General features: G+C 48.7%; 3 protein-coding genes across 6 annotated transcripts in view; all 3 read right to left on the reverse strand.

Moving 5' to 3' along the window:
* LOC120941591 (alanine aminotransferase 2-like) overlaps positions 1-6,185 on the reverse strand; it is a 50,329-nt gene extending 44,144 nt beyond the window's left edge. Inside the window, exons 1-2 of one of the 3 annotated variants that reach the window (XM_040355095.1) lie at positions 6,057-6,185; positions 4,219-4,346 (exon numbers count right to left, since the gene is read on the reverse strand). In XM_040355095.1, coding sequence (XP_040211029.1) covers positions 4,219-4,341 — 123 coding nt within the window. In that variant the 5' untranslated portion in view covers positions 4,342-4,346; positions 6,057-6,185. The other 2 variants (XM_040355096.1, XM_040355094.1) reach the window with 2 other exon arrangements.
* A 5,708-nt stretch (positions 6,186-11,893) lies between these two features.
* On the reverse strand, positions 11,894-72,134 carry LOC120941589 (alanine aminotransferase 2-like). 2 transcript variants are annotated; one of them, XM_040355092.1, is made up of 12 exons: positions 72,059-72,134; positions 69,606-69,733; positions 62,266-62,355; positions 56,434-56,542; positions 54,249-54,382; positions 51,855-52,098; positions 51,097-51,176; positions 43,025-43,161; positions 18,316-18,487; positions 17,727-17,882; positions 16,632-16,744; positions 11,894-12,108 (listed from the first exon to the last, which is right to left on the reverse strand). In XM_040355092.1, exons 2-12 carry the CDS (start codon positions 69,726-69,728, stop codon positions 12,018-12,020), a joined length of 1,449 nt encoding a protein of 482 aa, XP_040211026.1. In that variant the 5' UTR covers positions 69,729-69,733; positions 72,059-72,134; the 3' UTR covers positions 11,894-12,017. The 2 variants fall into 2 exon arrangements, with proteins under 2 accessions (XP_040211026.1, XP_040211027.1); XM_040355093.1 differs by lacking the exon at positions 72,059-72,134 and adding an exon at positions 71,958-72,002.
* A 55,727-nt stretch (positions 72,135-127,861) lies between these two features.
* On the reverse strand, positions 127,862-129,559 carry LOC120941357 (mucin-2-like). Its single transcript, XM_040354694.1, has one exon. It carries the CDS (start codon positions 129,557-129,559, stop codon positions 127,862-127,864), a length of 1,698 nt encoding a protein of 565 aa, XP_040210628.1.
* Between the last annotated feature and the right edge of the window lie 14,620 nt (positions 129,560-144,179).

The following is a 144,179-nucleotide window of genomic DNA, read 5'->3' on the forward strand; positions in this document are numbered from 1 at the left end:
TATTTAAAAAAATATATAAGAATGAGGAGCGATTTAATCGCATGAGAAGAGGAGCCGCTTCATGCATGGAGGATGGGGAAGCCAGCGAGGAGATGCAGGTGCAGGCACCTCTGACATTCGCTGAGCCCTCTGCCCCCTTCACACCCCAGCAATGTGGCACATCTCAGGAGGGTGAAGGTCCTGCCATGCTGGATTTCATAACCAAGTTGGAATCCCCTCCAGATGCGGCTTCCTCGGATGGTGATGTCAAGATGGACACCGTTTCTAGTCCTGTGGAGAGAGCAAGATCCACCATGGAGTCTGCAGCAGCTGAGGGAAGCTCTGATCCCAGCCATAAAGTCGCACAGGTGACAACCCAGCAAGCAGGTACAGTGTGTGTGCAAGATGGTGGTGGGAACTTTATTAATGACAATAAGCTTGCTGAGGGTTGTAGTGCTGCAGGCAGTCAGCCCATAGACAATGTACAGCATACACCTGATAAAAACTGCCAGTCTGCAGAAAGGTCCATGGACAATACAGGGACTTTGCCTGGACCAGGCACAGCGGCTGTACCTGCGAATGATGGAGGTGATGCTGGGTGCAGTAGTGCCACAACTCTGCAGAAGTCTGCATTGGACAGGACTGGAGCTGTGTGTACAGAGCGGGGGGAGGGGGTGGGTCCTGCCTCTGCTAATACAATCCCAGCTAAATCAGACGCTTTGCCGGCAGGTGTGACTGTGTCTAGGGACAGGACTGCAAGTACTGGGGGTGGAAGGAAATCCTATGCTGGTGTTGCTGCTGCAGGATCTGGGAAGGGGGAACAAGCAGGGAAGGAGCATGGGAATGGGTTGTCTTCCTCCCTGTTTAAAAGGAGGAATGTTGTGCAGCTGAGGTGGGAAGGCGGTGGAATCCCCCCACACAGGAGGGCGGTGGTGGATAAGATTCTGCAGATGGGGTTCACGCCCGCAGATATCTTCGCCCTGATCAGTCCGGCAGGTTCCTATGAGTATGATTTGTCCTTTCTCCGCCCGGAGTCTTTGGACATTTTTTGGGAGAAATATGAACACGTGTGTAGGGGCCTGCCGGACTGGAAGGGGCTCATGCCCAAACTTGTCTCCCGCCAGCCACTCATTAAAGTGGTCACGATTCTGGTCCGCAATGAGTCCATATCACCGGGGGATTTATGTATATGGCTGAGGAGGTATGGAGACGTCCTGGGCCCCCTAAAGAAGATTCTGGATGACCGGGGAATATGGACGGGGGGATGGTCTGCTCAGTTGAAACTAAAAGTCATTGACCATGTCGTCCAGCATCTGCCATCATCAGCTTTCCTGGGGAGGGACAGGCTGACCATATTTTATCCGGGCCAGCCAAAGCTCTGCAATAAATGTGGAGACAAAAGTCACCTTGCGTCCTCCTGTCCAGTGATGAAGTGCTCTCTGTGCCAGGGTATAGGACATCTGGCTAAGGATTGTAACATCATAAGGTGCAATCTGTGCAATGCGGTGGGACATCCTTATAGTCAGTGTCCTGAGGCAATGCACAATAAGCCTGAGCTCATGAGGGAGTTCTTCCGCCTGGACATGGAGGATGCTCGGAGCTCAACAGCTGGTGGGCCTGTGAGTCCATCTGAGTCTGTGCCAATTCCCAATGTGTCCGTGGTGCCCCAGACTGTGCCAATTCCCAATGTGTCCGTGGTGCCCCAGACTGTGCCAATTCCCAATGTGTCAGTGTCTTCCCAGTCTGTAAGTAAGGTGTCAGTTGCAGAGAATGTGTCCAATCCTTCTGTGTCTTCTAAAATTGCAGAGGCAGCAAGAGGTGCTGGTGCATCAGGTGCGGTGCCAGTCCCCCTCCCTCGATGCTGCAGGGTTCCTGTTAAGGATCGTGGGGTGCAGAGGAGTGGGGAGGATGGTGAAGAGGCTGGCCTGGGGGTAGATAAGGGAAGGGAGTATGGGGAGGGGGGTGAAGGGTGTGGGGAGGCTGCTGACTCCGGGTTGTCCAAGGATGATATGGAGTGGTTGGAGGATAAAAGGAGGAGAGGCAAAAAGAAGGGGAAAAAAGGAGGTACAGTTACCTTAAGTCCTGAGGTTTTGCCTTTGGCGAATAAATTTAAGGTGCTGTCTGATGATGACTATGAATGGGACTCGTTCAGTTCTGCATCCTCTATGGATGAAGAGTGCCAGGGTGCAACGAAGCGCGCTGGTTCTCCAGGGAGAGGGAGTAGCCAGGCTGGGAAACAGCCTCAGCCACCTTAATGGCAGTTCCCACTCACTTTATATAAAAGGTGACATGCATGGTGATGCTCTTTAGTCTGGCTCTCCCGTAGGGATTATGTTGTGCGCAATTTGGTTTGCACCGTTTATTATGTTCTTGTGTTTGTTTCTGTTTTGTATAGTCATATTCAATTATTTTGTAAATATGTTTTATTTATTATGGTTTTATTGTATATAAGTTGTTGTTTGTAAGATTTTTTCAATAAACAAAATTAACCCTCTTGATGGGCAAACCAGGCATGCAGATTTGGTATGCAGAATTGTGGATGGTAGGAACCCTGCACAATAGGTACAGCAGATACACAGACCCATAAACTCAAAGCAAGGATGGTGGGAACTCCTTGCATTCTGAATTAAAATATATAAACTGTTGGTGAGGTGCTTTGGTCTGTTTGATCACTTTTAAGATTGAAGGATGGATAAAAGTAGAGGACATTGCTATAAAATTGTCCCATGTATATCTAGCTATAGCATACAAACCATCTGTCCCAGATTTGCTGTTTATGTTGGGTGGAGCCTTTACTGAGCCTATACGGGAAAATCCCCATTGGAAGAGCCTTTGTGCTGACTGGAGCCATTACAAAGCCTGTACAGGATAGATCCTCATGGGAGGGCCTTTATGCTGGGTGGGTGGAGCCATTACAAAGCCTATACAGGATAAATCTTCATAGGAGGAGCCTTTATTTTGGGTGGAGCCATTACAAAACCTGTACAGGATAGATCCTTATAGGGGGGCCTTTATGCTTGTTGGGTGGAGCCATTACAAAGCCTATACAGCATAAATCCTCAGAGAACGAGCCTTTATGTTGGGTGGAGCCATTACAAAATCTATACAGGATAGATCCTTATAGGGGGGCCTTTATTGTTGAGTGGAGCCATTACAAAGCCTATACAGCATAAATCCTCAGAGAACGAGCCTTTATGTTGGGTGGAGCCATTACAAAACCTGTACAGGATGGATCCTTATATGAGGGCCTTTATGCTTGTTGGGTGGAGCCATTACAAAGCCTATACAGGATAAATCCTCAGAGAAGGAGCCTTTATGCTGGGTGGAGACATTACAAAACCTGTACAGGATAGATCCTTATAGGGGGCCTTTATGCTGGGTGGTAGGAGCCATTACAAAGCCTATACAGGATAAATCCTCACAGGAGGAGCCTTTATGTTGGGTGGAGCCATTACAAAACCTGCACAGGATAAATTATTATGGGGGGGCTTTCTGCTGGGTGAGTGGAGTCATTAGAAAACCTGTATAGGATAAATACTTATAGGGGGAGCTTTATGCTTGTTGGGTGGAGCCATTACAAAGCCTATACAGGATAAATACTCAGAGAACGAGCCTTTATGTTGGGTGGAGCCATTACAAAACCTGTACAGGATAGATCCTTATAGGGGGCCTTTTTTCTGGGTGGGTGGAGCCATTACAAAGCCTATACAGGATAAATACTCATAGGAGGATCCTTTATGTTGGGTGGAGCCATTACAAACCTGTACAGGATAAATCCTTATGGGGGGGCTTTATGCTGGGTGGAGCCATATATACAGGATAAATCCCCATTGGAAGAGGCTTCATGCTAACCGGAGCCATTACAAAGCATGTACAGGATAGATCCTCATATGAGGGCCTATATGCTGGGTGGGTGGAGCCATTACAAAGCCTATACAGGATAAATCCTCATATGAGGAGAATTTATGTTGGGTGGAGCCACTACTGAGCCTATACATAATAAATCCTTATTGAAGGAAACATTACTGAGTCTATGCAAAATAAATCCTCAAAGAAGGAGCCATAAAGTTGGGTGGAGCCATTACTGAGCCTGCAAAGGAGAAATCCGTATAGGAAGAGTTTTTATGTTGGGTGGAGCCATGAACAATTACTGAGACTGGGTGTGTCCTGAAATTCATGGATTCAATTCATATTTTTAACCTTACCCCAGGCAATCATCTCACCCGTCCGTTGTCATACCTGATTGATCTCCTTCTGCATCTCCACCGCTCGGGCTGACACTGACCCCTGAACTGGGACCCTCACATGGAGGACTGCCTGGTTCATGGTCTCCAGGTTCAGGAGTCGCTTCCCAGGCGCCATTTTTCCTGCAGTCAAAAATAGGAAGGCCACATGTTAGAAAATATACAGTGCCTTGAAGAAGTATTCATACCCCTTGATTCCGATAAGCCCCCCGCCCGCAGACCCGACAACCAAAGGCCAGGGTTGTTGGCAAGAGGCCCTATCCTCATCAACATGGGGACAGGGTGCTTTGGGGTCGGGGGCCGCCCATGTTGAGGGCATGCAGCCTGGTATGGTTCAGGAGGGGGGGCGCTTGTTCGTCCCCACCTCCTTTCCTGACTGGCCGGGCTGCGTGCTCGGATAAGGGTCTGGTATGGATTTTGGGGGACCCTCACATGTTTTTTTTATTTAAAATTTGGCGTAGGGGTTCCGGTCAAAATCCATACCAGACCTAAGGGCCTGGTATGCTCATGGAGGGGAACCCATGCCGTTTTTTTTTTTTAAATTTGGCGTGGAGTTCCCCCTCATGATAACAGCGGCGAGACTTCCCTCCCCTCTCCAAGGTCATCAAATCCTCAGCTAAAACAAACGGATCTGCTGAACAGCTGATTGAGAACTTGGCAAAGAAAACGCAACGCACTAGTGTGAATCCGGCGTTAGGGGGAGAGGCAATGGGTGTGTCCTAGCCTGCATACTTTTGCTGATAGGTGTCCCTCATTCCTATCCAAAAAAAGTTGAAGCATAGAAAACACAGTGATCTGTCATAAAAAGAAGAGGCCGGTAAATTACATATTTACAAGCACCTTCCTTGGTCTCCATCCTGAACTATCCCCCTGTGTGCCCGCAGCAACAGCCAGTGGGAGAAGAGAGGGGAAAAGCCTGCAGTGCTGTGGGGAGGAGGGTGTGTGGACACAGGGGTAGGGAGTCCGGGCAGCAGGGGGAATCTGCACCACACGGGGGGATTAGGGTGTGCCCAGGCACACCCGGCACATCTCGTATGCACACCTATGCGTATGGCCACCTTTAAATGGCAGCAAAATTTGCTCTGCATTATCAGAACCTGCCTGAACAATCTGCTTCATGTACAGCCAATCGGTTCTGCCTGTTTGGCAATTTTAAGAACTAAGAAGGAATATAAAAAATAAAAAAACAAAAGGACACTACACACCAAAATGAGTAAACTACAAATTTATTGAGCAATGGGCTCAAGATCAACAGCATAAATACCCTAACATTTCCCATATTATCCTAACAACCAGAGCCGATCCGCCCTATCTACCCCCCCCCCCCCCCGCTTCTAAATTTCAGGTGGTTCTCTGCTCCAGGAGGCCCATGCCTAATGGCGGCCCTGCTCACCTGTAGTTCAGCAGTGACACCGCTATGACTATGCATATAGCTCAGCAGTCAATCCATTATAATCTCACCTTTAGATTAGTAGTGACATCACTATGACTGTACATGTAGTTCAGTGTCAGTCCGGTATGATCTCACCTGTATCTCAGCAGTCACCCCGCTATGTCTGTACATGTAGTTCAGCAGTCAGTCCGGTATGATCTCACCTGTATCTCAGCAGTCACCCCGCTATGTCTGTACATGTAGTTCAGCAGTCACCCCGCTATGTCTGTACATGTAGTTCAGCAGTCAGTCCAGTATGATCTCACCTGTATCTCAGCAGTCACCCCGCTATGTCTGTACATGTAGTTCAGCAGTCACCCCGCTATGTCTGTACATGTAGTTCAGCAGTCACCCCGCTATGACTGTACATGTAGTTCAGCGTCAGTCCGGTATGATCTCACCTGTAACTCAGCAGTCACCCCGCTATGACCGTACATGTAGTTTGGTGGAAAGGTAATAAATATCAGTGAAGCATTAAATGCTAAGATAAGTCTTGTGTGTGTCGGTCGGGTTATTGTATAATCCAGAGAAAAGACACCTATTAACTGACGGAGTCGGGATCATCGTATATGTTCAGCACATAAATTCCACATTCCATGTATGGCCGTCCTGACCTCTTCTAATGGTGTCAGATCTGTAAAGCAAATGTGATGGAGGTGGACTAAAAAAACAATAGAATAGAGAATGTAAACTTTACAACATGAATATTAGTAGATATGGTAGCCATGTGTTCAGATTGAATGCCCAATCCTGTACTAGAAATTAAATACGTTTACTCCCCCGGAATACGGGAGCTCATGTGACCTCTACGTCTCTGGAATTGCGGGAGATCATGTGACCTCTACATCTCTGGAATACGGGAGATCATGTGACCTCTATGTCTCTGGAATAAGGGAGATCATGTGACCTCTACATCTCTGGAATACGGGAGATCATGTGACCGCTACATCTCTGGAATACGGGAGATCATGTGACCTCTACGTCTCTGGAATACGGGAGATCATGTGGCCTCTACGTCTCTGGAATACGGGAGATCATGTGACCTCTACGTCTCTGGAATACGGGGGAAATCATGTGACCTCTATACGTCTCCAGATTATGGAAGTTAATGTGAGCTCTACGCTTCCGGAATAGAGAGATCATGTGACCTCTAGGTCTCTGGAATACAGGAGATCATATGACCTCTACTCCCCCGGAGAACGGGAGATCATGTGACCTCTACATCTCTGGAATACGGGAGATCATGTGACCTCTACATCTCTGGAATACGGGAGATCATGTGACCTCTACATCTCTGGAATACGGGAGATCATGTGACCTCTACATCTCTGGAATACGGGAGATCATGTGACCTCTACGTCTCTGGAATACGGGAGATCATGTGACCTCTATGTCTCTGGAATACGGGAGATCATGTGACCTCTACATCTCTGGAATACGGAAGATCATGTGACCGCTACGTCTCTGGAATACGGGAGATCATGTGACCTCTACGTCTCTGGAATACGGGAGATCATGTGGCCTCTACGTCTCTGGAATACGGGAGATCATGTGACCTCTACATCTCTGGAATACGGGGGAAATCATGTGACCTCTATACGTCTCCAGATTATGGAAGTTAATGTGAGCTCTACGCTTCCGGAATAGGGAGATCATGTGACCTCTAGGTCTCTGGAATACAGGAGATCATATGACCTCTACTCCCCCGGAATACGGGAGATCATGTGACCTCTACACCTCCAAAATATGGGAGATCATGTGACCTCTACGCCTCCAGGAATATGGGATATCATGTGACCTCTACGCCTCTGGAATAGGGAGATCATGTGACCTCTACGCCTCTGGCATACGGGAGATCATGTGACCTCTACGCCTCCAGAATACGGGAGATCATGAGACCTCTATGCCTCCAGTATATGGGAGATCATGTGACCTCTATGCCCCCAGAATACAGGCGATCATGTAATCTCTACACCTCCAGAATATGGAAGATCACGAGACCTCTACACCTCCAGAATACGGGGGATCATGTGACCTCCACGCCTCCCGGAATACGGGAGATCATGTGGCCTCCGGAATACAGGAGATCATGTGACCTCTACATCTCTGAAATATGGGAGATCATGTGACCCCTACGTCTCTGGAATACGGGAGATCATGTGACCTCTACGTCTCTGGAATACAGGAGATCATGTGACCTCTACGCCTCCCGAATAAGGGCGATCATGAAACCTCTACACCTCCGGAATACGGAAGATCATGTGACCTCTACACCTCCAGTATACGGGAGATCATGAGGCCTCTATGCCTCCAGTATATGGGAGATCATGAGACCTCTACACCTCCGGTATATGGGAGATCATGTGACCTCTACTCCTCCAGAATAAGGACGATCGTGTGACCTCTACTCTACTCCTCCAGAATAAGGACGATCGTGTGACCTCTACTCTACTCCTCCAGAATAAGGACGATCGTGTGACCTCTATGCCTCCAGAATAAGGGTGATCATGTGACCTTTACGCCTCTGGAATTGGGGAGATGATGAGACCTCTACGCCTCCAGGATACAGGAGATCATGTGACCTCTTCTTTGATGCGCAAACCCTGAGCTGTATTATTCCACATGTGCATGCTCTGCTGCTTGGATAGGCTGGGTTGTGCACACATTTCCAGACTCGGTCACTGAATAGAGGATGACCTCTACCGATGTGCCCTCTATTGCCCCGTATTTATTACACAGCTTGTGTGATATTCCTTAGGTAATATTTACCTAAAAATCTATTTTCAGATAAAATTCACGGTATAGCTGGCTTGTCTTAGATATATATGACAATCATGGGAGTCAGGGGCATAAGTCCAATTCATAGGGGCCCCATAGCAAAATGTTGATGGGGTACACCCGGCAATGTCGCAGCATAATCCTGAGTATCTGAGACATCAGGCAACCTCTCCAAATGGGGCCCTTTTCCACCCTCATGCCCCATAGCAGTCACATGGGCTACTATGGCTATAATTACACCATTGCTGTAAGTAAAGGATCCCTGGGGGATAAACTCATGCCTCCCAACTTTGTGTGATAGGAAAGAGGCACACCAATAAGCAAAAGTATGTAGACATAGAAGACACACCCTGCCACGCCTCCTCAAAATTATATTAGAGCCCTTTTACACTGGGGATGCCCATGCGTTCGCGGTAAAGCGCCACTCGTTTTAGTGCCACTGTTTAAGCTGCACTTTTTCACCACTTTTTGGGCGCTAGCGGGGTTCTTTTAACCCCAAAAAAAGGGGGAAAAAAACTCCTGCGTTGCAGCGCTTCCGCTTTTCAGGTGCTTCGGCAGCACGTTTTGAAAGTGCTGTTTACAGCGCTCCCAAAGCGCTCCAAAGATGCTGCTTGCAGGATTTTTTCAAATGTACCGGAATCGCACTGCCCCAGTGTGAAAGCACCCAAATGAATGGGAGGCAGTTTTTTATGCATTTTGCAGGCACTATTTCTAGCGCTAAAACACCTGAAAACTTTCTCAGTGTGAAAGGGGTCCTAGGTAAACCCACAAGCGCTTTTTTTTTTTTTTTACCATTACTTTTCCTGTATATTGGCTTTATGCATAATAATGCAGCAATTTAGAATTTGGGTGAAAGGTTTTGCAATGGGAAACACTATTTGAAAGATAAAAAGTGCATTTTATATACAACTATATAGATCCAGAGCTGGTGCATGGATTCTTGACACCCAAACCTCATTTTGACGCCCTCCTGACTCCACCCCCTTTGCCCTGCCATTGTATAGCCCACCTTTCTAATGAAGCACCTGTCAAATGCAGCCTCACCAGCGCCCATCAAATGCAGCCTCACCAGCGCCCATCAAATACAGCCTCACCAGCGCCCATCAAATGCAGCCTCACCAGCGCCCATCGAATGCAGCCCACCTGGAGCCATCAAATGCAGCCTCACCAGCGCCCATCAAATGCAGCTTCACCAGTGCCCATCAAATGCAGCCTACCAGCACCCATCAATGCAGCCCACCAGTGCCCATCAATGCAGCCTCACCAGCGCCCATCAATGCAGCTTACCAGTGCCCATCAATGAATGTTTGCCCTCCGCCAGTGCTGGGCCTCTGACACTATTAGCCAGATTCACAGAAAGTTATTCTGGAAACCAGATACGCTTAAATTAGGCTAAGATACGAGCGGCGTAAGTCTCCTACACCGTTGTATCTTAGGGTGCAATTTTTCCGCTGGCTGCTAGGTGGCGCTTCCGTTGAGTTTAGCGTAGAATATGTAAATGACTAGATACGCCGATCCACGAACGTACGTGCGCCCATCGCAGTAAAGATATGCCGTTTACGTAAGGCGATTCCCGGCGTAAAGTTAGTCGAACAAATAGCTGGCCTAGTCAATGTTAAGTATGGCTGTCGTTCCCGCGTAGAAATTTGAAAATTTTACGTCGTTTGCGTAAGTCGTCCGTGAATGGGGCTGGACGTAATTTACGTTCACGTCGAAACCAATACGTCCTTGCAGCGTAATTTGGAGCAATGCACACTGGGATATGTACACGGACGGCGCATGCGCCGTTCGTAAAAAACCTCAATCACGTCGGGTCACCAATCATTTACATAAAACACGCCCCCCTCATCCTCATTTGAATTAGGCACGCTTACGCCGGCCCCATTTACGCTACGCCGCCGTAACTTAGGAGGCAAGTGCTTTGTGAATACAGCACTTGCCTCTCTGACTTACGGCGGCGTAGCGTAAATACCATACGCTACGCCGCCGGAAAGATGCGCCGCCGTACCTGAATCTGGCTATTAGTTGCTTGCTGCAGAGAGAAGAGAGTAGGAACACCAGTGGTCAGGCGCCTTGGGCAGCAGTGCACCCTAGGCGGCTGCCTAGCTTGCCTAGTGGTAGCACCGGCCCTGTATAGATCAGACCAAAATGGGAAGAAAAGAGAGACTTTGTTCCAAATCAGGGACAGTTGGGAGCTACAGTGGGTAAAGAAAAGAATCAACCCATTTAAAATAATCACATTTTGTTCTGTTGGGATATGTCTCTACAAACTTTGGACATCTAGGACTTTGCAACATTTGCTCGCTCTTCTTTGCGGAACTGCTCAAGTTCAGTTCAATTTGATGACCGTTTATGGACTGCAGTCTTCAAATCATTCCACAGATTTTCAATGGAGTCTTATGACACGATCGGACATTCTGACAAGAAAACGCGTTTTTTTTTTCCGACGGAATGTCGGCTCAAACTTGTGTTGCATACACACGGTCACACAAATGTTGTCGGAAATTTTCAAACGTCAAAAACGCGGTGACGAACAACACTACCACGAGCCGCGAAAAATGAAGTTCAATGATGCTGAGAATGCGTTGAATTGATATCGAGCATGCGTAGGTTTTTTGTGCGTCGGAATTGCATACAGACGTTCGGACAAGAACTTTTGTTGTCGGAAAAATTGAGAACCAGCTCTCAAACATTTGTTGTCGGAAATTCCGACAGCAAATGTCCGATGGAGCCTACTACACGGTCGGAATATCCGACCAAAATCTCACATCGAACATTTGTTGTCGGAAATTCCGACCGTGTGTAGGCGGCATTACCCTACATTCACACACCTATGTGCTTTTTGGTGCGTTTTGCATTTTGCACAGATGCATTACAGTCCATTTAACATGGTCTCCTGTGGCAGCCCTCAAATTTTGCGAGTGGAAAATGAGGGCTAGCGAGTGTCGGCTGCCTGGGTATGGGGGGGGGGGGGCTGAGCACCACCGTCAGGCTTGGTTGACTGGGAGCCCTTCTCCTAGAGATCGCCGAGAGAGCCAGCCGCATCGCCAGCTATCATCCTGACCCAATGTCTTCAATACCCTCTCATGGGCCTACAACGCTTATGCAGATCAGAAAAGGAATTTAGGAGTCCCTACCTGACGATCTGTTCCAGTCCAGTTTCTTGGCATGGAAGTGGAAGGTTCAGCATGACAGCTGGGTAATGCCGTTATGGTAGGACAGCCTCTTTGGTTGTCATGAAAGATTTACGTTTAGTAGTTACTGTATCTACAGTTATATTTTGCATTGGACATTGTGCAAGGCCTAATGACAGGTCCTCTTTAATTTCCAGAATATGCCACTAGGAGAGGTTTTTTGGTTTAGTTTTGGGTGAACAGACCAAATGCCTATTTCTCATTTTGGTCATGTGATAGAATTCCCGGCATTGACACCGGATGTAGGAGTGATGTACAACACATTGTTGCAGATATACCATAGTTTCCATTTATTGTAGAGTGTGTGCTGATTTGTGGATGGAGTGACTGGGCAAAGTGCTAGTAAATCATCATGACTATTAGTACTGGGACTTTCCATGTGAGGGCGGCTCAGGAATATTCCCGGAGAAATTCTCCATGGAATTCTACGATCTTTTCCAGGATGGATTTCAGTTCCTCCAGAGGGTGGAGCAGCGAGATCCTGAAACACACAATGAACATGAGAGGAATGTCACCAAATTATCATATATATTCACTAAATTCATCTTAGGACACCCCCAGACTATAGTATTATAGGACGGAGGGTGCACCTGGGGGGCTCTCAATCAACCCTGGGAGTGAGGGGGGCTTCTGTCACATAAACAACTCCCCTGTCCCTGGTCTATATTACCCCAGAAGAAAGCAGGGAGCCTTTGTCACATATAGAACACCCCACCTCCGCATCCCCAGTCTATAATACCCGAGGAGGGAGGCGAAGCCTTTGTAACATATAGAACACCACCCATCCACAGTCTATATTACCCCAGAAATGATGGGGGAGCCTTTGTCACATCTAGAACACCCCCACCCCGAACCTATATTACCCCCGGAGCAGTGGTGTATTTAGGTTTTGTGTTGCCCTAGGTCTGACTAAACTCGTGCACCCCCTAATTTAAATATGACCCACCCCTTCCCACCCTTTCCTGTCAAGGCCACATGCCCATTTTCCAGTGGGGACACTTGTTCCGAGGGCCTTGGAATCTGTCTCTCTCTAGCTGAGAACTCAGATGAGAGGTCCACTGTTATGATATTACAGTCAAAACTAGAAGCAACGCAAAGCCCCCCCACAGTTGCGGAATGCCGGACACCCACACAACAACTCATTCGTTGGGGTCTGCCACCCTAGCCTCCTCCATGTGTATGGGCTGCCCCCCCTGATGGTGGCCCTGCCAGTATTATTATACCAGCAGTAGTGCGGCTGCTTTATGGGGGCACTAGACTGATTTGCCTCCCGGGTCCAGTATGCCCAAGACTGGTGCTACACTAAAAAAGTGTAGCGTAAGCCACAGGGACTCTTTTCATGCTGCCCCCCTGCAAAGTGCTGCCCTAGGCCTGGGCCTTGTCGGCCTAGGCCAAGATACAGCGTTGCCCCGGAGTGAGGGGTGAGCATTTGTCACATATAGAACAACCTCCACCCCCCAGTCTATATTACCCCAGAAACGAGGGGGGAGTCTTTGTCACATATAGAACACCCCCACCCGAGACTATATTACACAGGAATGAGAGGGGGGGGGGTTGTCACATATAGAACACCCCCACCCCGAGACCATTTTACCCCAGGGATGAGGGGGAAACCTTTATAACATATAGAAGAACCCCCATCCCCAGCCTATATTACCCAGGAGGGAGGGGGGAGCATTTTTTACATATAAAACACCCCCATCCCCAGCCTATATTACCCAGGAGGGAGGGGGGAGCATTTTTTACATATAAAACACCCCCATCCCCAGCCTATATTACCTAGGCATGTGCAAAAGGGAAAATTTTGTTTCGTTTAGTTTTAATTCGTTATTTAATTAATTTAGTTAAGTTAGGTTCGTTACATGTGTTAAATTCGTTTTCGGAACTCGTTCGTTTTCGACCGAATTTCGAAAAATCCAGTCGAATTCGAAAATATTTCGACCGTTCTCGGAATTCGTTCGTTTTCGACCGAATTTCGAAAAATCCGGTCGAATTCGAAAGTATTTCAACCGGATTCGACAACAAATAGTCTCTTTTCGAATATAATTTCGAAATTCGATCGGAATTCGAAAAAAAAAAAAAAAAAAGAAATTTTGAATTCCAAATCGAAAACCCGCGGACGAAATTCGATCGGAATTCCCAAAAAAAAAAAAATTTTTTTTTTCGAATTCCAAATCGAAAACCCGCGGACGAAATTCGATCGGAATTCGAAAAAAAAAAAAAAAAATTCGAATTTCGTCCGCGGGTTTTCGATTCGGAATCGAAAACGTTCGTTCGGATTCGGTAAATTCATTAATATTGCAATTCGGGAATTCGTATGCATCCGAATGTCCGAATAATGAAAAATTCGTCCGAATTTCGATTCGGAACGAAACGAAATGCACATGCCTAATATTACCCCACGAGGGAGGGGGGGACTATTTGTTACATATAAAACACCCCTTCCATCCCCAGCCTATATTACCCCAGGAATGAGGGGGGAGCCTCTGTCTCATAGGACACCCCCAGACTATAGTTTTACAAGGAGGGGGTTCACCTGGGGGGCTCTCAACCAATTTAACCCCAGGAGGGAGGGGGGCCTCTCTCACATATAGAACACCCCCAGCCTACATTACCCCAGGAGGGAGGGGGGTCTCTATCACATATAGAACACCCCCAGCCTACATTACCCCAGGAGGGAGGGGGGTCTCTATCACATATAGAACACCCCTATTCCAAGCCTATGGTATCCCCAGGAAAGGAGTCTTTGTAGCACAGTCCTGGAATGGACTCTGTTACACATATAACACAGTGACACCTCCCATCACCAGTCTCTATTACCCCAGGAGAGTGGAGGGGGGGCACTCTTAAACACAAAATACAGCAAAACCCCTATCTCCAGCTTATATTACCCTGGAAGGGAAGGGGGGATGGGGGGGTTCTGTCATAAATAGAACACAGTGATACCTCCATCACCAGCCTATTTTACCCATCAGTATTTTTACTGGCAGCCAGTAGAAAACCTGCACTTTTCTCCTGCCAGTAAATGCCAATGACAGGAAAAAGGTTGCCAGTAAAAAATATGGCTGTGGCTGCTACAGTGTGTTAGGGTGGCGCCGGCAGGGGGCAGGTCTGGCGAAGGTGGTGCCTGAGTGTGTCAAGTGTGTCATTGTGCAAGGGAACTGAGCGGATTGAGAACTGGCCAATCGAGTCTCAGGACCCTCTTCCTGATTGGCCTGGAGAAGCATCAGGAAGACAATAGCGAATACTAATTCTCTATTGTCACACAACTGAGCGGGCTCAGGGTGCAGTGATCTGCGCCCCCCCGAGACCACCTCTTTTTTAAGCCAATTAGAGCCTCAGGGTCTGTAACGGAATGGCCCGTGATACCCAGAGACTTTTGAAGGATGTGGGGTACTCCTGTGTCAGCTTCATCAATGACTCTTATGTCTAGGGTCATCCTTTGTCCAATAGGGGCATAGGATGACTGAGAAATGATATCTCAGATTACATGAGATGGGACAGTAATGATAATTCATGTATTGCAGGAGATCTTGAAATATTACAGGTGGTTAATTCTGACCCCAACAGGTCAATAGCAGAGTGACTCATTCATGTGGGGACACATAGACTGTTGAGGTGCTAATTAAGTCTACCTGGCTGTAATGATAAAAGCTTGCTGTGTTTGCGTTCTATTGTCTAATGTGTTAATTAAGTCTGGCTCCTAAGATATTTCATTGTGCTATGCTAACTAACCCTGTATTGTGTGAAAGTTCTATTGATGCTAATATGTGTTGTGAGTTAACACACTCTAAAAGTCATGATGTCTGCCATGTCAGCTATAGTAATTGATTCATGTCGAGTCGGTGCCAGAAAGTCTGTCTAAGACCCCATACACACGAGAGGATTTATCCGCGAATACGGTCCAGCGGACCGTTTCCGCGGATAAATCCTCTCGAGGATTTGTGCGGATTTCCATGCGATGGAGTGTACTCACCATCGCATTGAAATCCGCGCCGAAATCCTCTGGCGATGACGTGTCGCGCCGTCGCCGCGATTATGACGCCGCGACGTGCGCGAGGCTGTCATATAAGGAATTCCACGCATGCGTCGAATCATTACGACGCATACGGGGGATCCCTTCGGACGGATGGATCCGGTGAGTCTGTACAGACCAGCGGATCCATCCGTTGGGATGGATTCCAGCGGATAGATTTGTTTATCATGTCAGCAAATATTTATCTGCTGGAATCCATCCCAGGGGATAAATATCCGCGGAAACAGATCCGCTGGAGTGTACACACCATAGGATCTATCCGCTGAAACCCATTCGCTGGGATTTTTCAGCGGATGGATTCTATCGTGTGTATGGGGCTTAAGATGTGGATTGAGGGGGACTCGTTAAGCACCCATTGTGTGATGTTGTGGGTGGAGTTGAGTCATTGTCCAGATTTGGTTTCTAACTGTATATAACCAGCTGAGTTTACCATTAAAGTATTCATTCTGTTTGGAACCAGAGAACAGAGCTGTGTGTCTCGTTATTCTGGGGGAAAATCCATATGGATCCATATGGATATGGATCGTGTCTGCTGGATTGTGGCGTGTCGGATAAGCTGTCTTGGGTTAGTGGAATGGAATATCGTAAACGGTGTTAACCCCTGACCGTTACAGGGTCTAATCACGTGCTTAAAAAAAAAAAAAAAACATTGAAATCCATATGTCCAGCGCCTTGCATGTAGATTAGGAACTGGGCACATGGATTAGGGGATCTGTGCCCCCCATACCCCATATGGATGGGCTGCCACTGCCTACTACAGTATGCATATTGCGCTTGTTTGTTGCCAATAAAAACTAAATTTTAGGTGTCGTGTCAGTAAATTTCAATCTGGTTGGTTGGCAGCACTACTTTCCATGTGTTCAGGTTCAATGACCAATCAGCAGCAAATGATTACATTGTATATGGTACACTGAGTATAGTTTATTCATATTTATTTGCATCACATTTTCTAAGAGGTAAACACTCACCTAAAGTGGTAAGTTCCTTTTTCTTGGCCAAAGCTGGTCCCGTCCACCAAGACGATGCCGGTCTCCTCCAGGAGACGGTGGCAGAAGAATACATCGGGCGCCTGTCCCCGTTCCTGAGAATGAACACATTCGTCACTCGCATACCTCCCAACATTTAATAAATCCAATGCGGGACATCTTGTTGAGCGGGGGGGGGGGGGGCGTCAGCGCCATCCACCTGCAGCACCCCCTTCCACCTGCTCCACCATGGTCCGTATTTCCCGCATTGTGATGATTGGGCGTATAGCGATCATGTGCGAAGGCGGGACTTCTAGACATTCGCAAACAGGCCAACCCCCACGACGCACGTGACGCCAATACGCCCAATCACAGGCCAGGCACCGGACACCAAACATGGCGGGGGAAACCAAACATGGAGGCACGGAATGTTGCCCCCTGTAATGTCGCGCCCGGGGCCCTGTTTTCCGGGAATCTAGTCTAGTCCGCGGGACCCCGGGACACACTTAGAATTCCGGGTGGACCCCGCTGAATCCGGCACGGTTGGGGGGTATGGTCACTCGTACCGGCCTGATCGTGCCGCTAATCTGCTGTACCGAAGGCAATGGACCCACCAGGTCCTCCAGAGAGCCAAATATTCGGGGGGATGAAGTGACTAGCCAAATAAAAATTCATTTTTATTTTTTTTAATAGTAAACCTGTATGCACTTGGCATATAATCAGTTCTTCTTTGGAATATTTTCTCTAATTTCCTGTTGGGATGCCAGTGGTCACTAGAACAGGAAGTAAGGGAAATTTTTCCAACCTATAAGAGATAATTGCCGGCAACCTGGAATATTCCAAATCCCAAATTCTTTATTAAGCTACATGTAAATACAGCAGAGTACAGCTAACGCGTTTCGAATTGAACCCTTCCCTGCTCCATCCAATGACACTTTCAGGCCAGGGTTCCGCCTTCCACCTACAAATTAGCATGTGGCTCAGCAGATGACCAACAAAGAGTGCATTATACCAGGTAATGACAGGTTCCCTGCAGGAACTAATATTTGCCCCCAGAGGGGCAGTGTTTGGGGTGTGGTCTGTACAACTGTGAGGTACCTGTGCCAGCATGATGGCTCTCTCTGGGATCTGGATACGGGGAAAAGCATAGAGGGCCCCCTGTATGGGGCTGCAGCAGATTCCTGGGGCCCGGTTTAGTATTTCCTCTGCCAGTCGGACCTTCTCCAGCTGAGAGCTCAGACGATTCTGTGTCTCCTGCAGAATTAGATGGAAGCAAAAGGTAAGTAGCCTCATATGTAGCTCCTCCCCCCACTCACCTTCAGGTCATCTGACTTTAAAGCTTTCCCAATCACTTTCACAGCTCCATTTATAAAGACTGATGAAATATTATTATTATTATTGGCCATGAACAACAACATAACCGGGAGCCCCTTCTCCACCTCTCCCTCCATAGATAGGGATGGATTACACCCAATATAGGGTGGCGTCCATTATCACTGATGGGGAACGGTCAGACGAAAATTTTTCCCTATTTTAGGCGTCAGTGGCAGAATTTATGCCTTATTGTTGGTGTCAGTGGCAGGAATAATGTCTCAAGGGCAGAAGACAGGCAAGCAAAGGGCCGCAGTTTGGAGACCACTGCTATATATCGTCCCCAGGCATTACATGTCCTACTTGCAACACTCACCGCTTGGAACGTCTCATACGAGAGGTCTCCAGGCTGTGGGGGGTCCAACAGAACCTCCAGGGCCAGCACAGCAATGATGGAGGGAATGTCAAAGGATTTCAAAATATCGAAGTGCCCAAACACGACTTGCTCCACGTTAACAAACTCAATGTAGCCGCAGCGGAGGCCGCACCTTGGGGGAGGGGAGAATAAGCATTTATTTCAGATGTTTTTATATAAAAACCACGTAAACATCTAATAACAATTGTTACTACATGTTAATAATTTTGATGATATAATAATGTAGCGCTACCCCCTCAGAGGCCGCTGATTGATTTGGGATCGGCGTATTAAGTTACCTCTATGTAGTGTCTAGGGGTGAAGGTAGTGAGTAGAGCAGTAATCGAATGTCCAATCTGTAGATGAAGTTTTCTGAATGCTTTATTTCTTGGTCCAACACGACCAACACATCAACTTGAGGTAGACAGGAAAGGCTGATGAAAATAAAATAACTTTGCAGTATCAGGCTTTGGATAAAGAAAGCAGTCCTGCCTTCTGTAGTTGCGTCAGTACGTCGCCACTCTAGCCAGAGTGGGTGAAGTGCCCCTGGACAGACCACTGCCACAGGCCTGGCAGCCAGAGCGTCACTCAAGGTTTCTGGGAGGAACAAGTCTCTGCCACAGACTTGGCTCTGATTGAATGTTGAGACCTCTGCCACAGGCCTAGTGCAAGGTTAAGTTGAATGATAGAGCGAATCCTCCCAGTAAATCACGATAGGGTCACTGGCTGACAGTGTGAGTGTACCTGTCAATGTCCGGTCACCAGATCCCCGATGGTTCGTTCAAGCTCTTTTGGATAACCTGCCTCCGGGTTCTCCTCAAGCCGATCCCCCACCGAACAGCACACAGCCTGGGATCTTCTCAATAGAAGTGGGGACCCAGCAAGTCACTGGGGCCCCTTGGTAGCATCAGTTGCTCCAGGCCAGGAGGGCCCATAGTTGGGAACTCCGCATAGCACGTGACCCCAGGCCAGGAAGGCCATAGTGATGGGGCCCGTGATGTGCGCACACCCTAAAGGTGGGTGCTGCACCCGGAACCAGGAACCCGCGAAAAACCCAGAACAACGCCCTCCGCCACAGAAATACCCCTCCCCAGCATGCCCCGCGAGGGGAAAACTCCTCCAATTGGCTGCTGGGAAGAAGCTGCTCCGCCTGAACCCCTCTGTCACCGCCTGTCACCCAGAGATGAAACTACATCCCTGGAATGCAGACTGGCCCACAGAACAATCCAGATTTGGCGACAGCCGAATTTAACAAAATCAAGAATGAGAGCAAGCTAACTCTCGCATTCCCCCACTAAATTTAACATAGCGTCCTTTCTGAAAGTAAAGGGGCGCTACACACTCCCCCCACCTGAAATGACACTGTCCCCAGTGTCCTAAGGCATTCAAGCCTGAATGCCAGCCTGATATCTGCTAAACAGTAAAGGAAAGTAGGAAAAGAGAGAAACATAAGGGTAAACATTGGATTACAAATCTTAGTGCCTTTAAATATGACATGACATTACAATAACATACACAACCCTATCTATCTATGCTGCCCATTCTCCGCAGTGTTGATAGTAGGTGGGTTCAATAACCTGCATAGGAAATATAAAAGAGAACATACACAAAAATATACATCCTGATATATTAATAACTTATCTATGTACAAATCTCCAAAGTCATAAGTGAGAATGCACCCTCGGGCACGAGCATGAAATCTCCCTTCCTCCCAGAGAGATCAATCTAAGTGCCGAGCATTACTTTTATCCTGTTTCAAGAAATAGAAAAAAAAAGAAACCATATATACATTTCAGTTCTGCAATAAAACGTTGCAGAACACTGCCCCTAGCGGTCAGTGCGCTGGTTCTACGGCAGTCCAAGTTCAGTAGAAAGAAATAGCAGCAAACGGGAAGTAAAAAAATGAAACATTTCTTTCGCTGAATCTTCTTCCAATGCTGTTGAGAAGTTGGCAAGGTCCCACTCTAACTGACTGAACCCAACCCCCCAGAAGTTCTTCACATAGGCCGCAATGTGGATGCGGAGAGGCCAGGGGGAAAAGAAAAAAGGAGAAAAAACAACTTGAGTGGGGGCGAGAACCCTTGTCCAGTACTTCTTAAAAAGAAAATAGGTCAAGCAAACCAGGCATATGACCTATTTATAAAAGCGCGGGTCAGGCAAAATAACAATGTCACCCTCTGCAGTGGTCGTGGTGACCTGAAAATACCTGGTCTTCTCTCCCAGGAGTCTTCAGCACAACCCGGTCACTATATATGTGCCGGTCCCAGCTTCACTCTTGGTGACAGCGTTCAAACCGGGGGTTCAGATAGGCCATGTTAAAGTCCGCGCCCGTAATGATTCGAGGGACCTTAAGGTGAGCCCAAATAGCTTCCTGGCACCATGCCTCCCGCTCTTGGTCCACTTGATGTAGGAGAGGGGATGGCACATAGGGGTACTCGTATCCATAGCTAGCAGCCACCTTTCTTATCACTAGGCGCTGTAGTCTGGCTAAATTGTGCAGGGTGCGTGGGTCTCCGCGTCCCGGCAGCACTATAGCGTCCGGTGCCCTTTTCAGAGTGGGCACGGCAAGGGGCATGGGGGCGGTGAGAGAAATAACAGGAACAGACTCACCGTCTCCCCAGGTCAGCTGTGGGACGTCCATAGACGAAACTCCGGACCCATGCGGTGCGCTGCGGCCGGAGCGTTTCTTCCTCCGAGTAGCGTAGGGGGCACGGAATCCTCCGAACCCCTGTGACTCCGGAAACCTCGGTTCAAAAAGGCTCTCTAGGGGCTCCTCATCATCCGTCAAAGAAACAAAATCAGAGGAGTTCAGTTCCTCCGCAGGCGGGTAACCGCAGGCCTTTACGGATGGGTCCCTAGGGCAGTACGGCAAAGAGGGACGGGCAGGTAGGCCTCGACCGCGGCTGCGGGAGGCTGGAGCAGGCCCTTCTCCTACAGAGGCACGCCATACGGAGACCGCTGTGGAAGTGGTGGTCTCCGATGTGGTCTCGGCCTGTGTGCTGGTCACGATAGTCACGCTGGACGGGTCGTCACCCTGTTCTGGTTTGTCCATAGGGCTTACCTCCGGTGCGCAAGATGGCGAGGTAGCTGTTTGGAGAGTCAGGGTTGATGAGACCGAGATTATCTCAGGGTTCGGAACCTCTGGTTCCACGATCTCCACCGTCGGGGATGGCTCTGGCCATATGGCTTCCTCCTCCGTGGTGATGACTCCGGTGACATAGTTCACCCGATACTCCCAAGGAGCTTTAGTGGGTGACTTCATAACAAATAAGTAGGCCCGGAACTTCTGGCACCGGGCGAACGGCTGGATCCGCATGGACAACTCCTCGCAACGAGGGCAGGACAGTCCCAGAATCTCCGATCCTCCGCTCGACAGAAGCACAAACTGTCCCTCGGTGGACATTTGGATACCCGTGTCAGTCACTGGCACTCCAGGTGGAGCGAACATGTTGGAGACTTCCGGTGTGGTTGTGGGGGGCCTCAATCGCTGGGTAGCAGCGCCCGATAGCAAGGAAGCGGACAAAACGCACATGGTCTCTCCTTCACTCTCTGGTAGGTGTTGGTCTGCTGAATTGGCGCGAAGACTCTGCTATACGTCTCACGCAGGGGTGGGTGGCTCCTCCCACCTGAAGTACTTGTCCGGACACGTTTCAGGCGTGTGCTCTGTTGCACAAAAAATAAAAACCGCAGAGGTGATCAAATACCACCAAAAGAAAGCTCTATTTGTGGGGAAATAAGGACGTCAATTTTACATGGCGCGGTCAGCAAGCGGTTAAAAACAAATCAGCAGGATAAACTGGTAACATCAAATAGGTAGCATTAGTGAAACACCAAGCACTGTACAAATAAGCGCATTGAACTGGTTCGATACGCTTATTTGTATAGTTTTTGTCTGAGAATATGGATCGGTTTATAGAAGAGGACCTCACCGATACCACAATGTGGAGGAGCCCTCAAAAAGAGCTTTGGAAGCTCTGATAGATCACAAGAATCTATTGTAATGGCCTCCTCGCCTCCAGAGTGGAGTGGTGGAGATCCCAATAGTTGGAGGACTTGATCTTCCGATGGAAAGTTTTGTCTGAGAATATGGATCGGCTTATAGAAGAGGACCTCACTGATACCACAACATGGAGGATCCTTCAGAAAGATTTTTAGATATTCTGATAGATCACAAGAACCTATTGTAATGGTGATCTCCCCACCTCCAGAGTGTAAAGGTGGAGATCCCAGTAGTTGGAGGATTTGATCTTTTGATGGTGTCAGGTCTGCCAGGAGACTTTATCCCTCACTCCGGTTTCCTGACTTGTTATCCCTGTATCAGGTGGAGGGACAGTTGAGATCCGGCAGCAAGATTAGGGAACCACAATAGATGGTGCAAACAGCCTAACTAGGATAGGGTGACCAGACATCCCCAGTTTCAGGGAACAGTCCCCTGATTAAAGACACTGTCCCCGGACCAAGTCTGTTCCTGGTTTTGTCCCCAGATTGGATTTTATAGGGGGCAGGGGCAATTTCAAAGACAATCAGTGCAGAATTAAAATAAAAAAATTAGAATTACACCCCCCCGCTCCGCCGTGCCTTCAAGCATAAGGGGGGGGGGGGTGTATTTTTCCCATTATCTGCGCCCCTTTCGGATGATCATGTGCTGGTCGGAGCGGAGGGAATATTTCTTCAGTTTCGGGCGCATGCCCATTCAGCTTCGCTTGCATGTTCTTCTGCCTTGACTCAAATCCTGGCCAGCCACCTGCCTATCTCCTTGCCTTCCCTGGAGGAGTGATCTTCATCTGCTCCCCACCCAGTGGTAGCCGGGGGCCGAAGAGTTATGCCGCGTACACACCATCACTTTATGTGATGAAAAAAAATGACGTTTTTAAAAACGTCACTTTAATTGACTGTGTGTGGGGGAAAACGTCGTTTTATGTCTTGTAAAAAACGACCAAAAAAAATTGAAGCATGCTTCAATTTTATGTGTCGTTTTTCAAAAGTGCACTTTTTACTTCACAGAAATTGACCGTGTGTAGCAAAAAACGTCGTTTTCTAAGACGTTTTTTCATCCACGCATGCCCAGAAGCTACTTATGAAGCAAGCTTCAATGGTAAAACGTGGTGGAACGTAACCTCACTTTGCAAGATCATTGTGAGAAAACGATGGTGTGTAGGCAACTTCGTCTTTGAAAATTGAAGTTTCAAAAACGTCATTTTTTACTTCACAGAAAGTGTCGTTTTTTTTCATCACATAAAGTGATGGTGTGTACGGGGCATAAGACTTGACAGGCTGTGAGGGGAGCGGCGACGGGCAGAGAGTCGCTGATTGTTGCCATTACTGGTAAAGAACAAATATGTCCCCGGATTTCATTTGAAAAATCTGGTCACCTTAAACTAGGAACCACCAGCAAACAACTCATGGTTAGTAGAGGCCAAAGACAGGAACCAGGTGGGAGAAAGGACAATCCTAAACAATCCAAGTAGCGGACCAAGGCAGAAGTATACAGGGGTCAACCAGAAGGCGGCGTCGGGAACAGGCAGGGTCGGCAACAAGATCAGCGTAAATCCAAGGGGTAATCCAAGAGGCGGAGTCAGGAACAAACAAAACCAGCACCCAGAAACACATAAACAGGAAGCTATACTAGGGCAAAGACAGGAAGTGGAAGTGATGATTTATAGGGTCACTGATCAGGTGACTACCAACAGCTGGTCCCAGGGTGGAGCCAACATCCAAACTCAAGAAGCAGAACATAACAAGGATTCTACCTTAAAGATAGTTCCCTGGTGGTTCAGGCAATAGGAAACCGTCCACAGAATACCGTGTCCCGGACATGGCGAGACAGGTGGGACGTTGTGTCTGAGAATATTGAACAGCTTTTTAGAAAAATTTATGAAATATCTCTCAGAAAGAGTTTTAGATGTTCTGACAGATCACAGGAATCTATTGCAATGGTGATCTCCTCTTCTCCAGAGTGCAATGATGGAGATTGCAATAGTTGGAAGACTTGATCTTCTGATAGGATGTTTTTCATATTTGATCAGGCCCGGACTGGGACAAAAAATAGGCCCAGGCATTTTCTTTGCAGCAGCGGTTAATGATGGGATGTGAGGTTCCAGCACCCTGCACCTCTGGACCCCTTTACATTACACAGCACCCTGCACCTCTGAGCCCCTTTACATTACACAGCACCCTGCACCTCTGGGCCCCTTTACATTACACAGCACCCTGCACCTGTGGGCCCCTTTACATTACACAGCACCCTCCACCTCTGGGTCCCTTTACATTACACAGCACCCTGCACCTGAGCCCCTTTACATTACACAGCACCCTGCACCTCTGAGCCCCTTTACATTACACAGCACCCTGCACCTCTGGGCCCCTTTACATTACACAGCACCCTGCACCTCTGGGCCCCTTTACATTACACAGCACCCTGCACCTGTGGGCCCCTTTACATTACACAGCACCCTGCACCTCTGAACCCCTTTTCATTACACAGCACCCTGCACCTGAGCCCCTTTACCTTACACAGCACCCTGCACCTCTGAGCCCCTTTACATTACACAGCTTCCTGGACCTCTGGGCCCCTTTACATTACACAGCACCCTGCACCCCTTTACATTACACAGCACCCTGCACCTCTGAGCCCCTTTACATTACACAGCACCCTGCACCTCTGGGCCCCTTTACATTACACAGCACCCTGCACCTGTGGGCCCCTTTACATTACACAGCACCCTGCACCTCTGGACCCCTTTACATTACACAGCACCCTGCACCTCTGAGCCCCTTTACATTACACAGCACCATGCACCTCTGGACCCCTTTACGTTACACAGCACCCTGGACCCCTTTACATTACACAGCACCCTGGACCCCTTTAAATTACACAGCACCGCACCTCTGGACCCTTTTACATTACACAGCACCCTGCACCTCTGGGCCCCTTTACATTAAACAGAACCTTGCACCTCTGGGCCCCTTTACATTACACAGCACCCTGCACCTCTGGGCCCCTTTACATTACACAGCACCCTGCACCTCTGGGCCCCTTTACATTACACAGCACCCTGCACCTCTGGGCCCCTTTACATTACACAGCACCTTGCACCTCTGGACCCCTTTACATTACACAGCCCCACACAGTTTGTTACACAGACACCCCCCTAACAGTGCTGGACCCCCTGCATGCTACACTGGGGGAGGGGGGGGGCAATGCGGCCCGCGGGCCACCGGCATATGCCCGGTATGCCCTATAGCCAGTCCGGGCCTGCATTTAATGAATATAAAAATTGACTTTGTACTCTCTTCGGAGAGTAGCATTGAGCATTTTAACCATTTTAGATTTTTCTACACTGGCACTCTGAATAGTATTTGATTAGATTTCCCTGTATGTTCAGCTTACAGAGAAGCAGATTTCATATATGGATTTGAAAATGCATTGTCATTGATTGAAACAAAACTTAAAAGCCTAAGCTGGCCATAGATGGATAACATTTTGGATGAAAAGTCTTAGGAAAATCCTCAGAACATTCCTTTGTCGTTCAAAAGATTTAGTTTGCCTTTAACATTTGATTTTTGGAATGAATGGACCAAATGGAAACCACATACACTGCTAGAAATTCGTTCACTCTCGAAAAATTTACCATCCTGATCCATTAAATTTACTCATCACTACGGTCGAAGGCGAATGTCGATTTGACTCACTAATGAACCTTTTTTTCCTAAGAATTTTCATTTGATATTCTACCCCTATCTATGGCCAGCTATAGTCAGTGCAATGTCTGTTTTAATGTCAGTAAAGGAAACTCCTGAAATGTCACCTCATGTAACTGTCTTATAGCTGCTGAAGGGAGGCCCGGAGCAAAAGCCAGCAAGACTAGCAGAGGGCCGGGCATGACAGAGTGTCTAGTGACACAGGCAAAGGGTTAAGCTAAGGGGGTAGGAGGTAGGAAGAGCATGACTATGGTATAAATACATTAACCCCTTATCTGCTAAGCCCCCCACATTTTTACTCAACCTTTACCTTAATAAATAACTGACACCACTACTGTAATCTTTGGAGTAAAAACTGGCCGTAGCAGCCTCCATTTATTTTTAAATAACCTTTTAAATATTAAATAACATTAAATAACATTTTCACACATAAACCTTTATTAGACCTGAGATACCACTTTTAACCCTGCTGGTGCTGGACTTTGCAGGCACATTAACACACTTGTAACCATTCTAAAAAGTTTTATGAGCACTGCAGTACCTAACTCTGGTCTTAGGCCTCAAGCCGAAACTGACTCAAAGACGACCAACTGACCGCAGTACCCCCATTAACCACTTGCCAGCTACACCTTGGTAGACTGGACTAACAGCCCCTTCAGAACCCATACCACCTCTGGGTAATGGCATCCACTTCAGGGTAATTTCTTCTCCTGCAAAGTCCAAAACACCCGCCGCCGCCACGACATCCTAAGTTCGTACCTGTGTGGAAAAAACAAAAACCAGAAAAGCACCCAAAACCGCCAACACCGTATCACATACCATGACCTCCCACTACACCAATGACCCCCTTTAAAATGCCCAACAAAGGGAGGGTGGGTGGGAAACTTCTCCCCACGTGTTAACCGGGAAGCGTGGGAGGGGAAATATATAACCTCCCTCCCATCGCTCTCCTTCCTCACTGACCCCTCCCTCCGACCATGGCAGGGCTTTTCCTTTAACCCCGTCATGGCCGGCCCTGCGCTGATGTCTTGTTGTTTTGCTCCGGGCCTCTCTTGACTATGGTATAAATACATTAACCCCTTATCTGCTAAGCCCCCCACATTTTTACTCAACCTTTACCTTAATAAATAACTGACACCACTACTGTAATCTTTGGAGTAAAAACTGGCCGTAGCAGCCTCCATTTATTTTTAAATAACCTTTTAAATATTAAATAACATTAAATAACATTTTCACACATAAACCTTTATTAGACCTGAGATACCACTTTTAACCCTGCTGGTGCTGGACTTTGCAGGCACATTAACACACTTGTAACCATTCTAAAAAGTTTTATGAGCACTGCAGTACCTAACTCTGGTCTTAGGCCTCAAGCCGAAACTGACTCAAAGACGACCAACTGACCGCAGTACCCCCATTAACCACTTGCCAGCTACACCTTGGTAGACTGGACTAACAGCCCCTTCAGAACCCATACCACCTCTGGGTAATGGCATCCACTTCAGGGTAATTTCTTCTCCTGCAAAGTCCAAAACACCCGCCACCAGCACCCAAAGGTAACTCCTTACCTTTGGGCGCACCTCCACACCCTCAATGCTCGCTGTATCCCGTCCTGTAGGCCCAACACCCACATGTCAATCCCCACGTCGGTCAAATGAACTCCATCTTTCAGCTGATACCTCCACGTATCCACCTCCAACTCAGGGTGTTTAACCACCAACCCGCCGTTCCGGATCACAAATTTAGCAACGTCCCGATTAATTTTTTTTCTGGCCCTGTTCACACCTTCCCACGATCTAGCCATCCGCCATGAAGACCTGCCCACAATGTCAGACCATATCACTACCGTATCCGGGTAGGACATGCGAATCCTCAAGAAATCAAACTTGATGTCTCGTGCGACATCCAACATAGAACGCACCCCCAAGTCGTTTCCCCCCGCATGGATCAACAAAACGTCCGGCGGTCGGTCCAAGCGTGCAAACTTGTGCACTTCCGGCACCACCCTGCTCCACAACATCCCCGGGAATCCCAACCACCGCACCATCGCTTCCTGTCTGGGGACCCCCAGCTGGCGACCGTTCGGCCGCATATCCGCTCTCGCAGCCCCCCTACGAACGAAGGAGTGGCCTATTATCCATACCAGTCCCTGTCCCGCACCTGAAAGACAGCAAGTAAGAAATCCATCACCACAAGCCCATCGGGAGACGCTCCCCTCCCGACTCCCAACATGTTCCCTTAACCAAACAAAAACAAAACCCCGATACACTCCCCATCCCCCTTGGAGGTGGCCTGACATGAACTTTACCTGGCCATCTATTGTTTTGCACCCCCGCTCCCCCCTAGTTCTACCATGAGCTGAGGTCTGACATATAATCGAAATCTCCTTGACTCCCATCTACCAATCCTTTTCACCAATTCATCGTCCAAGCCACAACGTACTGCTTCTGTCGCGGCACCAATCCGAAAGGAATGCGCCGAGAACTCCTGAGCCACCAGGCCCAATGCCCCCAAACACCGTCTGAACACTGTCACGAACTGATACCGTGACAACGCCGTCCCATCCTCGTGCAGCAAGAATGAGCCACTTAACTCTGGCCGTACATCCAAAAATTCCCGCACTACCCTAACCGGGCATAATTCCGACCCTTCAATAGGGAAGACTCGCACCACTTTACCCCTCCCTTTCTGGTCCGTCTTGGACCGGCGTAGCAACAAAGCGACCCCGTCTTGATTCCACACCACATCATCAGCCAACATGCCACCCTGCACCTTCTTCGAGGGGCTAACCAACTCCCCCACCCTAAAAGCTCCAAAGAACGCCAAAGCGAACGCCGCGCGAAACAATAACACTTCAAACCGGGATGAACACAATGTCCCCAACTTTTCCATAATACCCCTCAATATTGCAAACGACACAGGGCGACGGGAATCCGCCTGACACCCCTGCTTCCTGTAACCCTTTAGAGCCTGCCGGACACAAAATTCCTTAGTAAAGTCCGGGCGCCCTTGCCACTTAAACAGGAAAGCCAATCCAGCCAATTTTTTGTCCATCATGGACGGAGAAACCCCGGCCTCCATGTTCCTGCCCAAGAAATACAGCACCAAACCCCTGACCTCGGGACCGGCCGGGTCCACCTCGGCCTCCCTAACCAGAGCCTGCCATTCCGCCCACACCTTCTCATACGCCCTCCAGGTGTTCACACTTACCGACCTTCTGATCCAATCGGAGACGATTCCAACGGAATCCTCCAAAGCCACTCTGGACAGGGGACACCTTGCTCCTCTGCCTCCGGCACCAGCTCCCGGAACCTGTCCCACTGAAAGCGAGACAGAGCATCAGCTACTACATTCTCCACCCCCGGTAGATGCACCGCATATACAAATATGTTCAACTGCAAACAGCGCAGCACCAGGTGCCGTAACAGCCGAATAACTGGAGGAGAAGACGCCGTAACTCTGTTGATCACCTGGACCACCCCCATATTGTCACCATGGAACCGCACCTTCCGATCCCGGAAGGCCGCACCCCACAATTCTACTGCCAGCACCACCGGAAACAATTCCAACAGCACCAAGTTCTTTGTGAACCCCGCCTCCAACCAGGCCTGAGGCCATGAGCCCGCACTCCATTGCCCTTGAAAATATGCCCCAAAACCTGCGCCTCCAGCCGCATCTGTGAACAACTCCATGTCAAAGTTGCTAACCGGACCGGACATCCACAAGGCCCTGCCGTTGAAGGAGTCCAAAAAGGAGTGCCATACCAACAAATCCTCCCTATGTTCCTTCCCCAGGCGCACATAGTGCCTGGGCGACCTGACACCCGCTGTAGCCGCTGAAAGGCGCCTGCAAAAGACCCTCCCCATGGGGAGAATGCGGCAAGCAAAATTTAGCTTCCCCAGGAGCGACTGAAGCGCTCGGAGTTGCACCTTCCGCAAGCCCACCATCTCCTGAATCTCGGCCTTGAGGCCCACCAACTTGTCCAGCGGTAACCTACATTCCATCCTCTCTGAATCGATCACGATGCCCAAGAATTGGATGACCGATCTCGGTCCTTCCGTTTTCTCGGGCGCCAGCGGCACACCAAATCGCTCCGCAATGTGCTCCAAAGTGGCCAACAGCACTGCGCAAATCTGCGACCCCGCCGGCCCAATACAGAGAAAGTCGTCCAGATAGTGGATCACGGAGCTTACGCCTGACACATCCCGAACCACCCACTCCAGGAACGAACTAAACCGTTCAAACAGCGCGCAGGAAATGGAACAGCCCATCGGCAGACATTTGTCTACGTAGAACTCCCCACCCCACTGGCAGCCCAAGAGCCTGAAACTATCTGGGTGGACAGGCAGGAGCCGAAACGCAGCCTCAATGTCCGACTTGGCCATCAAGGCCCCCCGGCCATACCGCCTGACCCAGCCCACCGCAGCATCAAAAGAGGTGTAACTCACCGTACACTCCTCCATGCTGATGGCGTCGTTCACCGACCCCCCCTTCGGAAACGACAAATGATGAATAAGCCGAAATTTGTTCGGCTCCTTCTTAGGCACCACCCCCAACGGGGAAACCACCAAGTCGTCCAAGGGAGGCGAGACGAATGGGCCCCCCATACGGCCCAATGCCACTTCCTTCTGCAGTTTCTCTGAAACCACATCCGGGTGTTGTAACGCTGAACGTAAATTCTTAGCCACCGGGGGGACCACGGACAAAGAGCACGGAATGTTAAAACCCACCGAGAAACCCCTTTCCAACGACAGGGCGGCCGCCCTATCAGGATATCTACCGAGAAACGGTCGCATCCTTTCCACCATCACCGGAGTCCTCCCTCTTACTTGAAGAATCTCCGGGACGTCCCTTGCCTTGCTTAAAACACCGGGAAGAGGGGTGATTGCCACCACAGCCGGAGCACTCGTGCTTGAACCGGCAAGACCCTCCGAACCTGCAGTTTCCTTCGTTAAACTGCCAGCAGACCCCCTTCTTCTTTCCGGCCGACTGTCCTGGGGAAGAGGTTCCACCGCCCCCCCCCCTGAAAAAACGGCGTGGACGTCCGTGGGGCCGACATAAGCCGCATCCAAAGGCCAATGTCCTTAGTGTCCCACCTAATATCCGGCCTGATAGCCCGGCGTTGCCGGAACTGCTCATCATACCGGAGCCACCCCGTGCCCCCGTAACACCGGTAGGCCTCGCTAATCGCCTCCTGGTAACTGAAAAGCGCCGAACAATGTTCGGGGTTTTTCTCACCGATCACGCTCGCCATGATCGAATAGGCCTGCGACCAATTCGCAAAAGTCCTAGGTATAAGCCTATACCTCCTCTTCTCCTCGTCCTCTTTCTTGGACTCTTCCGGCTTAACCCTATCAAGGTTAAACTTTTCCAGCGGTAACAACGCAAATATCTCTACATATTCACTCTTCCAAATCTTTTCCCGCACCTCCGGCTTCAAATGCGAACCCAGCGGTGCCTCCCAGCACGTGTAAACCTCCCCTTTAGCCGCGTCCGCCAACCGGACCAACTCTCTCTTCTTCGCGGAATCGACCCCCGCATCCCCCTTTTCCGTAGGCGGCACCACGGCACCTGCCGCCACAGCCCCTACCTCTTGTCCCTTGTCCACAGGCACCACAGCCCCCGGCACGGCGACCGCTAATGCAGGTGCCGTAACCCCGGATCCCCCCGCCGTTCCCCATGCTGCCGCCGGGCTAACGGCGGGGCTGACCCCACCCTTCAGCTGGCTAACCAACGTCTCCAAACCCGCCAGGAACCGGTGCAAACCGGCATCCTCTCTCGACCGTTCCCCCAGTGTACCCGAATCACCACTACTCACCCCTGCGGGCACCCCCCCACGACTACGGGGACCCCCCCCCTGTCCCCCCGCTAACACCCCCACATTTTGTAAAATAGAAGGCAAAGCCAAAAACGACTCACCGGGCTGTCTGGAAGCAATCCCACCAGCCGTCCGGCTTGGCTCCCGCGCTGCGACCTCCGTCCTGGGCACCACTTCCTCCTCCGACAGCTCCCCTTCCGATCGATCTCCATGCCGACCCTCCTCACCAGATGAAAGCCCTCCAGGCGACTCGGGCCTGGGAGCCGCGGGCCCAGAGCTGGACTCACTCTCGCTGCGCGCCCTGGACCCGTGCACCGACTTCCGCATAGCTTTTCTCGGCGCCTCGGACACTCTGCCGTCTTCCCCTCCCCCTCGCTCCCTCACCACGGGGCTGGATTGGAGGTGGCTAGCCGCGGATGCTGAAGAGCTAGCCACCGCAGGGACAGATGTGCTTCGCCGAGGCTCTCGGCCCACCGGTGCACAACCGGGGTTGGAGCCCGCATCCCTCCGATCTTCTCGCCGAGCGGACCTGGCCGCCGCCTTGGAGCCCCCTGGCCGCCCCCTCCCCGTTCCCCGCTGCCGATCGGTGTCCTCCTGGCGCCCCCCGCCGCCGCCGCTGTCCGTTTTGCGGGTGGGCCCGAGGAGGCCCGGATGGGGCTGCCCCCTCTCCTGTGGGACCGGGTGGACGGTCCCGGGGAATAGCGTGCCGGAGGCCGGGACACCCTGGATCGCGGGGTGTCCTCCTCCCCCCCCCCGGACGGGTGGATTGCTGGCTACATCCTGGGTGGCAGTATGAGCCCCCCCCGCTCGCGGGGTGCCCCCCCCGCCCCCCCGGCCGGGTGAATCGTTCCCCGTGTCCCCGTGCGGGAGGAGCGGCCCCAGCATGGACTGCAGCCACCCCTCACCGCGGCGATCCGCCTCCTGCCTGAGCTGGGCGATCATGGCCTCGACCCCAGCCATGGTACAGGCCGCTGGATGAGCTTAAAATTGAGTCCCCGGCTGCGGCCTAGCGGCGCTGGTTTTTTTTTTTTTTTTTTTTCAGGGCCTAGCTTCCCCCCAGCAGCGCTGACCTAAAACGCCGAAAAAACGGTAAAAATAGCACCCGATCGCGGCCTACCTCACCCCTTTACGTTTCTGGCAGAGCAGCAAGTCCCCAGCAGGCACAGAAACTTCTCCCCACGTGTTAACCGGGAAGCGTGGGAGGGGAAATATATAACCTCCCTCCCATCGCTCTCCTTCCTCACTGACCCCTCCCTCCGACCATGGCAGGGCTTTTCCTTTAACCCCGTCATGGCCGGCCCTGCGCTGATGTCTTGTTGTTTTGCTCCGGGCCTCTCTGGATTGGTTTAGAGAGGGGCGGGGGAGTTAGAAGTATCAGGTTCAGAGGAGGAGCAGGATTGGCTGATAGTGGCAGGGGAGTTACCCTAAAAAAGGGTGGGGCGGGGCCAAGGCGGTCACTTGCAGTCAGGAGAGCACCGAGGAAACAGCTTTTCCTCCTGCTCTCAGAAAACAAGATGGCGTCCGTCGACCTCGTGCTTGCGCGCTTGCGGGCCGAGGCAGCACATCGGGGCACAGAGTGGCTGGAGAGGCGCGCTGCGGAGTGGGTCGCGGAACAGGCGGGCGGATCGGGAGTATCGGGCGGCGGTGAGTTGACCCCACGCGGGCGGAGGTCGCGGCCTCCGGCCCGCTATTCTCCGGGGCCCTCATCCAGGACTGCAAGGGGGGCTCGGAGCCCTCCGGGGGGGCGGTCGGCCCCCCCGCCGAAGCGGGTGACCAGAAGTGAGGCAGGGGGGACGGAAGAGGACACACGCCGCCGACCTCCGTCGGTGGGCGGGGCCACGGGCCGTGTCGGCGCCGCTTCCTCACATGCGGGCGGTGGGGGGGGGACTCCTTCTCCTTCTGCTGCGGGAACGGGGGCTGCACGGGGAAAAAAGAAGGCCTCAGACCCACCTGGCACGGCTGCGGGGCCCTCTACACGTGGGGCCGGCGGTTCCGCAGGTGGGCGGGGCTCGGAGCGGAGGACATCGGGCAGCGGTGATCGGCTGGGGGTTAGCACAGAATCAACGTCGGGTGGTCTGCCTGCTGCAACAACGCGGGGCAGAGGAGCAGCAAAAGGCCGGCCGGACCGGAGGGGGGACTCCGGGGCCTCCAGGTCATCTTCTCCTGAGGGGCTGTCGGCCGCACCGATCCCAGTCGGGGAGGACAGGTCGGAGGGTGTGCCATCGGAAGACGAGGATGGGGAGCCGGACAGAGGGTCAGCGGTGGAGGTCCAGTCTACGGCGGCGGGGGTGTCCCCCGGCAGGCCTGGTAAGTCCACTACATTACATGTATCCTCTTTAGCTGACGCATTGTGTGAATTGTTGGGAGTGGGGAGGGGGGGGGTGTCGGCACCTCCGCCGCCAGTGGCGGTGGCAGCACCGGTGGTGGCGGGCGTTGCGCCTGCCGCCTCTGGGTCTGACGCCTTGTTGACTGAATTGGTGGGGGGCCTCAAGGAACTTTTGGGCCGGGTGGCTGCGGTACAGGGCCCTTCGCCACAGGTGGCTCCGTGGACACCTGTGGCTGCGGGCACGGTTGGGGGGGATGCCCCGGCCGGAGGGGGGGTTGCGTCTTCGCAGCTTCCCCCAGTGGCCCCAGTGGCGGGACAGGTGGTGACGGTGAAGGACAAGTCAGGGGGGGCCCCGGAGGTGGTGACTCGTTCCGATCTGGTACGTATTGCGGATGCGGCGAGGGGCGAGGTTTATATCTGCTACGAGTGTCCGCTAGGGGGTCATTTAAAGCAGGAGGTAAAGGAAAAAATTTACAAAAGTGAATATGTAGAGATATTCTCCCTGTTGCCGTTGGAGAAATTCAACCTCGATAGGGTGAAGCCGGATGATTCTAAAAAGGAGGATGAGGAGAAGAGGCGTTATAGGTTGATTCCGCGCACTTTCGTGAATTGGCTCCAGGCGTTCGCCATTATGGCTAGCGTCGTCGGCGAGAAAAACCCCGAACATTGCTCGGCGTTGTTCGGGTACATGGATTCAATTGGGGAGGCGCATCGGGTGTACGGGGGGTCGGCTTGGCTCAGGTACGATGAGCAGTTCCGGCAGCGGCGGGCGGTGAGGCCCTCTCTTCGCTGGGATCAGAAGGATATCAGCCTCTGGATGCGGCTCATGGCGGCGGCTAAGGCCCCGGCGCAGTCTTTTCACGGTGGGGCCGGGGGTGCGACCTCCTCAGGACCGTCGGCCGGTAAGAAGTGGGGAGTTTGCTGGCAGTTCAATGAGAACGCCTGCAAATTCGGAGGATCGTGTAAATTCAAACACGAGTGCTCAGGGTGTGGGGGCTCCCATCCCGCGGCCAAGTTTTTAAAAAGGGAAAGCGTGCCGGGGACGCTGCTCAGAAAAGGGACGACTCCGGTGAAGGGGGAAAGGATGCAGCCTTTCCTAAGTAGGTACCCGGACAAGGCAGCGGCAGAACTATTGTCCTCGGGGTTCAGGGACGGTTTCAAAATACCGTGTTCGCTGGTGGTAGTGCCGCCGGTGGCACGAAATTTGAAATCGGCTCTCCTTAATCCGGGGGTGGTGGGGGAAAAGTTGGGCAAGGAGGTGGCACTAGGCCGGATGGGCGGGCCGTTTGCGGCCCCGCCCTTGCCGGAGCTGGTGGTGTCTCCGTTGGGGGTGGTGCCTAAGAAGGAACCGAACAAATTCCGTCTTATTCACCACCTGTCATTCCCAAAAGGGGGTTCGGTCAACGACTTTATCGATCCGGACGCTTGCACGGTGTCTTACACGTCGTTTGATGCGGCGGTCCGGTGGGTGCGGCGGTACGGACGTGGGGCCTTAATGGCCAAGGCGGACATCGAATCTGCCTTTCGGTTGTTGCCGGTGCATCCCGACTGTTTTAGGCTGTTGGGATGTTGCTGGCAGGGCCAATATTATGTTGACCAGTGCCTACCCATGGGCTGCTCCATCTCCTGCGCGCTGTTCGAGACCTTCAGTTCCTTCTTGGAATGGGTGGTCAGGGATGTGTCGGGTCTGGACTCGATCATTCACTATCTTGATGACTACCTTTGCGTGGGGCCGCCTTCCTCTGGTGTGTGTGCGACTCTACTGTCAACGTTGCAGCACATTGCGGGACGTTCTGGCGTGCCATTGGCGGCCGACAAAACGGAAGGCCCCACGACGGAGATTAGTTTTCTGGGTATAGTGATCGATTCAGAAGTAATGGAGTGCCGCCTTCCCAGGGATAAGCTCGAGGCCTTGAAGGCGGAAGTTAGAGAGTTTCAGGGATTGCGGAAGGTGCAGTTGAGGACTTTGCAGTCACTGTTGGGAAAACTTAATTTCGCCTGTAGGATCATTCCCATGGGCAGGATATTTTGCCGACGGCTGTCGGCGGCTACGGCGGGGGCTAAGGCCCCCAATCATTTCATTCGTTTGGCTAAGGAGCATCGGGAGGACTTGAAGGTATGGGATGAGTTCCTGACATCCTACAATGGTAGGTCGATGTGGCTGTCCAGTCCGGTGAGTAACTTCGACGTGGAACTGGTGACGGATGCGGCGGGGTCCACGGGCTATGGGGCTTTCTTCAAGGGGCAGTGGAGCGCAGAGCCTTGGCCGAGGTCTTGGGTGGAGGCAGGTTTTATCCGGAACCTAGTGCTGCTGGAACTGTTTCCAGTGGTGTTGGCCATTGAGCTTTGGGGGGAGGCCGGCAGCAACCTAAAACTCCGGCTGAATTGTGACAACATGGGAGTGGTCCAAGTAGTGAACCGCATGTCCGTGTCGTCACAACCGGTCATTCGGCTCATGCGGCATTTAGTGTTGAGGTGTTTGCAACTGAACATTTTCATTTATGCCGTGCATATCCCGGGGGTCGAGAACACGCTGGCTGACTCATTGTCTCGTTTTCAGTGGGACAAGTTCAGAGAGCTGGCCCCGGCCGCGGAGGCTGTCGGGGTCCCGTGCCCGGGCTGGATTTGGGAGCTGGCGCTGGAATAGCCGCCTCGTGGATTAAGCAGTCCGTTAGCACGGCCACATGGTCGGCCTACGCCAAGGTATGGAAAGAATGGTTGGAGTTGGGTGCCGAAGCTGGGGTTGTGAGCGGGGGGCCGGAGGAGCGTTTGCAGGTAATTTATTTTGTAGCCAGGAACATGGAGCGAGGTGTGTCCGTTTCCTCCATCGAAAAAAAGTTGGCGGGTTTAGCGTTCTTTTTTAAGCTGGTGGGGGGGGTGGATTGGACTAAGGACTTTTGGGTTAAACAGGCAGTGAAGGGCTACAGGAAAGGTCGGAAGGTGCAGGATGCCAGGAGGCCGGTCTCTTTTGCCAATTTGGTAAGTATCAGGGGGGCCTTGGACGGGGTGTGCACGGGGCGGTATGAATGCCTGTTATTCGCGGCGGCTTTCTCGCTGGCCTTTTACGGGGCGTTCCGCATTAGCGAATTGGTTAGCCCTTCCCGCCTGAGGGCCGGGGGGCTGATGAAGGAAGATGTGTGGATATCGGAGGACAAGGTGGGTATTCGGTTGCGCAGATCAAAAACCGACCAGAGGGGCAGAGGGGTGGACGTGGTTCTTTTTTCCTTGCCGGGGGCCAGAGTGTGTCCGGTGGCAGCCGTGAAGGCATTTTTGGGGGTTAGGCCGGAAGGGGGCGGGCCGTTGCTTAGGCACGAGGATGGGTCTTTCTTGTCAAAGTTCCAATTTGTGGCTGTTTTTCGCAGGTGCTTGCAAGAGTTGGGCTTGGACAGTTCCGAGTTTTCGTCTCACTCCTTCCGTATCGGGGCGGCTACCGAAGCTGCCAGGTGCGGGATGAACGAGGCGGCAGTACGTAAGATCGGCAGGTGGGAATCTCGGAGGTTCCGGTTGTACGTGCGCCCACAGTTGGTAGTTGGTTAAAGGGGAGGGGAGTGATGCCAGGGGGGGGGCTTTTTAGGCATGGTTTAACGGGTTGGCGTTCTTTGGTGAGCATTGTGGATTGTTTATTTCATTTCAGATGGAGGGACTACACGCCTCGTCTGGATTTTCGGACATTCGTATGTTTGCTGGGGGGCGAGAAGGGCTGATGAGAAGCCGGAAGGCAGGCAGCTGGGTATTTCCAGGAAGGAAGCGGTGTTGAGGTGGCTGGGGATACCTGGGATGATGTGGGGTAGGGTGCTACCAGAGGTCGAGAGGTACGCCCGACTGGACAGGCCCCCCGATGTTCTGGTTATTCACGCGGGGGGGAATGATTTTGGTGTCCGTAAAATCAGGGCTCTGATTACGGACATCAAAGCGGATTTTGAGCGGCTGCGAGCGGCCTTTCCGGGGACGGTGCTGGTGTGGTCGGAAATTGTCGCCCGCACACAGTGGCGCAAGGCTCGGTCAGTGACCAGGCTCAACAGAGCCAGGACTCGGGTTAACCGGGTGGTAGGTAAATTTTTGGCACGCCTTGGGGGGCTGGTGGTACGGCACCAGGAATTGGAGACCAACGTAGGCATGTATCTGAGGAGGGACGGGGTTCATCTGACGGATGTGGGGATTGCGCTTTGGTCAATGGGGATACAGGAAGGGATTCAGAGAGCGCTGAGGTTGGGTGGGGGGCCCTTAAAGGTGGAGGTGTCATCCTTTCGGGCTGTGGCGGTTATTTCTGTTGGTCCTTTATGGTGGCAGTAGAAAACGTGTGAAAACAGGGGTGGGGGGCTCATCAGTATTATGGGCCCCTTAGGTGTATTCCAGCGAAAGGTTAGTTGGTATACGGTAATGTTTGCACTGCGGGCGGGGGTTGTCTCCGAGCGTACTACACGGACTGGAGGCCTAAGGTTAATGTTTGCTCGCAGTGCACTGTTCATCTGGTATATGGTAAAATGGTGGAGAATGGGTGGGCTGCCAGAAAGGACCAACAGAGTGGGGTTTATTGTATGTCATTGATATGTTGGATATTTACTGTTTCATTTAAGTTGGAGTTTTTTATTGCGATTATGTTTTAATAAAATAGGCTGTTGTGGCCAGTTTACTCCAAAGCAAAGGTGTGGTCTCTTTACTCTATAGTAAGTGGGGGACAATTAAGGGGTGGAGTACTTGGGGTCGCAACGGTCAAAGGTTATTGGGTCACATCTGGACTACACTAGTCAAGGTTTATGATGGATTTTAAATATTCATGATATATGAATTAATAATGAATTAATTATTAAGATGATTTGATAGCTTTAGTTATAATAGGGTATTATAGGAATACTCTGATCCAAGATCCCCTTTTTGGGGTCAGTAAGGAACCCCCCTACCAATCCCCAGTTAAGAAAGGTTTGGCAATAGTTGCCTTAACCTCCCTGGCGGTATGATTCTGTCTGAAATTACGTACCAAAAGCGGTACAATTATTTGCAAGGAAATTTGACGTTTTATACTGTAGGCCTGCAATTCTTAGGAATAACTCATTTAAATCTGACCAAACAAGAGTCTAGTAGGCATCCCGGGTATGACATTTTTTTAAAAACAAAATTATAAATTATAATATAATAAATAATTATAAATAATTAAAACAAATAATAATATAATTATAATAAAAATTATTCAATAATGTAATCAACTCAAAATCACTGAAATTTGCTCAGTTACAGAATTGTCGCACAATTCTGCAAGTGATTATAATTTATTATCGCTGTTTTCTAGCTGCTCTAAAACCATTTTTGACATAAAGGGACACTTTTTGGTTGCTATGGACAATCTACAGTTTGCAGGCAGAAATAAAAAAATGTATTATATAAAAGTGCATGTAGGGCACTGGGCAGACCACTAGGGACAAGGGGGGTGTGTATTTTTTACATACAGTACTGTAATCTATAAGATTACAGTATACTGTATGTATTGTGTTTGTTTACCTTTTTGAATTTGGTGCCGTTCTCCGCCCCCGTGCGTCGTAACGTCGCAGGGAACGGAGATCGGCAGCATACGGGGACACTGTGAATCGAGCGAGGAAGACCCGCTCGCTCACACAGCGGGGTGGCATCGCTGGATCCAGGGACAAGGTAAGTAAACCAAGCCTGTGGATTCAGCGAGAAGGTAAGCCACGCCGCTGCACGCTCTGCACATCTACCCCGAGCGTGACTCGGGATACCGATCCTGGCATGAAAAAACCACCCCCCGAGTCACGCTCGGGGATACCGCCAAGGAGGTTAAAGGGGTTGTAAAGGTAAAAAAAAAAAAATCCCTAAATAGCTTCCTTTGGCTTAGTGCAGTCCTCCTTCACTTACCTCATCCTTCCATTTTGCTTTTAACCCCTTCAATACGGGGCTTTTATACACACCTCAATACCGGGCCTATTCTGGCACTTCTCCCCTACATGTACAAATCATCATTATTTTGCTAGAAAATTACGCAGAACCCCCAAACATTATATATGTTTTTTTAGGTTCAATAAGTATTTATTAGAATTTTTTTGACAGATATAATACAAAACAGAAGACATAAGATCAGGAATCCGACAAAGGGTAATGCCCTGTACACACGATCACTTTTTGTGATGAAATAAAATGACATGTTTAAAAATGTCATTTAAAATGATCGTGTGTGGGCAAAATATCATTTTATGTCTTCTGAAAAATGACAAAAAAAAAATTTGAACATGCTTCAATTTTTTATGTCATTTTTTAAAATGTAATTTTTTGTGTCATAAAAAATGATCGTGTGTGGGCAAAAATGATGTTTTAAACCCGCACATGCCCAGAAGCAAGTTTTGAGACGGGAGGTAAAACTACCATTCATAATGGAGTAAGCACATTGATCACGCTGTAACAGACAAAAAATCACGAATCGTCTTTTACTAACAAGTAACCAGCTAAAGGCAGCCTCAAGGCGAATAGAACTTCCCCTTTAGAGTGCCGTCACTTTGTTCATCATTTTTCAAAAATGATGGTGTGTGGGCAACATCATTTTTAATGATGAAGTTGGAAAAATTTCATTTTTTTTCATGATAAAAAATTACATTTTTTTTCATCACAAAAAGTGATCGTGTGTACAGGGCATTACGCGACCGGTACAGTATATATGTTTTTTTAGCAGACACCCTAGGGAATAAAATGGCGGTCATTGCAACGTTTTATCTTGCACGGTATTTGCGCAATAATTTTTTAAACACCTTTTTTTTGTAAAAAAATTGTTTCATGAATTAAAAAAATAACAAAACAGTAAAGTTAGCCCAATTTTTTGGTAAAATATGAAAGATAACGTTACATGAGTAAATAGATACCTAACATGTCACGCTTTAAAATTGCGCACACTCCTTTTTCTGTTAAAAAAAAATAAAAATTGCGCACACTCATGGAATGGCACTTTGGTTAACTTTGGTACTTAAAAATCTCCATAGGCAACGCTTTGAAAGTTTTTACAGGTTACCAGTTTAGATTTACAGAGGAGATCTAGTGCTAATTGTTGCTGGCACTCTGATGCCGCGTACACACGGTCGTTTTTTGTGATGAAAAAAAAACGACATTTTTAAAAACGTCATCTAAAATGACCGTGTGTGGGGAAAACGTAATTTTATGTCTTCTGAAAAACGACAAAAAAAAAATTCGAGCATGTTTCAATTTTTTATGTCGTTTTTCAAAACGTCGTTTTTTGTGTCATAAAAAATGACTGTGTGTAGGCTAAAACGACGTTTAAAACAACGTTTTTAAACCCGCGCATGCTCAGAAGCAAGTTATGACGCGAGCTTGAATGGAACAGAGTGCCTCCGTACGTGCTGAACGTAACATGAAATCGGTGAAAAAAATTTAGCCGATCTCATGATCAGTGTTGCTCACTAGCCGCAATCGCGTCTTTGCTTACTTCCGGGTACCCGGGCATGACATCATCACATCGCACCCGGGCCTCCGACGGTCATAGAGATGACTGGTGACCATCTGGTTATCGGTCATCTCTATGCTTCCTGCCTGCGCCGGACGATTCATTCTCCGGGCCCCCGATGGCACGGGAGAGCCAGGAGAAGCACCGTATGGCGGCGGGAGGGGGGATGTCCCCTCCCGCCGCCTATAAGAACGATCAAGCGGCGGAACTGCCGCTATGATCATTCTTATGGTGCACAAGATCGCCGGCTGAAGACATGGATATCTGAATGATGCCTCTAGCTGCAGGCATCATTCAGATATCCCCCCGCAAAGTCCAGGACGTAATATGACGTCCACCCAGGATGGGAGATCCCATCTGTGGACGTCATATGACGATGGGCTGGTATTGAAGTGGTTAAATGTCCTTATTTCTTCTGAAAAATCCTCACTTCCTGTTCTTCTGTCTGTAACTCCACACAGTAATGCGAGACTTTCTCCCTGGTGTGGAGTGTCGTGCTCGTCCCCTCCCTTGGACTACAGGAGAGCAGGGGCGGACTGACAAATCATGGGGCCCCCCCCAGGCAATAGAAGATTATGGGGCCCCCGGGCTTACAGATGGCCACCACGCCAGGAGGCAGGGCAGCTAAAATCTCAGGATTTTCACATCAAAAGAATGTTGGTTTCGGACATATCAGGGAAAAAAGTAAAAAAAAACAAAAAAAACAAAAACACAGATTTTTACATACTGTCCCTGGTTTTATTGAGCCTGGCAACACTGATGGGGCCCCCTAGATGCATGGGGCCCTCGGGCAGTGCCAAGAGCCCCAATGGCCAGTCCGCCCCTGCAGGAGAGTCACAACGCCCACTAACGCACAGCTTCTTTCCTTAGCTTCAATGTAGAGAGCATCCTGACTCTCCTTTAGTCCAAGGGAGGGGGCGAGCACGACACTCCACACCAGGGAGAAAGCCTTGCATTACTGTGTGGAGTTCCAGACAGAAGAACAGGAAGTGAGGATTTCTCAGAAGAAATAAGGACATTTAAAAGCAAAATGGAAGGATGAAGTAAGTGAAGGAGGACTGCACTAAGGGAAAGGAAGCTATTTAGGAAAACAAAATTTGTACCTTTACAACCCCTTTTTAGGAAGGAGTTATTTGTCCAAGCTTCACATTAAAGTGTAAGTAAAACCCCCCATCGTCTTCAGCCAAGGAAGCTGCCATCTTGGCCTCTATTTAATCTACAACTGCCATGATGCTGAACATGTGATCAGTTATGACACAAGCCATTGGGTGGTTGAGAACACAGGGCATGTGCCGGAAAGGTAACTGGTTTATGGACGGAGTTACTTCCGCTTTAAGCCCGCTTTGGATGGATATGTGACACTTACTCTCCGCTGATCCCCTTGGAGATGGAGTAGATGGACACCAGCTGAACCCGATCGGAATACTCCGGCCCCATTTCAAACAGAACTTTCTTAAGGGAATGAAAAACAGATCCTGGGGCGAAGACGTTCTCCTGATAGACCTGGGGGAGAGGAGAGAGTGGGCTGAGAAAACACAGTGTGACCGGACAGGAGGATGACCTATGAAAGATAGAGAGAGAACAGCAATACAATCCTCGAACCTGACATCATACACCGCCTCTGAACATAGCAAAGAGAACCAGTCACTGGGTCAGATTAATGGTGTATATGGTGCCAAGTGCACAAAAAAAATAGAGAGAAACGAGCAAAGGTCTTCAGATCTCCTGAGGGAAACACAATGCTCTACATACAGTGAAAACTAATGTCTGGGTTTGTCTCATGAATCTTGGTCAAAGTTCAAAGTTTGTAAACTTTTCTGCGAATCCCATCAAAGTCTACGGAGGGGTGATTCTTGTTATTTAATTTTTGCAATTTGTAGGGTTAATAAGCAAGATTATTAAGCAAGCTATTGTAGAACAACAAAAAGGATATCGGGCAGAGAAGGGCAACCAAACTGATAGGAGGCATGGAGGAGCTCAGCTTGTCTCCTGGTTTTGCTGGACCTAAGCGCAGCCTTTGACACGGTAGACCATAAACTGTTACTGACGCGACTGGCTGAAGTAGCCAGAGTCGCAGAAGGTGATTTACCATGGTTTTCCTCCTTTCTAGAAAACTGATCACAAACAGTGAAACTGGGATCTTTCACGTCTGGAAAGCGCACGGTGTCATGTGGAGTCCCCCAAGGGTCCCCCCTGTCACCGGTGCTTTTCAACATCTATCTTCGTCCTCTCTTTGAAATCATCAGTAGCCAAGAACTACTTTATCACTCATATGCAGACGATACGCAATTGTATTTTCGCATCTGCAACAAAAAGGATCATCATCTCAGTTTAGAGAAATGTCTCTCTTCGATAGAAAACTGGATGACTAAGAGTTATCTTAAACTTAATAGCTCTAAAACAGAACTTCTCATGTTACACGCCAGCCGCAAGAGTCAACCGGCACCAACCTGGACACCCCCGCCCATTCTGGGCCAAATCATCACCCCTAGCTCCAAAGTCAAAAGTCTCGGGGTCTTCGACACCTTCATGACAATGGATGCACAAATAGGGTCAGTAGTCAGCGGAGCGCACCATCTGTTGCGCCTACTACGCAGACTTATTTCATTTATTCCCAAAGAAGACGTAGCAGTTGTGGTGGGAACAATTGTGAATTCCAGACTGGACTATGCAAATGCCCTTTACCTTGGACTCCCGAAGTACCAAATCTCCCGTCTGCAAGTCGTTCAAAATACGGCCGCCAGACTGGTGACTGGGAAAAAACCATGGGAATCAATCTCACCTTCGTTGAGAACCCTTTACTGGTTGCCAGTAAAAGACAGAATTGCATTTAAAGCACTCTGCCTGACACATAAGTGCATCCATGGGAAGGCTCTGCAATATCTTTGCGACAAGATAGAACTCCATAATTCCAATCGCGTTCTGCGATCCACCGACCAAAATCTGGTCAAGGTACCCAAAGCAAGATACAAGTCCAAAGGAGAAAGAAGGTTTGCTTTCCAAGGTCCGAGACTATGGAACGCTTTACCAACCAGCATTCGGTTGGAGGAAAACCACCTGACCTTCAGAAGACAGATCAAAACTCTGCTCTTCTGATGTCAAGAGACACGAACAACTAGCGCCCAGAAGCGATTCAGTTCATTCATTCATTCATTCAGGAAAGATCAGAGGATCTGAATTTATTCACTCTTGAGAAGAGGAGAATTAGGGGGGATATGATCAACATGTACAAATAAATAAGGGGTCCATATAGTGAACTTGGTGATGAGCAGTGGCGGTTCGTCCATTGAGAGCGCTGGAGCGCTGTCCCCTCTGGCTCTCGCCCGCCACTGAGTCTAATAACATACATTCATGCATTGCATGAATGTATATTATTGTTGCCAGCTGCCGCTGGTCTATTCAGATGGCCGGAACTTGAGCGCCGACCACCTGAATAACGGCAGCTGGTTGGCTGTGCGGAAGTGCCTATCAGAGCCAGCGGCTCTGATAGGCTTTCCGAGTACAGCCCTTGGCTCCCGGATGTCTTATCCTCGGAACGTATGGGGGGTGCGTTCCTTGGATAAGACTGACGGCCGTCTCAGCCAATCAGGTTCCCCGATTCTGGTTATCCGTAACCTGATTGGCTGAAGCGTCACCAAGGCAGGAGAGGACATCGAGGGACGTGGAAAGAGTAAGGTAAGTGCATTTTACAGGGCACAGCGGCGACAATGGGCACAGAGGCAACAAAGGCACAGTGGTGACAAAGGGCACAGTGGCATCAATGGGCACAGTGGTGACAAAGGGCACAGTGGCAACAATAAAAGGGCACAGTGACATGCACAGTGGCAACAATGGGCACAGTGGTGACAATTGGCACAGTGGCGACAATTGGCACAGTGGCGACAATTGGCACAGTGGCTGCGTTTGATGGCATGGCACAGTGACGACAATTGATGGCACAGTGGCTGCGTTTGATGGCATGGCACAGTGGCTGCGTTTGATGGCATGGCACACTGACTGCATTTAAAGGGCAAAGTGAGGCTGCAATTTTTTTCTTTTTTCGTTTGCGCCCCCCCCCCCAAAAAATGTTGAGCACCAGCCACCACTGGTGTTGAGTTATTCACTCTAAGGTCATCACAGAGGACAAGGGGGCACTCTTTACATCTAGAGGAAAAAATATTTAATCTCCAAATACGAAAAGGATTCTTCACAGTAAGAGCTGTGAAAATTTGGAACAGACTCCCTCCAGAGGTGGTTCTGGCCAGCTGAGTAGATTGCTTCACGAACGGCCTGGATTCTTTCCTAAATGTACATAATATAACTGGGTACTAACATAGGAGAGAGGGAGTAGCCGCTCCAGATGGGAACCCAAATGAAGATCCACCGTAACAGATAACTCAGGTGCAGGCAATGCACTCGGCAAGGCAGGAACAAAAGATGTCTCTGGACAGCCGCACTCTGAACAAATTGTAGCCTTTATTAATCCAGACGACGTCCGTGGCGACGAAACGCGTAGGTGTGACTTGCAGATTCGATGTCTTCACGCCGTTCCAGACGAGGAAGCACGGAGTACACACAGGCAGGAGAAGGAGGTGAAGCTGCCGCACCTCCATTACAATTGGATCTGTTTACATCGCTATTCGATTTCCATGGTCTTGTAAGTGCATAGCTTTTGGTCTTTTCTTCTCTTCTTTGATCATTCAAGATAAACGGACATCGAAGGTCCGGAGGGAGACCTAAGATCCCCACACTTGCTGAGACCACTGTAATAGTGGTCACATTAATAGGGTAAGGAGACTGCAATACTACTGCTGGGTGCCTTTTTCTGGTGGATGAAGTTCGCTCTATCCTTCTACCTATCTTTTGGATGACCATTTGGTTTCACTCCTTAACCACTTCCTTACTGGGCACTTAAACCCCCTTCCTGCCCAGAGGACTTTTTGCGATTCGGCACTGCATCGCTTTAACTGACAATTGCGCGGTCGTGCGACGTGGCTCCCAAACAAAATTGACGTCCTTTTTTTCCCACAAATAGAGCTTTCTTTTGGTGGTATTTGATCACCTCTGCGGTTTTTATTTTTTGCGCTATAAACAAAAATAGAGCGACAATTTTGAAAAAAAAAAATTTTTTTACTTGTTGCTATAATAAATAGCTCAATTTTTTTTTAACATTTTTTTTTATCCTCAGTCTAGGCTGATACGTATTCTACACATTTTTAGTAAAAAAAAAAAAAAAAAAAATCGCAATAAGCGACTGGTTTGCGCAAAAGTTAGAGCGCCTACAAAATAAGGGACAGAATTATTATTTTTTATTATTTATTTTTTTACTAGTAATGGCGGCGATCTGCGATTTTTATTGCGACTGCGACATTATGGCGGACACTTTTGACATATTTTTGGCACCATTCACATTTATACTGCAATCAGTGCTATAAATATGCACTAATTACTGTATAAATGTGACTGGCATTAAAGGGGTTAACACTAGGGGGTGAGGGAGGGGTTAAATGTGTATACTGCTTAGTGTTCTAACTGTGGGGGGAGGGGGGTAACTGGGGAGGTGACCGATCTGTGTCCCTATGTACAAGAGACACAGATCGGTCTCCTCTCTCCCTGACAGCACCGCTGTCTGTGAGAGCCGGCAATGAGAAATGATCCCCTATGTAAACATATGAGATCATCTCTCATTGGCCGCACAGATCGCCTAGCAAACGGCCACTCCGATTGGCCATTTATGGCGATCTGTGATTGGCTGTGTCCAAGGGACACGGCCAGCACAGCAGTTCCCCGCTGCGCGCTCGGGAACGCGCGCGGGGAACGCGGAAAGGGGCAGACGTCAAATGACAGCGCCCCAGAGAAGTAGAACCACCCTGCGGCCGTAAATAGTCGTACGGCCATCGGGAAGTGGTTAAGGACAGCTTTATCCCATGAGGATGGATTTTTTATATTTTTTCACTCATCATATGTAGTGGGACTTTTCTTCTTTATTTCCTTTTTAACCTTTTTGCACTTATACCTATATGTTTTTTGTGTCACATATTGGTTTTTCCACTGTAATCTGATATTGCGAGAAACGCTCATTACTCACCAGCTATTATAGCCATACATAAGATCTGTTTACATTCGATCTTTTTCAATTTCCTTTGAGCGCTGTACTGTATATTCCAAATGTTTTATTAAAAGAAGGACAGCACTACAAGTCACAGCAAAACAAAATAAATAAAACCTGGCTGCTAACGCGTTTCGCACTGGAACTAGTGCTTAGTCATAGCTGGGTACTAACATATAGGTAAAGTTGATCTGGGGAAAATCCGATTGCCTCTCGGGGGATCAGAAAGGAATTGCACGGCTGGGCACAAGCACGTACAGGTACGTCCTCTTTAAGTGAAGAGCCGTGGGTCGCGGGCGCGCGCCCACGACCCGGTCCGAAGCTCCGTGGCCGCGGGTCCCGCGGACCCGATCGCCGCTGAAGTCCTGCGGAGCTGAAGAATGAGGAGAGCTGTGTGTAAACACAGCTTTCCCGTTCTTCACTGTGGCGCTGTCATTGATCGTGTGATCCCTTATCTAGGGAAGCACGATCAATGACGTCACACGTCCAGCCCCGACCCCCTACAGTTAGAAACACATATGAGGTCACACTTTACCCCTTCAGCGCCCCCTAGTGGTTAACTCCCAAACTGCAATTGTCATTTTCACAGGAAACCATGCATTTTTATAGCATTTTTTGCGGTGAAAATGACAATTGTCCCAAAAATGTGTCAAAATTGTCCGATGTGTCCGCCATAATGTCGCGGTCACGAAAAAAAAAATCGCTGATCGCCGCCACTAGTAGTAAAACAAAAATTATTAATAAAAATGCAATAAAACTATCCCCTATTTTTTGAACACTATACATTTTGCGCAAAACAATCGATAAACGCTTATTGCGATTTTTTTTAACAAAAATAGGTAGAAGAATACGTATCAGCCTAAACTGAGGAAAAAATATGTTTTTTATATGTTTTTGGGTGATATTTATTATAGCAAAACGGAAAAAATATTGAATTTTTTTCAAAATTGTCGCTCTATTTTTGTTTATAGCGCAAAAAATAAAAACCGCAGAGGTGATCAAATACCACCAAAAGAAAGCTCTATTTGTGGGGAAAAAAGGACGCCAATTTTGTTTGGGAGCCACTTCGCACGACCGCGCAATTGTCAGTTAAAGCGACGCAGTGCCGAATCAGAAAAACTGGCCGCGTCCTTTACCTGTATTTTGGTCCGGGTCTTAAGTGGTTAAATTACAGTTTTAGAGGATGCCTTAAAACTGTATACAGCATTATGGAACAATTGTTTTAGGTTGTTTTAGCAAGGACACTTCCTTCTTCATTGTGTGGTGATAAGCCTTGTTTGACCAGCAGCAGTAACAGCCAAGGCAGATCTGAAATCTATAGAAAGATGTCTTTTTAAAAAAAGTGATAACTGTAGCAGGCATAGCTTGGTAAAAATTGGCCAGTGGGTTTTGGACCATTCGCAATTTCTGGTGGCCAAAACTTTGGGATTCAGCTGGAACCTTCGCAGCAGCTAACACAAACCAAATTCTTAGTGAGGGCAAAACTTCAGTAGAGGGAAAGCTGCACGATACCAGGAAAGTCCTGGAGAGTTCCGGAAGAGTCCCAGGAGTTCCCAAGAGAGTCCTATGGGTTCTTGGAGATTCCTGGAGCATTCCGGGAGAGTCCCAGGGATTCCCAGGAGAGCCTTGTGGGGTTACAGGATGTCATGGATATGCAATAAAGTCTGGCAGCTTACCTGTCTCCATGTGTTCATTAGAGGCCTGACCCTCTTTCTGGCTGTCTTTTATCACCTTCCTCCCTGTATGGCTCCACCCTAGGCCATCCCAGGAAGCCTATATTAACCACTGCACTGCTAGTCTGCTTTGCTGTTCAACCTTTGTTTGTAGCTTGTTCCTGTCTGCCGTGTGCTTGTTTACCTTTCTGTGTACGGTCTTTGGTTCGTCTCTGACTTCTCCAGTTAGCCTGTTTCCCTGTCCCTTGGCCTGTTCCTCGATTACCCTTGTCTGCCTGTTACCCCGACCTCGGCTTGCACATCACTATTGCTTGTCCGGGTTGCTGCTTCCCCTCTCTCCCTGCGGAGCGTGACCTTGGGGACCCCAGGGGTCGCGACCTGGATCCAGCTGCGGCGAAGGCAATCCTCACCACCAGAGGCTCTGGTGAACACAAAGCTGAGTTTTAGACTCCGCGCCCTGGGGAATCTTGGGCTTACATTTCCCCTCTGTTTGCAGCAGTCGGCCAAAGGGTTCACTACCCTGTGGTTCATCCCTGACCCCAACGGGGTGCACTTGTCACCTGGCCACAGGTGACCTGACACAGGAGAGGGTTCCAGAAGACTCCCTTGTGATTCTGGGAAAGTCCTGGTGAATTCCAGAAGAGCTCTTGGGGATTCCAATAGAGTCCTAGGGAGTCTTGGAGATTCCTGGGAGGGTTCCAAGAGAGTCCTGGGTATTCCCAGGAGAGCCTTGGGGGGTTCAAGGAGAGTCCCTGGGGATTCTGTGAGAGCCTGGGGGAATTCCAGGAGAGTCACTAAGGACTCTGAGTCCTGGGGGTACCAGATGAGTCTTTTTGAATTTTAAGAGAGTTCTGGGGGCTTCCAGAAGAGTTCTGATGGATTCCAGGAGAGTCCCAGATGGGGATTCTGTGAGAGCCTGGGGGAATACAGGAGGGTCCTGCATGTTCCAGAAGAGTCACTAAGGATTCTGATAGAGTCCTGGGGGTTCCAGGAGAGCCTTATTTAATTCTAAGAGAGTTCTGGGGGCTCCAGAAGAGTCTTCTTTAATTCTAAGAGAGTTATGGGGGCTCCAGAAGAGTTCTGATTGATTCCAGGAGAGTCCCAGAAGATTCCAGGATAGTATAGGGAGTTTAAAAAGAGTTTTGAGAAATTCCAGGAAAGACCAGAGGTCTCCAGGAGAGCCCTGAAGGGTTTCACAAGAGTCCTTGGTATTCTGGGGGATTTTAGGAGAGTCATGGGGGTTCCAAGAAAGTTATGGGGATTACAGAGAGATTCTAGGAGAGTCATGACGGTTTCAGGAGAGTCATGGGAATTGCAGGGGAGTCCTTAGGGAAGGGGGGGGGGGGAGATTCGTGAATCTAAAAACTAATAACAATACAAAGACAACCTGCAAAATTGTCTCTTCTAGCAGGTACCTGATGTGGCCAATTTCTGATGGAGTGGATTAATGACACTTTTTTTTTTTTTTTTTTATATTGCTCCCTCTAATCGTCGGTTGTAATTGTGAGAATCTAGAAGCTCGGATCATCCCTGCTGGACACACAAAGGTTGGGAATTTGCTTGGAAAAAGAGACCAGAACCACAGCAGAGTGGGTGACACTAGACTTCGCTTTTAACTGAGATATCATCTGTTTAGGCATATTAATATAATAATAATATGGTTAATAGTATTATCACCTCATCAGCAAAAAGCAGCAGATTCTCTTCAGCAGCCAATCTAATGATCTCCTCGATGTTGTCTCTGCTCAGTACATGTCCTGTGATTGGGAGAAAGCAGATTTATCACATAGTCATAGGCGTATATTGTCTCATTAGCACATTCCTGTCATCCTGTCCTGATATCAGCCGACTATCACCCCCTGCACAGTAGCACGTAGACTGGAAGAAAGAGGGGCCAAGCTTTAAGCCAATCGGGGCTCTTTCACTTTGCGCAGTAGTCAGAGGTATAACTAGAACCTTCAGGGCCCCGGTGCAAAAAAACATGAAGGACCCTTTACTCCCATTGTGGGACCCTTTATTACAATCCCACAGCGGGCCACCTTCCTGCCGTCTTGGGGTAAACCTGTGCCCAGTGGTAGTAAAAAATGCCCGATCTTTTGTATTAGGGGAGGAATAGTGCCCCATTTTAGGTGTTAGTGGGAGAAATAGTGCCCCATTATTGGTGTGAGTGGAAGGAATTCTGTCTCGTTGTTGGTGTTAGTGGGAGAAATAGTGCCTCATTGTTGGTGTCAGTGACAGGAATAATGCCTCAAGGGCCGGATAAAGGCAAGCAAAGCGCCACATCCAACCTCGGGGGCCACTGGCCTAGAGAGAGCCCACATCTGTCAGACTTGGAATAGGATCTTTGGGAGGCCCAGTCTGCATGTGCATTGGCTGGGGGCAATCATGTGGACAGTAAAACCTGGCAAATCAGTACAGTCCTGGTGGGTCCGTACCGGTGGGATTCCCGGGGTTGATGACACACAGGACTTTTGGGTTGCAGTTTTTCCGGGCCGTTCTGAGAGATTCCCGAATACGGTCCACATTCACCGCCCATCCGTTCTCCTCGTCCAGGACATACTCCACCTTTGTGGCACCAAACAGCGCGATGGCGTCTGAATAGAGCGGATAGTGCGGCACGGGGACCACAATGCCCGTCTTCAGCGGCTCCTCTTCATTCACCACCAGTGCCAACACGTTCTGCCGAGAAACAGAGAATGAGGGACATCAGAAACCTTCCAGGATTGAATTAGGTGTCAGAGAAAATGACCTGCATGCTGGAAAATACATCTATTATAAGCCTATTATGTGACAAGTTGTATTGTGCACAGAAATTGAAAAAAGCTTGGCTGTATGCATGCTACTGTGCAATGTGAATTCTGCAAAATGATGGATCTCCTATGATTGGTGGGTCATATTTTCAGCCAATAGGGAATAACAGCCACCTGTATCCACCTTACCCTCATTTAGAGATTTGTAAAATATCTATCAGCCAAATATTATAAAAAGTATCTGCCTTCTGCTCCTCTCAGGGTTCAGTTTTGGGTGGAATCACTTGCTTCTTGGGGACACCAGTGGGGAGATCTCTGTGCCTCGGATCCCAACTATACCCTCCTGCCAAGGCCGCTCCCATGTTTATTTTTCATTATGAAATATGCAGCAGGAGGAGTGAGACTCTAGGTGTAGAATAAAATCTCACCATTACATCTTCAGGACATATAAATACCCAGCAGGTGATTCAGCTCAGCCACATCCTCCTGTAACTGGAATATTAGTCCTGTCTAGAAGCATGGGTGGGGGGGGGGATGCCTTTCATATGTGTGATAGTGACAGGTTCTCTTTGAAGAAGAACTCCAGCCTTCTGAGCCTCTGTCAGGTCCATAGAGGAGATTTCCTATCTGTCAGTACATGATATAATGAAAAATCTCCCATAACAGGGACACAAAGAAAATAAAAAACACATTTATTAGTAGAGTGAGGAAGGGTTAGAACTTCGGTTGTCCCGATACCACTTTTTTAGGACTGAGTACAAGTACCGATACTTTTTTTCAAGTACTCGCGGATACCGAATACCGATACTTTTTTTTAAATGTGTCCCCAAATGCAGCCATGTCCCCCCACAAATGTCTCCCCCCATATCCAGTCATGTCTCCCCCCCATATCCAGCCATGTCCCCCCATATGCAGTCATGTCCCCCCCCCATATGCAGTCATGTCCCCCCCATATCCAGCCATGTCCCCCCCATATCCAGCCATGTCCCCCCATATCCAGCCATGTCCCCCCCCCATGCAGCCATGTCCCCCATATGCAGCCATGTCTCCCCCCATATGCAGCCATGTCTCCCCCCATATACAGCCATTTCCCCCTCCATATCCAGCCATGTCCCCCCATATGCAGCCATGTCTCCCCCCATATCCAGCCATGTCTCCCCCCATATCTAGCCATGTCCCCCCCATATCCCGCCATGTCCCCCATATGCAGACATGTCTCCCCCCATATCCAGTCATGTCTCCCCCCCATATCCAGCCATGTCTCCCCCCATATCCAGCCATGCCCCCCCCCATGCAGCCATGTCCCCCCATATGCAGCCATGTCTCCCCCCCATATCCAGCCATGTCCCCCATATGCAGCCATGTCTCCCCCCATATCCAGCCATGTCCCCCCATATGCAGCCATGTCTCCCCCCATATCCAGCCATGTCCCCCATATGCAGCCATGTCCCCCATATGCAGCCATGTCTCCCCCCATGCAGCCATGTCTCCCCCCCATATCCAGCCATGTCCCTCATATGCAGCCATGTCGTCCCCCATATGCAGCCATGTCTCCCCCCATATCCAGCCATGTCCCCCTTACCTGCATCCCGCTGCCGCCGACTGCTTAATACGCGCAGTTCACCCGAGCAAGGGGGAGTGTCTATACGCGGCGCGAATCATTACAGCTATTCAAATGAAAGCTGTGATGTTCCCTATGCGTATTAAGCAGTCGGCGGCAGCGGGGATGCGGCGTAACGGCAGCGGGATGCGGCGTAACGGCGGGGGGGGGGATTCTATTTCGGTATCGGGGGTATTTGCGGGAGTACGAGTACTCCCGCAAATACTCGGAATCGGTCCCGATACCGATACTAGTATCGGTATCGGGACAACCCTAGTTAGAACTTCTGTCCCAGTGACCGTAGCTCCTCCCATTTCCTTTACGGGGTGTCACAGGGGCAGGAAGTGAAGGGAAATCTGCCCTAAATGGGGTCACAGGCAAAAATAACGAATCTAATATATACGCAGAGGGGGAATAATTGCCACTAACAGAGTTCAGAGGTCGTCAATGACTCTATATTGTGCCACTCACAGACTCACCAGAATGGCCTTCGATATCCCCCCGGTCACTATAATATCCCTGGGGTTACTGGGGACTCCGCCGTCTCTCTGTTCGATGAACTTGGCGATCTTGGGGGGCATAACCAGATCAATGAAATTTGGATTGTAGCTGCCTGTGGAGACACAAAGAGAAACTTCTGGGCTTTAACCAATACAATTTTATAAATGTAGCAGAATCTCTAACCTCTTCCAGTCTAATGAGAACCTTTGAGGGTCACGGACCACTGACATCCTTCAATATGTAGTGGGTTGTGAGGCATACTGGGTGCAAAGATGGTGAAAGTCATTGGGCGCCAGACACTTCTTGGATGCAAAAGAGGTTTTATCTCTTTTAACAGTCCTTTTTATATTTTGCAAGGGAAAGAGGGTTAGTGCCAGAAGACCCTTAAGTGGTTGCAATTTCAATAGGCAGACACTGAGACTTCAATAGGAACACAGCCGTATAGGGAAAGGCCCCAGCAAGGTGCAGGTTTGCTGTCTCTTATGGCAACAGTATTTAACAGTTCCTAACGCAAAGTTCAACTGTTCTCTTAGCTTCACTACAATGTCCACTTGTAGCGCTTCAGCCCCTTGAGCTCCTAGTGTCTCACTCTGATTCACTGACTCTGAATCCCTTGAGCTCCTCAAGGCTTTTTCGGTGGTATCTTCCTCAAGCATCACCCAAGCATCCCTGCTGGGTCCCTAGCTTGGCACTCCAGCAGTGGCGGCCCCTCCATAGGGGGCGCCCGGGCGCCGCCCCCCCCCCCACCCCCTCCTGTAGTCATAAAAAAAAACACGGGCCCTTTAAGGCTTTTAAAATGCAGCGCCGTGCAAATAACATACATTCATGCATTGCATGAGTGTATGTTATTGTGGCCAGCTGCCACTGGTCTATTCAGGTGGCTGGACATAGGGCGCCGGCTAACTGAATAACGTACAGCCAAGTACAGCCGAGTACAGCCCTTCGTCTCCCGGATGTCTTATCCTCGGAACGTACGGGGGCTGCGTCCCTTGGATAAGACTGATGGCCGTATCAGCCGATCAGGTTCACTGATTCTGGTTATCAGTAACCTGATTGGCTGAAGCGTCATCAAGGGCGGCAGAAGACATCGAGGGACCGTGGAAGGAGGGTGGTGAACCCCAGAAATCTGACTGGCAGCATTTTACATGGCACAGTGGCGACAATTGATGTGGGAACAGTGGGGACAATTGATGTGGGGACAATTGATGTGGGAACAGTGGGGACAATTGATGTGGGGACAATTGATGTGGACACAGTGGCTACAATTGATGTGGGCACAGTGGGGACAATTGATGTGGGCACAGTGGGGACAATTGATGTGGGCACAGTGGCTACAATTGATGTGGGCACAGTGGGGACAATTGATGTGGGCACAGTGGCTACAGTTGATGTGGGCACAGTGGGGACAATTGATGTGGGCACAGTGGCTACAATTGATGTGGGCACACTTTTGACACATTTTTGGGACCATTGGCATTTTTATAGCGATCAGTGCTATAAAAATGCATTGGATTACTAAGGGGTTAAGTATGTTCCCTGCGTGTGTTCTAACTGTAGGGGGGGTGGCCTCACTAGGGGAAATGACTGATCTTCTGTTCATACGTTGTATGAAGAGAAGATCAGCATTTCTCTCCCTGACAGGACCGGAAGCTGTGTGTGTAACGAGCGATCGCCTGTGCCCGGCGGCGATCGCGCCCGCCGGGCATGTGCGCACCCCTAGTGGCCTGCGCGAGAGCCGACGTATAGCTACGGGCTCTCACGCAGGGGAGCCGACCTGCCGCCGTAAAACGACGGCGGCTGGTCGGCAAGTTGTTAAATTGTGAACTGATGCACAGCAGTATATATAGCCTAAAACTGCATGTATCACCCCCTTAAGGTGCCAAGGCATCGGCATCACCTCAATGCTGACATGCAAGTCATGTGATTGTAAAGAAAAGCGTCAGGGAGGAGCTAGTGGCATTATCGCGTAAACCAGAAGTTTTGTCTTATTTGATTGTATTGAGGTGATGCAAAAAAGTAATAAAAAAGTGCAGTTTGTACAGCAACATAGAAACTGAATAACTCCATTACTCATTGTGCTTACTTTGGTTTAAATGCTGCAGTAATGCATCTAAAAATTGCTCTTGTGTATGACCCCAGACTGACGATCTACCCCAGACTCACCCACTGAACCATTATCCAAGTTTTTCAACATCTCCCGGGCCCGATGCTTAGCGTCCTCTGCAAAGTGATCAGTGTCCAGCAAGTCTGGGTAGGTACACAGAGCGACCACCTACAGAGAGAGAAATAGAGGTGACACCATTGTTAGCAGGTAGTGATATGATGACATTAAAATCATTATCAGAAATAATCATGAAATGCAATGGCGGTGCGTCCATAGAGGGAGCAGGAGCATCGCCCCCTCTCTCTCCTGCACCGCCACTGAATACAATACACAGATTCATGCATTGCATGAATCTATGTATTGTTGCTGCCGCCCACTATTCAGATGGCCGGCCCCCTGGTGAGCGTCGGCCATCTGAATAATGGCAGCTGGTAGGCTTTGGAAGTGCCTATCAGAGCCAGCGGCTCTCAGGCTGTAATCGGCTTCCAAATAGTTAGCCAGGGGGCGCATGGGGGGGTGGGTTCCCTGGCTAACACTGACAGACGTCTCAGTCAATCAGGTTCACCGGTTCTGGTTACTAGTAACCTGATTGGCTGAAGCGTTATCGAGGGCGGGAGAAGACAACGAGGGACCATGGAAGGAGGATGGCTGACCCCAGAAAGGTAAGTGCCATGCGGGGGGGGCAATCTGACTGGCAGCATTTTACAGGGCACAGTGGGGACAATTGATGTGGGCACAATTGATGTGGGCACAGTGGGGACAATTGATGTGGGCACAATTGATGTGGGCACAGTGGGGACAATTGATGTGGGCACAGTGGGGACAATTGATGTGGGCGCATATTTACGCTGGCCGCAAGGGGCGCTCCCATTGATTTACGAATCGAATATGCAAATGAGTGAGATACGCCGATTCACGAACGTACTTGCGCCCGACGCATTAATATACGTGGTTTACGTAAGTCGTACGTCCGGCGTAAAGTTACGACTCATAAAGCAGTCAGCAGCATGGCTGCATCAGGGAACACAGCCGTCGTTATTTACGTCGTTTACGTAGTACGTGAATAGGGCTGGGCGTAGGTTACGTTCACGTCGTAGGCAGTGATTCAACGTATCTTAGGGAGTATTTTCGACGCGATTCTGAGCATGCGCACTGGGATGCGTCCACGGGACGGCGCATGCACTGTTCGTTCGGCCCATCATTTGCATGGGGTCACGCTTCATTTAAATGGATCACGCCCACTTCCACCTACTTTGAATTAGGCCGGCTTACGCCTACGAATTTACGTTATGCCGGCGCAACGTTGGGAGCATTTGCTTTGTGAATTCCATGCTTGCCTCTCTGCGTTGCGTCGGTGTATGTGAATCCGGGCCATTAACTAGATCAGAGTTCAATTAACACTCTGATTTCCCTCTAAATTTAAATAGCACCGGTACTTTGAAGTAACCAGGCGCTACAAATGCATTGATTGATGATGCATTAGGAGTGTGGTAGGTTGGGGATAAAAGGCGTTCCTCACCCTGGGAAGTTGGGATGTAATGAGCGGTGTACATTGGTCGATGGTAAATAAGGAGTGTGGCATTGTCAGGATCAGGATCCAAACCCACAACCTCTGCTGTGTCTGGCAGTGGCTCTTATTGCCAAGTCTGAGATGCTGGACAGCTCCCTGATTCTTTGTACTTTTTTGTCTTCTGTCTTGTTTCCATTGAACCTTGAACTCTTTGCTTCTCCCATGAACTTCCTGATTTATGCCATGTCTCTATACTTCCTGTTTGTCGGATTATTGTGCTCTCTCCAGCCAATATCTTTCTCCTTTGTCTACCTGCAGCTGTCCTTATCTCCACTACCACTTGTTACTGACTATGCTTCTGCTCAATCCCTACCTGCTATATCTGCTACTGGATCCCGGCTTGCTGACCTCCTGGTGTGGCGATCCTGAGGACCGCAACCTGGTATTAACAAGCAGCTAAACCCATCTCCACCATCAGGAGCTCTGGTAAACACCAGTTACTGCTTTATGCTTGAGTGAGCCCACGTCATCTGCCAGTGTGCCCTGCTTCTATACCTGTCCTGCTGGTCGTGGGAGCCTCTCTCCTGCTATAGCTCCTGGTCTCTGTGCCTGACCCTGACAGGAAGGTTGGTGAAAAAAAAATGTCCTTCAACCCAGGACGTTGGAAGGAATGAGCTGTGTGCAATGATTGGTAAGGCTGCATTCACACCTTGGCGTACCTAATCGCGGCGTTTTGTCCCGCGAACTGCGGCGACAAATTTGCGGCATTTTGTACCACAATTTGCGGCGACAAAACGCCGCGATTGTGAATGCAGCTTACCCCCAGGTCCACATCTCCTATGCCGAACGCCGAAAGCCGCCTGAAAAAAAGGTCAGGGACTTGTTTTCAGGCGGCAGGCGTACGGCGTTCGACGTGGAGATGTGAACCATCTCCATAGAGGGCAATGTAAAATCATCCCTCCAGCGTCTTAGGGGCTGCTGCGGCGTCGCGCTTCAGGCGTATATACACCTAGGTGTGAACAGAGCCTAAAGGACTGGGAGTTCGTCAGTTTGGTGGTAAATGGTATCCCTCTTTTTAGGAAATCAGGAGGAAGGAGCTATGCACATTAAACTAGTAGGGGGTGTTAGTACAATTCTCAGTTTGTACACTAGGTGGTGCCCTCCTCTAAGATATTAATGTAGCAAACCCCTGAGGGAGCTGCTTTTGTTTGTTCAGTCCGTTACTCTGCCTTTCAACCCCAATGAACTGTCCCAACCCCTCTGGCACACCTAGCAATGTGATTAATGGAATATTGTGCCCGCTTTTTACTCTGCACATGCCTGCATAGACAGGAAGCAGCTACTTTTTATCCATTTTTATGTATATATTTTTAATGGTGGCAGTTAGTAAAATAATTTTTTGGTACTACACCATGGGGGCCGTACTTTTTTCTTTCTGAGGTAATTGAAGACTTGCTGCTGCCAACTTTCTGAGCCTACAGCAGTGGCGGTTCGGCCATAGAGGGCGCTGGAGCGCCGCCCCCTCTGTCTCTCGCCCACCACTGAGTCTAATAACATACATTCATGCATTGCATGAATGTATGTTATTGTTGCCAGCTGCCGCTGGTCTATTCAGATGGCCGGAACTTGAGCGCCGGCCACCTGAATAATGGCAGCTGGTTGGCTGTGCGGAAGTACCTATCAGAGCCAGGCTTTCCGAGTACAGCCCTCGGCTCCCGGATGTCTTAACCTCGGAAGTACGGGGGGTGCGTTCCTTGGATAAGACTGACGGTCGTCTCAGCCAATCAGGTTCCCCGATTCTGGTTATCAGTAACCTGATTGGCTGAAGCGTCACCAAGGCGGGAGAAGACATCGAGGACGTGGAAGGAGTAAGGTAAGTGCATTTTACAGGGCACAGAGGCGACAAAAGGCACAGTGGCATCAATGGACACATTGGTGACAAAGGGCACAGTGGTGACAATGGGCACAGTGGTGACAATTAAAGGGCACAGTGGCGACAATTGGCACAGTGGCGACAATTGAGGGGCACAGTGGTGACAATTGATGGCACAGTGGCTGTGTTTGATGGCATGGCACAGTGACTGCATTTGATGGCATGGCACAGTGACTGCGTTTGATGGCATGGCACAGTGACTGCGTTTGGCATGGCACAGTGGTGCGAATTGATGGCATAGTGACTGCATTTGATGGCATGGCACAGTGGTGATAATTGATGGCACAGTGGCTGCGTTTGATGGCATGGCACAGTGGTGACAATTGATGGCACAGTGGTGCGAATTGATGGCATAGTGACTGCATTTGATGGCATGGCACAGTGGTGATAATTGGTGGCACAGTGGCTGCATTTGATGGGCACAGTGAGGCTGCAATTTTTTTTTTTTTCGTTTGCGCCCCCCCCCCCCAAAAACTTTGAGCACCAGCCGCCACTGGCTTATAGCCTGCACACAACTAATCTGGTGAGCGGAGGAATAGAACAGTGGAAGCCCAGGAGATCTGATTTATATGCTGTATACCCCTGGAGGGGTGTTTGGAGCTGGTGAGTTGGGACCCTTGTGGGGGAGCACCTGTCGTGTTATAAAACACTTTTCACTGTGAGATCACAAAACGACTTGAATACAGATGAATGGAACTTTAACACTGATTAATCATTGGACATTCAATATCACTTTATTGGACTTATTTGGAGTTGTTTTTACTTATTATTGATTTATTTTTGAGGGACATTTTTCATGCAATGTGGAATGTCCTCCTGACATAAGGTTTTTGTCACTCATGGCACAATGGTTATCAGCATTTTGATGATTTGCAGTATCACTACTTTACTTTATTATTTATACCTATAGCCTTCTTATAGTAGTCACGGGTAAAGGATTGATACCTACACTGTTATACCCTAAAGTGATTTAGGGTTCACTTATTGATAGCACTACATTATTATTGTTTAATTGCATTTATTAGTTTTTCACATATATTTAGGACTACAGTTCCTACCCTTATTGGTTCATTTTCAGAGTCTTTCAATTCTTGTTTGAGGTATCTAAGCCCATTCTTCCTTACAAAAGTCTTCCAGTTCTTTGAGATTTCTGGGCTGTCTGTCACGCACTGCTCTTTTAAGGTCTATTCATAGATTTTCAATTATGTTGAGGTCAGGAGATTGTGAAGGCCATGGCAAAACCTTCAGTTTACGCCTCTTGATGTAATCCCCCGTGGATTTTGAGGTGTGTTTAGGATCATTATCCATTTCTAGAAGCCATCCTCTCTTTAACTTCAGCTTTTTCACAGATGGCATCAAGTTACCATCCAAAATTTGCTGACATTTTATTGAATCCATTTTTCCTTCTACTCGTTAAATGTTCCCTTTGCCACTGGCTGCAATACAACCCCAAAGCATGATTGATCCACCCCCATGCTTCACAGTTGGACAGAGGTTCTTTTCATTCCATTCAGTGCCCTTTCTTCTCCAAACGGACCTTTGCTCATTCCGGCCAAAAAGTTCTATTTTACCTCATCGGTCCACAGAACTTGTTTCCAAAATGCATCAGGCTTGTCTGTATGTTCACTTGCAAAGTTCAAACGCTGATTTTTGTGGTGAGGACGTAGAAGAGGTTTTCTTCTGATGACTCTTCCATGAAGACCATATTTGTACAAGTATCTCTTTATAGTGGAATAGTGTACCACAACTCCAGTGTCTGCCAGATCTTTCTGGAGGGATCGCGCAGTCAAACATGGGTTTTGAATTGCTTTTCTCACAATCCTGCGAGCTGTTCTGTCTGATATTTTTCTTGGTCTTCCAGATCTTGCTTTAACTTCCACTGTTCCTGATGACTGCCATTTCTTAATTACATTCCGAACAGAGGATACTGACATCTGAAAACGCTTTGCTATCTTCTTATAGCCTTCTCCAGCTTTGTGAGCGTCAACTATTTTCACTTATAGTTTTCCAGACAACTGCTTAGAAGAACCCATGGTGCTGATTGTTGGGGCAAGGTCAGATGAGTCTGGGCATTTAAAACCTTTGAGATTGACATCACCTGGTCTTCCCAGACGATGATTGAGAACAATCCATGACACTGGCAGGTCTCAGCTTTGCAAAGGGGGCAGTGCATGCTATAAATTCTGCAGGGTGCCCAAACTTTTGCAGACGCCATTTTTTTGTTTTCTGTAATTTTGAAAGTGTAAACGATGGAAATAAAATCTAACTTTTTTTGACATATTATAATATAAAATCTGTAATTTGATGCCTTTTGGAGATTTTTCCATCTTTCCTTGGCTTCGTTATGCACATTAATACAAATTTTTACCTGGGGTGCCCAAACTTTCGATCCCCACTGTATGTGACATGATTGTTGGGTGTTGGTGAGTTCCAGCGTTGTCCACTCACCTGTCTCAGGAAGGTCCGTGGCTTATTCCCCATGGCCTGCTGGTCCCCAAAATGGCACTTTGTAACATTACCGAATGGCTTGATAATCCCCTAAGGAACAAAAAAAGAATATTTAGATGTTACAGAAACTCTTCTGCTTACAATAATTATCTCCCGAACGATCCCTGTGGACATTTCTTGGGAAGGGTCCCTCTGCTTCCATCCAGACACACCTCCCTCACTGCTCCGGTATGTTTTAAGGGATGGACGCAGTGGGGTGATGTGTGTTACACTATATTACCAAAAGTATTGGGACGCCTGCCTTTACACGCACATGAACTTTAATGGCATCCCAGTCCGTAGGGTTCAATATTGAGTTGGCCTCGCCCTTTGCAGCTATAACAGCTTCATCTCTTCTGGAAAGGTCGTCCACAAGGTTTAGGAGTGTGTCTATGGGAATGTCCATTCTTCCAGAATTGCATTTGTGAGGTCAGGCACTGATGTTGGATAAGAAGGCCTGGCTCACAGTCTCCACTTTAATTCACCCCAAAGGTGCTCTATTGGGAAGTTGGGAGGACTACTATTTTTTTTCTCTATACTGGGTAAAGCCAACTTCAAATTATGACGTAACTAGTGTAGCGGGGTCATACTATCATGGACTATTGATAGCCTGAATCCTCATCGGAGTTCCAGTTACATTTGTACATACGTGTTTATATTTCTTTAAAAGCAATGCATTTTGGGACTAGAAGTATTAGGAGAAACGGACTCCATTGACATTTAGTAGGAATAGACTACATTTCCCACAATGCCCTGCCCTTTTGGGAGCACATGACACCTCTGCACAGCCTTATGGGGGAGGTTACTTAAAGGCAGGGAGGAGCTGACTTCACTCTCTTTTAAAAGGGCCTGCTCCTCTGCGGAGCAGGGGAGAGCTTCACAGCCAAGCGGTTAGGCCTGAAGCCTGAGAGGAGATCCATCTGGAGGATGGCCATTGGGAGAAAGACAAGACCAAGTGCCTTTATCCTGTACCCCTTCGAGAACCGGAGAAAGCTCGCCAGCTGACGATCGTAGCAGTGGAGAGTCGGATACCGGGGACAGTGTGTTGCGAGCAGTGACTGACTGGCGCGCTTTTGTGAAGGACTCAGGCGGACTGGGCCTGTTCGGGTGAGAGGGCACTTGCCCAAGTTTCCATACTACCCCAGTTTATAAATTAACATTATTCCATAAACCGGAGTGTTGATCTCCGATTGAATCGGAAAGGCCTAACAATTAAGAGTTACACCAGCAGAGTTGACTGACGCTGACTGGATTTTGGGTTATCAGCATTTGTGTTCATCATACCCCTTTGGATTACAATTAAAAGTGCACCAACGTTGCAACATAGACTTCGTCCTGAGGAGACATTCTGGAGCTGTTTGAGCCAGGCCTGGCCAAGGTTCTGCATTAGCTGTCTTGCAGAACTGCCCACTAGGGGGAGCTCGCAAGCATAAACTGCCTATAGCAACTCTAATACTTAGTAATAATATCCTTTTAGTTTGGGTTTTTCTTTCTTTATTGTTGACTCTTGCAAAGGGCCCTTGCAGAGTCATCCGATTCCTCATGCTAATACCTGTGTATGTTTAACCTGTTGTTCAAACCCCTTTATCCTTTCTTACCATATGCCAAGTAAAGTCATCCTTTTGGTTTTACTATATTGATTGTGTGAGGTGTGTTTACTCTTAGGAGCCGCCAGTTGGAGAAGGTAATAGTATTATTGTATTACAGTTGCATGTTTTTATGTGTTATTGTGGCCCCAGCCAAGTAGGGGACACAATACTATTGCATTTATCTGGTGTGCCAAGGGAGGGTTCGAGCCATTTAAAGGGGGTGAATCAATTAAAGAGAGTAGATCCCAAATCTATCCAGCGGCTCCTGCGGGGGTAGCGCTACACTAGCATAAATTGTTTGGTTCTAAACAAATAAACCAATTGAAGTAGTGAAAGATTCATCTCCTAGAGATGGGTTGATAACTAGCAGACGGACATCAGGTGCAAATTCTTTGCAGGTTTCTAGGCATACTCAAAATACTGCTCACAGTTAAAGCAGGACTCTGTGTCTGGCCAGTCAAGTTCCTCCACCCCAAACTCGCTCATCCATGTCTTTATGGACCTTGCTTTGTGCACTGGTGGGCAGTCATGTTGGAACAGGAATGGACCGTCCCAAAACTGTTCCCACAAAGTTGGAAGCATGAAATTGTCCAAAATGTCTTGGTATGCTGACGCCTTAAGAGTTCTCTTCACTGGAAATAAAGGGGCCAAGCCCAACCCCTGAAAAACAACCTCACACCATAATCCACCCTCCACCAAGTGATTTGGACCAGTGCACAAAGTAAGGTTCATAAAGACATGAATGAGTGAGTTTGGGGTGGAGGAATTTGACTGGCCTGCACAGAGTCCTGACCTCAACCTGATAGAAAACTTTTGGGATGAATTAGAGCGGAGACTGCGAGCCAGGCCTTCTTGCCCAACATCAGTGCCTGACCTCACAAATGCGCTTCGGGAATAATGGTCAAACATTCCCATAGACACACTCCTAAACCTTGTGAATGGCCTTCCTAGAAGAGATGAAGCTGTTATAGCTGCAAAGGAAAACTTAGAGCAGGTATGGTGGAAACCCCTCATAATGGTCAAACCAGGCATGCAGATCTGGTATGCAGAATCAGGGCTGGTGGGAACCCCTCACACTAGGTACAGCAGATGTACAGACCTGGGAACTCCTTGCAAACTTAACTAAGATATATAAACTGTCGGTGAAGTGCTTTGGTCTGTTTGATCACTTTTAAGATTGAAGGATGGAAAAAAGTAGATGGAATTGCTATAATATTGCCCCATGTATGGCTAGCTATAGCATACAAACCATCTGTCCCAGATTTGCTGGGACAGTCTCAGATCTTGGTCCTCTGCCCTGCTGATGCTGTGTCCTGGACCATGTCCCTATTTTGAGTTACTGTACATTTGCGGTAACTAAAAAGGCATTACTTGTGGGGATTGGGGCTGAAAGTGCATAGTCCCAGCATATTCAGAGGCAGAACCTGGGAGGGACCATCCTGTGAAATGGGCATGAATCGCATGATGGACAGTCCCTTCATGGTTAGAGGCAGGGTCTGTGCAGGGCAAAACTTTAAAGAGGGCATGATTTGGGCACACCCAAAGTGGGCAGATGAAATGCGAACCGTGAGTGGGGTTATCAGTGTCCCGGGGATTTTAAACCATAATATTGGTAAGTATTCCATAGGACTGTAAAGGGGTACAAGTCCCTCTTCCCACCTTTGTCACTGTCGATAAAGTGGATTACAGCTACCAGGAATACCTCCCTCCACTGCCAGGGTCTGGATCAACTTTTAAAATAGGCACAGGAGTTTAAATTCTGGCAAGATAGATCCTCACAGGAGGAGCCTTTATGTTGGGTGAAGAAATGATGGCACTTGTGGAGAACAGATCCTTATAGAAGGAACTATAAATCCTATTAGGAGGAGCCTTTTTGCTGAGTGGAGCCATTACAACGCCTGTACAGGATAAATCCTCATAGGAGGAGCCTTTATGTTGGGTGGAGAAATGATGGCACTTGTGGAGAACAGATCCTTATAGGAGGAACTATAAATCCTATTAGGAGGAGCCTTTATGCTGGGTGGAGCCATTACAATGCCTGAACAGGATAAATCCTCATAGGAGGAGCCTTTGTTGGATTGAGAAATGATGGCACTTGTAGAGAACAGATCCTTGTAGGAGGAACTATAAATCCTATTAGGAGGAGCCTTTATGCTGGGTTGAGTCATTTCAACGCCTATACAGGATAAATCCTCATAGGAGGAGCCTTTATGTTGGGTGGAGAAATGATGGCACTTGTGGAGAACAGATCCTTATAGGAGGAACTATAAATCCTATTAAGAGGAGCCTTTATGCTGGGTGGAGCCATTACAATGCCTGAACAGGATAAAGGCTCCTCCTATGAGGATTTATGTTGGATGGTGAAATGATGGCACTTGTAGAGAACAGATCCTTATAGAAGTAACTATAAATCTTATTAGGAGGAGCCTTTATGCTGGGTGGAGCCATTACAACGCCTTTACCGGATAAATCCTCATAGGATCTATATATCTATCAGGTTAAATCCTCATAGGAGGAGCCTTTATGTTGAAGGAAGCCACTACTGTGCCTCTACAGGATGAATCCTTATGGGAGGAGCCATTACTGTGCCTATTGCTTGAGAAATCCCTGTAGTAGGAGCCTTAATGGTGGTTGAAACTATTACTGAGCCTGTACAGGATAAATCCTTCTAGAAGGAGCCTGTAAATGTAGACATTACTAAGCCTGTTCAGAATAAATCATCATAAATCCTCATAGGTGGAGCTATTACTGAGCCTATAAATCCTCATAGAAGGAGCCTTAATGTTGGATGGAGCCATTACTGAACCTAAAAAGTATAAATCCTTAGAGACAGAGGGCCAGATTCACAAAGAGATACGACGGTGTATCTCCTGATACACAGTCGTATCTCTGACTTACACTGGTCGTATCTATGCGCCTGATTCATAGAATCAGTTACGCATAGATATGGCTAAGATCCGACAGTGTTACACTGTGTAACACCGTCGGATCTTATTTTCAATTTGAAAATGGCGCGGGGGGCGTTCCCACTGATTTACGCTGAATAATATGTAAATCAGCGAGATACGCAAATTCACGAACGTACGCGGACCCGACGCAGTGTTCCGATGTTTCTGTAGCGGTTTTCCTGGCGTATACTTACCCCTGCTTCTATGAGGCGCAGCCAATGTTAAGTATAGCCGTCGTTCTCGCGTCGAGTTTGAATTTTTTTACGTTGTTTGCGTACGCCGATTCAGAAACCCGCGCGTCGCAAGTTACGCTCATGTCGAAACCACTGACGTCCTAGTGACGTCAGTGGGAGCAATGCACGCCGGGAAATTTCGCGGACGGCGCATGCTCATTTAAATCGGCGCGGGAACGCGCCTGATTTAAATAGTACACTCCCCCTAGCCGCGGAATTTGAATTCCGCAGGGAGTTTTACGATCCGCCGCCGCAAGTTTGGAGGTAAGTGGTTTGTGAATTACCCACTTGCCTCTCAAACTTGCGGCATCATATCTTAAAACAGATAGATCGAGCGGATCTAAAGATCCGCTGATCTACATGAATCTAGCCCAGAGTCTTTGTCAGTTGGAGCCATTACTAGGCCTGTGCAGAAAAATCCTCATAGGATGAACCTTTATGCTGAATGGAGCCATTACTGTGCCTGTACAGGATAAATCCTCATAGGAAGAGCCTTAGTGCTGGAGGGGGGGCATTACTGAGCCTGAAAAGAGAGAACTCCTCATAGAGGAGACTTTTTGTCGACTGGAGCTATTACAGGGCCTCATAGAAGGAGCCTTTATGTTTGTTAGAGCCATTACTGAGCCTGCACTAGATAAATCCATTCGAGGAACCTTTATGTTGGGTGTCGATCAAGTGGATTACAGCAACCCAGGAATACCTCCCTCCCCTGCCCGGGTCTGGATCAACCTTTAAAATAGGCACAAGAGTTTAACTTCTGGCAGGATAAATCCTCACACGAGGAGCCTTTATGTTGGGTGGAAAAAGTATGGCACTTGCACAGGATAAATCCTCATAGGAGGAATGTTTATGCTGGGTGGAGCCTTTACTGAGCCTATACATGGAAATCCCTATAGGAAGAGCATTTGTGCACAGTGGAGCCATTAGAAAGCCTTTAAAGGAAAGGAGCCTTTGTGCTGGGTTGAGCCACTCAGAGAAGGAGTCTTTGTCAATTGGAGCTATTACTTGGCCTGTACAGAATAAATACTCATAGGAGGAGTCTAAGGCCCAGATTCTCGTTGATGGGCATAAAACTGCAGCGGCGTAATGCATGTCATTTACGTTACGCCGCCGCAAGTTTTACAGGCAAGTGCTTTATTCACAAAGAACTTGCCTGTAAAGTTGCGGCGGCGTATCGTAAATCCCCCGGCGCAAGCCCGCCTAATTCAAATGAGCCGGGTAGGGGGCGTGGAGCATTTAAATTAGGCGCGTTCCCGCGCCGAACGTACTGCGCATGCGCCGTCCCTAAAATTTCCCGACGTGCATTGCGCTAAATGACGTCGCAAGGACGTCTTTGGTTTCGACGTGAACGTAAATGGCGTCCAGCCCCATTCGACGCGGGAACGACGGCCATACTTAACATTGGTTGCCCCTCATATAGCAGGGGCAACTTTACGCGTCGCAAATCTAACGGAAACGTCGTAACTTCAGTGCGTCGACCGCGCGTACGTTCGGGAATTCGCATATTTTGCTAATTTGCATACTCGATGAGGAAAACGACGGAGGCGACACCTAGCGGCGAAAAAAAAATTGCATTTAAGATCCGACAGCGTAAGAGCCTTACGCCTGTCGGATCTAATGGTTATCTATGCGTAACTGATTCTAAGAATCAGTCGCATAGATACGACGGCAAAGATTAAGAATTACGACGGCGTTCATTGCGCTGTCGTAAGCCCTTTGAGAATCTGGGCCTAAATGTTGAGTGCAACAAGTACTGAGCCTGTACAGGATAAATCCTCATAGGAAGAGCCTTAGTGCTGGGGGTGGGGGGGCATTACTGAGCCTGTAAAGGATAAATCCTTATAGGAGAAGTCTTTTTGTCAGTTGGAGCTATTACTCGATAAATTCTCATAGAAGGATCCTTTATGTTGGTTGGAGCCATTACTGAGCCTGTACAAGATAAATCCTCATTGGAGGTGCCTTTCTGTTGGGTGGAACCATTAAAAACCTGTACAGGATAAATCCTCATAGGAGGAACCATTACAAAGCCTGTACAGGTAGGAGGAGCCATTATGCTGGATAACGCCAATACAAATACTTTATAGGATAAATCATCATAAGAGGAGCTTCTTTGTTCAATGGGGCCACTGCTGAGCCTATACAGAATAAATCCTCATAGGAGGAGACATTACTGAGCCTGTGTAGAATTAATCCTCATGGGAGGAGCCTTTAGGCCGAATAGAGCCACTGCTGAGCCTTTGCAAGATAAATAGGAGGAGTCATAATGTTGGGTGGAGCCATTACTGAACTATTACTAAGACTGTGCAGGATAAATCTTCATTGGAGGAGCCTGTATGTTGGGTGGAGCCATTACTGAACCTGTATACTATCTAGACTTCTCAGAGTATCCAAACACATTGGACATTCAGCACAATAACAAAAAAGTTTTGCAGTAGGTATATCTTCCCCTGACACCTCCTGGGTTTATTCATGGATTCAATCCGGATTTCAACCTTACCTCAGCCAATCGTCTCACCCATCCATTCTCGTACCTGATTGATCTCCTTCTGCATCTCCACCGCACGGGCTGACACTGACCCCAGAATTGGGACCTTCACATTCAGGACCGCCTGGTTCATGGTCTCCAGGTTCAAGAGTCGCTTCCCAGTCGCCATTTTCCCTGCGGTAAAAATAGTAAGGCAACATGTCATTAAATATAAGTGTACACAGAAGAACTGTGGAGGTGTGCAGGGGCCCCTTGCCCAGTCTGGAAGGAGCCAAGATTATGGGGTTTGTTTTTCAGTGTTCTTACAAAACTTTGACCCAAGATTCCCCATTTTCTCAATGTGAAAATGTGGAGTAACTGCTGAACTACAGCTGAGTTAATACCGGACTGTCTTTTGATCTACTACAATTGCACTTGCAGTTCAGAAGTCATCCCTGTATGGCTTCACCTGTAGTCCAGCAGTCACCCCCCTATAGTTGTGTTGGAAAAGAGCAACAGCATGTAATGTAAAGCTGTTAATAAACTGACAATACTGTATGCATTATACCTATCTATGCAGCAGGTGGCGCTGTAGTATTATAGTGTATAGTTCATGTTTTCTAGGATATATCTGAGTGCATGCACTTGTATATTCCTGATTCCTGTTCATGTTTCTCCATGCTGTAAGACATGTAATATATTTATCCATGAAAGTAAAGCCATATTACTGCATCCAAGAAGCTTCCAGCGCTTATTGCAACACTCTGCACAATAGGTTATGGGCCCAGGCACCCAGCAGCACCCCAGGCACCCCCAGCAGAGCCCAGCAGCATCCAAGCACTGGAGAGGATACAGAAAACCCAGCAGGCACTGAAGAAAATAATTCTACAGTGCCCCATGTGAGTACTGTATACAAGCTACTCAAATATGGCAAAGTGGTGCAAATGTGAAGTATGCAATAGCAAAGCTGAACAATGCAAATTACCAGCTTTGGAAGTTTAAACTACAAATTTTACTTAGCAAAGGATGTTTTGTGGCAAGTGCTGAATACAGAAAACCCCACCAATGGGGGAATGGTATAGGAAGGACAGACAGGCAAAAGCAAGGGGGGCTGCACTGAGGGGGGAGGTCTATACTGAGGGAGGGGGGTGGTCTGTACTGAGGGGGGGTCTGTAATGATGGAGGGGGGTGTCCTGTACTGAGGGGGGTCTGTACCATGTGCGCAGCCTCTGCACCTCCTGTACCATGTGCGCAGCCTCTGCACCTCATGTACCATGTCCGCAGCCTCTGCATCGCCTCGTGTGTGTATGTGTATGTGTGTGTATATATATATATACACACACACACGTATATTATATACATGCGTATGCCCGCCCAAGCATATGACTTTCTTTACTTTGCTGCTATGTAGCTCTGTAGATCTTTTGTAGACCTAGCAAAGCCCCTGCCCTGCACAATAGGTTGCACATATAGTTTAGTAAGTTAGTCCGTTACGATCTTACCTGTAGTTTAGCATTTCCGTCACTATCACTGTACATGTAGTTCAGCATTCCCCTCACTATGACTGTATATGTAGTTCAGCAGTCAGTTCTGTATGATCTTAGCTGTAATTCAGACAGTCACCCCACTATGACTGAACATATAAGGGCAGATCCACGTACCTCGGCGCTTCTCTCCGCCCGGGCGCAGCGTATCTAAGATACACTACGCCGCCATAACTTTTTTTTTCCAAATCCACAAAGAATTTGCGCCGTAAGTTACGGCGGCGTAGTGTATCTTTGGCGGCGTAATGGAGCGGCATTCAAATCTCTGTGATGGGGGCGTGTTTTATGTAAATACGTCGAGACCCGACGTAAACAACGTTTTTTTTATCCCAGTGCGCATGCTTGAAATGAAACCGGAACAAGCCAATGTTTAAGACGGTGACGTCATTCTACGCAAATCCCTATTCGCGAACGACTTACGCAAACGACGTAAAAAATTCAAAATGCGAGGCGGGAACGACGGCCATACTTAACATTGAGTACGCCTCATAACAGTAGCTTTAACTATACGCTGGAAAAAGCAAACAACGTAAAAAAATGCGCCGGACGTACGTTCGTGGATCGCCGTAACTAGCTAATTTGCATACTCAACGCGGAATTCGACGGAAACGCCACCTAGCGGCCGCCGAAATATTGCATCTTAGATCTGACGGCGTACGAAGACGTACGCCTGTCGCATCGACCTGAGATGTCGTCGTATCTTGTTTTGAAGATACAAAACAAAGATACGACGTGGGAAATTTTACGACGAGTAATTCTTTTGTGGATCTGCCCCATAGTTTAGAAGTCAGCCTGTTATGATCTGACTTGTAGTTCAGCAGTCACCCCGCTATGTCTGTATGTGTAGTTCAGCAGTCACCCCGCTATGACTGTACATGTAGTTCAGCAGTCACCCCGCTATGTCTGTACATGTAGTTCAGCAGTCACCCCCCTATGTCTGTACATGTAGTTCAGTGTCAGTCCGGTATGATCTCACCTGTATCACAGCAGTCACCCCGCTATGACCGTACATGCAGTTTGATAGTAAGGCAATAAATATCAGTGAAGTATTAAATTAAAAATTAAGTCTGTGTGTGTCAGTCGGGTTATTGTATAATCCACAGAAAGAACACCTATTAACTGGTGGAGCCTGGACCATCGTCTATATATGTGCAGCACCAAACATCAATTAATTACTATCATTCACTTTACAAAGTGTACATTCACCACCCCAGTCTCTACAATACCGGAGATCATGTGACCTCTTCACCGGTGGGTGGCTATTGGGGCCATAGCCCCAAAACTGGGGCCCAAAGCCCTGAGTCTCTCACCGGGTGCAGCGGTAACATCAGCGGCGGATGTGGGTGCCGTGAAGATAACTAACATCTCGGACGTTTTACTTTGTTCTGTCACTGCACTGGTTGAGAGAACCGCCCAGCGTCTAGCACAGTGATGTCACATAACCCAAGTGACACAGCGTGAGCCTGAGGCAGTGGCATCGCTAGGGGGGGGGGGCGGGGGATGCGTGCCGCACCCGGATGACACTCACCAGAGGGGTGACACTGTGGGTAGCAGATACCGCCTACCACATGTGCACGCTCTGCTGCTTGGATAGGCTGGGTTGTGCACACCTTTCCAGGCTCGGTCACTGAATAGAGGACGACCTATCCCGATGTTCCCTCTATTGCCTCATGTTTATTGCACAGTTTGTGAGATATTACTTAATATTTACCTAAAAATTCATTTTTTGGGGGAACTCCACGCCATTTTTTTTTTACATTTGGGGTGGAGTTCCCCTTAAAATCCACACCAGACCTGAAGGGTCTGGAATGGATATTTGGGGGGAACCCCACGTCATTTTTTTTAAATTGACCGCAGGGTTCCCCTTAATATCCATACCAGACCTGAAGGGCCTGGTAATAAAATTTGGGGGGACCCCCACATTTTTTTTTTAATGAATTCTCTCTGAATTGCCGGGAGCCGACAATTCATTATAGCCGCTAGTCCGGTTTTAAATTACTTTTTTTCCTTTCAGAAATTACACTTTGTGCAGGGACAGTTCTAAGTACGGGAAACATGCGCTTTTTCACATGCTTACTTTACACCCCCCCCTAGGTACAAAATTTAAAGGAATATTTCACTTTTATTGTTTCACTCTAAGCATTATTAAATTCACTGCCCCCAAAAAAACAGCCGTTTTTTTAAAACTTTTTTTTGGATTAATACATGTCCCCTGGGGCAGGACCCAGGTCCCTTAACGCTTTTTAGGACAATAACTTGCATATTAGCCTTTAAAATTAGCACTTTAGAATTAGATTTCAAATGTTCGAGTCCTATAGACTTTAATAGGGTTCAAAAGTTCACACAAACGTTTGGTGTGTTTGCAGGTTCAGGAGGTTCAGGAAACTTTTTCTCTATACCCGGTTTTGTCCCCGTATTAGATTTTAACAGGGGCTGGGGCAATTTCAAAGAGTGCAAAAAAATGACACCCCCACTGTTCCTACTAGCTTAGGGGGGGTGTATTTTTTTCCCATTATCTGTGCCCCTTTCTGATGATCATGTGCTGGTCGGAGCGGAGGGAATATTTCTTCATTTTCGGGTGCATGTCCAACCCCACCTCCTCATCCTTGCTAATTTCAGGCTCAGACACTTTATAAAGTCCCCATGTATGTTTATATTATCCACCATGGTTTTTTTTTATTTTAGCATTGGTCTATTATTGTGTACATTTTAGAGGTCTTAGACCAAATCACCCTTTATATACGTGTAGCGCCTGTGTACTTTATAGTACCGGTGCTAGTTAAATTTAAGGGTAGATCAGAGTGTAGTTAAACTCTGATCCAGATTGTTAAGTGCAAAACAGGGTCTCTGTCTCAGCTGGGATGTGCTGTGGGCTTATTCTGTTCTTCTAACCCCGGTGCTGCAGGTGGCAGCAGTGGAGTCAAGGTTTGGGTGCTCTTTCCCAGCAGCCAATCAGGAGAATTTGACCTCGCTGTGCATGCTGGGGAGGGGTATTTATGAGACAGACGCCATTGGTTCTGGGTCAGAAGACCCTTCTCCTTCGAGTGTAGCACCCACCCTTAGGGTTACCACATTACGGCCCCCTCGGTGTTATGGCCTACCTGGACGGTGCGTGCCACGCAGTGTTCCTGGTTCCGGGACCATGTTGGCCCGGAGCATCTGAACAGCGACGGGGACCCAGTGAGCGGCTGGGTTCCCACCTTTGAGGATCCCAAGCTGTATTGCTGTTCGGTGGGGAGTCCGTCTGAGGAGCGCCATTGAGAGGCTAGCGGTCCAGAAGGGCCTCGACAAACCACCGGGGATCAAGGTAGACGGACACTGAAGGATTGATCACCTGTCAGTCGGTACCTGGGTGACAAGTTGAAGGAGATCCAGGCGCAACCCATCTGAGGATTATCTCCGTAACTACAAACCAGAGAGGGCCTGCGGCAGAGGTGTCTTTCTGAGGCTCACCGAGGAGGGTCTGTGGCAGAGACTTTTCCTCAAGTTGAAGTTCACCAAGAAGGGTCTGTGGCAGGGACTTTATCCTACAAATGTCCGAGTGATACTCTGGCTGCCAGGTCAGTGAGAGAGGCCTTTCCGGGTACACTAAACCCACTCAGGCAGGAGTGGCGCAAAGAAGTGTTACGCTTGGGAGCAGGACTGTTTCCTATCATTAGGCCTATTCTCCCTTCTTCAACTTTACTTTCCTCACCACAAGTTTACTGTTTTTATCCGGCTGGGTAATAAAGAGCACAGCAAAGAACACCTGTTTCGGACATTCTGTTACTTCTACTATATGCAATACGCATCATCCACCCCTAGGAATTCGGGGGAGCCATGAGGTAAATGTGCCACCCAAAACAATCAGCAGCTCCTCCGGGGGGTGTGCTACATATGTAATGTGTAGCAGCCACGTTATGTGTTGGGCTTTATGTCCTCTACATGTACAACCAACAATGCAGTGGGGGACTCATTCCTTCCTAGAATAGGTTGATTGGATCCCCCTAGGTACTATGGGCCTTGGTTCCTTCCCCAAGGGGTGCCAAGTGGTTTCACATTCAGTGGCAGCAATGGGATGCTTCCTGCAGTCTGGGACATCCAAGCCAACACTGCAATCTGAGGTCCGGTTAGCAGAAGAGGAGAGGTACAGATACCAGCCACCATGTAAGAGGAATTCGTATGGAGGGTGCGAGAGATGCAGGTGCACCAAAGGACCAGTGCCAATCCTGCTTGGATTTGGAGAAAATCATGGAGTACAGAGACCGGAGGATGAACATCTCGGAATGTGGACTGTTCAGGAATGGGAGATGGAGATCGCCTACAGACGGCTGCTAGACTCAGCTCAGTGCCAGGGCTAGGCTCCCATTGCCTAGGACTATCAGAAAGTACCAGCTGACAGCTCTGAAATCCCAGATGAAGTGTTGGCAATGGGGCGGAGTGACAATGCGCTTTTTCCCACCTCCAGCTATGGAAGCAGACCTCTTATGACAAAACGGTTTCTGCACAGGAGGAGCTTGGATGGAGGAATGCATCTGTCCTGCAGTCAGATGGGGCATGGGAAATGAAGCAGGCGGCTCAGGATTCTCTTTCCTTATTCACTCAAGTCCTCTATTGAAATTGGCCTGTGGCAGGGGCCCTAGAGACAGGTCTGTGTGAGAGACCTGTTCCTCCCAGTATTATCCATAGTGACGCTCCGGCTGCCAGGCCTATCTTGGGGGTCTGTCCGGGGGCACTTCACCCACTCAGAGTAGAGTGGCGACGTGTAACCAAATTGGTTCAATGCAGAGCAGTATATTGCTCAGTTCTATATCCAGGCCTGATACCGTATGGTTCTCTTTTCTTCCTTCATCAACTTTGATCTCCCCAAATTGTGTTGATGTTGGCCGTGTTTGGCCTGGGCTATAAAGCATTGAAACTCTTTATTGAATGTCTGGACCTCCACTCACTGTTGCTATTCTCACTGTTACACCCCTAGACACTGCCAGGGTAACTTAGTAGGCCGATCCCCAAATCAACCAGCGGCTCCTTCGGGGGTAGCGCTACACGCATTATGCATATGTAGCAAGGCCCCAGGCCTCCTTCGGTATAATGAGGACCTCCAGGGCCAGAGATATCTGACATCCTTCTGTATGTAGTGGGTTGTGAGGCATAGTGGGCGCCAGACAAGTCATTGGGCGCCAGACACTTCTTGGATGTAAAAGAGTTTTTTTTTCTCTTAACAGTCCTTTTTGTATTTTTTTTTGGGGGGTGGGGGAGAGGGTTAGGGCCAGTACACCCTTAGGTAGTTGCAAATTCAATTAGTAGACTCAGGGACCTCAATAGGAGGACAGCCGTGCAGGGAAAGACCTCCAGCAAGAAGCCACATCTGCATGGGCAGGAATGCTGTCTCCTATGGCAACAGTCTTTAACAGTTCCCAACACAAAGCGTAACAGTTCTTTCACCTTTACTACAACTTCTCCTTGTAGTTCTTCAGCACACTGAGATCCCGGTCTGTCACTAGACTTTCTGATTCACTGCAACTGAATCCCTTGAGCTCCTCCAATCTTCACGGTGGTATCTTCCTCAAGCGTCACCCCCGCCTCCCTGCTGGGTCCCTAGCTTGGCACTCCCAATACTTCTCAAGCTTCACCCCACCGGCCTGCTCGGTCCCTGGCTTGACACACAAGGCTGCCCTGCAAGCGTCACCTCCTCTGGTTGGGTCCCTGACTTGATCGCCGTCTGAAGTTTCCCGATTCTCCACCGTGCCGTTCGATGAGAATACTGCTCTGGTACTTGCTTCTGTAACTCACTGTGGTCCCTGGTAAAGGTGGTTGGTCCCTTTGTGACAACAGCTTCTCTTCTACCTCCGACCACAACAGGTTCTCAGGCCCACATAACTGTGACTTCTGGTTGGACTGCAAGCCGCAATCCCAACCTTGCGTTGTTCTCTCTTGCTTCTGGATAGGCCCCCAGGCCAGATGCTGCCGGGATAGGCACAATCTCTGGCCTAGCAGCCCGGGCAACACGACACACATCAACCCCCCAACTAGGGTGACCAAATTTCCAAACTGCCATTCAGGGACACACTCAATCTCTCACCTTACCCAAAAAAAGATGAGAGGAGACGGGGTGAAATGTGGTCTTGGGGTTGATGGGGAATTTGGCGGTGGGTTATTTTTTTTAGGTAAATGTGCCACTTGCCACCAGATGAAGTGCCGCTTGCCACCCATAGCCTGCCACCAGATGCAGTGCAGCTGTCACTCCCTCTGCGTGAGCCGTGTGCATAGAAGAGGAGTGACGCAACTATCTGGAGAGTGAAGATCACACCAGTCCCTGCTGCTTGCCGGAGAAGGAGGAGGTGCCAAGGTGGGTGGGGACAGCAGTGCTGCACTAGGCTCGGGCCTCGCTCCCGGCCTCACTGCCTGAGAGTAAATTGTCACTGGTTGCAAGATGCCAGGCAGCGCTGGCCCTAGCAACCAGTTCCGGAAATGTAGATATTAGTTAGTAGGGGGTGGCTGTGTCCTCTATTTCATTCCAGGACATTGTATTGTCCCAGAATGAAGGTGCCCGGGACCCAGGACAGACATGTCAATTGCGGGACAGTCCAGGGCAATCAAGGACACGTAAGCACCCTACCACCGACAGTCGTCCAGGTGGCACAGAACACCGATCACATGATGCCACCCAAATATATAGGTGCTCCCAGCAGGCCAAGGGATCCAAGAAAACCCCTGCCCATAGGCTGAGATACCCCATATACCCATAACCTGACCTTGGGTTGCCCTTCTCATATCTAGCACCACCAAGTACCTGGCCACCTAGTGGTAGAAGAGAAAAGTGCAACAAGGCCAAACTTAGGAGGAAATTAATAGATCTCTAACAATTGACCAAGATAACTACTCCTGGCAAGTCAATATGTAAGGAGCTCCCTGTCTAAACTCCAGGGTGCTACACATACTAGCACATTATGACATTGCCTTGCAGGGAATTTTTTATTTTATTTTTCTCAACAACTGCGGTTTACTACCACTTCAAAGACATTTTTCAAGAATGTTTTAGTTCTGTATGTAACATAATACCGTGCTTCCCACAGAAATTCAGTAATAACTGTTTGCATTTATAGGCTTTTCCAGTAACAACACCCTGTATGATGTAGGACTCCACCATTATTTATTATGCAGAATTTTCCTGTTTTCTCCAGTTTTATGGCTCTGCAGTGTCTATTCAGCATTTTTTTTTAACCATGCAGCATTGTTGGGTGCTGTTGCCGCTTCTGTCCCCCAGGTGGCAATAAAACCCTTCATAAAGGAGATCCTCCTCCCCAACCTTCCTGGCCATGCATTCAGCTGTTTGAAATAAATTCCAGGAAACCATAAAAATCTGGATCCAGACCTCAGAACACAAAACACATCCTGATCACAAAGGTCGGGGCCTTGGCTGAGAGCCCTGAGATACCAATCAGTTGTGCAAGACCAAAAGAGCCCGTGGTCAGAACGTCGCCCGCCGGCGAAGAGCTCCGCTCCTAATTACTAGTCATTACAGAAAAGTTTTAACGTCTAAGCATCCCAAAAATAGGAGTACTGAGAGAGATGAGATGATGGGAATGAGATGATGGGACCTCCTCCCATGCTTGTCTCCAGGTTTTCTCCAGAGCCTCTCCCATTCTCTGGAACTCACTACCTCAACCTGTCCGGCTATTAGGGATGAGCTTCGTGTTCGAGTCGAACCAGCCAGGGTGGCTTTGGCCAATTATGGCTCAGGGGGTTTAGTACACGCCCCACACTATAAAAGGCCGCCTGCAGGTCGGCCTTGTGTAGTGTGTTGGAGAGAGGGAGAGGGAGGAGTCATTTTTTCTAGGTAGATAGAGCAGGCAGGCTAGTCAGTTAAAGTTACAGTGTGTAGAGGATATATATGCATCCCAGGTGTTGTACATATATTTATACACTGTATAGTTTAGCTAGATCAGCTATTCCTAATGTACTGGCAGGCAGTTGATTGTGCTAGCTGCAATATTCTCACGTAGTGTATTGCCTGTGTCCTCTGTAGTTTGCACCTAAAGCTACTTGGTGTGTACTGCACGTGTCCTCTGCAGTTTGCACCTAAAGCTACGAGGTGTGTGTACTGCCTTTGTCCTCTGCAGGCCATTAGTATGTCTGAAAGGACAACAAGGAGAGGCAGAGAGTCACGAGGGCAAGCAGGCTCTGCGACTAGAGGCAACAGTGCTGGTGGTGGACACGGTGCATCCTCATCAGCACGTGGCCATTGGACACGCTCGTCCTTGTTTTCGGCAGCTGGCCGTGTTAAGCCGCAACATGCCGAAGACTTGGTAGAGTGGATGACCAAGCCGTCCTCATTCTCTCTCACCGAGGCTCAGGGTACTTTGTCTGGCAAAGCAGCTGCCAAGGCGTCCTCTTCCCTCTGCTCAATGGCATCAGTCACTCCTTCCCAAGCCCCACCATGTCCTCCTGAGGAGTCCCCCGAACTGTTTGAACACAGTGTTGGGTACATGCTGCATGAGGATGCGCAGCGTTTTGAAGGCTCCGATGATGGTACACAGCTAGAGGAAGGCAGTAACGTGAGCCCAGAGAGAGGGGGTGCCCAATAAGGACAGCAATCTGGCAGTCATGTTCCCCCAGCTGCAGCATACTGCCAAGTTTTCTACAGTGATGAGGAGGGAGGGGATGATGAGGTCACTGACTCTACGTGGGTGCCTGATAGGAGAGAGGAGGAGGAGGAGGCACAGGCACATCTCCAACGAGACAGGATGCCCTCCAGGGGCCAGCTTAAGGGCAGCACACCAACTGCATCACACCGCAGAGCTACGCATGTGCAAGGCGCTGCTGTGTATCAGCGTTATTCCAAATTCTTTGGTGTGGGACTTTTTTGAGACGAGTGCATCAGATCGCACCGCTGCTATTTGCAACATATGTCTCAAGCGTATCTTGCGTGGCCAAAACATCACCCGCTTGGGCACCACATGCTTGACCAGACCCCCCCTTGCCCCTCATCAGCTGGAATCTCCAACCCCACTATACCCTCAGTCCTCTCTGAAGCCTGCACTAATAGGACTGAAGGTGTAGAATTAGGTGTGTCACAGCCTAGTACATGTGGGCAATCTACTATCAGTACACCGATGGCAGATTGTACCAGGCAAATTTCCCTGCCCCAGCGCCGAAAGAAGTTCTCTCCCAGCCATCCACATGCCCAGCAGTTGAATGCTAGCTTAGCTAAATTGCTAGCACTTCAACTGCTGCCTTTTCAGTTGGTAGATTCTGCCCCCTTCCATGAGTTTTTGGAATGTGCAGTACCTCAGTGGCAAGTTCCCAAACGCCACTTTTTCTCACGGAAGGCGATTCTGGCTCTCTACCGCCATGTGGAAGGCAATGGCCATGCCTGGACAGGGCAGTCAGTGGTAAGGTGCATATTACCGCTGACTCATGGTCCAGCAGGCATGGACAGGGACGTTACCTCTCTTTCACGGCGCATTGGGTGACTCTGCTGGCAGCTGGGAAGGACGCAGGACAAGGTACAGTAGTGTTGGAGGTTGTTCCGCCACCACGCCTCCAAAATGCTACTACTGATTGTGACACACCTCTCTCCTCCACCCCCTCATTTTCTTCTTCCTCTGTGGCCTCTTTCTGTGCTGATGTGTCCTCTGAACCAGCGGTGCTCCATAGGCGTTCAAGGGGCTACGCAGGTACGCAGGCAAAGAGATGCCATGCGGTGCTTGAGCTGGTGTGCTTGGGGGACAGGAGCCACACCGGGGCAGAGGTTCTGTCAGCTCTGCAGGGGCAGGCTCAGAGGTGGTTGGCGCCATGCCAGCTTAAGCCAGGAATGGTGGTTTGCGACAATGGCACCAACCTCTCCGCCCTGCGACAGGAACAACTGACCCGTGTGCCCTGTTTTGCTCATGTCCTTAATTTGGTGGTGCAGCGGTTCTTGGGCAGGTACCCGGGCTTATAGGATGTCCTGAAGCAGGCCAGGAAAGTCTGTGTGCATTTCCGACGGTCATATAATGCCAGTGCTCGGCTGGCAGACCTCCAAAGGGAATACAACCTGCCCAAGAACCGCCTAATCTGTGACATGCCCATAAGGTAGAACTCTACGTTGGCCATGCTGCAGCGGCTGCACATGCAGCAGAGGGCCATCAATGAGTATCTGTGCCAATATGGCAGCAGAACTGGGTCAGGGGAGCTTGTTTTTTTTTCCCCATGCCAGTGGGCCATGATCAGGGATGCATGCACTGTCCTGTCACCATTTGAGGAGGCCACAAGGATGGTGAGCAGTGACAGTGCATGCATCAGTGAGACTGTCCCTCTTATTCACATGTTGGAGCACACACTGCGTGGAATAATGGACAGGGCCCTTGAGGCAGAACAGAGGGGGGAAGAGGAGGACTTCCTTATCTCTCAAGGCCCCCTTTATCCAGACAGTGTTGCTGCTTGCTGGCCTATCACACAGGACGAGGAGGAGGAGAATTGTGTCAGCATGGAGGTGGAGCCTAGCACTCAGCATCAGCAGCAGTCTTCAAGGGATCAATTACAGTCCCAAGGAACCCATGGACTTGTAGGTGGCTGCGGATCATGTCGTCCTCAGTGACCCAGAGGACTACGCACCAAATGCCTCAGCAAACCTACGCTGCATGGCCTCCCTGATCCTGCAAAGCCTGCGTAAGGATCCTCGTATTTGTGCTATCAAGGAGAGGGATCATTACTGGCTGGCAACTCTCCTTGATCCACATTACAAGAATAAGGTTGCGGACCTTATCTTGCCGGCGCAGAGGGAGCAGAAGATGAAACATCTTCGGGAGGCCTTGCAGAAAGGTCTGTGCAATGCGTTCCCAGAGACTGGGGGTTACAAAATCCTGGTCCTGGACAACGTGTTGCTGAGGCTTCGGTCAGTCACAGAAGGAGCGGTGGAGAAGGTGGCCGTCTGACCGATGCTGTCAGACAATTTTTTAGTCCGCAGCCCCAAGGTATGACCGGTTCCAGCAACCATCGCCAGCGTCTGTTTTACATGGTGCGGGAATACCTAGGGGCAACATCAGACTTGGACACCTTTTCCACTGAAAATCCTCTGGCTTACTGGGTCTTGAGGATGGATCACTGGCCAGAGCTCGCACAGTACGCAATTGAGCTACTGGCTTGTCCTGCATCCAGCGTTCTTTCAGAACGCACATTCAGTGCTGCTGGAGGCTTTGTAACCGATCACAGGGTGCGCCTCTCCACCGACTCGGTCGATCGACTGACCTTCATAAAAATGAATCAGGCTTGGATCACCACCAGCTACCAAGCACCTGATGCTGATGTAACTAAATAATTTTTTTTGAAATGTCAGATCCCTTCAAGACTGCCTATGCTGATGCTGAGTGACTATCCTGTTATGCTGAGTGAATATCCTTTTCCTCCTCAATGATCTTGCTGATAGCTTGTAAGAACATTGTTGGTTCTGGGCACCGCCACCAGTGGCTAAGGCACAATTTTTCTGCCCCTGTTTCAGGGGCGTAAATTTACAATGTTTGATGCAATACTTTGCACGTGGCTCATTCCTGCACTCCAACTAGAGTATCTGTGAGGGGTTGCAGTGTTGTGGCACCAGCACCAGTGCCTAAGGCCCAATTTTTCTGCCCCTGTTCAACAGGGGCATGTAATTACAATTCTTGATCTAATATTTCACAGCAGGGCATTCCAGCGCCCACCAAGACTAACTGTGAGGGCTTACAGTGTTGTGGCAACACCAACACCTAGGGCCCAAATTTCTGCAGAGTGTATACGGCAGGCCACTACTTTCAAACATCCAACTTACAAACGACTCCCACTTGCAAACGGAAGGAGACAACAGGAAGTGAGAGAAAATCTACCCCAAGGAAGGGAAATTCTCTTCTGTAAAAAGTGTCTCCGGGGAGGATTCGCTCTACTGTTCACGCTCTTGATACATTGGGCCTGTAGGAGGGGTCCCTTACCAATCCAAAAAATCCAATAGAGCCGGGTCTGTGGCAGAGACCCGTCCCTCCCCAGAAAGCTCTAAGTGACGCTCTGCCTGCCAGGCCTGTGAGAGGGGTCTGTCCAGGGGCACTTTACCCACTCCGGCTGGAGTGGCGACGTGAAAAGTGTAATTATTGGAGGCAGGACTGCTTCTTCTATCCATAGCCTGAATCTGCAAAGTTTATTCTCTTTTCACCAATGTATACTATCTACCTCAAGTTGACTGTTGGTCATGTTGGACCAGAAACAAAGCATTGAAAATGTCAACCAACAGTCTGGACATTCCATCACTGCTCTCATCACCATCATTACCCCTGGACACATCACGGAGGTAACTTAAATACGCTGATCCCAAATCTAATCAGCGGCTCCTCCGGGGGTAGCGCTACATACATAGGCCCAGATTCTCAATGGCGTTACGACGGCGCAACACCATTTGCGCCGTCGTAAGTCCTAATCTGGCCCCGGGTATCTATGCGACTGATTCTTAGAATCAGTTACGCATAGATACCCATTAGATCTGACAGGCGTAAGGCTCTTACGCTGTCAGATCTTAAATGCAATTTTTTTTCCCGGCGCTAGGTGTCGCATCGTCGTTTTCCCCGTCGTCTATGCAAATAAGGTAATTACGCGAGATTCCCGAACATACGCGCGGTCGACGCTGAGAATTTCCGACGTTTCCGTAGCCTAAGCGACGCGTAAAGTTGCCCCTGCTATTATGAGGGGCAACCAATGTTAAGTATGGCCGTCGTTCCCGCTTCGAAATTGAAAAAAATTACGTTGTTTGCGTAAGACGTCCGTGAATGGCGATGGACGCCATTTACGTAAATGTCTAAGCAAATGTCTAGCGCAATGCACGTCGGGTAATTTACCTGACGGAGCATGCGCAGTACGCTCGGCGCGGGAGCACGCCTAATTTAAATGGTGCCCGCCCCATTTGAATTGGGCGGGCTTGCGCCGAGCGCTTTTACGATACACCGCCGCAAGTTTACAGGTAAGTGTTCTGAGAATCAGGCACTAACGCTGTAAACCTGCGGTGGTGTAACGTAAATCAGAATTACACCCCCCTCCCGCTTCGCCACTCCTAGTAGCTTAGGGGGTGTATGTTTTTTTCCATTATCTGTGCCCCTTTCTAATGATCATGTGCTGGTCGGGGTGGAGGGAATATTTCTCCAGTTTTTAGGTACATGCCCATTCAGCTCGCATGTTCTTCTGCCTTGGCTCAAGTCCCCGCCAGCCGCCTGCCTGCTTAGCTCCTTGCCTACCCTGGCAAAGTCATCTTTCTCCGCACCCCACCCAGTAGTAGCCGGGGCACGAAGAGTAATGCCGCGTACACACGATCGGATTTCCGATGAAATAAAATCCGATGGAATTTTCCGTCAGAATTCCGATGAAGCCGACTTTCATCAGTCTTGCCTACACACTATCAGACTAAATTCCGGCCGTCCTAAACGCGGTAACATAAAACACTACGACGAGCCGAGAAAAATGAAGTTCAATGCTCCCGAGCATGCGTCGACTTCCTATCGTTCTCCCCCCCCCCCCCCCATCGGAAAAATTTAAAACAAGTTTTCTTTTTTTATGCCGATGGAAAAAAAGTCCGAAGGGCCCACACATGATCGTTTTTTCAGATGAAAAAAGTCCATCTGACATTTTTCATCGGAAAAAACGATCGTATGTACACGGCATAAGACTTGAAAGGCTATGAGGTGGGCGGAGACAGGCAGAGAGTCGCTATAATTCCGCTATTACTAGTAAAAAAAATTAAAAAATATGTCCCCGGATTTCATTTTTAAAATCTGGTCACCTTACCATAATGTGCACTCTTTTAGGATATAGCATATACCTACCTGCCCTCACCTTCATTAACCACTTCCCGCCCGGTCCATAGGGGATTTACGTCCAGGAAGTGGTTCTGAAATCCTGACTGGACGTCTATGGACGTCCTGCAGGATTTCATGCTGCGCGCTCCCGCAGCGCGGCGATCAGTGATGCGGGATGTCAGTCTGACACCCTGCATCTCCGATCTCGGCGGAGGCTCTTTACCACGTGATCAGCCGTGTCCAACCACAGCTGATCACGATGTAAAGAGGAAGAGCCGTTGATCGGCTCTTCCTCACTCGGCGGCTTCCGATCGGCGGCTCTCCTGACAGGAGGGGTTCACGCTGATTGTTTATCAGCGCAGCCCCCCTCGGATCGCCACACTGGACCACCAGGGAAGCCCACTCTGGACCACCAGGGAAGGGCAAAAAAGGGGCAAAAAAAAAAGGCAGTAAAAAAAACAAAAAAAACAAAAGGTAGTAACAAAAAAAAGATGCCAATCAGTGCCCACAAATGGGCACTGACTGGCAACAAGGATACATCAGTGTCCATCAGTGCCACCCCACAGTGCCCATCCATGCCCACCTATCAGTGCCCATCTGTGCCACCCATAAGTACGCATCAGTGCCACCCATAAGTGCCGCCCATGAGTGCCCATCTGTGCCGCCTATGCGTGCCCAGTGCCGCCTATGAGTGCCCATCAGTGTTGCCCATGAGTGCCCATCAGTGCCGCCCATGAGTGCCCATCAGTGCCGCATACCAGCCCTGCCAATCAGTGCCACCTCATCGGTGCCCATCAGTACTACCTCATCGATGTCCATCAGTGCCATCTCATCGGTGCCCATGAGTGCCGCCATATCAGTGCCCGTAATTGAAAGAGAAAACTTACTTATTTACAAAAAAATTAACAGAAAAAAAAAAAACATATTTTTTTTTCACAATTTTCAGTCTTTTTTTAGTTGTTGCAAAAATAATGCGCAAAAAATAAACAAAATAAAAATAAAAAAAACGCAGAGGTGATCAAATACCAACAAAAGAAAGCTCTATTTGTGGGAAAAAAATTACGCCAATTTTGTTTGGGTACAGTGTAGCATGACCGCGCAATTGCCATTCAAAGTGCGACAGCGCTGAAAGCTGAAAATTGGCCTGGGCGGGAAGGTGCGTAAGTGCCCCCCGGTATGGAAGGGGTTAAAGTTGCTGGTCTCTAGGAAGGATGATTGCTACTGGTTCACAGATGAGCTGAAAGCCTGGGGTTATTTTCCATAAATAGTAACCACTGCAAACCCCCATATCTCTCTGTGGGGGTACCCCAAATAACACAAGCCATTACCTATTGCTAACAGGTAAGTACTAAGGAATGTGACTAAACAGATCCTGACTTTTATTTTAGCACCAAGGTCAGCATGTAAATGCATAGAAATAAACACATCACACAGCCCCGGACCAAAATGCAGCTAAAAGACCAGGCCCCTTTTTGCGATTCGGCACTGCGTCGCTTTAACTGACAATTGCGCGGTCGTGGGACGTGGCTCCCAAACAAAATTGGCGTCCTTTTTTCCCCACAAATAGAGCTTTCTTTTGGTGGTATTTGATCACCTCTGCGGTTTTTATTTTTTGCGCTATAAACAAAAATAGAGCGACAGTTTTGAAAAAAAATGCAATATTTTTTACTTTTTTCTATAATAAATATCCCCAAAAATATATAAAAAAAAAATTTCCCTCAGTTTAGGCCGATACGTATTCTTCTACCTATTTTTGGTGGTTAAGGCTCCCTCCCCCCCTCTGTTTTCACCTAGTGATCTGGGCAGTAACACGCCTCCTGTATTAGAGCGCCCCCATTCTGGACGAAGCAGCACAGGAGGCACAGCAGACAGCAGCTTTGTCAGTCTGAGGGGTGGGGGAGTGTAAGGTGTACTAGCAGATTTAGATACACTAATAAATTAAAGTGAAACTCCAGCTAATACTTTACAATCAGTTACAGCAAACAGTTTTTATTTCCATTTGGGATAAAGGTTTTACATCAATAAATCCTGATCATTGTGAGCCCCCCCCCCCCTGTCAGCTGTAAATGGTTGGCCTCATCCCTGTAACTGATACATTCTGCTGGAGAGCTTGTTCTTTTTAAGGGAAAAAAAACAGACTTGCTGGCTGGATCAGCAGATGAAAACAAAAAAAAAGGAAAACGAATGCAGCCGTCACATATTAGAATTGGTGATCTGCAGTGTAATAAATGTTTTCTTTTGGGTTTATTATCGCTTAAAGTCTGAGATTTGTTTCTTACTGAGGATAATGCAGATCCTTTTCCCAACACGACCATCACCTCCCCCTCCCCCCCACCTGATATTTCTGTAAAATTACTGGAAAATCTGAGAATTCCGAAAGAAGAGAAAAATATGTTTCCCTGTGAAGGCTGCAGAGTGATGGAGAGCCGATCCAGCATTTCAGATCCGCCCAAAAACAGCCGCTGCCCGCAAACAGCGGCCGAGCGGGCACCCGGGGGGCGAGCCAAGAATGCCAGGAATTTCCCCGGCGCCCGGATACAGTGATTCATTAATCCCGGGATGGCATTTTAGTTCGATTTTATTATATAAAACAATTCCCTTTACACAGAGCTGGGGGGATACATACAATGCACCCAATCAATGAATGTGTTCATTCTATTGGATCATGCAGGTGGATTCTGATTGGTTGGGATGGTACTAGTGTTGTACTGTCATTGTCTGTGGATGTGGGACGTGTCTCCGTGCTCTGCTATAGGTTTACATCTACGCTCTGCTATAGGTTCACATCTACGCTCTGCTATAGGTTTACATCTACGCTCTGCTATAGGTTCACATCTACGCTCTGCTATAGGTTTACATCTACGCTCTGCTATAGGTTTACATCGACGCTCTGCCGTAGGTTTACATCTACTCTCTGCTATAGGTTTACATCTACTCTCTGCTATAGGTTCACATCTACGCTCTGCTATAGGTTTACATCTACGCTCTGCTGTAAGTTTACATCTACGCTCTGCCGTAGGTTTACATCTACTCTCTGCTATAGGTTTACATCTATAGGTTTACATCTACGCTCTGCTATAGGTTTACATCTATAGGTTTACATCTACGCTCTGCTATAGGTTTACATCTATAGGTTTACATCTACGCTCTGCCGTAGGTTTACATCTATAGGTTTACATCTACGCTCTGCTATAGGTTTTCATCTACGCTCTGCTATAGGTTTACATCTATAGGTTTACATCTACGCTCTGCTATAGGTTTACATCTACGCTCTGCTGTAGGTTTACATCTATAGGTTTACATCTACGCTCTGCTATAGGTTTACATCTATAGGTTTACATCTACGTTCTGCTATAGGTTTACATCTACGCTCTGCTATAGGTTTACATCTACGCTCTGCTATAGGTTTACATCTATAGGTTTACATCTACGTTCTGCTATAGGTTTACATCTATGCTCTGCTGTAGGTTTACATCTATAGGTTTACATCTACGCTCTGCTGTAGGTTTACATCTACGCTCTGCTGTAGGTTTTCATCTACGCTCTGCTATAGGTTTTCATCTACGCTCTGCTGTAGGTTTACATCTACGCTCTGCTGTAGGTTTTCATCTACGCTCTGCTATAGGTTTACATCTACGCTCTGCTATAGGTTTACATCTACGTTCTGCTATAGGTTTACATCTACGCTCTGCTATAGGTTTACATCTACGCTCTGCTGTAGGTTTACATCTATAGGTTTACATCTACGCTCTGCTGTAGGTTTACATCTATAGGTTTACATCTACGCTCTGCTGTAGGTTTACATCTGCGCTCTGCTTTAGGTTTACATCTACGCTCTGCTGTAGGTTTACATCTACGCTCTGCTGTAGGTTTACATCTACGCTCTGCTGTAGGTTTACATCTACGCTCTGCTGTAGGTTTACATCTACGCTCTGCCATAGGTTTACATCTATAGGTTTACATCTACGCTCTGCTATAGGTTTACATCTACGCTCTGCTGTAGGTTTACATCTGCGCTCTGCTGTAGGTTTACATCTACGCTCTGCTGTAGGTTTACATCTACGCTCTGCTGTAGGTTTACATCTGCGCTCTGCTGTAGGTTTACATCTACGCTCTACTGTAGGTTTACATCTACGCTCTGCTGTAGGTTTACATCTACGCTCTGCTGTAGGTTTACATCTACGCTCTGCTGTAGGTTTACATCTACGCTCTGCTGTAGGTTTACATCTACGCTCTGCTGTAGGTTTACATCTACGCTCTGCTGTAGGTTTACATCTACGCTCTGCTGTAGGTTTACATCTACGCTCTGCTGTAGGTTTACATCTACGCTCTGCTGTAGGTTTACATCTACGCTCTGCCGTAGGTTTACATCTACTCTCTGCTATAGGTTTACATCTATAGGTTTACATCTACGCTCTGCTATAGGTTTACATCTATAGGTTTACATCTACGCTCTGCTATAGGTTTACATCTATAGGTTTACATCTACGCTCTGCCGTAGGTTTACATCTATAGGTTTACATCTACGCTCTGCTATAGGTTTTCATCTACGCTCTGCTATAGGTTTACATCTATAGGTTTACATCTACGCTCTGCTATAGGTTTACATCTACGCTCTGCTGTAGGTTTACATCTATAGGTTTACATCTACGCTCTGCTATAGGTTTACATCTATAGGTTTACATCTACGTTCTGCTATAGGTTTACATCTACGCTCTGCTATAGGTTTACATCTACGCTCTGCTATAGGTTTACATCTATAGGTTTACATCTACGTTCTGCTATAGGTTTACATCTATGCTCTGCTGTAGGTTTACATCTATAGGTTTACATCTACGCTCTGCTGTAGGTTTACATCTACGCTCTGCTGTAGGTTTTCATCTACGCTCTGCTATAGGTTTTCATCTACGCTCTGCTGTAGGTTTACATCTACGCTCTGCTGTAGGTTTTCATCTACGCTCTGCTATAGGTTTACATCTACGCTCTGCTATAGGTTTACATCTACGTTCTGCTATAGGTTTACATCTACGCTCTGCTATAGGTTTACATCTACGCTCTGCTGTAGGTTTACATCTATAGGTTTACATCTACGCTCTGCTGTAGGTTTACATCTATAGGTTTACATCTACGCTCTGCTGTAGGTTTACATCTGCGCTCTGCTTTAGGTTTACATCTACGCTCTGCTGTAGGTTTACATCTACGCTCTGCTGTAGGTTTACATCTACGCTCTGCTGTAGGTTTACATCTACGCTCTGCTGTAGGTTTACATCTACGCTCTGCCATAGGTTTACATCTATAGGTTTACATCTACGCTCTGCTATAGGTTTACATCTACGCTCTGCTGTAGGTTTACATCTGCGCTCTGCTGTAGGTTTACATCTACGCTCTGCTGTAGGTTTACATCTACGCTCTGCTGTAGGTTTACATCTACGCTCTGCCATAGGTTTACATCTATAGGTTTACATCTACGCTCTGCTGTAGGTTTACATCTACGCTCTGCTGTAGGTTTACATCTACGCTCTGCTGTAGGTTTACATCTACGCTCTGCTGTAGGTTTACATCTACGCTCTGCTGTAGGTTTACATCTACGCTCTGCTGTAGGTTTACATCTACGCTCTGCTGTAGGTTTACATCTACGCTCTGCCGTAGGTTTACATCTACGCTCTGCTGTAGGTTTACATCTATGCTCTGCTATAGGTTTACATCGACGCTCTGCTGTAGGTTTACATCTATGCTCTGCTATAGGTTTACATCTATGCTCTGCTGTAGGTTTACATCTATGCTCTGCTATAGGTTTACATCTATGCTCTGCTATAGGTTTACATCTATAGGTTTAAATTTACGCTCTGCTGTAGGTTTACATCAACGCTCTGCTATAGGTTTACATCTACGCTCTGCTGTAGGTTTACATCTACGCTCTGCTATAGGTTTACATCAATGCTCGGTTTGTGAGCATGCGCACTGAGATGCGCCCACGGGACGGCGCATGCGCAGTTGACGATACGTATCTGTCTGGCACTCGGCCCATCATTTGCATGGGGTCACGCCTCATTAGCATGGCTCACGCCCACTTCCACTTACGCAGACTTACGCCTGAGAAACCCAGCGCAGATTTGGGAGGAAGTGCTTTGTGAATTCAGTGCTTGCCTCTCTGCGCTGCGTCGGCGTAGCGTAAAGGAGATACGCTACGGCGGCATAAATGTGCGCCAGTGTCTGTGAATCCGGGCCTATAAATTTTGCGCAAACCGATAAACGCTTATTGCAATTTTTTTTTAACCAAAAATAGGTAGAAAAATACGTATCGGCCTAAACTATTTTTTTGGAGATATTTATTATAGCAAAAAGTAAAAAATATTGCATCTTTTTCAAAATTGTCTCTCGATTTTTGTTTATAGCGCAAAAAATAAAAACCGCAGAGGTGATTAAATACCACCAAAATAAAGCTCTATTTGTGGGGGAAAAAGGACGCCAATTTTGTTTGGGAGCCACGTCGCACGACCGCGCCTGCGTCAGTTAAAGCGGCGCAGTGCCGAATCGCAAAAAGGGGCCAGGTCCTTAACCTGCATAATGGTCCGGGTCTCAAGCGGTTAAATTACCCCTTCTATTTATCTATTTGTGGACTTTTCTATTATACACCCTTATTTGCAGTGTTCACAAACTTTTATATATTTATTTATTAATTTTTTTTTTTTCACATATTTATTGGCGGCACTATATGTATTATTGTTAAATTTTTTTGTAGCACAACACAGTTAGCCGGATTCAGGTAGAGCGGCACTTCTTTGTTCCGGCGTAGCGCAGGTCATTAACGCTACGCCGCCGCAAGTTAGAGAGGCAAGTACTGTATTCACAAAGCACTTGCGTCCTAAGTTACGGCGGCGTAGCATAAATGTGCCGGCGTAAGCGCGCCTAATTGGGAAGAGGTGGGCGTGTTTTATGCTAATAAGGCATGACCCCACGTAATTGACGTTTTCCAGTGCGAATGCGTCGGATAGAATGCCTAAGATACGTTGAACACTGCCTACGACGTGAACGTAACTTACGCACAGCCCTATTCGCGTACGACTTACGCAAACGACGTAAAAAGAAACGCTTGTTCTGACGTCCATACTTTGCATGGGCTGCGCCACCTAGAGACCAGCTTTATCTTCACGCCGGCATATGTCTTACGCAGGGCTCGACAAATCCCGGGCGCCAGGTCGACTAGAAATTGGGCCCTGGCGACTTGGCTTGGAAGGGGGGGCAAAAAAAAAAAAAAAAAAAAAAATTTTTTTTTTTTTTGAGCTGGGGCCATCTGGTGGTGAGCCGTTGGTATTACAAGTTATTACCACCAGATGTGAGCTGGCGCCATCTGGTGGTGGCCGTTGGTATTACAAGTTAAGCATTACAAGTTAAACAGCAATTCTAATGTCATTTTTCACTATTTTCACTGCCATCTTCTTCCCTCTAATTAGAACCCCCAAACATTATATATATTTTTTATCCTAACACCCTAGAGAATAAAATGGCAAACGTTGCAATACTTTCTGTCATGCCGTATTTGCGCAGCGGTCTTACAAGCGCACTTTTTTGGTGAAAAAATTACACTTTTTTGAATTAAAAAATAAGACAATAGTAAAATTATCCCCATTTTTTTTTTTAATATTATGAAAGATAATGTTACGCCGAGTAAATTCATACCCAACATGTCACGCTTCAAAATTGCGTCCGCTCGTGGAATGCAGACAAACTTTTACCCTTTAAAATCTTCATAGGCAACATTTAAAAAAAATCTACAGGTTGCATGTTTTTAGTTACAGAGGAGGTCTAGGGCTAGAATTATTGCTCTCGCTCTACCAATCGCGCCGATACCTCACGTGTGTGGTTTGAACACCGTTTACATATGGGGGCGCTGGTCACGTATGTGTTCGCTTTCTGCGCGCAAGCTCGTCGGGACGGGGCGCGTTTTCTGGCTCCTAACTTTTTTACCTGGCTCCTAGATTCCAAGCAAATTTGTCAACCCCTGGTCTTACGTAAACGGCGTAACTAAATGCGACGGGCGTACGTACGTTCGTGAATCGGCGTATCTTGCTCATTTGCATATTCGACACGGGAAACAACGGAAGAACGGAAGTGCCACCTAGCGGCCAGCGTAAATATGCACCCTAAGATACGACGGCGTAAGAGACTTACGCCGCTCGTATCTTAGCCTAATTTAAGCGTATCTGGTTTCCAGAATACGCTTAAATATACGACGGCGCAGATTCAAAGTTACGACGGCATATCTACTGATACGCTGGCGTAACTCTACGTGAATCTGGCTAAGTGAATTTTCGTATTTAGGAATGAAATGGCGCGGCCTTTCCTCTGCCGGTTCTGGGCATCTTCCTTCCTCCCAATTCCTTGCGGAGCCACTGCCAGGGTGAGTCACATGGATTATATGGAGGCGATCCGCCCAAGATCTGGGAGAGTCCGCCATTCCCGGGATAGCAAGGGATGAAATGTTCCTTGGGCATAACCTTCCCAATAAAAGTGTGCTGCAAGGATAACCGGCCTCTACAGGTGCAGTACAGAAATATGCAGGTAGGTGGCAACAGAGCACCACCGTCTCTATCCTTGGGACGTCGTCCAGCTAAGGCTCTTTATGGAAGGCTATACATAAAGCCGCCAAAAAAAAAAAAAGAAACCCACCTTTGCGGCAGATGCAGCCTTTCTATTTCCATATGTGGGAGATAATAAAAAAAAATAAAGAAAAAGTAAAACTTCTACATTATCTTTGGGCCATATTCTCGTAGATTTGAGGCGGGCGTAGCATAAGCCATTTACAGTACGCCGCCCCAACTTACAGGAGCAAGTGCTGTATTCCCCAAACACTTGCTCCGTAGTTTGGGGCGGCGTAGTGTAATTGGCCCGGCGTTTCCCCGTGTAATTCCAAGGAGGCGGCTTGTATTTAAATTAAGCGCGCCCCGTGCCGTTTGAACTGCGCATGCGCCGGGCTTAAAATAGCCCAGTGCGCATGCTCCAGTTCTCGACGGAAAACGTCCAATGACGCCGACGTGTGCGTCATTGACGTAAAGTCGTATTCAAGAACGACTTAGTAAAACGACGTACCCGACGGGAAAAGACGATGCGGACCCGACGCCATACTTAACATGGATACGTGGGACTGGCGTAAGGTTACCCCTCATATAGCAGGGGTAACCTTACGCTTACGCAAATGACGTAAGCGACGGTTACGCGACGCGATTTCGTTTGGGAATCGGCGTATCAGGCTCATTTGCATAAACAAAGGAGACCTGAACGTAAACGCCATCTAGCGGCCGGCGTCGAATTACATTTAGGATCCGACAGTGTAAGTGACTTACACTAGTCGGATCCTAGCATAAATCCGGCGTATCTTGTTTTGTGAATACAAAACAATGATACGCCGGCGGGAAATTCGATTTACGCCGGTGTATCAGTAGATACACAGGCGTAACTTGTTTGAGAATAAGGCCCTTTATATTTAAACAGTTTGCCTATAATGAACATAAAAGAGATGTGACTTGAGAGAAATATAAAGGATTTTATTGCTTGCTCCTGAAAATGCTAGTTTGCTGGCTGTCATGATGAGGGTCTTCTGGCTTCTGTACTTTTTAAAGCACTGATTTAGAATAACTATCAATATCTGAGATTTTGCTGACTGCATGCTTGTTCCAATCCAGGGACTTCAGTATTAAAGCAAGAGGATCAACATGACAGAAGGGCTCAGCAACAGCAGTTTCCATATTTCATTCTTTACAGAATTCCTTTGAAGCAGTGATTGTCATCTTGGAGGGTAACTCAGGGGCGGTTCTTAGTATGACTGATCTTTAATCCGCTCCCCAAATTGTGCAAGGCCATAAGGTGATTGGTGGACACCATTCTCCATAAAAATAAACAGCAGTCTCCATATTTCGTTCACTATAGCATTCCTATGAAGCAGTGATCTTTGAGTGCACTTCAAGGTTATGACTGATCTTCAATCCACTTCCCAAATTGTGACATTAACAAACTGGCGGAAGGTCGGAAGGTGATTGATGGACAGCGTTCTCCATAATCATAAACAGCAGCCTCCATATTTTATCCACTAAAGGATTCCTTTGAAGGAGTAATGATCAACTTTGAATACATATGGAGGGTACCTCAGGGGCGGTTCTTGGTATAACTGATCACCAATCTTCTCGCCAAACTGTGACATCAGTAAACTGGTGGAAGGTCACTAAGTGATTGGTAAACCGTCTTCTCCATAATCATAAACAGCAGCCTCCATATTATATCCACTACAGGATTCCTTTGAAGGAGTAATGATCAACTTTGAATACATATGAAGGGTACCTCAGGGGCGGTTCTTGGTATAACTGATCACCAATCTTCTTGCCAAACTGTGACATCAGTAAACTGGTGGATTAGGGGATTGGTAGACGGTCTACCGACCACCTTCTCCATAATTTATAAACAGCAGTCTCCATATTTCATTCAAAAGATTATTCCTATAAAGCAGTGATCTTCAATTCGGAGTGCACTTCAAGGTTACCTTGTGGGCTGATGTCCCCAAACTGTGACATCAGTAAACTGGTGCGAGGTCATAACGTGATTGGCGGACAGCCCTATCTGTAATCCTAAACAGCAGTCTCCATACAGTATTTTGTTCACTAGAGGATTTCTTTGAAGCTGTGATTTTCAACTTGGAGTGCACAACGGCACCTTAGGGGTGGTTCTTAGTATGACTGATCCTCAATTCATTCCCCAAGTTGTGACATTAGTAAACTGGTGGAAGGTCATAAGGTGATTGATTGACAGCGTTCTACATAATCGTAAACAGCAGTCTCCACATTTCATTCACTACAGGATTCCTTTGAAGCAGTGATTCTCAACTTTGAAGACATATGGAGGGTACCTCAGGGGCGGTTCTTGGTATAACTGATCATCAATCTTCTCGCCAAACTGTGACATCAGTAAACTGGTGGAAGGTCATTAGGTGATTGGTAGACCACCTTCTCCATAATTATAAACAGCAGTCTCCATATTTCATTCACTAGATTATTTCTTTGAAGTAGTGATCCTCAACTTGAAGTACACTTCAAGGTTACCTCGCAAGCGGATGTCCCCAAACTGTGACATCAGTAAACTGGTGGGGGGTCATAACGTGATTGGTGGACAGCCCTCTTTATAATCATAAACAGCAGTCTCCATACACCTTTGAAGCAGTGATTTTCAACTTGGAGTGCACAAGGGTACCTCAGGGGTGGTTCTTAGTATGAGTGATCCTCAATCCATTCCCCAAATTGTGACATTAGTAAACTGGTGGAAGGTCATAAGGTGATTGATTTACAGTCCTCTCCATAATCGTATATTTCATTCACTAGAGCAGGGGTCTCAAACTGGTATAGTTTGGGGAGTGGATTGATGATCAATCATACTAAGAACAGCCCCCGAGGTACCCTTCAAGTGCGCTCCAAGTTGAGAATCACTGCTTCAAAGGAATCTTCTAGTGCAGGGATTTCAAACTGGCGGTCCTCCAGCTGTTGTGAAACTACAAGTCCCATGAGGCATTGCAAGGCTGACAGTTTCACGAATTACTCCCACAGGCAGAGGCACGATGGGACTTGTAGATTTGCAACAGCTGGAGGGCCGCCAGTTTGAAATCTCTGCACTAGAAGATTTCTTTTGAAGCCGTGATTCTCAACTTGGAGTGCACTTGAAGCGTACCTCGGGGGCGGTTCTTAGTATGATTGATCATCAATCCACTCCCCAAACTGTGACATCAGTGAACTGGTGGGAGGTCATAATGTGATTGGTGGACAGCGTTCACCATAATAAATAGTTTCGCTTTGGTCATGCATGCAGATACAGCCTGCCTAGAAACACCTGTAGGCAGGTGCAATCTACTTTCTCCACTGCAGGTGGCACCCTTTTGCGGCAGAACTGCAATTGGACAGGAAGTCAGGATGGTTTCCAGGGTCACTGGGGAAGCCGTCCTATTGGATGCTGCCACCCCATGTGATTCTAGCGGCCATTTTGGGTCAGGCAGAGTCTTTTTAAGGCCCCCGGATCCCAGATTTGGTGCGCATTTTGCAAGTTAGTAGAGTTAGGACAGGTATCCTGTCTGGTAGGGACAGAACTAGCGTCAGGGAAAGGTTCTTAACGAGAAGGGAAAATGTAGGGCTTGCTACTTCCTTGGACACCTTTCTACTTGGGCACAAGACAGCCAGACCGCACTCTGCCCCTCTCAACAGGCGCTGTCACTTTGGCTGCATGCTGTCAGAACCATGAGTGTTCCTGGCTGGGCTGCCAGTATTTGTGAACTGTCTTTGCATCATCTCAATACAAGTTTTTTCATCACACTGGGACTGAGTGTGTTATTGCCTCTGCACCCCACTTACACCCCCACTCCTCAAGACTGGCACCCAGCCATCGAGCCATTTTGATATTTGCATAACTCCTCCCACTGCCCGCCCACTGCTTGCATCGGGACTCTTGAGAGGAGTGCTGTGATATTCTCAGGAAGCTGTGTAAAGCACCATGCCAGGCCCTCCCACCATCCATGATCTACCTGCATTGCAGAGAAGAACAGAGTCCCAGTTATGACATCACTGGGGCTAAAGTAAGGTATGTAATGAAAAAATAAAGACTTTATTAAATGTTGTTAGCATTTTATTGAAGGGGGTGGACAGAGAAGGGCACCTGTTCAGGTGACAACTGTCACACACTTTGGAGAGATCATCTCAGAGCAGGAAGTAAAAGGAAATCTCCCTGATGGGTCAGAAACTGCAAATGAAGAGACCAACAAGAGCTTTAACTCATCTCTACTCCATTAAAAAACAAAAACAATGGGCCATGTCTTGCTGCTGTGCTGGAGGCCTCCCTTCTTCAGGGTCTTCAGGGTCTCCAGCCAGCTGCAGATCCCCTAACCTCCTACAGTGTCACCCACAAGGCCGTACATCCCCCAGGCCTGGGCATCCACCAGGCCATACATCCACCAGTCCTGGGCACCCACAAGGCCATGCAACCACCAGACCTGGGCACCTGCCAGGCCATACATTCACCAGACCTGGGCATCCACCAGGCCATACATCCACCAGACCTGGGCAACCACAAGACCATATACCCACCAGACCTGGACACCCACAAGGCCATGCAACCACCAGACCTGGGCATCCACCAGGCCATACATTCACCAGACCTGGGCATCCACCAGGCCATACAACCACCAGACCTGGGCACTCACAAGACCATACACCCACCAGACCTGGGCACCCACCAAGCCATACACCCACCAGACCTGGACACCCATCAGGCCATACATACACCAGACCTGGGCAACCACCAGACTATAATGATGGAATAGAAGGGCCCAAATCAGAATGTACAATGCATCACATAGACTTCCCTAGGATGAGCTTATCCATAGAGGAGACCGTACAACCACAGGACCTGGGCACCTGCCAGGCCATGCATCCACCAGACCTGGGCACCCACCAGGCCATGCATCCACTAGGTCCGGACAACCACAAGACCTGGGCACCCACCAAGCTATACATCCACCAGACCCGGACAACCACAAGACCATACATCCACCAGACCCGGACAACCACAAGACCATACATCCACCAGACCTTGACACCCGTCAGGCAATACAACCACCAGACCTGGGCACCTGCCAGGCCATACATCCACCAGAGCTGGGCACCCACCAGGCCATGAATCCACCAGACCTGGGCAACCCCAGACTATAATGATGGAATACAAGGGCCCAAATCAGAATGTACAATGCATCACATAGACTTCCCTAGGATGATATAAGATCCTGGAGGAGATCCCTGGATGTTTGGTAGCTGTTATAATCGCCAGTTTGGACCAATGAGGTACTGAGCAGGTTTTTTCTTACTTCTGGTCACACAGTGTAGAAGTATCTTGCACAGTGGCCATGCCTCGTGGACATTTCCTGGGCATGTAACTTGGCATTCCTTCTTCTACACAAAGGATGACACATTCGCTCAGATTACCGTCGCCTCCGGGTGACTCATCACTTTCAGCCTCAGAAGTTTTTCCCACTATTTCGCGTAAAATCAGAAAATAGAAAATTCCAGAAGGAACGATGATGTGCGGAAAACGGTTTACTCAGTATGAAATTAAGGATTAGTTACACGGCCAGCCACCTATAGAACTTCTACTATTATGAAATCTATACGCGTTTCGCCCTCTGATTGGTGTGTGAGGCTCTTGAGGGTGGAGCCTTACCTGTGACTTGGCACAGAAATTGGGGAAGTTTGAGATCTGGCTGCCTGAGCTGTGCAGGGAGAGTTCAGCACCACTTATTGTGCAAGGAAGGACTATGTGACACCCCGATGAAGCCCCACAAGATCAGCTACTGGACAGGGCCACCATTCACCCCAATAGGGCTAGTTGGACCCAGATGGTGTGTACAGGGCAGTGATAGGGAGGAGCTAAGTAAGATGAGGTCCGCCTGGGTGGAAATAATTCCCAAGACATGGAGGGAGAAGTCTGTGCTGGTTGGTAGCAGTCCTGTGCCATAGCCTGAGCTGAGGAAATTCTGCCACGTTGGTGTCGGTGGAGATACTGTGAAGCCTAGCGGGAAACTTTGTGAATGTTATAAAATGCTACTCGGGGGTGGGGGGTGCCGCCTAGATGATATTTGAGTAGACTTTTTATGAAGCCATATCGGAGGGCCGATGAGTGAAGATGATTCTAGGGCCTTATTTCCTGCTGTGGGCTGTGCTGTTTCTCCTACATTGGTCTATATCAGGGATCCTCAAACGACGGCCCTCCAGCTGTTGCGGAACTACACATCCCATGAGGCATTGTAAAACTTTGACATTCACAGACATGACTGGGCATGATGGGAATTGTAGTTCCTGAACAACTGGAGGGCCATAGTTTGAAGACCCATGGTTTATATGGTTCTACCTTTGCGTTATTTACCAGTTGTTGACAGTATCCCTGGGGTTGGTCCCCAGTGTCCCTCGGACTGTCCTTTCAGTGTCCCCAGCATTTGTGAATGGACAGTTTATGGTTGCATAACCTATCACGTTGCTATAATCTTTTTATATCCACTTCCAGACCTTAGGTGTTTTTCAGATTTGGTGTTTGCAAGACTAAAACAGTTTTTTCTGCTAGAAAATTACTTAAAACCCCCAAACATTATATATTTTTTTTTCTAACACCCTAGAGAATAAAATAGTGGTCATTCCAATACTTTTTGTCACACCGTATTTGCGCAGCGGTCTTACAAGCGCACTTTTTTTGGAAAAAATTAACTTTTTTGAATTAAAAAATAAGACAACAATAAATTTGGCCCAATTTTTTTATATATTGTGAAAGATAATGTTACGCCGAGTAAAATGATGCCCAACACGTCACGCTTAAAAATTGCGCCCGCTCGTGGCATGGCGTCAAACTTTTACCCTTAAAAATCTCGATAGGCGATGTTTAAAAAATTCTAGAGATTGCATTTTTTGAGCTACAGAGTAGGCCTAGGGCTAGAATTATTGCTCTCGCTCTAACGATCGCGGCGATACCTCACTTGTGTGATTTGAACACCGTTTTCATATGCGGGCGCTACTCGCGTATGCGTTCGCTTCTGCGCGCTAACTCGTCGGGACGGGGCGCTTTAAAAAAAAAATTTTTTGGTTTTCTTATTTCTTTTTATTTATTTTATTACTTTTTACACTGAAAAAAAAAATTGATCACTTTTATTCCTATTATAAGGAATGTAAACATCCCTTATAATAGAAAAAAGCATGACAGGTCCTCTTAAATATGAGATCTGGGGTCAAAAAGACCTCAGATCTCATATTTAGACTAAAATGCAAAAAAAAAAAAAAAAAAATTGAAACTGTCATTTTTTCAAATGACCAAAAAAAAAATTGTCTCTTTAAGAGGCTGGGCGGGACTGACGTTTTGACGTCACTTCCGCCCAGCAGAGCTATGGGGACGGGCGAAGGAGATTTTTCCTTCAGTCTCGTCCCCGCTCAGCTGCCGAACGGTCCCGATCTCCTCCGCTGCTACCGACGGCTCCGGTAAGCGGCGGAGGGTGCGGGAGAGCGGCGGGAGGGGGGGCCCTCTCCCGCCACCGATAACGGCGATCTCGCGGCGAATCCACCACGAAGACCGCCGTTATCGTGTACCAGACCGCGCACACTAAAGGTCGATACCTCGGTTGTGGCAGCAGCTGCTGCCGTTACCGAGATATCAATCTTTAAAAATAGGACGTACATCGTCGTGCGCAGGTCTAGAAGTGGATATGGACTAATAACTTAAGGATTTATGAATAAATGGTTGTGGAAACGAATCATCTGAATTTCCATTATTTCTTATGGGGAAATTCGCTTTGATATAAGAGTGCTTTGGATTACAAGCATGTCTCTGGAACGAATTATGCTCGCAATCCAAGGTTTTACTGTAGAGGTAATTAATACCACAGTGCAACCAGTCTATATATATATATATATATATATATATATATATATATATATATATATATATATATATATATATATATATATATATAAAGAATTCATATGTTGAAAAACATCAATGTTGGTGAAGAACCAGTTCATATACAGGGGGTACGGAAAGTATTCAGACCCCCTTACATTTTTCACTCTTTGTTATATTGCACCCATTTGCTAAAATCATTTAAAGGGGTTGTAAAGGAATTTTTTTTTTCCTAAATATCTTCCTTTCCCTTAGTGCAGTCCTCCTTCACTTACCTCATTCTTCCATTTTGCTTTTAAATGTCCTTATTTCTTCTGAGAAATCCTCACTTCCTGTTCTTCTGTCTGGAACTCCACACAGTAATGCAAGGCTTTCTCCCTGGTGTGGAGTGTCGTGCTCGCTCCCTCCCTTGGACTACAGGAGAGTCAGGATGCCCACTAACACACAGCTCCTTTCTCTACCTGCAACGTAGGGAGCGTCCTGACTCTCCTGTGGTCCAAGGGAGGGGGCGAGCACGACACTCCACACCAGGGAGAAAGCCTCGCATTACTGTGTGGCGTTACAGACAGAAGAACAGGAAGTGAGGATTTCTCAGAAGAAATAAGGACATTTAAAAGCAAAATGGAAGGATGAGGTAAGTGAAGGAGGACTGCACTAAGGTAAAGGAAGATATTTAGGGAAAAAAATGTAATTTACAACCCATTTAAGTAAATTTTTTTCCTCATTAATGTACACACACCACCCCATATTGACAGAAAAACACAGAATTGTTGACATTTTTGCAGATTTAATAAAAAAGAAAACCTGAAATATCACATGGTCCTACGTATTCAGACCCTTTGCTGTGACCCTCATATATTTACCTCAGGTGCCGTCCATTTCTTCTGATCATCCTTGAGATGGTTCTACACCTTCATTTGAGTCCAGCTGTGTTTGATGATACTGATTGGACTTGATTAGGAAAGCCACACCCCTGTCTATAGAAGACCTTACAGCTCACAGTGCATGTCAGAGAAAATGAGGATCCTGAGGTCAAAGGAACTGTCTGAAGAGCTCAGAGACAGAATTGTGGCAAGGCACAGATCTGGCCAAGGTTACAAAAAAAATGTCTGCTGTACTTAAAGTGGAGGTTCACCAAAAAACTCAATTTTTAACATTAGATTGAGGCTCGTTTTGTGAAGGGGAATCGGGTGGTTTTTTTTTAAATCAAAGCAGTAGTTACCATTTTAGAGAGCGATCTTCTCCGCCGCTTCCGGGTATGGGCTGCGGGACTGGGCGTTCCTATTTGATTGACAGTCTTCCGACGGTCGCATACAGTGCGTCACGATTTTACGAAAGTAGCCGAACGTCGGTGCGCAGGCGCCGTATAGAGCCGCACCGACGTTCGGCTTCTTTCGGCTACTCGTGACGCGATGTATGCGACCGTCGGAAGACTGTCAATCAAATAGGAACAGTAAAAAATGGGAGTTGCGCTAAAAAACTTGGTATATAAGTGACCATAAAAAAATATAAAAGAGTTGTGCTAGAAACACCTCATAATGATGACCAAAAAGGCCAACTGTGTAAAAAGTCCCAATAAAGGTACAAATAAACAATAAATGAAAAATAGTGCAAATGTCCAAACAATAGAAAATGAATCCAATTCCGTAGCTAATGCTGGATCAAAATCAGGGAAAAAGCGTTCAAGCTGACCCTTACCGGAAACATAGATCCCTAAGGATCAAAATAAGCAATCCGTGATGTATCAATTGAAGATCCAACTCAGGACGGTGTAGGAAGCTCCCACTTCAATGGACTCAGCCCAGTGGAAAAAAAAAAAAAAACAATAGTGCAAAAACGTATGGCAAAACAGGCACTCTAATTAACTCCCGGTGATAAATATTGACAGACACTGTGAAGTAAAGTTGAGGCACCACCACCATGAAGACACACTGACCCTTACCGGAACTAAACGACCCCCAAGGGATCAGTAATGCACGGTAGTGTGTTGCAAACTGTCAGCAGAGAAGCGTTTTCAAACAGGTCCTTTCACTCCAGAGGTCAAGTGGCCAGGTCCCATGAAAAATATGTACAAACTCACATAGTGAAATACCATCGAGATTTATTAAAAATAGGTAAGTAGAACACTTACAATTAGGATGATTAAAACAGCGAGGAAAATAAGCAGCCGGCCGGCAAACAAACAAGGTACGTCCTCAATACGCGGTGGCGTCAGCACGTCAGCCTCCCAACGTTTCGTCTTCAGGAAGACTTGATCACGGCCATATGTTTTTGCACTATTGTTTTTGTTTTGTTTTTTTTTCCACTGGGCTGAGTCCATTGAAGTGGGAGCTTCCTACACCGTCCTGAGTTGGATCTTCAATTGATACATCACGGATTGCTTATTTTGATCCTTAGGGATCTATGTTTCCGGTAAGGGTCAGCTTGACCGCTTTTTCCCTGATTTTGATCCAGCATTAGCTACGGAATTGGATTCATTTTCTATTGTTTGGACATTTGCACTATTTTCCATTTATTGTTTATTTGTACCTTTATTGGGACTTTTTACACAGTTGGCCTTTTTGGTCATCATTATGAGGTGTTTCTAGCACAACTCTTTTATATTTTTTTATGGTCACTTATATACCAAGTTTTTTAGCGCAACTCCCATTTTTTACTATTTGTCTATATGTTGTATAACATTTTGAGTTTGCTGCTTCTTTTTTGATTTTGTTATTGGGTATGCGCATTTTTTCACTGTTTACAATCAAATAGGAACGCCCAGTCCCGAAGACCATATCCGGAAGCGGCGGAGAAGATGCATCTCTAAAACGGTAAGTACAGCTTCGATTTAAAAAAAAACACCCGATTCCCCTTCACAAAAAGAGCCTCAATCTAATGTTAAAAAAAAAATTTCGGGTGAACTCCCGCTTTAAGGTTCCTAAGAGCACAGTGGCCTCCATAATCCTTAAATGGAAGACGTTTGGGACAACCAGAACCCTTCCTAGAGCTGGCAGTAGATAAGCCGACCTAACTCTCAATCTACGCCGGCGTTTGTTTAAGTGTATTCTCAAACAGAGATACACTTAAAGCGGTGGTTCCCCCTTAAAAACAACTTTTTTTTATTCCACTGCCCCCCCACATTCCATCACGATTAAGGCACATATTTTTTTTTTCCTGCTGTACATACCTTACTACAGCATATTCACCCGTGCATCCGGGTTGCGAGTCCCGCGGGAGTGGGCGTTCCTCACATGGTGTTGATTGACGTTTTCCCCAAAAACGAGCTCTCCCCCCGTCGCGTAAGCCGCGTCACGGTTGGCGAAAGGAGCCGAACGGCGAGTTGGCGCTATACTGCGCATGCGCATCGCTGTTCGGCTCCTTTCGCCAATCGTGATGCGGCTTACGCGACGGGGGGAGAGCTCATTTTTGGGGAAAACGTCAATCAACACCATGTGAGGAACGCCCACTCCCGCGGGACTCGCAACCCGGATGCACGGGTGAATATGCTGTAGTAAGGTATGTACAGCAGGAAAAAAAAAATATGTGCCTTAATCGTGATGGAATGTGGGGGGGCAGTGGAAAAAAAAAAAGTTGTTTTTAAGGGGGAACCACCGCTTTAAACAAAGCTAAGATAGGCCGGCTTGCGCCGTTCTATCTTAGCTTGCAATGTTTCTGTTGTCCGCTAGATGGCGCTTCCATTGCGGCCGGCGTAGATTATGTAAATGAGGGGATACGCCGATTCACGAACGTACGCCAGGCCTACACCGTCGCATTACGTTGTTTACGTAAGGGATAGGCCGCCTAAAGTTATTCCACCTATGAGGTGGAATAACAATGTTAAGTATGGCCGCCGTTCCCGCCGCGAGGTTCGAAATTTTTACGTTGTTTGCGCAAGTCGTCCGCGAATCGGGATTTACGTAGTTTACGTACACGTCAAAATCAATAGGCCCGTACGGCCTACTTAGCCGCAATGCGCACTGGGAAATGTAGTCGCCCGGCGCATGCGCAGTGTCAAAAAACATCAAAAAACGTGAGGTCAAGCCTCATTTCCATACAACACGCCCCCTCCAAGTCATTTGAATTAGGCGCCCTTACGCCCGCTCGTTTTAGGCTACACCGCCGTAGATTAGCAGGTAAGTAGATTGTGAATCACTACTAGCCTAACTAATTTACGGCGGTGTAGCCTAAAAAGGCTAGGCTAGGCCGTCCTAAAGTTAGGCCAATCTACGTGAATCTACCTAACAGTGTCTAAGCTCCGGAGATGCAGTCGGAAGATGGGAAAAAGTTGTAGATAGTCAACCATCACTGCAGCCCACCACCAGTCGGGGCTTTATGGCAGAGGGACCCGAGGGAAGCCTCTCCTCAGTGCACGACACATGAAAGCCCGCATGCAGTTTGCTCAAAAACACCTGAAGACTCCAAGGTGGTGAGAAATAAGATTCTTTGGTCTGATGAGACCAAAATAGAACTTTTTGGGGCAAATCCACGTAGCGCGACGCATTCCTCCGTCGGGCGTAGTGTATCTCTGATACACTACGCCGCCGTAACTTACAGCTTTTTTTTGTATCCTCAAAGAATTCGCGCCGTAAGTTACGGCGGCGTAGTGTAACTTTAGCGGCGTAAGGGCGCGCAATTCAAATGGATGTGATGGGGGCGTGTTTTATGTAAATACATCTTGACCCGACGTAAATGACGTTTTTTTTTCAACTGCGCATGCCCTGTCCGTGGGGGTATCCCAGTGCGCATGCTCGAAATTAAACCGGAACAAGCCAATGCTTACGACGGTGACGTCATTCTACGCAAAGCCCTATTCGCGAACGACTTGCGCAAACGACGTAACATTTTCAAAATTTGACGCGGGAACGACGTCCATACTTAACATAGGATACGCCTCATATAGCAGGGGTAACTATACGCCGCTAACGGAAACGACGTAAAAAAATGCGCCAGCCGGACGTATGTTCTTGGATCGCCGTATCTAGCTAGTTTGCATACTCGATGCGGAATTCGACAGAAACGCCACCTAGCGGCCAGCGTTAATATACACCTACGATCCAACGGCGTACTAAGACGTACGCCTGTCGGATCGAGCCCACATTCAGTCGTACCTTGTTTTGTGGATACAAACCACAGATACGACGGGGCATTTGAAAAATTACGCAGCGAATTCATAGATACGCCGGCGGAATTTTTTTGTGGATCTGGCCCTTTGGCTTTAATTCTAAGCGTTATGTGTGGAGAAAACCAGGCACTGCTCATCACCTGTCCAATACAGTCCCAACAGTGAAGCATGGTGGTGGCTGCATCATGCTGTGGGGGTGTTTTTCAGCTGCAGGGACAGGACGACTGGTTGCAATCGAGGGAAAGATGAATGCGGCCAAGTACAGGGATATCCTGGACGAAAACCTTCTCCAGAGAGCTCAGGGCCTCAGACTGGGCCGAAGGTTTACCTCCCAACAAGACAATGGGGTAGATTCAGGTAGCCTTGCGCATTTTTTGCGTAGGCGCAGGGCACCTTTTTTGCCCTGCGCCCCCCGCAAATTTACTGCGCTACCCGCGATTCACGGAGCAGTAGCTTGCGTGTGCGCTCTTTAAAATTGCCCGGCGTAAGCGCGCGCAATTTAAATGATTCCGTAGGGGGCGGGAATCATTTAAATTAGGCGCGTTCCCGCGGCGATCGTAGAGCGCATGCTCCGTCGGGAAACTTTCCCGACGTGCATTGCGGCAAATGACGTCGCAAGGACGTCATTTGCTTCAAAGTGAACGTGAATGGCGTCCAGCGCCATTCACGAATCACTTACGCAAACTACGTAAAATTCCAATTTCGCGACGCGGGAACGACGGGTATACGTAACATTGGCTGCCCCTGCTATTAGCAGGGGCAGCCTTACGCGAAAACCGCCGTACAAAAACGACGTAAACTGCGTACGCAGGGCTCGCGTAGCGTTGTGAATCTGCGTTAGTATGCAATTTGCATACTATACGCTGAGCACAACAGGAACGCCACCTAGCGTCCACCGCAAGAATGCAGCCTAAGATATGCGGGCATAAGAGCCTCATGCCGCGCATATTTTAGGCTGCAGTCGGCGTAACGAGGTTCCTGAATCAGGAGCATTCGTTACGCCGGGGCAAGTAAGCAATTGCGCTGTGTAACTATGGTTGCACAGGCGCAATTGCTTCTTGAATCTGGGCCAATGACCCTAAGGACACAGATAAAATAACGGAGGAGTGGCTTCACAACAACCCCGTGACTGTTCTTGAATGGCCCAGCCGGAGCCCTGACCAGAGACCTAAAAATGGCCGTCCACCAACGTTTACCATCCAACCTGACAGGACTGGAGAGGATCTGCAAGGAGGAATGGCGGAGGATCCCCAAATCCAGGTGTGAAAAACTTGTTGCATCTTTCCCTAAAAGACTCATCAAAAGGGACGTCTACTAAATACTGAGCAAAGGGTCTGAATACCGTATTTATCAGCGTATACTGCGCACTTTTTTGCCCTGAAAATCAGGGCAAAATCGTGGGTGCGCGATATACGCCGATACCCGCTTTCCCGTCACCGAGTTTGAATACTGCGCCGACATATACCGAGCGCAGTGCACTCGTGTATAGTCGGGCAGTCTCGGCTCCTTCAGCGCTCACGTCCTGGACGTACAGGACGTGAGCGCGACAGTAGCCGAGCCTGCCCGAGTGTACTGCGCTCGGTATATGCCGGCGCAGTATTCAAACTCGGCGCGGGAAAGCGGTAAACGAGTGAGGAGGACGCCGCAGAAGGACGCCGTACCCGACGAAAAGGACACCCGAAGCCGCAGACGGACGCCGGACCCGACGAGGCCGCCGATGGACGCCGCGCAAGACACCAAAACTGTAAGTACAGTGGGCCATATTCTCAAATAATTTACGCCGGTGTATCAGCAGATACGCCGACGTAAGTCCGATCCTATGTTTAAGTGTATTCTCAAACTGAGATACACTTAAACATGCCTAAGATACGACGGCCTGCGCCGTTGTATCTTAGGCTGCAATATTTACGCTGACCGCTAGGTGGCGGTCAGCGTAGAATATGCAAATGACTAGTCACGCCGATTCTCTAACGTACGCTTGCCCGCCGTAGTGTTTTAACGTCGTTTCCGTAAGCGATACGCGCCGTAAAGATAAACATGCCCCCTAGGTGGCGTACTCAATGTTAAGTATGGCCGTCGATCCCGCGTCGAAATTTGAAAATTTAACGTCGTTTGCGTAAGTCGTCCGTGAATGGCGCTGGACGCCATTTACGTTACAGTCAAAACTAATGACGTCCGTGAGACGTCATTTAGCCCAATGCACGTCTGGTAATTTACCCGACGGAGCATGCGCATTACGATCGGCGCGGGAGCGCGCCTAATTTAAATGATCCACGTCCCCTACCAGGATCATTTGAATTAGGAGGGCTTGCGCGGGTGGACTACGCGACGCCGCCGCAAGTTTACAGGTAAGTGGTTTGGGAATCAGGCACTTGCCACTTAAACTTGCGGCGGCGTAACGTAAAGGACATACGTTCCGCCGCCTCAGATCTTTAAGAATATGGCCCAAAATCTTTTTTTCCACAGGAATTTCTGCCCAACTTTAGGGGTGCGCGCTATACGCGGGAGCGCGGTATACCCCAATTAATACGGTACTTAGGACCATGTGATGTTTCTGTTTTTCTTTTTTAACCACTTAACCCCCGGACCATTATGCAGGTAATGGACCTTGCCCCTTTTTGCGATTCGGCACTGCGTCGCTTCAACTGACAATTGCGCGGTCGTGCGACGTGGCTCCCAAACAAAATGTATGTCCTTTTTTTCCTTTTTGGTGGTATTTGATCACCTCTGCGGTTTTTATTTTTTTGCGCTATAAAAAAAAATAGAGCGACAATTTTGAAAAAAATTAATATTTTTTACTTTTTGCTATAATAAATATCCCCAAAAAAGATATAAAAAAAAAACATTTTCTTTTCCTTTTTCGTATTTCCGAATTTCTGTTTTTTTTTTCATTTTTGAAATTCCGAATTTTTTTATTTTTTATTTTTCGAATTTTCGGAAATTCGGAATTTAAAAAAATTTTGAAAATTTAAAAATTCGAAAATGTAGATTTTCGAACTTTACAATTTCGAATTTTACGAAAACGAAAAAAATGAATTTTTCGGCAGTGCACATGTCTACCTGTAACCACAGCAGCACCTCTGAACTCAGGTGTACGAAGCCATAGCTCCACCCATAAACACACCTGCATCCGGATTGGCTCAGGTCAGACGGTTCTTTTAGGAGGTGGTGAAGGAGGTGCAGTTATGGGTGGAGCCGTGGCTTAATGTACGGGTCCTCAGGGGTGGTACTCCCAGCAGTGGGCACAGTCTATGTGTTAGTAGTGAGAAGGTGGTACTCCCAGCAGAGGGCATAGTCTATGTGTTAGTAGTGAGAAGGTGGTACTCCCAGCAGTGGGCATAGTCTATGTGTTAGTAGTGAGAAGGTGGTACCCCCAGCAGTGGGCATAGTCTATGTGTTACTAGTGAGAAGGTGGTACTCCCAGCAGTGGGCACAGTCTATGTGTTAGTAGTGAGAAGGTGGTACTCCCAGCAGTGGGCAGAGTCTATGTGTTAGTAGTGAGAAGGTGGTACTCCCAGCAGTGGGCACAGTCCATGTGTTAGTAGTGAGAAGGTGGTACCCCCAGCAGTGGGCATAGTCTATGAGTTAGTAGTGAGAAGGTGGTACCCCCAGCAGAGGGCATAGTCTATGTGTTAGTAGTGAGAAGGTGGTACCCCCAGCAGTGGGCATAGTCTATGAGTTAGTAGTGAGAAGGTGGTACCCCCAGCAGTGGGCATAGTCTATGAGTTAGTAGTGAGAAGGTGGTACTCCCAGCAGAGGGCATAGTCTATGTGTTAGTAGTGAGAAGGTGGTACTCCCAGCAGAGGGCATAGTCTATGTGTTAGTAGTGAGAAGGTGGTACCCCCAGCAGTGGGCACAGTCTCAGTGATAGTGTTATTCCGGTGCTACTCCCAGCAGTGGGCATAGTCTATGTGTTAGTAGTGAGAAGGTGGTACTCCCAGCAGTGGGCACAGTCTATGTGTTAGTAGTGAGAAGGTGGTACTCCCAGCAGTGGGCATAGTCTATGTGTTAGTAGTGAGAAGGTGGTACTCCCAGCAGAGGGCATAGTCTATGTGTTAGTAGTGAGAAGGTGGTACTCCCAGCAGTGGGCATAGTCTATGTGTTAGTAGTGAGAAGGTGGTACTCCCAGCAGTGGGCATAGTCTCAGTGATAGTAGTGAGAAGGTGGTACTCCCTGCAGTGGGCATAGTCTATGTGTTAGTAGTGAGAAGGTGGTACTCCCAGCAGTGGGCACAGTCTGTGTGTTAGTAGTGAGAAGGTGGTACTCCCAGCAGTGGGCATAGTCTATGAGTTAGTAGTGAGAAGGTGGTACTCCCAGCAGAGGGCATAGTCTATGTGTTAGTAGTGAGAAGGTGGTACCCCCAGCAGTGGGCACAGTCTCAGTGATAGTGTTATTCCGGTGCTACTCCCAGCAGTGGGCATAGTCTATGTGTTAGTAGTGAGAAGGTGGTACTCCCAGCAGTGGGCATAGTCTCAGTGATAGTAGTGAGAAGGTGGTACCCCCAGCAGTGGGCATAGTCTATGTGTTAGTAGTGAGAAGGTGGTACTCCCAGCAGTGGGCACAGTCTATAAGTTAGTAGTGAGAAGGTGGTACTCCCAGCAGTGGGCACAGTCTATGTGTTAGTAGTGAGAAGGTGGTACTCCCAGCAGTGGGCATAGTCTATGAGTTTGTGAGAAAGTGGTACTCCCAGCATTGGGCACAGTCTATGAGTTAGTAGTGAGAAGGTGGTACTCCCAGCAGTGGGCACAGTCTATGAGTTAGTAGTGAGAAGGTGGTACTCCCAGCAGTGGGCATAGTCTATGAGTTAGTAGTGAGAAGGTGGTACTCCCAGCAGTGGGCACAGTCTATGAGTTAGTAGTGAGAAGGTGGTACTCCCAGCAGTGGGCATAGTCTATGTGTTAGTAGTTAGAAGGTGGTACTCCCAGCAGAGGGAATAGTCTATGTGTTAGTAGTGAGAAGGTGGTACTCCCAGCAGTGGGCATAGTCTATGTGTTAGTAGTGAGAAGGTGGTACTCCCAGCAGTGGGCATAGTCTATGTGTTAGTAGTGAGAAGGTGGTACTCCCAGCAGTGGGCACAGTCTATGTGTTAGTAGTGAGAAGGTGGTACTCCCAGCAGTGGGCATAGTCTATGTGTTAGTAGTGAGAAGGTGGTACTCCCAGCAGTGGGCACAGTTTGTGTGTTAGTAGTGAGAAGGTGGTACTCCCAGCAGTGGGCATAGTCTATGAGTTAGTAGTGAGAAGGTGGTACTCCCAGCAGTGGGCATAGTCTATGTGTTAGTAGTGAGAAGGTGGTACTCCCAGCAGTGGGCATAGTCTATGAGTTAGTAGTGAGAAGGTGGTACTCCCAGCAGAGGGCATAGTCTATGTGTTAGTAGTGAGAAGGTGGTACTCCCAGCAGTGGGCACAGTCTATGTGTTAGTAGTGAGAAGGTGGTACTCCCAGCAGTGGGCATAGTCTATGTGTTAGTAGTGAGAAGGTGGTACCCCCAGCAGAGGGCACAGTCTATGTGTTAGTAGTGAGAAGGTGGTACTCCCAGCAGTGGGCATAGTCTATGTGTTAGTAGTGAGAAGGTGGTACCCCCAGCAGAGGGCACAGTCTATGTGTTAGTAGTGAGAAGGTGGTACTCCCAGCAGTGGGCATAGTCTATGTGTTAGTAGTGAGAAGGTGGTACTTCCAGCAGTGGGCACAGTCTATGTGTTAGTAGTGAGAAGGTGGTACTCCCAGCAGTGGGCATAGTCTCAGTGATAGTAGTGAGAAGGTGGTACTCCCAGCAGTGGGCACAGTCTATGTGTTAGTAGTGATAAGGTGGTACCCCCAGCAGTGGGCATAGTCTATGTGTTAGTAGTGAGAAGGTGGTACTCCCAGCAGTGGGCATAGTCTCAGTGATAGTAGTGAGAAGGTGGTACTCCCAGCAGTGGGCATAGTCTATGTGTTAGTAGTGAGAAGGTGGTACCCCCAGCAGTGGGCATAGTCTATGTGTTAGTAGTGAGAAGGTGGTACTCCCAGCAGAGGGCATAGTCTATGTGTTAGTAGTGAGAAGGTGGTACCCCCAGCAGTGGGCATAGTCTATGTGTTAGTAGTGCGAAGGTGGTACTCCCAGCAGAGGGCATAGTCTATGTGTTAGTAGTGAGAAGGTGGTACTCCCAGCAGTGGGCATAGTCTATGTGTTAGTAGTGAGAAGGTGGTACTCCCAGCAGTGGGCACAGTCTATGTGTTAGTAGTGAGAAGGTGGTACTCCCAGCAGTGGGCATAGTCTATGTGTTAGTAGTGAGAAGGTGGTAGTCCCAGCAGTGGGCATAGTCTATGTGTTAGTAGTGAGAAGGTGGTACTCCCAGCAGTGGGCACAGTCTATGTGTTAGTAGTGAGAAGGTGGTAGTCCCAGCAGTGGGCATAGTCTATGTGTTAGTAGTGAGAAGGTGGTACTCCCAGCAGTGGGCACAGTCTATGTGTTAGTAGTGATAAGGTGGTACCCCCAGCAGTGGGCATAGTCTATGTGTTAGTAGTGAGAAGGTGGTACTCCCAGCAGTGGGCATAGTCTATGTGTTAGTAGTGAGAAGGTGGTACCCCCAGCAGTGGGCATAGTCTATGTGTTAGTAGTGAGAAGGTGGTACTCCCAGCAGAGGGCATAGTCTATGTGTTAGTAGTGAGAAGGTGGCACTCCCAGCAGTGGGCATAGTCTATGTGTTAGTAGTGATAAGGCGGTACCCCCAGCAGTGGGCATAGTCTATGTGTTAGTAGTGAGAAGGTGGTACTCCCAGCAGTGGGCATAGTCTATGTGTTAGTAGTGAGAAGGTGGTACCCCCAGCAGTGGGCATAGTCTATGTGTTAGTAGTGAGAAGGTGGTACCCCCAGCAGTGGGCATAGTCTATGTGTTAGTAGTGAGAAGGTGGTACTCCCAGCAGAGGGCATAGTCTATGTGTTAGTAGTGAGAAGGTGGTACTCCCAGCAGAGGGCATAGTCTATGTGTTAGTAGTGAGAAGGTGGTACCCCCAGCAGTGGGCATAGTCTATGTGTTAGTAGTGAGAAGGTGGTACCCCCAGCAGTGGGCATAGTCTATGTGTTAGTAGTGAGAAGGTGGTACTCCCAGCAGTGGGCACAGTCTATGTGTTAGTAGTGAGAAGGTGGTACTCCCAGCAGTGGGCATAGTCTATGTGTTAGTAGTGAGAAGGTGGTAGTCCCAGCAGTGGGCATAGTCTATGTGTTAGTAGTGAGAAGGTGGTACTCCCAGTAGTGGGCATAGTCTCAGTGATAGTGTTATTCCGGTGTTACTCCCAGTAACAATCTCTGTCCCTCTATAAGCGCCGGGCAGCATCAGTCACATCTGGGAAGTTTCTGCGCTCCTCGCTGTTTTCTTGGCAGGGGTCCCAGTGGGCGTATCCTCCCCAGGCACTCCTTTTCCCCGGCAGCAGCTCGTGTACAGCTGGCACCTCCGTTCAGGATGTTCCCCCCGTATGAAGGACTCCTGGGTGACCCATCCTGGCTGCGCCTCGCCTGGGTGTCCGCGCTGGTCCTGGGTACCGTCCTGGTGTGGATCCTCTTCCTGTCCTGCTCCCTGCCAAGAGGACGACCTCAGCTCCACTGGACAGGTACACCTAAAAGTGCCCCCTATACCTATACAGTGCCCTCTATACCTATACAGTGCCCCCTATACCTATACAGTGCCCTCTATACCTATACAGTGCCCCCTATACCTATACAGTGCCCCCTATGCCCAGAAAGTGCCCCCTATGCCCAGAAAGTGCCCCCTATACCCAGAGAGTGCCCCATATACCCAAAGAGTGCATCAATACCCAGAAAGTATCCCCTATACCCAGAGAGTGCCCCCTATACCCAGAGAGTGCCCCCTATACCCAGAGAGTGCCCCCTATACCCAAAGAGTGCCCCAATACCCAGAAAGTATCCCCCATACCCAGAGAGTGCCCACCATGCCCAGAGAGTTCCATCCTATACCTATACAGTGCCCCCTATACCTATACAGTGCCCCCTATGCCCAGAAAGTGCCCCCTATAAGCAGACAGTGCCCCCTATACCCAGAGAGTGCCCCATATACCCAAAGAGTGCATCAATACCCAGAAAGTATCCCCCATGCCCAGAGAGTGCCCAGCGAGTTCCCTCCTATACCCAGACAGTGCCCCTTTTAGCCAGACAGTGCCCCTGTACCCAAAGAGTGCCACCTATACCCAGACAGTACCCCCCATGCCCAGAGAGTTCCCCCCATACCCAGAGAGTGTTGCCCATACCCATAGGTTGCCTCCTATACCCAGAGAGTGCCCCCCATACCCAGATAATGCCCCCTATAATCAGGGAGTGCCCCCCATACCCCAAAAATGCCTCCTTTACTCAAATAATACTCCCTATAACCAGAGTGTGTCTCTTATACCCAGAGAATTCTCTCTATAACCAGGGAGTGCCCATCCCCCCATACCCAGAGAGCGCCCTCTATAGTCAGAGACAGTGTCCCCTATACTCAGAGAGTGCTATCTATACCCAGAGAGTGCCCCCTATTCCCAGAGAGCGCCCCCTATAGTCAGAGAGAGTGCCCCCTATACCCAGAGAGCGCCCCCCATTCCCAGAGAGTGCCCCCTATTGTCAGAGGGAGTGCCCCCTATACCCAGAGAGTGCCCCCTATTCCCAGAGAGCGCCCCCTATAGTCAGAGAGAGTGTCCCCTATACCCAGAGAGTGCTCCCTATGCCCTAATTTTTCTCCTCTCATCCTCCGTACATCTCCCAAACTCCTCCATCTTCTCACCTCCTCTATCTCCTGTGCTCCCGCCTGGACACAGGGGCTGTGGGTGTGGCCATCCTCTCTGACTCCTCCCCTATACAGGGTTCTCTCCAGATGTTGGGGCTTTCTCAGGTATTCCTCTCCCTGCAATGTTGTTACCCCTCCATCCTTCTCTGATCATCCCTCTCTTCTTCTTTCTTTTCCTCCTTTCCCTCGTTCTCTAGTGTTGGTCTCTCTCCATTATTTCTCCCTCTCTCTCTCTCTCTCTCTCATTCTCTCTCTCTCTCTCTCTCTCTCTCTCTCTCTCTCTCTGTCGGTCTCCTCTCTCATTCTCTCCTTTCTCCCACTTTCTGGTGCTGGTCTCTCTCCCATTTCTTTTTCTCTCTCCCTTTCCCTCCCTTTCTCATTCTCTCCTGCTCTCTCCAGATGTTGCAGATGTTCCTCTCCCTCCTGTGCCGGTCTCCCTTCCTCTTTCATTCTCTCTGCTATTTTCTTTTTTCTCTCCCTCTCCCGGGCTCTTTGTCTCTCCTTCCTGCACTCCAACTACTCATTTTCTTCCCTCCTGGGCTCTGTCATTCCTTTCCTTTCTCAAGTTACGCCCCCTGCTCCCCCTCTCTCCTTTCCCTCACTCTCCAGTGCTCTCCCTCTTTCCTTTCCCTCACTCTCCAGTGCTCCCCTCTCTCCTTTCCCTCACTCTCCAGTGCTCTCCCTCTCTCCCTCACTCCTTTCCCTCACTCTCCAGTGCTCTCCCTCTCTCCCTCACTCCTTTCCCTCACTCTCCAGTGCTCTCCCTCTCTCCCTCACTCCTTTCCCTCACTCTCCAGTGCTCCCATCTCTCCTTTCCCTCACTCTTCAGTGCTCCCCCTCACTCTCCAGTGCTCTCCCTCTCTCCTTTCCCTCACTCTCCAGTGCTCTCCCTCTCTCCCTCACTCTCCAGTGCTCTCCCTCTCTCCCTCACTCTCCAGTGCACCCCTCTCTCCTTTCCCTCACTCTCCAGTGCACCCCTCTCTCCTTTCCCTCACTCTCCAGTGCACCCCTCTCTCCTTTCCCTCACTCTCCAGTGCTCCCCTCTCTCCTTTCCCTCTCTCCAGTGCACCCCTCTCTCCTTTCCCTCACTCTCCAGTGCTCCCCTCTCTCCTTTCCCTCACTCTCCAATGCTCCCCTCTCTCCTTTCCCTCACTCTTCAGTGCTCCCCTCTCTCTCTTCCCCCCTCTCTTTTCCCCCATTCTCTGGTGTTGGTCTCTCTCTCAATTATTTTTCTCTCTATTCTATTTGATCTCTCTCTCTCTCTCACTTGATCCTTCATTCTCTCTCTCACCATCTCTCTCATTTCTCCTTTCTACCACTCCCTGATGCGGGTCTCTCTCTCTCTCCAGATGTTCCAAGTTTTTAGAATTTCTCCAGTTTTGTTCTCCCTCTCTATCTCTCCCATTCTTTTCTTCCCCTCCCCTCTCCTGGCATCTGTTTTTTTCCAGCTATGCTCTCCCCCCCCCCCCCCACCTGCCTCTCCATTCTTTCACTCTAGTGCTTCCTCTCTCCCTCTCCAACTGCACTCCCTCACTTCTTATCTCTTGTTCTTCATCCTTCCTTCCCTCTTCTCCCCTTCCTCTCCCCCTCTCATTCTCCCCTTCTCTCCTTCCACACCCCTCCCCTTCCACTCACCTTCCTCTCTCTCTCTACTTCCTCCCTCCCTCTCTCTCCTCCCTCCCTCTCTCCCCCCTCCCATTCTCTCCTTCAGCCCTTCCACACCCCTCCCCTTCCTCTCTCTCTACTTTCTCCTTCCCTCTCTCTCTCTGCTCCCTCCCTTTCTCCCCCCTCCCGTCCTCCCCTTCCTCCCCTTCTCTCCTTCTCCCCTTTCTCCCCTTCCTCCCATTCTCTCCTTCTCCCCTTCCACACCCCTCCCCTTCCTCTCTCTCTACTTCCTCCCTCCCTCTCTCCATCTCTCTCCTTCCTCCCTCCCTCCCTCTCTCCTCGCTCCCTCCCTCCCTCTCTCCTCCCTCCCTCTCTCTCTTTCCTCCCTCCCTCTCTCTCTTTCCTCCCTCCCTCTCTCCTCGCTCCCTCCCTCCCTCTCTCCTCCCTCCCTCCCTCTCTCCTCCCTCCCTCTCTCTCTTTCCTCCCTCCCTCTCTCTCTTTCCTCCCTCCCTCTCTCTCTTTCCTCCCTCCCTCTCTCTCCTCCCTTCCTCTCTCTCTCTTTCATCCCTCCCTCTCTTTCCTCCCTCCCTCTCTCCTTGCTCTCTCTCTCCTCCCTCCCTCTCTCCTCACTCCATCCCTATCTCTATCTCCCTCTTCCTTCCTCTCTCTTTTTTATTCCTTTCTCTCTCCCTCCCCTTATTTCTCTCTCTCCCCCCCCCTCTTCCTCTCTCTCTCTCCTTCCTCTCTCTCCACTCTCTCCCCTCTATCTCCTTCCCCTCTCTCTCTCCTCTTTCGCCTTCCCCTCTCTCCCTCTTTCTTCTCTCTCTCTCCTCTCCTTCCTCTCTCCTCTCTCTCCTTCCTCTCTCTCTCCTCTGTTTCTCTTTCCTCTCTCTCTCTCCTCTCTCTTTCCTCTCCCCTTCCTCTCTCTCCTCTCTCTGCCTCCAAACTCTCCTCTCCTTCCTCTCCCCCTCCCCCCCTCCTTCCTCTTTCTCCTTCCTCTCTCTCTCCTCTCCTTCCTCTCTCTCCTCCCTCCTTCATCTCTCTCCCCTCTCTCTCCTACCTCTCTCTCTCCTGAGTCTCCTCTCTCTCCCCTCTCTCTTCTTCTTCCTCTCTCTCTCTCTCTCTCTCTCTCTCTCTCCTCTCCTTCCTCTTTCCTCTGTCTCTCCTTCCTCCCTCTCCTCTCCTTCCTCTTTCCTCTGTCTCTCCTTCCTCCCTCTCCTCTCCTTCCTCTCTCTCTCTCTCTCTCCTCTCCTTCCTCTGTCTCTCCTCTCTCTCTCTCTCTCTCTCTCTCTCCTCTCCTTCCTCTCTCTCTCCCCACTCTCTCCTCTCTCTCTCTCTCCTTCCTCTCTCTCCTCTGTTTCTCTTTCCTCTCTCTCTCTCTCTTCTCTCTCTTTCCTCTCCCCCTTCCTCTCTTTCCTCTCTCTGCTTCCTAACTCTCCTCTCCTTCCTCTTCCCCCCCCTACTTCCTCTCTCTCCTTCCTTCCTCTCTCTCTCCTTTCTTTCCTCTCCTTTCTCTCGCGCTCTCTCTCTCTCTCTCTTCTCCTTCCTCTCTCTCTCTCTCTTCTCCTTCTTCTCTCTCTCTCTCTCTCTCTCCTCTCCTCTCCACTCCTTCCTCTCTCCTCTCCTCTCCACTCCTTCCTCTCTCCTCTCCTCTCCACTCTCCTCTCCACTCCTTCCTCTCTCCTCTCCTCTCCTCTCCATTCTCTCTCTCTCTCTCTCTCTCTCTCTCTCTCTCTCTCTCTCTCTCCTTCCTCTCTCTCTCTCTCTCTCTCTCTCTCTCCTTCCTCTCCTTCCTCTCCTCTCTCTCCTCTCTCTCCTCTCTCTCCTCTCTCTCCTCTCTCTCCTCTCTCTCTCTCTCTCCTCTCTCTCCTCTCCTCTCCTCTCTCTCTCTCTCCTCTCCTCTCCTTCCTCTCTCTCTCTCCTCTCCTTCCTCTCTCCTGTGCCTGGGGTTCAGCTCCCGCTTGGCTGTGCCCCCAGTTGCTCCCACTGATGACGCTCTGTCTGTACAGATGCTGCTGACATCTGGGTCCCATTCCAGGCTGGAGCTTCCCTCTTTTCTATTTTCATCTCTGATTCTTTTATTGGAATCCCGGAGCCTCTCCCCCTGAATATCCCACACTCTTCCACTCCGGAGTGTCAGATCTGAGCCCAGTACCTGTCCCAGAGACCCCCATATATGTATAGACCTGGGCTGAGCTTCCTGGGGTCCACCGTGGTTTTGCTATAAAGGGCACCTGTCATGGGAGTGATCTGGTTTAGTTGTGTTAGTGTATGCCCCCAGTATACCCCATAGACATCAGGCCATGCCCCCCCCCCCCCAGGCCCTGCTCACACATGTGCGTTTCTGGTGCGTTGTGGCAGAGTGATTGCATGAATTTTATGTAACTTTTCTTTGCTGTAAACTGCATTAGGATCCAGCAAATGGGACTTTCTACATCATTGACAGGTTTAAATGATGCCTCTGCCAGTCTGACACCAACAATGGGCACTATTCCTCCCACTGACACCAACAATGGGCACTATTCCTCCCACTGACACCAACAATGGGCACTATTCCTCCCACTGACACCAACAATGGGCACTATTCCTCCCACTGACACCAACAATGGGCACTATTCCTCCCACTGACACCAACAATGGGCACTATTCCTCCCACTGACACCAACAATGGGCACTATTCCCCCCACTGACACCAACAATGGGCACTATTCCTCCCACTGACACCAACACTGGGACACTATTCCTCCCACTGACACCAACAATGGGCACTATTCCTCCCACTGACACCAACACTGGGACACTATTCCTCCCACTGACACCAACAATGGGCACTATTCCTCCCACTGACACCAACAATGGGACACTATTCCTCCCACTGACACCAACAATGGGCACTATTCCTCCTACTGACACCAACAATGGGCACTATTCCTCCCACTGACACCAACAATGGGTCACTATTCCTCCCACTGACACCAACAATGGGCACTATTCCTCCACTGAAAACAACAAGGCACTATTCCTATCCCTGACAATGGGGCACTATTCCTCCCACTGATACCAATGATGGTGCATTATTGCTTCCACTGATACCAAAGATGGGACACTTTTAGGTAGATTCAGAAAGAGTTAGGCCGGCTTATCAGTAGATAAGCCGACCTAACTCAGAATCTACGCCGACTTATGTTTAAGCGTATGCTCAAACAGAGATACACAAAGATACACTTAAACATATCTAAGATACAACGGCTTGCGCCGTCCTATCTTAAATTGCAATATTTCTGCTGGCCGCTAGGTGGCGCTTCCATTGCGGTCGGCGTAGAATATGTAAATGAGGAGATACGCCGATTCACGAACGTACGCACGGCCAACGCAGTACTTTTACGCCGTTTACGTAAGAGATAGGCCGAGGAAAATTAGAGCTTAGCCCTACATGGAATAGTAATGTCAAGTATGGCCGCCGTTCCCGCGTCGAAATTCGAATTTTTTTACGTCGTTTGCATAAGTCGTCCGTGAATCGGGATTTACGTAGTTTACGTCCACGTCGAAATCAATAGGCCCGTACGGCATACTTAGCTGCAATGCACACTGGGAAATGTAGGCACCCAGCGCATGCGCAGTTAAAAAAAAACGTAAAAAACGTAAGGTCAAGCACTATTAGCATACAACATGCCCCCCTTACACACATTTGAATTCGGCGCCCTTACGCCCGCCCGCTTTAGGCTACGCCGCTGTAACATAGCAGGCAAGTACATTGAGAATCATGTACTTGCCTAGCTAACTTACGGCGGCGTAGCCTAAACACGCTAAGCTACGCCGCCGCAAGTTTAGGCTATTGTCTGTGAATCTACCTATTTTTCTCCCATTGACACCAACAATGGAGTACAATTACTCCCATTGACACCAACAATGGGGTACTATTCCTCCCAGTGATACCAATGATGGGGCATTATTTCTCCCACTGACACCAACAATGGGGTACAATTACTCCCATTGACACCAACAATGGAGTACTATTTCTCCCACTGACACCAACAATGGGGTATTTTTTCTACCATTGACACCAATAATGAGGTCCAATTTCTCCCATTGACACCTTGACACCGATGGGACACTATTTCTTCCACCAACACCAATGATGGGACCCTATTTATCCCACTGACACCAACAATGGGGTAAAATTACTCCCAGTGACACCAACGACGGGACCCTATTTCTCCCATTGCCACTAACAATTTGGTACTATTTCTCCCACTGACACCAATAATGGGAGAGGGGACAGCATTCCAGTGTTGAGTGTCTCAGTACAGATCAAACTGGGGTTCTCGGTCACCCTGCACCCCTAATAGACACGGGGTGACTTACACACAGGAAGGGCCAGGGGAGCTGGAGAAAGAGATTCCATGGTAAGCTGGGTTCCACAAGCCCCCCACCCAAAGTGGCTCCCGTCACAGAAAGGAAGGGCCCTTAGCTGGGAAATAGGCTTGTGATATGATAATTGATTACCTTTATCTATAGCCAAAAGCCTACAGGGTTCTATTAGAGACTCATCAGCAACGAGGTGTGAGATCCTCAGATCTCCAGCCCAGGATGTCTCTTCCGATTCTCTATGAACATCTCACCCTACTTCCTGTATCTAATATCACACCATCTATTGGGTGTGACGCCCCCTCGCCCCTCTTCTCTCTGACCAGTGTTGTCCTTCTCTCACAGGTGATCGCCAGAAGACAGTGAGGTCACGGCAGAGGTCGGAGGTAAGTCCTCTTTCTACTTATCTCTTGGGGGTTCACTATTAACAAAGTGTCTTCCCAATAAATATTATATTTATTAAATGTATATTTTTATGTGTTATAACTGGTCCGGTAATGTCAGACTTATGGCTTCTTAGTAATTGTCAGAGCTACAGTATATAAAAGTATAATAATAATAATAATAATAATAGTGTTTGACTGTGGGGGGGGGAGCCGGGGGGGATTAGAGTGTAAGCTCCTCTGGTACAGAGACTGATGTGATTGGCTCAGTGATCTCTGTACAGCACTCTGGTATATGTCAGAGCTATAGAAATTTATAATAATAATATAGCTAGATTCACATAGTTAGGCCGGCGTATCAGTAGATACGCCGACCTAACTCGGAATCTGCGCCGTGTATTCTCAAACAGAGATATACTTAAACCTAAGTGCTTGCGCCGTCCTATCTTAGGCCCCATACACACGATAGAATCGATCCGCTGAAAAATCCCAGCGAATGGGTTTCAGCGGATAGATCCTATGGTGTGTACACGCCAGCGGATCTGTTTCCGCGGATATTTCTCCCCTGGGATGGATTCCAGCAGATCGAATATTCGCTGACATGCTAAACAAATCTATCTGCTGGAATCCATCCCAACGGATGGATCCGCTGGTCTGTACAGACTCACCGGATCCATCCGTCCGAAGGGATCCCCCGCATGCGTCGTAATGATTCGACGCATGCATGGAATTCCTTATATGACAGCGTCGCCGCGTCATAATCGCGGCGACGGCGCGACACGTCATCGCCAGAGGATTTCGGCGCGGATTTCAATGCGATGGTGAGTACACTCCATCGCAGAGAAATCCGCTGAAATCCTCGAGAGGATTTATCCGCGGAAACGGTCCGCTGGAACGTATTCGCGGATAAATCCTCTCGTGTGTATGGGGCCTTAGGGTGCAATATTTAGGCTGGCTGCTAGGTGGCGCTTCCATTGCGGTCGACGTAGAATATGTAAATCACTAGATGCGCCTATTCACGAAGGTACGCCCGGCCGATGCAGTACAGATACGCCGTTTACGTAACGCATTATCAGGCCTAAAGATATTCCATCAAATAGTTGGAATAGTAATGTTAAAGTATGGCCGCCGTTCCTGCTTCGAAATTCTAAAATTTTACGTTGTTTGCGTAAGTCGTCCGTGAATAGGGATTTACGTCATTTACGTCCACGTCAAAATCAATAGGACCGTGCGGCATACTTAGCCGCAATGCACACTGGGAAATGTAGGCGGACGGCGCATGCGCCGTTCCAAAAAAACGTCAATCACGTCAGGTCAAAGCAAATTATCATAAAACACGCCCCCTCAGCCTATTTTGAATTAGGCGCGCTTGCGCCCGCCGCATTTACGCTACGCCGCCGTAAGTTAGGAGGCAAGTACTTTGTGAATACAGTACTTGCCTCTCTGACTTAAGGCGGCATAGCGTAAATACGCTACGCCGCCTTACAGTTGCGCGCCCCTACCTGAATCTAGCTAATAGTGTGCGACTGTGGGGGGAAGTCATTAGAGTGTAAGCTCCTATGGTTGAGACTGGCTCAGCGATCTCTGTACAGCACTGCAGTATATGTCAGACCTATATAAATGTATAATAATAATAGTGTGTGACTATGGGGGGGCATTAGAGTGTAAGCTCCTCTGGTACAGAGATTGATGTGATTGGCTCAGTGTTCTCTGTACAGCGCTGCGGCATATGTCAGAGCTATATAAATGTATAATAATAGTGTGTGACTGTGGGGGGGGATTAGAGTGTAAGCTCCTATGGTTGTGACTGTCTCAGTGATCTCCGTACAGCGCTGCGGTAGGTGTCGGAGCTATATAAATGTATAATAATAGGGCCAGGTTCACAAAAGAATTACGCCGGCGTATCTATTGATACGCCGCGTAATTTTAAATTTCCCTCGTCGTATCTTTGTTTTGTATCTACAAAACAAGATACGACTGCATTTGGGATCGATCCGACAGGCGTACGTCTTAGTACGCCATCGGATCGTAGATGCATTTTTTCCCCGCCGGCCGCTAGGTGGCGTTTCAGTCGAATTCCGTGTCGAGTATGCAAATTAGCTAGTTACGGCGATCCACGAACGTACATCCGGCCGGCGCATTTTTTTACGTCGTTTCCGTTCGGCTTTTTCCGGCGTATATTTAAAGCTGCTATATGGTGGCGTACTCAATGTAAAGTATGGCGTTCCTGCCTCGCATTTTGAATTTTTTACGTCGTTTGCGTAAGTCGTCCATGAATGGGGCTCGAAAACAATGACGTCATTTGGAGCAATGCACCCTGGGATATTTTAGGGACGGTGCATGTGCAGTTCGTTTGGCGCGGGGACGCGCTTCATTTAAATGAAACACGCCCCCTACCCACCGAATTTGATAGAGAGATACACTACGCCGCCGTAACTTCACCGTAACTTACGGCGCGAATTCGTTGAGGATTCAAACCAAAGCCAAGTAAGTTACAGCGGCGTAGCGTATCTTACATACGCTGCGCCCGGCGCAGATGTATGTGGATCTGCCCCTCAGTCTTCCCAGCCTGGAAGAACATTGCAGGAACAATCTGATCTCCTCTCTACATCACACCAGACAGCAGATAAAACATCGCCGAGGATGAGAATCTTCCAACAGAGAGAACGCCACCAAAAATGTGACACCGAGAGGTTCTCTATGAGAAGAGAACTGACAGCTCTGAGTGATGGAAATACTAATAATTCCCAGCAATCCGACAGCAAATGTCGCCATCCATCAACTGCCATCCACCCACTGCAGACCATCTATTCTACTGATAGCTCTGACATATACCGCAGTGCTGTACAGAGAACACTTGGTCTCTGTACCAGAGGCAGGGCAGCCATCAGGAATTATTGGGCCCCTTACACAGCTTCATGGGGCCTGGGCCCCCTGGAGCAGAGAACCGGGGGGGGGGGGTGCTTCCGCCTGAAATTGAGGAGCAGGGGGGGGGGGGTGGCTGCTGCAACTTGAGAAGGGGGGGGGGGGGGCCTTTACAAAAAAAGAAATAAATATATATATAAGAAAAGTGGGTTAGCCATCCGGGGCCCTGGGGACCTCTGGGCCCTTTAATAAAAAATAAATAAATACATATATACATATATATATACAATTTATTGTTTTTTTTTTATAAAAAGAATCTACAAAAAAGGGGGGTTGCCATCCGGGATCTTTAATAATAATAATAATAATAAAAAAAAAAGAAACCTCTGGGCCCTTTAATAAAATATATATATATATATATATATATATATATATATATATATATATATATATATATATATATATATATATATATATATATATATAAAAAATAAAATAAACATATATAAAAAAAATGGGGACCTCTGGGCCCTTTAATAAAAAAATAAAAAATAAATATATATAAACTAAAATAAAAAAATAAACATCTATAAAAATAAAAAAGGGGGTTTGCCACATGGGGCATATAAATAAATAATATAAATATTTTTTTTTTTATAAAAAAAGGGGGGTTGCCATCCGGGGGCCCTGGGGACCTCTGGGCCCTTTAATAATATATATATATATATATATATATATATATATATATATATATATATATATATAAAATAAAAAAATTATAAAAAAAAGGGGGGGGGTCTCCGGGCCCCCCGTACCCCTAAAAAAAAAATTGGCCCTTTAATACAAAATAAAATAAAAATATATTAGAATTTTTTTTTTTATATATATAAAAAATAACAAAAAAAAGGGGGGGGGGGGGTTGCCATCCGGGGCCCTGGGGGCCTCCGGACCTCTAAAAAAAACAAGGTGCCTTGGAGGACACCGCCGTGACCCACTGCCCCATCGAGACAGGTAAGTGCCAGGCGGGGGAGTCACACTGGCAGCATTTGATGGGGCACAGTCAAAGCAATTGATGGGCACAGTAGCGGCAATTGATGTGCACAGTGGCCGCAATTGATGTCACAGTGGCTGCGTTTGATGGGCACAGTGGCTGCAATTGATAGTTTTTTTTTTCAGTTTGTTTGTGCCCCCCCAAAAAATTTGGAGCACCAGCCGCCACTGGTTTTAACCCCGCCAATTGTAAGTTTAAACCAGGGGGTCTCAAACTGGTGGCCCTCCAGCGGTTGCGAAACTACAAGTCCCATCATGCCTCTGCCTGTGGGAGTCATGCTTGTTACTGTCAGCCTTACAATGCTTCATGGGACTTGTAGTTCCACAACAGCTGAAGGGCCGTCAGTTTAAGACCCCCCTGCTCTAAACGAACCCTGACAATAATTCCATCTGGATACCAGACACAGTCGCGTTTTCTTCATCACACACCAGGTGGCGCCGTACAACAAGATTTGCTACTCTGTAACAATTTACAAAGGAGAATGAGTTTCCAGTTGCAGTGATTGGTGAGAATAATTCTGATTTGTAGCAAATAAGATGTGATGAGTGCCGAGTATCTGGAGGAACAGATCAGTGTGGAATCAATTCTATAATGTGGATAGATCAGAGTATAAGAGAGGCAGGCGGCTTCTCTCAGCTTCTCTCCCTACCCACGCATGCACAGTCTGCTCTCTCTCTCTCTCTCTCTCTCTGAGGCCTCGTACACACGACAGAGTTTCTCGGCAGAATTTGGCGAGAAACTCGGTCAGAGCCTGATTCTGCCGAGAAACTCTGTCGTGTGTACACTTTCGGCCCGATGGAGCCGCCGAGGAACTCGTCGAGAAAATAGAGAACATGTTCTCTATTTTCTCGTTGTTCTATGGGAGCTCTCGGCCCGCCGAGCTCCTCGGCGGCTTCAGGGCTGAACTCGCCGAGGAACTCGACGTGTTTGGCACGTCGAGTTCCTCGGCCGTGTGTACGAGGCCTCACAGATCAACATTCTACAAAGGTGAAAGAGAGCGGACTTTTTTTGGAGTTTGCCCATTTTTTTTTATAAGCCCATAAACTCCACTCTTATCCTATGTGCCCGTGAGGAGACCCCTCGTGTGCCATCTCCCTAACTGAGTCCCACCAACCCCAATCTCCGACACTCACATCATGTATCAGTAAAATTGTATTGTATTGTGTTTGTTTTGCACAGAAATTAATTTTTTATGCATTTTTTTCCCTGAACATTTGTATTTGATAAAAAGCTGTGCAAAATATGCAACAGAAAAAAATTGCTACTACCACCATTTTATTCTGCAGGGTCTCTGCTTTTAGAAAATACTCAAATTTTTATTGAATTCTCTAAGAACCTAAAATTAACCCTTAGGCCTCGTACACACGACCGAATATGTCTGCTGAAACCAGTTTCCGCGAACATGTTTCCGCAGACATGTCCGACCGTTTGTACGGTCTAGCGGACAGGTTTCCAGCGGACAAAAGTTTCTTAGCATGATTAGAAACTTGTCCGCTGGAAAGCTGTCCGTCAGACATGTCGGATGGTTAATACGACTCATCGGACATGTCCGCTGGTTATGACGTATAACCAGCGGCCCGAAATCCCGCGCATGCGTCAAATTGATTCGACGCATGCGTGGAAGCATTGAACTTCCGTGTTAGAGAACGTCTGTGTCTTCTACGTCACCGCGTTCTCTGTCCGCGGGGATATTGGTCTGATGGTGTGTACACACATCAGACCAAAAGCTCCCAGGAGACATGTCCGATGAAAACGGTCCGCGGACCAGTTTCAGCGGACATGTTCGGTCGTGTGTACGGGGCCTAAAACTCAGATGAAGTCCCCCGATTCCTGACTTTAATACTAACTTCACAGTACCCCTGCCTCCTCCAAGCCCCCCCCTCCTCCTCCCTGGGACTGGGAACATGGTGCTGGTGGGACTGGGAACATGGTGCTGGTAGGACTGGGAACGTTGTGTTGGTGGGACTGGGAACGTTGTGTTGGTGGGACTGGGAACGTTGTGTTGGTGGAACTGGGAACATGGTGTTGGTAGGACTGGGAACATGGTGTTGGTGGACTGGGAACATGGTGTTGGTGGGACTGGGAACGTTGTGTTGGTGGGACTGGGAACGTTGTGTTGGTGGACTGGGAACGTTGTGTTGGTGGGACTGGGAACGTTGTGTTGGTGGGACTGGGAACGTTGTGTTGGTGGGACTGGGAACGTTGTGTTGGTGGAACTGGGAACATGGTGTTGGTGGGACTGGGAACATGGTGTTGGTGGGACTGGGAACATGGTGAAGATGAAGGGATGGAGAGGACAATGGTGGCTCTGTGTTCCTGAGAGAGGCTGGAGATCATTACTGGGCACAAAACCCCAATCACACTCCATTCTACCCTCTATTATTAACCCCCCCCAGAGTCCATTCTAGCCTCTATTATTAATTATTAACCCCCCCCCATGGTGTTGGTGGGACCGGGAACGTGGTGTTGGTGGACTGGGAACGTTGTGTTGGTGGACTGGGAACGTTGTGTTGGTTGGACTGGGAACGCTGTGTTGGTGGACTGGGAACATGGTGTTGGTGGGACTGGGAACGTTGTGTTGGTGGACTGGGAACATGGTGTTGGTGGACTGGGAACGTGGTGTTGGTGGACTGTAAACGTGGTGTTGGTGGACTGGAAACGTGGTATTGGTGGACTGGGAACATGGTGTTGGTGGGACTGGGAACGTTGTGTTGGTGGACTGGGAACGTGGTGTTGGTGGACTGGGAACGTGGTGTTGGTGGACTGTAAACGTGGTGTTGGTGGACTGGAAACGTGGTATTGGTGGACTGGGAACATGGTGTTGGTGGGACTGGGAACGTTGTGTTGGTGGGACTGGGAACGTTGTGTTGGTGGACTGGGAACGTGGTGTTGGTGGACTGTAAACGTGGTGTTGGTGGACTGGAAACGTGGTATTGGTGGACTGGGAACATGGTGTTGGTGGGACTGGGAACGTTGTGTTGGTGGACTGGGAACGTTGTGTTGGTAGACTGGGAACGTTGTGTTGGTGGGACTGGAAACGTGGTATTGGTGGACTGGGAACGTTGTGTTGGTGGACTGGGAACGTTGTGTTGGTGGACTGGGAACGTTGTGTTGGTGGACTGGGAACGTGGTGTTGGTGGACTGGGAATGTGGTGTTGGTGGACTGGGAACGTGGTGTTGGTGGACTGGGAACGTTGTGTTGGTGGGACTGGGAACGTGGTGTTGGTGGACTGGGAACGTGGTGTTGGTGGACTGGAAACGTGGTGTTGGTGGACTGGGAACGTGGTGTTGGTGGACTGGGAACATGGTGTTGGTGGACTGGGAACGTTGTGTTGGTGGACTGGGAACGTTGTGTTGGTGGACTGGGAACATGGTGTTGGTGGGACTGGGAACGTTGTGTTGGTGGGACTGGGAACGTTGTGTTGGTGGGACTGGGAACATGGTGTTGGTGGGACTGGGAACATGGTGTGTTGGTGGGACTGGGAACATGGTGTTGGTGAGACTGGGAACATGGTGTTGGTGGGACTGGGAACATGGTGTTGGTGGGACTGGGAACGTTGTGTTGGTGGGACTGGGAATGTTGTGTTGGTGGACTGGGAATGTGGTGTTGGTGGACTGGGAATGTGGTGTTGGTGGACTGGGAACGTGGTGTTGGTGGACTGGGAACGTTGTGTTGGTGGGACTGGGAACGTGGTGTTGGTGGACTGGGAACGTGGTGTTGGTGGACTGGGAACGTTGTGTTGGTGGGACTGGAAACGTGGTGTTGGTGGACTGGGAACGTGGTGTTGGTGGGACTGGGAACATGGTGTTGGTGGGACTGGGAACGTTGTGTTGGTGAGACTGGGAACATGGTGTTGGTGGGACTGGGAACATGGTGTGTTGGTGGGACTGGGAACATGGTGTTGGTGGGACATTGAACTTTAGGTTGGCAGTCGGCCCTGAAGCGAGAAGGGCAAGAGACAGAACAAAGCTGGGAACATGCTGATTCTTGTATTGCTGTGTGTTGGCGGAGAATAATTGGGCACTTGTGTGGCCGGGCGCTTGGTGTCCCCTCTGGGCAGAAGATGAAGGGATGGAGAGGACAATGGTGGCTCTGTGTTCCCGAGAGAGGCTGGAGATCATTACTGGGCACAAAACTCCAATCGCACTCCATTCTACCCTCTAATATTAACCCCCCAGAGTCCATTCTACCCTCTAATATTAACCCCCCAGAGTCCATTCTACCCTCTATTATTAACCCCCCGCACTCAATTCTACCCTCTAATATTAACCCCCCAGAGTCCATTCTACCCTCTACCCTCTAATATTAACCCCCCAGAGTCCATTCTACCCTCTATTATTAATCCCCCCAGAGTCCATTCTACCCTCTATTATTAATCCCCCCAGAGTCCATTCTACCCTCTAATATTAACCCCCCACACTCCATTCTACCCTCTAAGGAATTATCATATATATCCCTGTCTAAACCGCAAATTCTAAACTAAATACAATATCACTGTGTACAAAACCTAGAGCTTGTTTTTGCTCCAAGGCCTTAGCATATGTGTCACCCGCTGGGAGGGACCAGGTCCCCATCTGTCTACCGGGGGAGTCTGGCCTCTCCCGACCTGCGGGCACCGCCCACTATAGTTCTAGGTTGTGAGCTAGGGTGCATCTTTTGAGTTACAGAGGAGGTCTAGTGCTAGAATTATTGCTCTCGATCTACCGATTGCGGCTATACCTCACATGTGTGGTTTGAACACCGTTTTCATATGCGTGTGCTACTCAAGTATGCGTTCGCTTCTGCGTGCGAGCTCGTCGGGACGGGGCGCTTTAAAAAAAAAAATGTTGTTTTCATATTTATTTTACTTGATTCTAATTATTTTTACACTGTAAACATCCCTTGTAATAGAAAAAAACATGACAGGTCCCCTTGAATATGAGATTTGGGGTCAAAAAAATTGTCATTTGAAAAAATGACAACAAAAAAATGTGCCTTTAAGACGCATTGGGCGGAAGTGACGTTTTGACTTCGCCATCTTGCTCTCACTCATATCCATGGCAAGCAGCCAGAAGGACCGATCACCTGCTCCGGTAAGCGGCGGAGGGCAAGGGAAAGCGGCGGGAGGGGGGGCGATAACGGTGATCTCGGGGCGAATCCGCTGCGGAGACCACCATTATCGTTTACAGGACCGGCCACGGAAAAGATGGATATCTCGGTTGTGACAGCAGCTGCTGCTGTTACCGAGATATCCATCTTTAAAATGCCGACGTATATGTACAGGAGGCGGTCCTTAAGTGGTTAAGCCCTGTACACACGGCCGGGAATCCCGTCAGGAAAAGAAAAAATCAGTTTTCCTGACGGGATTTCTGGCAAGCTTGCTTTGCAAAGCCGTGCATACAGACCGCCGTTCTTTTGAATGGCAAGAACGCGGTGACGTCATCGACTAAGGCGAGCCGGCTTTTGTCGCATTAAATGCCATCGCCGCCATTTTGCTACACCCCACACTAGCCTTGTATGCTACTGTGCATGCGTCGAAGGCTTATCGAGCATGCGTGGGTTTACCTTGGACAGGTAAGCATACAGACGACCGATTTTCTTGGCAGGAAACACTCTGCCGGGAATCCCAACGCTAAAATAAAGTTGAGGTTCTCTATTTTTGCCAGATAGTTTTCCTGTCGGGATTCTTCTGGCAGTTTTCCTGCCGGGAAAACCTGTCGTGTGTACAAGGCTTTACACTTTGGCCTCATACACACGATCGGATTTTCCGACGGGATGGCAGGATGTTGTCGGATAATCCGACCGTTTGTACGCTCCATCGGACAATTCTTGTCGGATTTTCCGGCAACAAATGTGGGATATCGGATTTACAAGGAAAAAAAATTCCAAAGTTACAAACACGCATGCTCAAAAGCAATGCTCACCATAAGACAAAACTAGCAGAAGTTGCCCAAAGGGTGGCGCTAAAGAGCTGAAAAAAACACGGTGTTACGTGTATGTTGGCCAACAAAGTTTTGTCGTTTGTATGCATAACAAGTTCATGGCCAACGCCCTTCTGACAAAATTCCACGGCTTTGTCCGCGGAAAATCCGATCGCTTTACATTAACCTTCCAGAGTCTCCTCTTCGTTGCTCAGTTGCTCGCTGTCCGTCGGCAGCTACACGCCAATCGCTGAGTGTGGCCCCGTTCTATTGATTTGTAGCCGGATAAGAATCATCCTTCGTGTCTCCAGATGAGGTGACAATGGGATGAATTGTCTACAAGTGACACATAGGACACAGATATCTCTCGGAGTTGATGGAGTGCGGCGTTTCTCGGGCCTGGCCGCTGTCCCAGAATTCAGCTGTGTTTACGAATGCAAAACTTTCGGAGAGTTTTCCCTTGGCCCGGGAGAGAATTTATAAGAAAAGCGGAAATATTTCATCTTGTGATTTAATTTTGAGCCTCTTGGTATAAACAATAAGGGCCAGATCCACAAAGAAGTTACGTTGGCGTATCTGTTGATACGCCGCGTAACTTCTAGGAATGCGCCGGCGTATCTTTTTTCTGTATCCAGAAAGCAAGATACTCCGGATTTTTGCTTAGATACGACTGACGTAAGTCTCTTACGCCGTTGTATCTTAATTGCATATTTACGCTGGCCGCTAGGTGCCGCTTCCGTAGATTTACGCGTAGAATATGCAAATTAGGTAGATACGCCGATTCACGAACTTACGTGCGCCCGGCGTATCTATATGCGTCGTTTGCGTAAGGCGTCGGACCGGCGTAAAGTTACCCCTGCTATAGTGAGGCGTACGCAATGTTAAGTATGGACGTCGGGACAGCATCAAATTTTCCGTCATTTGCGTAAAATGTTCGCGAATAGGGCTTTGCGTAAGTTACGTTCACGTCAAAAGTATTGACTATTTGCGACGTGATTTCGCGCATGCGCACTGGGATACGTCCACGGACGGCGCATGCGCCGTTCGTAAAAAGCGTCAATTACGTGGGGTCATGCTAGATTAACATACAACACGCCCACTCCATGCCTACTTTGAATTATGCGGGCTTACGCTGGGCGATTTACGTTACGCCGGCGCACATATGGGAGCAAGTGCTTTGTGGATACCCTACGAGCCACTCTGAGTTACGGCGGCGTAGCGCATATGAGATGCGCTACGCCCGCCTAAATATACGCCCGTTTTTGTGGATCTGGCCCTAAGAGAGAATTAGAAGTACCATCATCCTGGAAGTCAATTGGAATACCCACCTGAACCTGCTATACTGCAGTCTCTTAAACTTAATGGCCCGGATTCACAAAGCACTTACACCGACGTATCTCGAGATAGGCCGCGTAAGTGTAAATATGCGCCGTCGTATCTGTGCGCCGTGCCCACAAACTGAGATACGCCTGAAAATAGGCTTCATCCGACCGACGTAACTTGCCTACGCCGGCGTATCGTGGGCGCATATTTACGCTGGGCGCACTTGCCGCTCCCATTGATTTTCTACGCACATATGCAAATGAGGGAGATACGCCAATTCACGAACGTAGTTGCGCCCGGCGCATAATATACGCGGTTTGCGTAAGTCGTACATCCGGCGTAAAGTTAAGCCCCATATATGAGGCGCAAGTCATGCTAAGGTATGGACCATGGAACACAAGCCGTCGTATTTTACGTCATTTACGTTGTACGTGAATAGGGCTGGGCGTAGGTTACGTTCACGTCGTAGCTTAGGCGGCATGTCCTCACCTTCACCTTGTCACACCAAGTACAGTCTCGACTTACAATGTACCTATGTATACAGGTAAACAGGTCCACCACCGCAGTTGTCCCCCTTGGTCGCCGTGGGAGATCTTCCTGCGAGCAGCTGCGATTTCCATGCGTTTGGGTGTTCTTTTTATAGGTAAGCCACACAGCGCTTGTTCCCCTATGTAATGTTTATTCATAATTGTATTTACCGTATTTATTGGGGTATAGCGCGCTCCCGCGTATAGCGCGCACCCCTAAAGTTGCCCGAAATTCCTGTGGAAAAAAGATTTTCGTACTTACAGTTTTGGTGTCTTGCGCGGCGTCCATCGGCGGCCTCGTCGGGTCCGGCGTCCGTCTGCGGCTTCGGGTGTCCTCTTCGTCGGGTCCAGCGTCCTTCTGCGGCGTCCTCCCCGCTCGTTTCCGGCGCCGAGTTTGAATACTGCGCCGACATATACAGAGCGCAGTACACTTGTGTATGGTCGGGCAGGCTCGGCAACACTCGCGCTCACGTCCTGTACGTCCAGGACGTGAGCGCGAGAGGAGCCGAGACTGGCCGACTATACACAAGTGAACTGTGCTCGGTATATGTCGGCGCAGTATTCAAACTCGGCGCGGGAAAGCGGGTATCGGCGTATATCGCGCACCCACGATTTTGTCCTGATTTTCAGGGCAAAAAACTGTGCGGTATACGCCGATAAATACGGTAAATACTTACGTGCTGACACTTTATTGGCTTATGCATGTGTATCCATATGTATTCATAGCCCTTTGTGCTAACAACTTTGTATTACTTTTAGACTTCTCCCGACGAAGCAACTCAGTCGCGAAACTAGTTGAGACCTTGTCTTGCGCGACCTCCTCTTTCACCGTGACTCTCCCTCTGGGGACTACTGTAGCCCAGTGACCTGTCTGGTTGGTCCCGCAATATATGAATTGTTTTGTATTATTGTTTTGTTGTTTTTTATGATTATGCTTTTTTTTTATACTATGTTAATAAACTGATATATATGTTTTAATCCTTATCACCTTCTGAGTTTTCTTGTCATGATTTTGGACAATTTTATGCTCCCAACTTTGTGTGAAGAGTTTGGGGACGGCCCCTTCCTGTTCCAACATGACTGCGCACCAGTGAACAAAGCAAGGTCCATAAAGACATGGATGATGAGTCCTGACCTCAACCCAATAGAACACCTTTGGGATGAATTAGAATGCAGACTGCGAGCCAGGCCTTCACCTCAGGAGAAGACGTCAATGTATATTGACCGTCCGCCCTCAAAAATTGTCCAGCTTGGGGCCAGAGTATCTTTGATATCTTCATACCACCTTCCTCTCATTTCTAGAAGCTCCATTCATATTTCGAGGAAAAGACTTGACTCAGAACCAGGATAGGAAATTTGTTGAGCTGCACCTACAGCCTCAGGCTATGCTGGTCCAAATATTTCTGTGTATTGACGATCAGCTCCTGGAATTTGCCTAGTTTTAGGAAAGAGGGTCTGGAATATCTTCTCAACCTTGTTGTCCTTCCTGGAAGCTCCATCCTTCTTCTGGAGAATATGCGGGTGAAAGAACGGCCTAAGAACCAGGTTGGGAGACTCGTTTCCTGTTATTGTTGACCACCAGTGGCACTACGTCCATAAGGGCGCAGGAGCGCCGCCCCCCCTCTCCTGTCACTCTCTAATGAATTGCATGAATCTATGTATGGTCGCCACTGACACCCCCTATTCAGGTGTCCGGCCCCTTTTCGGTCACCGGGCACCTGAATTACAGCGTCGGGGGTGTTTTTTGGAAGCACACGATTAGAGCTTTTGGGCCAGATCCACGAAGCAGTTACGCTGGCGTATCTATTGATACGCCGCGTAACTGCTAGGTTGCTCCGGCGTATCTTTGTTTTGTATCCACAAAACAAGATACGCCTGAAGCTGGGCTAGATCCGACTGGCGTACGTCTTAGTACGCCGTTGGATCTAAGGTGCATATTTACGCTGGCCGCTAGGTGGCGCTTTCGTCGCTTTCCGCATCGAGTATGCAAATTAGCTAGATACGCGAATCCACAAACGTACGTCCAGCCGGCGCATTTTTTTACGTCGTTTCCGTAAGGCTTTTTTCGGCGTTAAGTACCCCTGCTATATGAGGCGTAGCCAATGTTAGGTATGGACGTCGGGCCAGCGTCAAATTTTCCGTCGTGTACGTCGTTTGCGTAAAACGTTTGCGAATAGGGCTTTGCATAGAATGACGTTCACGTCGAAAGCATTGGCTTGTTGCGTGTTAATTTGGAGCATGCGCACTGGGATACCCCCAAGGACGGCGCATGCGCCGTTTAGAAAAAACGTCATTTACGCCGGGTCAAGACAAACTAACATAAAACACGCCCCCATCTCATCCATTTGAATTGCGCGCCCTTACGCCGACACAGTTACACTACGCCGCCACAACTTACAGCGCAAATTCTTTGTGGACAGGAAATACGCTGTAAGTTACGGCGGCGTAGTGTATCTGAGATACACTACGCCGGACGTAAAGAAGCACCGCGCTACGTGGATCTGGCCCTTTGGCTCTAATAGGCGTCCAAAAAAGTGAGAAGCGCTTCTCACTCAGCTTAATGTTAGCAAAGCCGAAGGAAGTCTCTTTGCTAACATTGACCCGCCTCTCAGCCAATCAGGTTTCCTGGTCTGTTACCGGTCACCTGATTGGCTGAAACGTCAGGCGCTATGATTGGACGCCTATGAGGCGGAGAGGAGGGGAGGACTGGAGAATACACATGGAGGGGAGAAGACACATGGAAGACACCGGTGCCCCACCGAGACAGGGTAAGTGCCGTGCAGATGGCGAGCAGGCAGGGGTGGGGGGATCACAGTGGCAGCATTTGATGGCACAGTGGCTGCGTTTGGCACAGTGGCTGCGTTTGATGGCACAGTGGCTGCGTTTGATGGCACAGTGGCGGCGTTGGATGGCACAGAGGCGGCGTTGGATGGCACAGAGGCGGCGTTTGATGGCACAGAGGCGGCGTTTGATGGCACAGAGGCTGCGTTTGATGGCACAGTGGCTGCTTTTGATGGCACAGTGGCAGCGTTTGATGGCACAGTGGCAGCGTTTGATGGCACAGTGGCAGCGTTTGATGGCACAGTGGCTGCGTTTGATGGCACAGTGGCTGCGTTTGATGGCACAGTGGCTGCGTTTGATGGCACAGTGGCTGCGTTTGATGGCACAGTGGCTGCGTTTGATGGCACAGTGGCTGCGTTTGATGGCACAGTGTCTGTGTTTGATGGGCACAGTGGCTGTGTTTGATGGCACAGTGGCAGCGTTTGATGGCACAGTGGCAGCGTTTGATGGCACAGTGGCAGCGTTTGATGGCACAGTGGCTGCGTTTGATGGCACAGTGGCAGCGTTTGATGGGCACAGTGGCTGCGTTTGATGGCACAGTGGCTGCGTTTGATGGCACAGTGGCTGCGTTTGATGGCACAGTGTCTGTGTTTGATGGCACAGTGGCTGCGTTTGATGGCACAGTAAGGCTGCAATTGATGTTTTTTTTTTATTTTTTTAATTTTGAGCACCAGCCGCCACTGTTGACCACTGAAATGATATCGGACCCTGGGGATGGTTAAAGATGACTGTGAGGCCATAAGACATCTGTTCCATCTCCAGCCAAGGTCTATATTCCCTAGAATCTATTGTGTTCTCTGTACCTGTAGAATAGTCAACACCCCTCAGAAAAAAAAGGAGGATGTCGCTGCCCCATCGACACCCAGATGAGTTGCATCCAGAGTTCCAGACACAGTGAGCCCATCAGCAGAGGCGGCTCTAGGCTTTGTGAGGCCTTAAGCAAAACTTAGACATGGGGGCACCACTCATGCCCATAATGGGTAAAAAAAAATTCAAGCAAATAAAAATGGCTGCAGAAAGATGCACGGATCTAGCACACAGTGATTGAGCAGAGGCAAATTAGGCAGCCGTGAGGCCCCTGTGAGTGGGAGGCCTTAGGCGACAGCCTAATTTGCCTAATTAAAGAGCCCATCAGACACCTGTTCCATCACCAACCAAGGTCTACAGTACTGTATATTCCCCAAAATCATCTTCTGTGTTACCTGTATGTATGTAGCGCTTGCTGCCAGACCTCCATCTATCACCTCAGAGATAATGAACAGTCATTTGCGTTGTTTTGTTTTTGATTATTGGGGGATATAACTAGGTTGGGGGAAAGGGGGATATGGGATACCCATAGAATATGTTGCTTTTCCATCATATTAAAGCACTTGAAATTTGGTTGAGCCTTGATGATTCACATATAATATCTACAGTGACTCTCCCTGCATCACCATGCAGACTATTTCTCCTCCTCTGCTTATCTCCCGCAGACTGTTGCTCCCAGGACTTCTCCCCTTCTGCACAAACTTCACTGTAGATCTTTATTTTCCCTGTAACATCCTCATATGAGCTAAAGAGTCCGCAATGAACAGTCTCAATGGCTGGCTATGAAATGTTACTAGGCCAGAGGTCTGCAGTACCTTTCCCCGGCGGCCTAGTAATTTAGTAGCACATGTAACTTGGCGGACTACTGTTCCGCAAATCCTGTGCCCTCAGGCCGCATCGATTTGACACATTTCCCACAGTCTCTCCTCTGGCCTCGTACCCAGCTCCCCTGGCATACCTCAGAAATCCACTGTGATCCACTCACTGATTTTTTCCTGCCCAGAGTCCATAATGGAGAACTTTATCTGGACAGACACAGCCCCTCTGTTCCAGGACACTCCATCCATAACCTTGTAAGGATGTTGCTCCCTCCCAGGTTTCCCGGGCTCCTCGGCCATCGGCACCCCCCCCCCCCAGATGGGGATGGCCTCTTCCTGCTGCCTAGTACTCCATTCTCCTTGTCTCCTGGCCGACAACTCCTCCCCAGTGGGCTGGGAGCTTGTATGGGATGCCTGCCCCCTGCCAATACCAAGTGGGGATTGGTCAGGGCTCCTCACATGAGCTCCCTGTCACTCAGGTCCTGTGCCCTGCCCCTCTTCCAGATCATTCTCCCTGGAAACAGGGGAGGCGCCCCAGAACTAGAGCACAGGTGGCCACACCCTCCGCTACACTAACCACTCCCTATCCCCAGATCAAAACAAGCAGGCCCAGCCTGAAGCATAGGCCTGCCTAAATTTACTTGCACTGGCAGTTTCCCTAGACAAAAACCTATTCTAGCGCCTACCTACCTACGGTAGAGGGTGCTACATGTACCTTTTGAAATGTCAATACCACCTCAGTAGAGGAATGTCACAGATCTAATAACATCCAGATGAGCCTCATCTACAACCCCAGACACAACTGGTCTATGCTCAACAAGTATTCCTCCCATTAGCTGTCGGAATTTGGCCAGCTTTGTGCCGGAGTTTTGGCGATTTCTTTCTCCACTTCTCTCAATGTGGATGTCTAGTGAACTGAGGGAAAGAGCTGCCTCAGTACCAGGTCACTCACCCGGTATTGATTATCAGTGCAATGATCATGGGCGTCCGCTGAAACTTTTTCAGGGGGAGAGGCGCTTCGGGAGCGGCGATACACAGTCGCATTTAACGCGGCCAGCTGGCAGTGTGAAATAGCTCTTGAGATAATTCAGCTTCACTCCTCCATGCCCATATAAATATAGCCTAGAGAATGTACAGACCCCCCTTCAGCACAAATGGACCCCACCTTCAACACAGACCCCTCCATTCAGCACAGATGGACCCCCTTAAGCACAGACCCCCCCATTCTGCACAGATGGACCCCCCCTTCAGCACAGACCCCCCCCATTCTGCACAGACCCCCCATTCTGCACAGACCCCTCCATTCAGCACAGATAGACCCCCCCCTTCAGCACAGAGCCCCCCATTCCACACAGGCCCCCTCATTCAGCACAGACCCCCCTTCAGCACAGATGGACCCCCTTTAAGCACATACCCCCCCCCTTCAGCACAGATGGACTCCCCCTTCAGCACATACCCCCCTTCAGACAGCCCATGGCCGCGAGACTCTTCAACACCTTCTCAATTTTCTAGGGGGGGTAAATTGCTCCCCCTTGCCCTATGGAGCGGACGCCCATGGCAATGATATCAGGGCCTGAAAATGGTTAAAGATGATTGTAAGGCCATCAGACATCTGTTCTTTCTCCAACCAAGGACTATATTTTCCATTATCCTCTGGTGCTTTCTCTGAACCTTCAGGAAAGTCAATACTCCCTCCGGAGAGGATGCCATTGACCCGATAACACTAAGATGAGCCTCATCTACGGTCACAGCTGCTCCACAAATTCAACGAATATTCCTGAGTATTTGCCATCAGCTCATAGAAATCGCCCAGCTTTGGATGGAGAGTTGGGCAGGAGAGTTGGGCCCAAGTTTCTGAGATATTTTCCTCCACCTTCATGGAAGATTCATTCAACTTCTGAGGGGAAAGAGCCACCTCAGGACCGTGTCATGAGACTTGTGTACTGTTATTGATTGATCAGTGAAATTATATCAGGGCTTGGAGATGGTTAAAGATGGTTGTCAGCCCACCAGACATCTCCAACCAAGGTCTACTCTACAGTATATTCCCCATGATTTCCTGCTGTGTTATCTGTACCTTCAGGAAAGTCAGTACCACCTGAGGAGAGAATGTCACCAACCCCTGACCCAATGACACCCAGACAGTGGCCGCTGGTACTCAAAATTTTTGGGGGGCGCAAACAAACTGAATAAAAAACATCGATTGCAGCCACTGTGCCCATCAAACGCAAATACTGTGCCCATCAAACGCAGCCACTGTGCCCATCAAACACAGATACTTTGCCCATCAAACGCAGCCACTGTGCCCATCAAACGCAGCCACTGTTCCCATCAAACGCAGGCACTGTGCCCATCAAACACAGCTACTTTGCCCATCAAACGCAGCCACTGTGCCCATCAAACGCAGAAACTGTGCCTATCAAACGCAGCCACTGTACCCATCAAACACAGCCGCTGTACCCATCAAACGCAGCCACTGTGCCCATCAAGTGCATCCACTGTGCCCATCAAACGCAGCCACCGTACCCATAAATTGCCGCCACTGTGCCATCAAACGCAGCTACTGTACCCATCAATTGCTGCCAGTGTACCAATCAAACGCAGCCACTGTGCCCATAAATTGCCGCCACTGTGCCATCAAATGCAGCTACTCTACCCATCAATTGGCGCTACTGTGCCCCATCAATTGCTACTACTGTGCCCCATCAATTGCCGCTACTGTGCCCCATCAAATGCTGCCCCAGTGTGCATCCCCCGCCCAGCACTTGCCTGTCTCGGGTCACAGTGCTGTCCTCCACGCTCCGAGTCCTCGATGTCTTCTCCCGTCCTCTTCCCATCCTCTGCCTGATAGGTGTCCAATCACAGTGCCTGTCGATACAGCCAATCAGGTGACAGGTAACCAGACGCGAGCACCTAATTGGCTGAGAGGCGGGTCAGTGTTGGGAAAGCGATTTATTCGCTTCACTACTACAGCAAACAGCGAACGCACAGCATTGAACCCGCTGTTTACCATTTTGGACAGCCTATTATGTTCTTCTAAAAACACCCCCGCCGCTGTAATTCAGATGCCCGGGGCCTGATAAGGGCCGGACACCTGAATAGGGGTGACCATAGATAGATTCATGCAATGCAATGAATCTATCTATGGTAATAGAGGGGTGACAGGAGAGAGTGGGTGGCACCGTGGCGCTCCTGCGCCCTTTATGGACGCACCCCCACTGCACCCAGATGAGCCTCATCTACAGCCCCAGAGATAGCTGGCTCAGCTCCCAGGATTTGTCCAACTTTGGGTTGGAGTTTCTGGGATATTTTCTTCCACTTTCCTCGAAGCTCCATTCACCTTCTGATGGAATTTCTGGCCTTACAAGCAGATCAGGAGATTCCCATTATTGATGATCAGTGAAATGATATCAGGGGGCGTAGAGATGGTTAATGACGATTTCAAGGCCGTCGGACATCTGTTCCATCCCCAGCTGAGGTATACAGTATATTCCCTCTAATCCTCCTCAGCATTCACCTCCAGGAAAGTCAATACTCCCTCGGGGAGGATGTCTCTGACCTGACGAGCTGCATCTACAGCCCCAGACACAGCAGCTCCATACTCAACCAATATTCCTCTTCTTATGCCGCGTACACACGCTCAGAATTTCCGACCGTGTGTAGGCCCCCTTGGACATTTTCTGTCCGACAACAAAAATTTGAGAGCTGGTCCTCAAATTGTCCGACAACAAAACTTGTCGTAAATTCCGAGCGTGTGCACACAATTCTGAAGCACAAAATTCCGCGCATGCTCAAGCAGAAGAGCCGCACCGGCCATTGAACTTCATTTTTCTCGGCTCGTCGTACGTCTTGCACGCCACCGCGTTCTTGACGTTCGCAATTTCAGACAACATTTGTGTGACCGTGTGTCCGGCAAGACACGTTTGAGCGAAAATCCGTGGAAAAAAAATCCACGGATCGTCTGTACGCGCCATTATACAGTACATGTGCTCCACCAGGCCTCTGTAATGCCGCGTACACACGATCGGAAATTCCGACAATTTGGATATTTTTTTCCGACAGAATTTTGGCTCAAACTTGTGTTGCATACACGCGGTCACACCAAATTCCGACCGTCAAGAACGCGGTGACGTACAACACTACAATGAGCTGAGAAAAGAGAAGTTCATTGATTCCGAGCATGCGTCAAATTGATTCCGAGCATGCGTGTTTTTTTTTAGTGTGCATAGCGTGCACACTGACCACACACTGACCGCACATAGCGTGCACACTGACCGCACATAGCGTGCACACTGACCGCACACTGACCGCACATAGCGTGCACACTGACCACACACTGACCACACATAGCGTGCACACTGACCGCACATAGCGTGCACACTGACCGCACACTGACCGCACATAGCGTGCACACTGACCGCACATAGCGTGCACACTGACCGCACACTGACCACACATAGCATACACACTGACCACACACTGACCGCACATAGCATGCACACTGACCACACACTGACCGCACATAGCGTGCACACTGACCGCACATAGCGTGCACACTGACCGCACATAGCGTGCACACTGACCACACACTGACCACACATAGCGTGCACACTGACCGCACATAGCGTGCACACTGACCGCACATAGCGTGCACACTGACCGCACATAGCGTGCACACTGACCGCACACTGACCGCACATAGCGTGCACACTGACCACACACTGACCACACATAGCGTGCACACTGACCGCACATAGCGTGCACACTGACCGCACACTGACCGCACATAGCGTGCACACTGACCACACACTGACCACACATAGCGTGCACACTGACCGCACATAGCGTGCACACTGACCGCACACTGACCACACATAGCATACACACTGACCACACACTGACCGCACATAGCATACACACTGACCACACACTGACCGCACATAGCATGCACACTGACCGCACATAGCGTGCACACTGACCGCACATAGCATGCACACTGACCAGACATTGACTGCACAGAGATGACACACTGACCGCTGATCATGAACTGCATCACACAAAGCTTACAAAACAGCTGGATATTCTGTGGTTTCAGGAAATATTAAAGCGGAACTTCACACAAAATAGGAAGTTTTGCTTGTTTGTACCCTCCCCCCTCCTCTTTAATAATTGTGTTTTTGGGGGAAGGGGGAGCAAGTACATGGTTTTGACATGTGCCTGATCCCACTTCTGGCTGCGGCGATTCGAGTGGAAGTTCACCCCCCCCCTCCCCCTCCTCCTCCTTCCCTTGTAGCCTTCTGGAACACATCACAGGTCCAATCACAAAGCTCAGCACATGCACAGTGGGAAGCCACCTGTGAAGCTTCACTGCCAGTTTCCCTTAGTCAAGATGTCGGCGCCAGGACCCAAAGCCCATTGAGGAATCGACTCGGGTGAGCACAGGGCTGGATCCCTGGACAGGTAAGTGTCCCTATATTAAAAGTCAGCAGCTGCAGTATTTGTAGCTACTGAATTTTTTGGGGGGAGTCGGGAGCTCCTCTATAAAGTAATTGTAAAGTAAAAAAACGTTTTTATACTTACCTGCTCTGTGTAATGGTTTTAAAGAATCATTTCGATATAAAATTGCTGGTGTGTTTGTTGGTAAAAATTCATGACATGTCAGGCCTCGTACACACGACAGAGTTTCTCGGCCGAATTCGGCGAGAAACTCGGTCAGAGCCTGATTCTGCCCAGAAACTCTGTCGTGTGTACACTTTCGGCCCGATGGAGCCGCCGAGGAACTCGTCGAGAAAATAGAGAACATGTTCTCTATTTTCTCGTTGTTCTATGGGAGCTCTCTATGGGAGGGCTGAACTCGCCGAGGAACTCGACGTGTTTGGCACGTCGAGTTCCTCGGCCGTGTGTACGAGGCCTTAAGGACCGATCCTAGTGACCACTTATCCCCTTAACCCCCATACTACCAACCTCCTTATATACTACCCCACTAACCCCAATGATACAAGGGACCACGTTGTGGAGTAAAATTGGCCTTCCGGCCTTCTTTATTTAACCAATAACATTTTAACATAAATAACCGTTTTAAATAACTTTTTAAATAACTATATACACCTTTCCCAACCCTTGGTGGTCTAAAGCAGTGGTCCCCAACCTTTTTGGCACCGAGGACCGGCTGCATGGAAGAAAAATTTCCAAGGCCCGGTTGGGGGGAGGTTGGGGATGGCATGCGGGGGGTAAGCGATTTTTCGCGGGCAATTTGTCAGCGCATTATTTCTATTTATTACATTGTAGTAAAAAATAAAGTTAAACCCACCATAATGCAGAATCAGTGGGAGCTTTGAGTGTGTCACTTGCCACGCTGCCTGCCACCAGATGCGGATTGTCACTTGCCACGCTGCCTGAAGTCCCCCACACATTGCAGTCCTCGGTTCCGTCCCCCACACATTGCAGTCCTCGGTTCCGTCCCCCACACATTGCAGTCCTCGGTTCCGTCCCCCACACATTGCAGTCCTCGGTTCCGTCCCCCAC

The sequence above is a fragment of the Rana temporaria genome, chromosome 5 (assembly GCF_905171775.1).
Source record: "Rana temporaria chromosome 5, aRanTem1.1, whole genome shotgun sequence".
NCBI lineage: Eukaryota > Metazoa > Chordata > Amphibia > Anura > Ranidae > Rana > Rana temporaria.

What these genes read in the sequence shown, in the direction of transcription:
- LOC120941589 (XM_040355092.1), bottom strand. Translation starts at nt 69,728, where the DNA reads ATGGCGACTGGGAAGCGACTCTTGAACCTGGAGACCATGAACCAGGCG. An exon ending in CTTGGATAATGGTTCAGTGG is followed by an intron (nt 54,383 to 56,433) that starts GTGAGTCTGGGG and finishes GTGTCTCCACAG; the next exon opens with GCAGCTACAATCCAAATTTC. An exon ending in GAGCCATCATGCTGGCACAG is followed by an intron (nt 16,745 to 17,726) that starts GTACCTCACAGT and finishes GTTCATTCTCAG; the next exon opens with GAACGGGGACAGGCGCCCGA.
- LOC120941357 (XM_040354694.1), bottom strand. Translation starts at nt 129,559, where the DNA reads ATGATCTCCAGCCTCTCTCGGGAACACAGAGCCACCATTGTCCTCTCC.